The 144,179-nt window shown below is 44.4% G+C and overlaps 3 long non-coding RNA genes across 3 annotated transcripts; 2 read left to right on the top strand and 1 right to left on the bottom strand.

Annotated features, from left to right (window-relative positions):
• The first annotated feature begins 52,816 nt into the window (after positions 1-52,816).
• LOC142589008 (uncharacterized) lies at positions 52,817-124,569 on the top strand. The gene is made up of 3 exons (XR_012829770.1): positions 52,817-52,997; positions 54,875-54,928; positions 124,457-124,569. It is a non-coding gene; the product is annotated as an uncharacterized LOC142589008 (long non-coding RNA).
• Positions 112,735-116,123, top strand: LOC142587409 (uncharacterized). The gene is made up of 3 exons (XR_012829525.1): positions 112,735-113,182; positions 114,982-115,191; positions 116,026-116,123. It is a non-coding gene; the product is annotated as an uncharacterized LOC142587409 (long non-coding RNA).
• LOC142587408 (uncharacterized) lies at positions 117,798-121,189 on the bottom strand. The gene is made up of 3 exons (XR_012829524.1): positions 120,739-121,189; positions 118,730-118,939; positions 117,798-117,895 (listed from the first exon to the last, which is right to left on the bottom strand). It is a non-coding gene; the product is annotated as an uncharacterized LOC142587408 (long non-coding RNA).
• Positions 124,570-144,179: the final 19,610 nt, after the last annotated feature.

Raw genomic sequence — 144,179 nt, 5'->3', positions numbered from 1 at the left:
CCGTAGAAGTAGGGAAACACCATGGAAAAATAAAAGTAAAAAGAAGTTTTATAGAATAAGCATAATGTACAGTAGCAATATGTCCTATGGCTCTTTTCTGCAGCAAATACATCTTGCGCAAAGTTGTTACGCCAGTAGTACACCACACTATGCTGCAGTACTGCAACATAGAGGACACTAACGCATTGTAGATCATAATCTTCGCTTCTGTAGGAAGAATGCATCGCGTACGTGCAAGAACACCAGTGGCAGACGACATTTTTGAATGGAGGTTTTCAACATGTACATTCCATGCAAAGTGCTTCGAAAAATTTATTCCAAGGGTTTTAACAGAATCCACCAACTCTAACTGCTGAGAGACCAAAAATAAATTCAACTTCTTTGTCGCGTTTTTTCTTTTAAGCGTGTACAAAATAACTTGTGTTTTCGAAGGGTTTATTTTTAAAAAATTTACCGTGGCGCAGGCATCTAGGTTAGACAGCGTTATGTTAGCCATCGCTTCTATCTCTGTTTCCAAGTTCCGTGTAATAAAAACTGCCGTGTCATCAGCATACGAGACGAATGCTGTATTGTCTGTGCAGTGTACAATATAATATCATTTATGCGAATCAAAAATAAGAGTAGCCCTAAAATGCTTACCTGTGGCACACTAACAACGACCGGCTTTCTTGCAGATGTTTCATTTTTTGTATCTATGAATTGTGTCCTGTTTGAAAGATAGGATTCTAAAAGCGCATGCGCTGTTCCACGCACCCCATAGTTTTCTAATTTGCTAAGAAGGATGGTACGATCAATTAAGTCCAATGCCTTGGAAAAATGGACGTATATGAATAATGCCCTTTGAATATGACTGAATGCACCTATAATTACTTTTTTGAGTCAAGGGGGCTGTTTCGGTAGAGCGATGTTTCCTAACCCATGTTGAAAGTCTTGAAAGAAATTGTGGTGATTAAAAAATGATAGCAATCTGATATGCTATAATTTTCAATACCTTTAGAAAACACTGGAATTATTGAAATGGGTCTATAGCTGTTTAGTGCCTCACCATGCTTGAAGACTGGAACAACGCGGGAAGTCTACATTTGTTTTAGAAATATGCCTGTGGTTAATATTACGTTACAAATATGGGTAAGAACAGGGCATATAATGCCCAGCACATACTTTATGGGGCGAATCAGGATGCCATCGGAGTCCAGCGACTGGCTGCTCGCTATATCGCTCAAGCAAGATTTCTAAGGGGCTAGTTTGGGCAAGAAATAGAGTGTACGTAAACGCGTTCACAGGAAGGAACTGAGTATAGTTGTTGAGGCTATCAACGTCATTTAACTGTAGTTTTAATGTGAACATTTTATTAAACGCGTTTGATATAGCATTTCCGGAAATTTTCTGCCAGTTATGATACAAAACATCTGGAATAGCTGAAATTGAATTGGGCTTTAGCAAAACATTCAATTTGCGCCAGGGCACATCCCGTTTTTATTAGCTGGGTCACTAAAAATCCCCACGTATTAAGCATCCGTAACACCCTAAGCTGATTTGTGAGATTATTTCTGTATTTCTTAAACTCCCTGAGCAGGGGAGGATCTCTAGATATCACAAATCAAGCAGACATGGCGTGTTTGTGTTTAACCATACCAAGAAGCTCAGGTTTTAGCCAAGGTTTTCTTGCTTTGGATGGCCGCGTCATTTTTTTCATGGGGAAGTGTTCATGGTAAACAGTTTTGAAAGGGCTCATAAAAGCAGTATACGCCGTGGCACTATCCACTGCTCGATAAACGCTGTGCCAAGCTACATGAGTAATTGCTTGGCGAAATGCTTCAAGATTTGATGAAGTAATGAATTGAATAAAGACTGGTTTTTAGTTTTGCTAGCAATGCAATGAATTCTATTTAGTTGTAATATAATACCCAGGTGATCACTGATATCAGTGTACACAACTTCGCCCTCTAATGAATCCATATTTATGTTTCAAATGAATACATCTAATATCGATGCACCTTCAATAGTTACGCGCGTTGCAGTAGATATTGTGTTTTAGAAACCATAGATTGTGATAGGAGATTGAAAATCCTTTTGTAGCCGGGAAGACGAAAGCATGTTTATATTGACATCATCGCCTAAAATTAGATTGATCTTCTCTTCTAACGTATAAATGAAAAGTTTTTCAAGAAACACAAGAAATCGGGTTGCGTCACCTAATGGTGGTCTGTACACAACTGAAACCATATTGCTATGACTCTGTATTGTTAACACCTCGTAGTCAGAACTTATATCAGTGAATTCATCTGCGGGCTTAGCCACAATATGCTTGACCTGACGACTTCGGAAAAATGATTGATAGCCACGAAGCTGGAAAATGTGCGCTGTGGGCGTCAACCAAGTTTCAGTTAACATTATTGCTGTATATGGTACTCCAAAAGTGCCGATTGGCAAGGTCAAGTCATCTATTTTGTATGGAATTGATCAAACATTTTGATGAAAAAAAACGTCAGTTCAGGCTTTTTAACTGACTCTAATGGTTTTAATTCGGATGAAACATAGCCCATTATCAAGCCAAATGAAGCATGGTTATGCCCAATTAGCAGATTATAGACAGGTCCATTGCGCTTCCAATTACACACATCCGGCTAACTTCCGTTTCCCTCGCCTTGATGCGGCAACCATCGGTCCAAAGAGCCAATGCCTGGGCAAAAAAGACGCTTATTGTCGGCCGTCAAGTGTTCATGGATGTAGACTGGAGTGGTTGGGGTTTGACAGAGATCAAGGTCTGTCGTAGTTAATATAGCCTTTCTAGCTTTGCTAATAAAATCAGCCTTGTTTGTTCTCAGGCAAAATCGGGCTATTATTTGTTTTTGTCTTTCTTGGCGGGTACCCGGTGAATGAGGTCAATATATGCAGAAGTCACTGGACACCCAATCTTGTCTCCGATTTTTTTCCAAATGGCATCGCAGTGCTCCCCTTGCGCGCCCGGTACACCCTTAATTCAACGTTGTTGACTGGAGAGTACTGCTCTGAATCAGCAAGCCTTTTGGCTAAGTGCTCGTTTTCTTGCTTTAAAACTTTGTTGTCCAATTCAAGGGCTTCCTGATCTTGTTTCATTTTTTCGTACAGGGAGTTGTACATCTCCTGGCTTTTGCGCATTTCAGCCACCTCTCGTAGAACTACGTCAACCTCGCGCGACAATTCTGCATTCGTAACCATCGTTCACAAAGATACACCAGGTTGGCAACAGCAGGTGTGGCAATATGAATTGGGTGGAAAGATTCAATTGAATGAAAACTAACCTACGTAATGAAATGCGTGGGCTTAGTGGCAGAAACGTGGTGCCACAGCAGCTGCTGCTGCTAACCGAAGTGCAGAGCGATGAGCACCGTCCCGGTTAAGTAGCGTCGATGGCAGTGTCGATGGCTCAAAGCACCGCTCAAAGCACTGCCTCGGCGCCAGCGTAGTGAAATGCGTGGGCTTAGCGGCAGAAATTTGTTGTCACAGCCGCTGCTGCCAGCGGATGTACTAAAATAAGTATATCTACTTATTTTAGGTACTTCTTTATAAGTACGAAAAATTGGCCGCCCGACGTGGTGCGCCAAACCAATTACGTGATAGTTGTTACAATGATGTGAAAGAGGCAAATACAGACGCTGCGATGAGTTTTCTATAGAATTTGGGCACCAACAATTAAGATAAAGCGGGAAAATGTGAGATTTGAGACGCCATTTTCACGTTTTTTGAAACACGGCCTTTGGCATGGCCCGACTCAGTCTAGGTAAGGACTTTTGAAAAAAAATCCCTCAGGCTTCGAAACTTCACACAAAGAAGCATTTTCATTCGTTCCTCACTCTGAACAGCCACTGGTGAAATCTGATTCTAGAGTAAGCTGAAAAGGACAACTCCGTGTGAAAATTCGCAGAAAAGAAAACAGTACAACAATATAAGGTCCACTTCTGAAAGAGAGACGGCATTCCTAGGCCTCAAGCTGCATTTGTCCTCTAAATCCGTCATAAGAGCTCTGAAAACCAAAAGTTAATTCGTACTACGCACTGATGCATGGTACAACGGTAAAGACTCAGTCCGAACGAAAAGACATGACCTGGTACTGCATTCAGGATTTATGCTTGCAGGAAAGCAGCTCCATTTGATATGCGCCGTTCAACCACTGAACGCAAAGTCCAGGATCTTCTTACCTTTTTCAAAAGTGTCATAGACACCTTCCAGGGTCTACGGGCAGCTTGAGCACATTGTGCCAGATTGTGGAGAAGCCGAAAAGTTCGTAGCGTCTACAGTGACGTCTGGTAAATGCAAGTTTCTTGGATGATAGATTGCGCTTAGTAGAAATTAGATTAAGTTATCATTTTAGCGAAATCTTTATTTTCCAGGCAAATGTTATTTAATATACGTCCAAAAAAACCGCACTCTTTAAAAGAGTTGCAGATCCTCTAAGTGTACTGTTGGGTGTTGTAAAATGCATTTACGTTTGACAGCATAGTGTTTGACCTTCAGCCGAAGGTAGTATAGGTCCATTTGCCTGAACGTACAGCAGCATTAGCACAAATGTGAAAAGACAAGTGAGAAGGCAATAAAGCCATGTAAGAAAATTTACACATAAGCAAATTGTGTGATGCAATCCCAAGGAAATTAAGCAAAAATGTAAGAATGTGCCCAAATGAAAAGCAATACCTAGGTTTCAAGCGCATTGACTTTTACCGCCATGTGCCATGCCAGTTCATTATTTAACACTATAAAACTCTTTGCTCTATTTGCGTGCAACTGCTCTAAATTCGAAAATTTCCGCTGATCACACTATGGAGGAGTAGGCACTGTCGTGAGACGCTGCAAGAATTTAATTTATAGTTGTAGCCATCTTATATGTGATACAAAAATCGTTGGAACCAGGTGACTGTTATGCAATATGCTAAGTGTGCGTATTAGAATGGTCACTTATATTTTCGTTCTAAATGTGCATTAAGTATGTATCTACACATCTCGAAGCCATAGACTGTGCAATTTTAATTGAAGGTGTTATTGTGTGGATATAGGTTTTTCTGTAAGCATTTTCTACACATGGCAGTACATCAAGGTGTAGTAAAGCCAAAAGAAAAATATTGTTAAAACAAAATGTTTAAAGTGCATCCTTAAGAGTCCTAAACACATTTGGATGACCTTAAAGCATGTAGTAAAACAAGAATGGGAACTGAGGTGCTTGATTTTTGTACGTTATTTTCATATGGCACCAACAAACATGAAGACAATAGAAAACAGGAAAGAAAGTGAAGTGGACCAAAGAGCAACTTGCTCCTGATGGGAGCGGCATTCACATCTGCTTTATACATGCGATCTTTCTGTTATAGGAGCAGCGCTCCGCCTGTTAACTTTGTTGCACAATTGTGTTGTGTGTACACTTCGTCTGAGCCTCGCAGTGTTAGGCAGTGCCACTGATGGCCTTGCTGCTGCATGCAACACCTCCTTTTAACCACAGGTGTCATGTATTCATCATCATCATAATCATCAGCCTGGCTAAGCGTACTGCAGGGCAAAGGCCTCTCCCGTACTTCTTCAACTACCCTGGTCGTGTGCTAATTGTGGCCATTTGTCCCTGCAAACTTCTTAATCTCATCCACCCACCTAACTTTCTGCCGCCCTCTGCTACGCTTTCCTTCCCTTGGAATCCATTCCGTAACTCTAAATGACCATCCGTTATCTTCCCTCCTCATTGCCCATGCCCATTTCTTTTTCTTGATTTCAACTAAGATATCATTACCTCGCGCTTGTTCCCTTACCCAATCTGCTCTTTTCTTAACCCTTAACGTTACACCTATCATTGTTCATTCCGTAGCTCGTTGCGTCGTCCTCAATTTAAGTAGAACCCTTTTCGTAAGCCTCCAGCTTTCTGCCCCTACGTGAGTACTGGTGTGACACAGCTGTTATAAACTTTTCTCTTGAGGGATAATGGCAACCTGCTGTTCATGATCTGAGAATGCCTGCCAAACGCACCCCAGCCCATTCTTGTTCTTCTGGTTATTTCAGTATCATGATCTGGTGTTAATATGGACTTGCACCCCTACACCCTAAATTTATTTTGCTGGAAACCCTTCCTCTAGGGTGCTGTAATGGCACCCCAACTGTAGGGTGTAGACAACAGCACCCTTAGGGTGTTCGTCTGGCGACAAACTGATTTACACCCTTATGGGTGTTAAAATGTTTAGTGTGTAGACGCTCATCAAGGAAGAGTTGGCAGAGCGAGGTCCTAAACGTGCTGATTGTACTCGACAGGGTTACACGTCCACGCATAAAGTTTTGTAATACGCAAATAACCCCATGCTATTCGGCAGGTGCGAGTAGCCAGTGCCTGAGCGACCTGCGGCAGCAACCTTTTTTTCCTTTCGGAAAGAGGCCGCCTTCGGCTTTTCAAAAAAGTAAGTTTTGTTCGGCATATTACTGCATCTTGAACGGGCACACGTCACTTCGACGCGGTGAGTTTCCTGGTTTCTGACGTCATGTGACAGGCAGGTGAAATCGCTGCAGCCGGAAAACGTTTCGCCGATTGGCTTGGGCTAATGGCGAAATAGCATTGAATGTGAAATAACTGTTTTTTTCTTTTGTACAGTCAAATCATGCATAATCAGTGTAACACGTCATATCATACGGGTAGTTACCGCGGTTTTCATGACGTTGCGTGACCGACAGGCGAAGGGGGCGGAGCGCCAAATCAGTTTTTGACCAATCACGGAGGGCTGATTGCGGAATTGGAATAGAAACCTTTGCAATAGGTTTACGTTACAGCGCCCCAAGGTTGCGCACAGCAAGGTGGCTTTGGCGGCGGGAAATTATTTAAATATAAAGCTCCAACGAAAAGCCGTTGCACATTTACCGTCTGCCCCAGCCATCGTTAGAAAACTGTTTAAACAATAACATTTAAAAAACTACACGATACAAATATAATTATAAAGCATACATGCTGTCTTAGAAAAAGGTTTAATGAACAAACAGCCAGGGCCATGTAATCGTATGCTGCACCATGCACCTTTATTCTTTGGTTTAACAGCTTGGTTAAGAGTACATGAGGGCACTTGATGTTGATGCTTTTGAGAACATGGTTATCTGTATATATTTATCTTTCGTTTGCAGCATGTGCGCGCCGCCGGAATTATGGATTCAGACGGAGCGGGCGTATCCTTGAAGACAAATTTCACATCACAGCAGCGTGAACCCTCGCCCCCCCCCCCTTTTTTTTCTTGCAGGATCAAAATTGCTCTAGGCGTGTACAGCGAGTTTTAATTGTCTACGGCTGCTACAAGTACCTCCTCTTTAAGGTACCTCAAGCAATATTATTGAGGAATAGGATTCGGCGTTTTCGCCCACAGTACAAAACAAAACAAAAGATATATGTCGAAAAGCTGCTCGGTCAACGCATAGCTGTGCGCCTGCATCAGTTCTCATGCAACAGATGCAAATGATGTTAATGGCACCAGTTAGTTTGCCGTCCATGCTATAGATTGATTAAAATTCGGTCTTAGTACGCAATAGCACACTCAGATAGATAGTGGTCATAAATATGGCCTAGCTCTTTTTTACCATCAAAATTATGCAGTTAGTAGAGGCGTATAAGCCCGCTTGCAACCACCACTTCTACTGTGGTATTTCCCTGGTATAAAAATTCCATGTATGGGCAGCACGTGGTGGTTACAAAGCCAAGAGGGGCATGCTCAGCACTATACTTCAAAAATGACAAAGCCAGTTGCACGCTGCATCACGCTCCATTCAGTAGTCTCTCACTAAGCCAAGGAAGCGTTGAGCATTTCTTCGCTGGCAGGAGTGTTATGCGCACACCCACTAGCGCACCTGCTAAGGAGTGCTGTACAGATCAGACCGGGAAACATACGCAGGTCTGACGGGAACGAACGCTAAACTTCTTCCTAAACGAGTGTAGTTCTCTCATTCGATGTTGCCAAACGCCGCTGCTTTTCCGTCTGTCGTATCTCGTGTACCATTAATATGATAGACCCCTGGCGGCTGTGTCTTGCCTGATGTTAATAAACTAGGCAAATTTAATATTTGCGCCAACGTGTACAATATACTCAGATATATTTGTGCATATGCTCAGGAGCCTAGTCCCTGTATACTGGAACAAATAAAGTCTCATTCAACGTGTTTTCTATTCCAAATTTTAATTGCGTTACACGGCGCTTTGCCGTTGCAACGGTGTCACTGACTACTGAATGAGAGTAAAGCGGTGAAGGGAAAATCTGCAGTTGGGGAGCACTTATGCGGTCATCAAATCAATGAACCAGGAGTTTCTCCGACACAGAAGCACTATTTTTCTTACGTAATTGTATTTTGCTGGATTTCGGAGCATATCTCCAGACAATAGCCATTGTTTGTGGACAGGGTTGCAAGCGGACGTCCCCGAGTCAATATCTTGTTTGATGACACTGGCGGCTACTATGTCTAGGAAGCGGACGTGCGTCCACGACTTCTTTAATGGTCAAGCACGTCGACTGTAGAATGAACACGAATGCCGCAGCCAGTAGGATTCCATTTTTACCAGAACTCTCTACCGACAACCTACGGAGACTCAACACACAGTGCGTCTCAGTGCTCCTTGAAGTGGTGGTACGAAATTAAGTTTCAGTATTTCAGTAACAGAAAAGATATGCAAGTAAACTTTAATAAAAGTGTACATACATTTAATAAATACTGTAGGAAATTTCTTGTGAACAGCGACATTATGTTTTCATTACTGTAAATTACCTCAAAAAGTGCGCTTTGTTCTCCCTTGTGATGCTCCCCTCAGTCACTGCAATTTTGATATACGGCTGTGAAAGTGTGCTTGCTTTCTGTGGGTTGGTTTGTGTGATGAGCTCCATGGCTATGAATGATGTTGAACGTGCTGACTGGTAACTGAATTGCTGTGTTCTGTATTTACGTTGCAGATATTATGTTGCGTGTGTAAATATTTTGTACCAATTATTTGCTGACTTTGTATTCGTGCAGCGACTAGTCCCCCTTTCTAATATTCCCCAATGTCTAAACCTATGGTGTCTGTCTGACTGAACTTTGTTGATGTATTTTGTCTGTGGGTATTACGCAAGGGGGCCGGTGTCCTTGTCAGGTGCACTGTCGCCATTAGCCTCGGCCCCCTCTTAGACTGTGTATGAGGAAACAATAAAGAAAGAAAGAAAGAAAGAAAGGAAATATGGCAGAGCCAACGCCAGAAAAATGGTTTTCTCGCATATCCCTATGAACAGTGGTTCCAAAATTGGTGTCATCTACGACGTGGAAGTCTCCATCTCCAGCGCTGACTTGCCAATTCTAGTGAAGTTCATGGCATCGGTATAACTAAAGTGTCTCGCTTCCGCACATGTTGCTTTGTGAAAATATTTTCACAAAGCAACATCTGAGTGTTGTTGTGAGTCAACGGTGTGAGTCTCCCTCATCACTCGTTAGGGTGGGACGCTTCAGAGACTCCAGTGGCTCAAAAACTGCAGGCCACTCCAGCGGCACCAGTTCATATAACGAACTCGGGAAGGCCGTTTGCTAGAACAGGAAACTGCATGTACTGCACTGAGCCCCATGCTGCAGGCCCCAGTGTAGCTGAGGGTTCCTTGTGCTGATTTCTCATCGGGTCCTATGACGCTTGCTCGAAGGACTGTCCCTATCTTAAGAAGGAAATGGTGGTTTTGAAGCAGGTAGTGAGAGACAATTTGTCTCATCAGGAAGCTGTTGATGCCGTTAGAAAATGACGCTCCCATCGCCATCAAGCTTCAAGAAACATCAATGCTGCTCTTAAGAGCACGCCACACACGCCGATTCCTCCTCCTCTGCCCCGTAAGCGTGTCGTAATCGAGTATAGCTCTGACAGCAAAGTATTTCCAGGAACAAAAATACTGAACCTTGGCCCCCGTTGGAAAAGCTATGGAAACGGCCAACCAATGCCACAGGTGAATTCACCGCCGGTACCACGATACGCAAAAAGTTCTGCAACGACATTTATGCATTCTAAATCGCAGTAATAAACGATGCGGTAAATTTGTTGAGCACATCACTGCCTGCCGCTGCCTATGACAACCTCAAGAAATCTATGCTTCAATGTAGGATATCTCCTAGCGTTGTCGCATTCAGTAGCTACGATGATCTAAAAAAGAAGGGAAATGCTGTCCTAGTGAACTTTTGCACTTCTCGATACATTTGCTTAGGAAAAACGCACGGTTCCATCGATGATGCGCTGTTGTGCCAAATGCTCTCGCATAAGCTGCCAGCTAGCGTGCTGATGGCCCTAGTGGTAACTATGGAACTAAAGCAGGACTTGTCTCGTTGGCCGGCAAGAATAAGGAAGTAACCACTTCATGCACCACAACCGCAACATTGTCTTTAGCAGGCAAATTCAACCGCGTAGCTTATGCTTTCTTGATCTGCGCCAGCACAATCTTCTCTCTACTCCCTTTATGAACGTTTTAATCTCATCGTCAGCGCAGTGGAATGCCGTCGCACGTTATGTTGTCAGGCGCACAGTTCCTGCGGGTCCAGACGCTCAGATGCTACTCCAGAGACCACACCAACGTCTGGTTTTTGTTTCTATCACAACCAATTCAGGAACCTTGTGGGGGCGAGTTATCCACTCAAACTACAAGGCACAATTTCGACACAACGGGCACAATGTCGATGCAGGAATATATCGTCCGTATAGGATTTGGTCTAAGCATATTTCTTGACCAACACTCCGACAGTAAATCGGTGCTTGTGTCTTGATTGCAAGCTGTCGAAGGCGCCATATTTCGAATGTTCTCCTCGCGCTCCATGATTATCAGCCTTGGCCATCAACGAACATTAAAATTAATTTCTATTGCAGGCGATCTCCTAAGTGCCTTCACTGGAGCAGTCTTCCTGCAAAACTGTGGACCACTTGTCGACTTTATGTTCGGCAACATGCTCACGATGGGAACAATGCGTACGTCGGCTTCGCGCTTTGGAGCTTCAAGGTTTTGTTGATCTTGTCGCTTAGCCTCGAACTTCTGTTCCAACTGCACCAAGTTGGGGTGCCTCAAGCGTTGAGCTGCAGAGTGCGCCGCACAAGCAGCACCACACTGCTTCTGCATCTGACTAACAAGCTGTCTTTCGGCGTATGCGGGCCCACTTTTGCTTCAGTGTGATTAGCCTTTCGCTGGAATTTCTCGATATGTGTCCAGGCAACAAGCGGGGGCATGCTTGCGCGATTTGAGGGACGCGAAGCTTCGCCAAGGATAACAGTCATGGCGACGTACAATTCTAGCCACCATACCTTGGCTACTACCTGTGAGAAAATGATGGCAGGAGCCGACAGGGTCTGCATCGCCTGCGCAGGCTAAGTTACAGTCTTTTCCAGCTGACAAAGTTGTCTTACGAAAGGTACAAAAATACCGAAGCTTCCGTGCACCAGCATCTGCTATTCAAACATAAATGCCTAGAAATATTTCGCCTCCTGACGTTCAAATTCTTACACAGACGGAAAGTGTACTTTTAACGACAATGTTCATCAGAACACATAATAGAAGTAGGGAAATTAATACTTATAATTTATTTGCTTTCTGTTTATTTATTTATTTATTTATTTGTTTATTATTTATTTATTTATTTATCAAAAACCTCACAGACATCAGTAGGAGTATTTTGGGAGGGGGGTTATACAATATAAATCTTCATAAGTCGAAAGATTACAAGGAATGGAAAAAGATAACGAGTGCATGGGCGTATACTAAGGTATATACAACGAGGTGACGTTCCATGGTAGTTAGCGGGAGCCAATGTACACTATTGCAATGATTGGCGACCTACACAATTAAGGGTACATTTAACACCGTCATATTTTACAAAAGTAAGCTAAGCGCATATCGCTTGTCATTGCCAACTACACAAGTTAGCGAAAAGCGTGTACAACAGAGAAAATATTTGAAGGTAACTGATAATCAAAGAATAGTGGTTGCTTCATGACGAAACTTAACAGGGTCGTGAATATCGACAACGACATTATCAGGGCGATTATTCCATAGCTCAATACCTAGAAGTAAGGTTCATGAATTGAAGGCGTTTGTGTGCCCAAAGATATGTATGAAGGAGCGGTTGTGGAAACGGCAAGACGTTCGTGAGGCTTTGGAGAGAGTGAGGACGGTTTGGTGCTTACGTTTTGTTATTTTCCGAAATAGGCAAATTGGAGGAATCTTTCTGCGTGATTCTAAGGAGGAGAAGGGCAGAGAAGATTTAATGTTAGTAACACCGGAATGACGGCTTTAGTCTTTGGTGATGAAACGCGCAGCGCGATTTTGAACACGTTCAAGAGCGTTGATTAGATAGGTGTGATGAGGTGACCAAATTATTGACGCGTATTCAAGTTAAAGGGCCCCTGAAACGGTACGGACAAATTTTGTAGACGCGTACGGTACAGCTTAAGTAGAACATTCGCACCACAATTTAAGTGAAGCGTTACGTAATAATGGAGCTACAAGCGATTAGAAGTTACCCTCCTCCCTAGCCATGCTTTTCCTCCTCAACTCGTTCGCCGAGCGAGCGGGGCTAAGCTCCGCCTTCATTGGTTCAGCGTCACGATGCGACGTCACATCGTCCACTTCCGGTTGTTTTGGAACCCGCCCCCGCCCACGCGAGACCGCTCCGCTAGCCCCTTGGCCGTCGACCCCAAGCGAGAGCTATCGAAGCAGCGTGCGTTGCGAGCATTCTGTCATAGCGCCGAACGTGTCTTGTATTCCGGTAACCACAGGCAAGCTGGTCATTTCGGCAAGTGACTGTAGGCATAAACTCAAGCTGATGAAGGAACTTTAGCGTAGACGTACGTGAGAGGCCTGATCGGTCTGCACGGTCCATACACTTGTTGGTGCAGAGCTTAACCAGCCAAACAAAGCGCTAATATTGCTCTAACGAAGTGTAAAACATTTTAAACATTTATAAAAACAACGTGTTCATGATTACACTCCTGCGAAAAATACACACCAGCAGCAAAGAAGAATACACTTCGTTGCTGCTACTGTGTATGGTTGAGCTCTGTGCCACCAGGTGGCTGCACCGTGCAGACCATTCACATTTGCCCTTCTGCTCATCTCATGGCTCATCCCGTTACGGCAAAGTCAAGCGGCCAGACTCTGTCCCGTTGCGCTTGCGTTTTCCCTAATACCGGACTCGCGAAACGCTATTGCGTTAGTAATCTTCCGGTGTAAAGTGACGGCCACAAACACGCAAATCCTGGCGCCGATCGGATAGCAGCAGTCCGATGCGCAGCAGCCAGTTCGCTCGTACGCTGCCTTGCAGAGGGACACGATGTCGCAGCTTGACATATTGCCAGTCGCTACATTTGCAGTCCACAAGGCAACAAAGTCGAATCATAGTGCTCGCGAAAAGACTGAGACCGACTCTGACCGCGGAGCTCTCTTCAAAATGGAGTACGTTGTAACACAAGCAGACGACACACGCTCTGTGCCGGAAGTGCTTAAGTGTACTGAAAAATTATTCTTGTGCATTCTCTTTATGTTATTTTCTTTTCATAAAAACAAATTAACTGACATTCCAACTATTACGGAGATCATTTGTTTACCATAAAATTGGAAAAATTATCGATCACGCGCCCTTGTCAGCCAATCGGATAGCTCACCCCAGTGACGTCGTATGGATGATTTTGGGTGATTTCGGTCATATGGGTAGGGGCGGCTTAAAATTCCGCCGAGCAGTGTGCTGCGATCGGCAGCGATGTGCATATTTAAAACCTTATAATAAATTACACGCTTTACGCGGAGCACTTAGATGTGTCAATTAATGATCAGAAGGACCTACTCTAACGACTCAATACGTTTGTAGAAAATCGTCAAAAGCGTTTCAGGGTCCCTTTAAGGATGGGCTATTGTTAGATATTTTTTATTCATGTACCTTAAAGGCCCATTTACAGGCGTTGCATATGGGGTTACATAACATTACATAACATGTTACGGTGAATAAACAATGAAAACGAGTGCCACTTGCTCTGAACAGAACTTGATATAACATATTAAAAAATACAATGCGAATATTAGGAACATATTAGAAGAATTATAACTAAAATAGCAGCGGTAAGAATAGAGACTTAATACTATTTTAAGCAGTCACCACAACAGAATTCTGCCAGTCGGCGCGCAATAAGTACTTCAGTCTGTTAACAAAAGTGTGTGTCGCGGTTATTGAGAGAAACGATTTCCGCAGGCAGCTTATTCCAATGGTAATTGGCAAGGAACAATGGCGAATGACGCATAAGCTTGGTACGAGTTATCTTGGGTTGTACTTTAAAGCCGTGGTATAATCGGGCGAAGAAGCGATTGGCCGGTTTTGTATAAGATTCTGCGAATGGCGCATGATTGTAATGGAGTTGGTGAAAGTGAGATAACTGGGTAACAAGTTGTAGCGTTTCCAGTGAACATAAATGAGGTGACATCATTAGGAGTAGAGAGAGGGAATTGGTAACAGTGTGTTATTTACGGAAGGAAAGAAAAAATGTCATCTAGGATAATGTTAAGAATTCCAAATAAAGGGACGATAGTTTAGATATTAGACCAAAACGTGGAATGCCATCGAAAGCTTTAGAAAAGTCGATGAATATGCAGTCGATGCGTTGGTTATTATTCATGTGCATGATTAAATCATTCGAAAATTCTAAGAGTCGTGTGTCACATGCGAAACCTTTTCTAAAGCCGTATGGGTTCAGGTAAAGAAAATTATTAGCTTCGAGGTGCTGAGCGATGTTGGAACAATGACGCGTTCGAATAATTTGCATGGGACAATCGTTAAAGATACTGTATAATCATCACTAAAATTAGATTTCTTGCGTGATTTAAATGGTATGATTTTCCCAAATTTCTATTCATGCGGTATTTCACTCGTTCATAATGATTGTTGAAAGCTGTGGGCAAGTATAAGACTAGATATTGAGAGTGGGTACTTCAAGATTTTGGTAATAATCTCGTAAGTTCCTGTACATCATAATACCTTGAAGTTGTTAATAATTGCTGCAATTCCGGCAGTATAGTTATGACTGTGGAATACATATATCTGTAATAGACTTGTTCCGTAGATTGGATGCTGGTATGGTCTTCCTTGGTAAGAACACTCGTAAAGTAATTATTGAATAAAGCACCGCAGTCCTCCAGTTTAACGTTAGTCCCATCATTATCGAAAAGGTAAAAGATCTCAACGGCAGTGTTGGTGGGAGAAATTGATTCCCCAAAATTTCTAGGGTTATTTTTAATAAGCGACTTAAGGTCACAAGACCTAAGCTTGAGTTTTCCGGTGAGAAGAGCACGACAGTACTCTTCTTCCACAGCTTGGTGTTTCATCCAAGGTTAGTGCATACCCCTCAGCTTTGCCGTCTTAAAGAGCCGTTTCTTTTAGTTTTTCATTGCGTGTAGCGATCTGTGGAACCATGGTTTAGATAAGCTCGTTTTGAACGAGATACGCGATATGTGCGTCTGATCCCAGGGGTGCCATAACGTAAAGCTATTGCAAACTTTTCTATTCAAATTCTGTAAGCAGCACCCCGCGATCCGTCAAAAACTTTTTTGAACCGCCCCCACTTCGCCTGTCTGTCACACGATGTCACGAAAAGCGCGATAGCTCCTCATCTGAGATCATACGTACGCACTGATTATGCATAATTGCACCGAACAAAAGTAAAATAGTTATTTTGAGTCGACGCTTTTCGCCATTAGCCATGCGCTATTGGTCAAAAGTTTTCGGGTTGCACCTACTTCACCTCTCCGTCATGCGACGCCACAAAACCGCAGAAACTCGCCGCGTCATAGTGACGTGTACGCGGTAAAGATGTATTACTATGCCGAACCAAACAATTTTTTTTTCTGAATAGCCGCAGGTTACCCCTACCAAAAGGAATAAAAGATGGCTGCCGCCGATCGTTCAGGCACTGGCTGCACGCACTTGCCGGAGAGCATCGGTTTATTTGCGTGCCATAAAACGTTTTGCGTGGCCGTGTAAGGTTTCCAAGCACTCTCGGCATGTTTACAACCTCGCTCTGCCAACTCTTCTTGGCTAAGGATCCGTTTTAGCGGCATTCTTAACATTCCTTTGCATGCCGTCGCGATTTTCGACCAACCACCAGAAGCCAAGTAAGGGAAAGCGGTCCGATCGCGGACGCTCGCACCACCCTCTTCCATACGGTTATCGATTTTCAGTGCACTGGCTCTGCCCCTTCGAAACCCTCCCCATTTGAGCGTGCTCCTCGCCTCTTGTCAGCCACTTCGATAAGCCAAGCCGCTCAGTGTAGGCAGCGTTGTTATTCGTTTTTAAAGCAAACAAAAGTGACCTCCTATAAACGAGAAGACCGTTTGATTAGTCTGTTCAGACAACGCTGCTGGTCGCCACCCGATGCTTGACGTCAGGAGATTGCAATAAGTATATATTGGAATAGTTTTACGTTATAGGGCCCCAGTTAGTTTTTGCAGGAACAAAGAGCAATTTTCTGTGGCTGAGCGAGAGGATAACGATCGAAGGAAGGATTTGCAATAGATTTCAAGGCCCTGAATTATAGAATAAAACGTTACATTGTTATAGTTCAGAATATGTTTTTGTACAACTTTACGCCAACCGGCAGGTATCTCGTGTAAAGCAGAGAAAAGCAAGTGGTCACTAAACCTAGTGCTATACTTTTAAGAGGTTACGTTATCGGGCGCTGATGTGAAAATAAGATTTAAAGGGTTCGTTTGACGTGTGGCTTCAGAAACAAGTGGAGTAAGGGAGAAATCAAGGGTAAATTGAATGAAATCGCGAGTGGTACTTGGGCGAGACGTTAGGTTGGTCTTATCCGCATCAGGGTAATTGAAGTTGCCAAGAAATTGATTGTCGCTTTGGAAAATTTATGTCTTATAGAGGCAAAGTTTTTGTAAAGATCGGAAACAAAGGAAACAGAATAATCTGGTGGTTGGTAGCACACACCGAAGATAGATTGAGAACCAGATGCTGCAATGCGGATCAATGGAATTTCTAAGGTGCTGCTCACATCAGCAAGGAAAGTGTAAAAGTTTTTTTTATCGCCATGAGCGTGCCTCCGCCTCTTCTACTATCTCGGTCTTTCCGATGTACGGTATATTCATGTGTGTCGCCTAGTAGTTCACAGTTCGCAATATTTGTATGGAGCCAGATTTCTCCTAGCTGTAGAATGTCGCAGTCACTATTATCTAAATACGATCATAGTTGTGTCCGCTTGGGAAACAGGCTTTGTACATTTGTAAATGACATGGGTAACTTTGTCACTGCGGCTGCGCATGAGTTTAAGGGTTTAACGGGTGCACGTTGTTGAGAGGGCCGCGCTAGCTATCAGGTTAATTGCCGTACGGTATCGGTTGCGGTATCTTACGTATACACTGAATTGTCCATCCGCATTCGATCATCAGTTTGCTTGCATGTGGCTTTTTTGATCTTGAAAACTTCAGTAACTTGTTTCTAGCTACACGTGCTTGCAGATAGAAATCCTCACGTATGGCGAATGAGCTATTTTTGGTCTTAAAACTATTTTCGATCACGTGCTGCTTTCTTTGAATATTCAAGCTTGACGATGATAGGTCGGCGTTTTTGGTGGTGGTATCGGCCTAGACGGTGCCCTTCGTCAATTTGAGGTGATGCTAACAAGATTTTAAGGTATTCCGAGCATAAATTGATTACGTGGCCCTCAGACTTGGACCAATATTCTGACAGGTTATCGGGAATTTCAAAGAATAACAAATTTGAATGACGTAGTCTGTTTTCGCCATCATCAGAACGTTGTTCTCCAGGTTTCATTTATCCAAAAAGTTATGCGTACTACGGTTGTCATATGAACGATGTAGCGACGTGGTTCATCTTTGAGGGAACGGCGTCGGCCTCGATGGCGCGTAGCCTGGCCGTGAGCTGTTTAAGTTCCACGTCAACTGAAGCTTGCCAAAATTTAAGCGCTAAGTCTTCTTATGTGTAATTATTGATGAGATACAAAATGTCACGTGAGGTGTTCGCCAAATGCGCCCAACGTCTCAATGCACTGGCTTGCACGGGGAAAAATATGAAGGATGTTCTATATCATTTACTGTCCCATCCGCCCGTAGCATAATGGTTGCATGATTGGGGTAGGCTTACAGCGTTCGAATCCTACCATCGTTCAAGTTTATTTACGTTTATTTATTAATGACATGGTTCGCTTAGCGACACACGATAAGTTGTCGTAATTGTTTATGTTGCAAACCTCCTTCCTGCGTCGCTTCTGGAGATATAACAGCCTGCTACCTCTTTCTGGGGCTGGTACTAAAGATAGTACAGCGTAAGAAGATGGACGCCACTAAAATACGTCATTTTAGGGTTGCACTCTGTTATTTTTTGGTATTTTTGTTATTAATAGCTTGAAAAGATTTAAAGTAAAAGGCATGCACTGCCAGTGGTATCTTTCTTGACATTTGTCACTTGACATTGTCTTTGACATTGACATTCGACATTGTTTGACAAGACATTTGACATTTGTCTTGACATTTGGACTGGGCACGGCGGCATCACCACAATGTGGGTTGCATCTGATCCCTTCCTTATTTTGTACAGATCTTTGGCCTACTGATCACTGTAAAAAACACGCGCGTGGAACCGGCGAACGTCGTAGCGGCACATGAGCGGAATTTCCATCACCACGAAGCACGGGATAATCTACAAGCATCACCATGGGCAAGGCTACCCTCTCCCCCAACGGAGACGTCACAGCGCTACCACGTGACCAGAGAGTGGATGACGACATGGACGGATTCCGCTATAAAAGGCTTTCCAGTGGACTTGCCTCGCACTGGGCACGGCGGCATCACCACGATGTGGGTCGCATCTAATCCCTTCCTGTATTTTGTACAGGTAAGCAAACAATACGGAAAATGCTTTCTTCTTTGTGCTAATGCAGTTCTTGTTCAGCCCTCCGGTATTTGCACTGCGCGTCTTCTCATTGATGGCATCCTTCACCACATTGAGTTCGTCGTGCTGTTGCCGTGCCCACGGTTGTTCGGCTCCGGAATATGTTGCGCATTGTTCGATACTGCTTCATGTCTTCGATGGTTACTACTGCTTTGTGGCGACATCGAAACTAACCCCGGCCCTGACCTCGCACAAATAGCGAAAAAACTTAGTGAGATTGCAATCGACATAAGGGAAATTAAAGAAAAACGCCTTACTGATATTGACAAAAAATTAGATTCCTTGGCCAGTCTAGAAATTTAGGTTGCGTCGAGCCAGGAGCTAATTGCTTACCTTGAAGCAAGAATTGATGACCTGGAGAACCGAAGCAGAAGGTCTAATATCATTGTTTACGGACTACCTGAAGCTGAAGAAGAGAAAACCGAATCGCTAGAGGGTGCTGTGAACAATGAGATAATAAAAGGTATTCTTGAGCTAGAACCAGTGGCTATAGAACGTATTCATAGGTTGGGACGGCCACCGCCTGGCAAGGTCAGGCCTGTTATTCTCAAGCTCCTAAATTCAAGAGACAAAATTACAATTCTAAAACAGGGAAGCAAACTGAAAGGCATGAATTACTCTATTGGCGAGGATTTTTCGGTAAGAGTGCGGGAAATCAGAAGAAAGCTACGGGAAAGCTGCAAAATCAATCGAGAAAACGGCGAGAAAGCCTCGCTGGTATACGATAAGCTATATATCAATAAAAAGGCATACGTTTGGGACGAAAGCAATAATGATAAAGTACCTATTCAAAAAAACGGAAGCAAAAAGCGACGCACGGCGGCAAGCGAAACCCGACGGCCAAATACTCGAAGCCAAGCGCCATTGCCACAGACATATCTGAGCAATGCGACCAGATCCCTCGTCTGGAAAGCACATCCAAAGTAAAAATCCCTAGGTCCCCCAAAATAACCGGCGATGTAACCAAACGGAAAGAACTGAGGCTATTAAACATAAACGCGCGCAGTGTCCATAATAAAATAGATAAGTTAGAAACCATACTTATGCAGCATGATCCTCACATCGCGGTGATAACAGAGACGTGGCTGAGAAAGGAAATTAGTGACGATGAAAACTTTCCCTCATGTTACAACGTATATCGAAAAGATAGAACTACTAGAGGTGGGGGAGTAGCTATTAAACCCGAACTAGAAGCTACGATTACAATTGATGTTGGCATTCCTGAATGCTTGTGCGTGCAGTTATCCTGTTGGGGACATAGCTTCATCTTATATGCATGTTACAGGTCGCCGGACGCGTGCCCGGAGTATTTAACTGTGCTCAAAGAACATATCATATCACAGTATCATAATAAGAAAATTTTCGTGGTCGGTGACCTTAATTTGCCAAGTGTGAACTGGGAGGGACTGTCCTGTTCCCAGGCCAGTAATAACGCTAACATTATTTTTGATATCATGCTCGCTCACGACCTAACTCAAATATTCAAACAACCCACACGCGTACAAGGACACGCAAGCTCGGTTCTAGATTTGGTATTTGTAAATACGGCTTTTTCAGAACATACCATTGTAGTGGAACAAGGGCTGTCCGATCATGAACTTGTAAGCGTGTCAATTCCTCTTCTTAAATGCAGTAGCTGCCAAAAATCTCCCATTCGATATTTTAAGGACTATTCCCGAGCTGACGATGCTCGTGTGCTTGAACACATGGAAACCGTACTTGCTGACTTTGATGAGGGCTCCCCAAACACGGGCGCTCTTTGGGACAAATTTGTTGAGACGTGTCATTGTTGTATGAGCAACTTTATACCCAGCAAAAGCAAACAAACACATAGGCGAACACCCTGGATGACTCGTGAAATCATTAAATTGAAGGGAAAAGTTAAACGGCTAAGAAAGCACCATGCGCAGTGCAGCGTTATCAGCGATCACCAAAGAATCCTTGCACAAGCGATGCATCACGCAAAGGATTACTACTTTAAAACTGTAATGCCCCATTTTATAAAGAATGATCCTTCCAAGTTCTGGAATTATCTTAGTGAAACCAAGAAAGCAGTTTCGAAGATATCAGTTGACGGTAGCATAGTCACAAATTATGAAGATATAGCAAATCATTTTAATGCCTATTTTCATAGCGTGTTTTCAGTATCCGGACCATGTACGCCTACCGCAATGTCATTTCAACCTTACGAAGTCAATTTTATTTCATATCCTGGTTTCGTTTCTATGCTTTTAAACTTAAACACGAAAAAATGTTGCGGTCCTGACGATATTCCAAATGTGTTTCTTCGACGATATGCAGAATGCCTTGCCAAGTTACTTTTTATTATTTTTATTAGTTCCTTGTCAACAGCAACCTTGCCGCGTGACTGGAAGACGGCCCTAGTAATCCCTATCTTCAAGAAAGGCGACAGATTATTACTATCTAACTACAGGCCGCTATCTTTAACTTCCTCATGTTGTAAACTTATAGAACATATTATAGCCACTCAAATTACAGAATTCCTTGACAAACACTCCATATTATCAAGTTTTCAGCACGGCTTTAGAAAGAAGTATTCGACAGTGACGCAACTCGTCACTTTTACTCATGAGTTTGCCAAAGGTCTTGATAATAATATTCAGATAGACACAATTTTCTTAGATTTCTGTAAGGCCTTTGATAAAGTTCCTCATGACAAACTAATCTATAAACTAAACAACATTCGTCTTCCGAAGGTGTTGGTCGCTTGGGTGGCTGAATATTTGAGAAATCTGGTGCAGTTTGTCACAGTCGAGGATCAAAATTCGCGCCTTCTACCAGTCACGTCGGGTGTGCCCCAAGGCAGTGTGCTACGACCGTTGCTATTTTTGTGCTATATAAATGATATCGTAGATATATTTGATCCAACGGTTCAAATTCGATTGTTCGCAGATGACTGTAAATTATTCAGTGAAGTTTGCAGTATACATGATCAAAAAGAACTAAACAAAAATCTCGATTACGTATACCAATGGTGCAACCAGTGAGGCATTGTCGTAAATGCACAAAAAACAGTTTCCATTTCTATGACTAAAAGAAAATCCCCTTTTCAGTATTCTTACTCTCTAGGTTCACCTATAGTTAATCATGTCGATAGCTACAAATATTTAGGTGTAACGTTCACTGCTAACCTCTCCTGGAATGCACACGTCGATAACATTTGTTCCTCTGCTTTCAGAAAGTTGTGTTTCCTAAGACACCAGCTTCGTAATTCACCACCAAATGTGAAACTTCTATGCTATCAATCATACATCAGACCAAAGCTAGAATATGCAAGCATAGTATGGGACCCCTACACAAAACATAACATTGATAAAATCGAAAGAATTGAAAGAAAGGCTGTTCGATTTATCTTTTCTAAATTTCGTCGTGCGGACTCTCCGTCCGAACTAATGACAGCCAATAACATACCCCCACTTCAGTACAGAAGAAGGCAATTTCGCTTGGGCTTCCTGAATTCTCTCCTTAACCAGCAATTCGCTATTGATCCTTCCTTGTATTTATCCCCCCCTATCCACAAGACATACACGACATCGCCAACCAAGATCTTTAATGCCACGTTTCGCAAAAACAGATGCTTATAAATTTTCCTTTTTCCCGCACACAGTGTATCAATGGAATTCTATGCCAGAGCGCGATCGTCTTGCCATCGTGTAGCATTGTATACATTTAGCCATTGTGTTCATTTTTCCTATTTATTTGTATCTGGATGTAAAACATAATGTATGTGAACCCATATACTCAATGTGATTTGTTAAAAATGCCCGTCCTGCTTGGGCCACGTTATGTGGTCTGCAGTATGTATAAATAATAATAAAATAATATTAAATAAATTTGTTTGTCGGCATTCATTCAAGAAATTCTGGGGCATCATTTTGCCAAGAATGCGAAACCTCCCATGAGAAACTTTAGTGATTTAATTGTCTGACAATATATCATACAGATGTAGCATGTAATATAGCATAAATATAGCTAAATATATGCGGCGCCTTACGGCAACGACAATGGAAACGACTGAAAAGGCAACAATTCGCTTGGAGCGTCCATACAATTGCTATCGCAACAGATGATGCGGTTGCCGCTGGGAAGCAAAGGCGCGTTGACCCTTTCCCCGTACACAACACACGTGCGCGACTTGCGGTGCTGTAAAACTGTGAAAATGCATCTTAACTTGATGTCATGCTTTGCTTAATCTAAATGAAGCCTAACAGGAACATCCCGAGGAAGCTAATTTCTTGTTCATTGGAAAGTTGGCGAGAGGCATCAGATCAACTTAATCGTGGGCGGCAGGTTAAAAGGCCTTTCTGAATACGGGGTAACGAATAACGAATGTGGCATTACATGCGCATTGTAGCTTTAACACTGGGCAGAAACGGTTCATAGCTGCAACAGGGCGACCAAAGGTAGCTGTATTGTAGCGTCTCGGCTCTCTGTGTTGTTTCGAGGGGATAAAAGTATGCCGTTAATTTCATTCATTGCGAAGCTCCTGAATGTATTGACAGCTTCGACAAACAAGTTTCGAAAACAGAGCGACAAGTAGCCGTGAGTGCAAAACGCTCATGCGTGCATGCAAGCTAGCCAGGTTATGTTGGCAAAGTAGACACTTCTCTACTATCTGCGTGGCAAGGCAGCTATAGCGCAGAGAAATTTGTAGTGTGCAGCTTATTTGTTATAATATTCTTTATTTAGAAAGACCTCACAGGCCTACAAAGAGGCATACCGTGAGGGGAGCATACGGTACAGTTTATCACAAGATACAATCAGTAAAAGGATGTCGATGCATAAAGGAATTCAATCATTGGCACAAATCAACCGTTTCAACCGTTATACAACCATTTTCCTTCAGTCTGAGAATAAAAAAAAATACGCTATACCAAATCTTCAGCCTGCGTAATTTACTGGATACACTGAAACCTTCACATGTCTTCGACCTAGCATGGCTTTTTCTTACTGCATTGGCTCCTATGGGGGATTGAGAGGCTTTGATAATGCATGGTCATTTGCAATAGGTCCTTCTTTCCGATGACAAAGACAGACATTTGAGGGCTGTGGTGAAATCGCATGCCTAGATAGCTTGGTTCCCTAATTAAGTCTGGTAGCCAATATGACAACATATGACACTGCATAATACAGTGCCCCAAAGAGACTGTAAGCGGGTTTCAAGAGCGGGCATATGAGAACGTGCGCCTTGGAATAACAAATATCTATTTATTACTTAGAATTCAAATTATGAGGCCCTCAGTAAATGTTTAAAAGCAATCGTTCAAGCACAAAGGCAGTTGTCCAGTACCTAGGTAAGGCACAACCATTATGCGGAGGCTTCTTCTGAAAGTGCCGACCAGTTTGCCTGCGTCGTGTTATGTTATGTTGCCCATATGTCAGCAGTATCATGTGCGTCACGTTAACCCGAGCGTTCGTACTGGCAGCTAAGAGTAAACATCTTAAACTTTCAAAAGGGCACTGCCTGTATGGTGCCCGAGGAATTGAATTTGGGACCCCTTGCTTTGTCAGATCTGAGCGGGTTTACGCCATCGTCGTAGTTTAATATATAATCGCGATAATTCCGCGAAAGCTGTCAATTACTCCAAGAAAATCTCAGTATGAGTGGCAGAAAGCCTTACATAACGGGTATTTTCTCGAGGCCCGGACTATTGGATGCATCGTCAACCAGGTGTTCAAGATAGCGGATGCGTGTTCACGTCACGGGGCATTTTTGGACACGGCCTTGACCTCAGCACTGCTTACAAGCTTAAGCATGGTGCAAGTGTGGTTTCACTGGTCTGAAAATATTAAGGACATTAACATATCATCTAAGTTAAAGTGCCTTCGCTTCTGTTCAGGGTCAGGAAATAGCCCCCCGTCGACTGATACCACCAGTAACGTGCGCCTTGGAATAACAAATATCTATTTATTACTTAGAATTCAAATTATGAGGCCCTCAGTAAATGTTTAAAAGCAATCGTTCAAGCACAAAGGCAGTTGTCCAGTACCTAGGTAAGGCACAACCATTATGCGAACGCATTTGCGGCACTGGCCCACCGGCCTCTCGGCGTTATGGTGCAGCCACCTTTATATATCTGCTCCGCTCTACACGCGTGATGGCACGGCGCTTTTTGGTGAGACATCGGCCCCACGAGTTGCTCCGTCACAATAACGCGCTAGGAGCTGCTGGTACCCTCAGCCCTTAAGGTGCTGGTGTGCTATCGCCGAAGCCTGCATTTAATGTTGCCGTCACCTTCCCATTCCTTCTATGCAATAATCGTTTGCTCCTTTTCACTTTGGATATACTCTGACAATTAACTTGTTCCTTTGATTTTTACAGCGAAGCTGCATACGGCTAGCGTTTCATGCAATTCCTGTTCTACGCAAACAAGGACTATCATCATCAATGGCTGATACGCCCGTAAGCATTCATGCCACCATAACGAAGCAAAAAGCGCCATTGTAAGGCAGAGGTTACAAGCACTCAGCAAAGCAATGAGAACCGTACTTGAATTCTATCTAATCACGCATACAACACAAAGAACAGCATGTCGAAAACTGTCACCATCAATGCTTCATACCCCATGAGCAATGGCTCGTACCCCCGTAAGCAAGCAAAAATGCACTTACCCATAGTATCGCAAGGTCCATGGCTAGTGACTTTGCGTGAATTAACTGCGATGACACGATCGTTGTTGTCATTTTCGGTCATTTCAATGTGAATGTGTCGGTACCGACAAGGGAGCCCTTTACGGGCTCCATCTTGCACACGTATCATTTCCGATGCACATGGATCCGGCCCAACCGAGCACCCAGTGGCGTACGTGCGTCGATTTGACATTATCACAGAATGTGATTGCAGTAGTGAGCGGTATAATCACCGCTGATTGAGACAATAAATATGTGTGCCCACCTTTCGTCTGGATGTCCGCCCATCAAGACAAGAAATCACCTTGTACTTCTGCCCAAAATTATGTGCCATCTCCGTGTCCTGGGCTAAAATTTTCGTTGGTCAAACACCTTCACCGCGTGTAATGGCTCATGATTTGGTTACATTAAGCTATGGTTAGGTTATAGCGTGATGTAGGCACGTTAACGCACGTGTGGCATACTGCCACACGTGCGTTAATGTTTCAAACAATTGCATTTCCACTAATTTTTTAATTGCCGGAAACACCGCTTATTTGACGCTCGTGTCAACTTCCAACGCCGAGAATACGCGCTCCTTGAGTGCTGTCTCTATGTTTCCCCAAGTTCTTCGAAGCCCTTTACCAGCACTAAGTTGAGCAACTCTTGTCAGAGAGTGTAAGTCGATTTTTATGTGCGGTTCGCAAGCTAGCGTTATGAGTAGTAACGCACAAATCCGTTGCGTAGTTCTTGTTGTGGACACTAACCGAAACAATACCAAAGACGTTTAACTTCCCGTGCACGGTGACGCTGCTAACAAAGTTAGTCAGGCGTAATCATGGGTGACAGTGTCAAGTCCATACAAAGTGTTGCTATTAAACGCACTAATTCCTCCTCGTCATACAAAGGTGTACTCGTTTTGATCTGACAGTCGATATCATCCAGCAATATCGGTGCGAGCTTCTGTGCACTTGACAGTCGGCGTCTAATTACGGAAGTCGCCAGCACGCAAAAACTCACTTAAGCTCAATATTGTTCTTTCCTTTGACGTATGGAACAATGTCGGCTCGGGACTGTTCAGTTCTTCCTTTATTAATCGGACTTGGATACTTTATGATAGCCAACTTCATGTTCTCCTGGTCGCAAAGTCCTTCAAGTACTTCGTCGTAAACCTTATGCTCTATACCGTGACTCTCAAATGAACTGTCATACGCTTCTTTCAGGCACTCCATGCCTGTGTTAACCTTGCTTAGTCATTCGAGCACTTTCTTCTTTTCTTGGCAGTCATTTCATACGGCACTAAGGAATAAAGTCATTTAATGGTGCACGTTTCCTCTGCCGAACAATGAACGGCGTTGGGCGCCAGTAGAAGCGTCATCGCTGCTGTTCGGGGTCATGGAGCAGTACACTGCCGAAGGTAAGTACATGTAGCGCAAGCCTTGCAATAACGAAAAAGCATTTTTTTACATAAATTTGAAAATACTATACACTCGACAAAAGTTCAAAGTAATCGTCAAGCACATAGGCACGTTGTCCACCTTGACGCTGTACACACCTCAAGCAGAAGCGTTTGCTGCGCTGGCCTTCCACCGCCTCCGAGTGAATTGCTCGCGCCATTTCAATATGTTTCAATATGAGTGATCTGGTGCGATAGTCTGTTCAAAAGACGTGCCGTATTTTGAATGACGGATTGACCACACTAGTAGCTGCGTCACAATCGCGCGGTAAAATTTTCGGCACGAGCATTCATTAAGATGCCGAGGTTTGTCACCGATCACGAGAAGGTGAGCTGACGCGTAGACTCGGCGCGCAGCCAACAGATAATAACAATATATTGAAAGGGAGCACCACAGTTTTCCAACACCAATGACATCACCTGTCATGTGTAAGTGATCAGTGTTAGTAACAAATGCCGTGAGATTTTTCTCCTGGGGCTCCATCCGATGGTACCCTCATTTGAGGTAAACAACTGCTGTGAAATGTGAATGGCGAACTTTAAAGATCAGCTCTCGTAGATTTGTTGTTGGAAATGCACCTGCCCGAGGGACAGCAGAAGGCGTTTTATAATTGACGCGCATGTGCGTTGGTCCGTTTTTCTTACCAACTCAGAAGACCGAGATCGCAAATTTACTTTCACCAGAAATATAAGGCCCAACTCAAGAAGCACTTTATATTGCCCGTGTCATATTTTCACCGCCCGTATGTCTGGAACTCCATAGAAAAATGTCATACTCCCTTTACATTTTACATCAAGCTAGGTGTGATGCCGATCTTCTTGAGTCATTCTATGCTTTCCATCAAAAAGCAATGTCTCCGAGATACCACCTCGATTTCCGAGCGAACCTATTACCCTGAATGAGTTGCCTATTTCCGAAATATTACTTTCTTGCTCGCAGAAGTGGGTACTGCTCACACAGCGTGTTGCATCTCACCTAACGCTCTATTATTTTTGAAGACTAAACAACCCATACAAATGCTGTTTCCTGCTCTTTCTCAATGACTCAAGAAACGTGGCACCTGGCCATCATTTTTATTTGGCGATCTGTGTGAAACAGGACGTATTTGCCCCACATCCAAAATATTTTTGTTTAAGCTCTCCTAATGCACACTTCAGTATATATATCCCAGCGTACGGAGCTCGTCAACATCAGCGATACTTCCGACTAGCTCTAGTTGCTGCAAATATTTTGCAAGCTAATCGCTCACATGGCTGCACAACACAAGGAAAAACTACATGGTGGAAACTGGGATGTGTAGCTAGCACGAATTCATTCAGACTCACAGAATTCTCGCTGCTAATCCCCCACAGTCACGGACACCATCACCCTGCCCATCAAAAGTGGCTGCAAAATTAATAAAGGCTTGCTCAGAATTCTACATTCCAATAGCATGAATGAAGCCACCCATGAATTATCGTGCGCCATTTTCGCTGTACGCACACAAGGGAGGCCGAGGTTGTTTTAATTCTTTCCTTTTTTTCATTACTGTACACTGACTATTTTTAAGACGTAACTCTAGCAGTCAAGTACGGCACTTTTATCGAGGTAACACCCAGAGAAAGTGGGTACTGGCTGCGTTAATGAATTTTCATTACTATGCAATGCTTCTCTTTTTTCCAATCTATGTTCTATTACTCAGCTGCACAATTGCTCTCAGGGTGTTCAGGCGTATAGAGCCTGCGGCAATGGCCTAGATATTTATTCAACAAATCTGTCTTTTAAAGTGTAAATTGTATGCAATGCAATTTATGTAATAAATACAATCCATTGTAAATTAAAGTTAACTGTCATCTACTTGAACATGAACTACCATCTCTACTTAACTCTTTTCATTAATCACCCTACTTATTATCATTTCAATTGGGTGGCCAAACTTGCCACTCATATTGGCATTCACGTGAATGCTTAGTGTTTTTCTTTGTGTTTTGTTCTGATGTATACGTGTTCTAAGCTGTAATTGCACAGTGACCTATTTAGTTTTGTATTTCTGTGAATGTTACCCGTAAATGAAAAGGGATTCATAATGTCTGCATTTGTTTTTTATTCCTGTTCGTGTTTTTCGTAACTTGTATGACAATACTATATCTGCATTCATGTCAATTTTTTCGCCGCAGTGCGAAGTAACTTTGTATAAATAGTCCCATTTATCCACATATTGTTTATATTTTTTATTGTTCATCTTGTACTTGTGCACGCATTGCTACGTGATGCCAAAGAAACCAATAAGGGACACAGACCTAGTCAAGCCGATTTTATGGCTTTTTGTCTGTGCCCCTGCTATCTGTACGTTGTATAGATACAAATAAAGTTCAAAGTTCAGGTGTATGTTGCTAAAAAAATTCTTTCCGGTACTCCGGGAAGAAGGGGAGTTTGCAATCGAATCTCTGCTGTGGCACTCACAGCAAATCATCAGAGCGGCAATAACTCGGCCCATCTAGTAAATATATGTCATAGGGAGAAAAATTTAAATGTGGCACAAACCCTGACGACCTGTCAATAGTCCCTATTATGTCTACATTCATGGGCTCAAATGTGTCCTCTGCTTACATGGATGGCGTCAAAGAATCTTTCCAACTGTGATGACTATCTGATCAATTTGATCCTGGTGACACGTCTGATGATGTCAAGCAAATTTCATCTCTAGTAGAGTCCACAAGAAATAATTCTTTGCAGAAAGTTTTGTCTTTCTATGCTATAAATGTTCACCTCACAACAAATCGTTTGCAAGCTTCAGCACCAACTTCTGCTTTTCTCTTCGTCAGAAATGTTTGATCATTACGCCAGCTACGGAAAGTCAATAACCCAAAAGTTCGTCCCGCCCAAATATTCCAGCGTCCTGTTCCTCGCATTTCCCAGGGTTTCCCAGGTCAGGGTTTCATTAGCAAGCGGCGCAGCTGTAATTTCATCTCGCTGAATTTTATCGGTCGTTCTGTCATAGGTTAACTAGCAAGCTCGCTGAGTAACCGCAACTTCTCTGGTGCATTACTTTCTCGCAAAACCTCATTCTTTTCAACGGCCCACTCTAATGTGATCCTGTATTTTTATTTGCAGACAGTCTATCCTCTACACAAGCTGGACCATACAGACAAAATCAATCATCAAAGTCAATTTCATAGCGCCCGGCCTATTCATATCTATGATCTGTGTTGTTAGGTTGTTTCGAATGGTGTTTCCAGATATCGACCAAAACCTTACCGTTCCTCACGGCTCACTCGATCAGCTCTCGGTATCTTCTCACGGATAAACGTCATTTGACTACATGTGCCCAGAGAAGGTTAGGTTGTTGCGTAGCCGCACGAGACCGGGATAATGTCAAGATTTGACCTGCCCGACGGGGCATCTTATTCCAAAACTGTAAGTCAAGAGCTCAGCAGGTTTCTTTGCCTGGTGGCTGTTCTTCACTTACCTTGCAAGATTCCGTACACTGTCTTTTGGTGCAGCCGACGATTCGGCCTGCCGAACTTTGCTTAAGGCGTCAGGTCGATCTCTAGATAAGTGCAAGCGCCAAGTCTCCATATGAGTTCACTTTATATTTGTCTCCTGTGGGTTCGACCGTTTTGAGCGCAGCAGTGGAGAGGCTTTTTCAGCCGACTTCGTTACTCGTTCTTTCTGTTTTGCATGTTCGAAAATCTCCAGCACTTTGAGCCCCTCATACGGTTTAAACTAACTTCCGCTATTCGTGAAAGAACATATTTCAAGCGTTTTGATTTAAGACTTGGTTTGTTTCCATGAACGAAAATGATCCATGTCACCGCTTCTTGTGTGTATGCATATTGATATTTAACGTATACTGCAGCAGAAGATATCAAATGCGGTTTCCTCGCTGGCAAAGTTGTGCTGGAGCATTAGAGGTCACCAGTGTACAGCTGAAGGCGATGGAAAACGAATCTATGTGAAAGGAAAAATAAGTCTACTTTATTGCTCCTGTTTCAGAGTCTTCCTTTGTCCAAGGACTCTGACAGCGAAAGTTTATTCAAGTGCCACGCTACAGTCACTTCGGGAAGGCGCACGCTGGAACAATGTCTTACTGAATAAAAAAAAATGTTTGGTTGTTTTACACAAGACAAAATAAAATTACCATGATTCACAGTGGTTATCGGAATCATGTGTTTTTAAATAGTAAAATTCTGAAACGCCTCAAAGAAAACAAAGCATAAGTTTTTGACTAAACAAATAGGAGGAAAATGTTCTGTTGAGTGATGTGTTCCAACTAAATTAAAAATTCTGGCCGAGCCGATATCACCATGAATGTCAATGTTGAGCATTCAAGCAATGTATCAATGCATCAGATTGCCAGTGCCAGCGAGGAAAATTTTCTATAAAGTGATGCGTTCCAACTAAAGTAAAAATTCCGGCCGAACCAACACCACCATGAATACCACTGTTGGGCAATAAAGCATCGATGTATCGATGCAATAAATGTATCCATGCATGAGATTGCCAGCGCCAGGTCGGGCTCACCGCCTCCAGCTGTTCAATCGCCACTATTTTTTTAGTACCATCACGGGCTTGCAACAGCTACGCTGCACTGCGGAAAAAAACCAACACTTGACAAGCGACGCCAAAACTTTGCAGGAACAAGTCGATCAAGCGCAATTAACAGTTGCATTGTTATTATAATAGCGGATCGCATTCTTTGCCCACTTCAGCAGTTTTGAGCCTATGTATCGATCTATAGATGCAGGTACAACTATAGACCGTACATCGGGTACTTTCTATAGAACGGCACAAGTACCAGATAGCAAGTCCACAGATGCAGGCGTTAACAAGAAACTCAACACTGTGTTGCCTTGGAACAATTGCAACTAAAACGCTAATACTTAATCATCTCAAATATTTCGCACGCGCACACAGGAGAAAAAGAAAAGGAACATCAGAATAATAACAATAAGAAATATCTCAAAATGCAGCAAGATCAGTATCTCTTCAAAATACAAAGCCGTATAAATATGCATTATTCCGAAGGACGCCAATGAAATTTTTGAAGCATACAAGAAGACAGAAAATTCAAACAAATTGAAACTTAGTACGCGTGCGTGATGTGAGCCGAAATTATGGAAGGAAAAAAAAGTAATGATCCATTGCACTTTGGGAAAGTGGATGACGAGAGAAGCTGTGTAGCACACGACAAAGAGGTGACACATTGTTTTGCACAAAAGAAGGAACATGTTTACTGTCTTGATGGCTGATGGTTTTGAAAACAATGCGCCCCCATTTATTTAGAAACATCCAAGTGCATTAGTCTTAAAAATGCGTTCTATATATTAATTTTTTTTTATTTCGCCATTTATTGAGGCAACGAATTTGAGATGGAAACCACCGCACCGAGCGGCAGTGGACCAGTGCCATCGGCGTTTCAGGGAGGGGGTGGGGGTGGGAGGGAACGCTGGTACAATGAGCGGCAACGCAGCCAGCTGTGGAAAATAATTAAATTATGGCGTTTATTTGCCAAAATCACTTTCTAATTATGAGGCACGTCGTAGTGGAGGGTCCCGGAAATTTAGTCCTCTAGCGGTCTTTAATGTGTACCTAAATCTAAGTCCACGGGTGTTTTTCCATTTCGCCCCCATCGCCATGCGGCCGCCGTGGCAGGGATTCGATCCCGCGACCTCGTGTTCAGCAGCCCAGCACGATAGCCACTGGGCAACCAGGGTGGGTAGCCAGCTGTGGAAGAAGACGACGAAGGCGTGAGCTAAATATTGGTGCAAAGAATTTTAGAACGAAATCACGGTGCCCACAGGCAGTGGGCCAGTGCCGTCAGCGCCTTCGCAGAAGGAGGGGCAGTATGGGAATGCTGGTGTTATTAGCGGAAACGCAGCGAGCTGTGGAAGAAGACGATGACGACGGACGGGCGAGCTGTGGTGCGAGCTCAGCGTAGTGACACCCACTGCAAATACTGCCAGCAGGTCCCAACACGTGAGCTGGGCGGAGCAATGGCAGGCAGTGCTACTTAAGCCGGTTGGCGACAACTGCGTCAGAGAATGTCCCCACACTGTGGGGAGCGGCAGAGGCACCGAGCACGCGATTACGTAGCCTACATGTAAGAAGCTCCATTTTAAGCTGGTGGCCGCCTTTTTAAGAGCACTTGCCCCCGCCTCCTACAGTGGCCGGTTAAACTTTCTGACAAATGATAAGATGTGGGAGACAAAATCGCGAAAAACCAGACGAGACTACGTTTCCCGCAGCTCTTGGTGACATGAAACTAACTATTTAATAAACTTTCGCTTCAACAGCCAGAGACATATAGCATGTTTGAGCACAGTACGGGATACGTCAACGTTTTAGTTAAACGCGTTTGTAAGCACAGCCGTTACTACAGCCCACTTCGAAGAACACCTTTATTTATTACGTGCGAAGAAGGCAACGAAAATGCTTATTGCAGTTCAAATTCTTGACGTGAGATAATACTGACGCAAGCATCCTACCGTGCCTTATAACTTGCTGCTGCATACGTGGTGCCCGACATGCAATTGAAAAAAAAGAAACAGATTATGTGTTCAAACAAAAGGAAAATGTCTTTATTCTAATAAAGATGTATGCTGGTTTCGCGTGCACATTGGCAGAAAACTAAGATAAAGAAATTTTGTAGATGGCGTGCCATCATGCGAATATTAGAGCATGACAAAAAACAACAACAGACAATACATAAATGCGCAGCGAATTCTTTATAGATTGGGGGCGAAAATGCCTGCTCAACTTATGTGGCGGTAAATAATTGTCAAAATCTTGGTGTCGTCACCTCATTAAAACATAGCTTGAATGAAGGCTCTCTACACGCTGTCAAGGTTAAGGTTAAGATTTGTACAGTACCAGTGGCACCCAAGACGATAATGGAAGAGAAAATAGTATAGAGGAATTTGAAATCCCACAGGTAACGCCGGAAGAAGTAAAGAAAGCCTTGGGAGATATGCAAAGGGGGAAGACAGCTGGGGAGGATCAGGTAACAGCAGATTTGTTGAAGGATGGTGGGCAGATTGTTGGAGAGAAACTGGCCACCCTGCATAAGCAATGCCTCATGACCTCGAGCGTACCAGAATCTTGGAAGAACGCTAACATAATCCTGATTCATAAGAAAGGGGACGCCAAAGACTTGAAAAATTATAGACCGATCAGCTTACTGGCAGTTGCCTACAAACTATTTACTAAGGTAATCGCAAATAGAATCAGGAACACCTTAGACTTCTGTCAAGCAAAGGACCAGGCAGGATTCCGTAAAGGCTTCTCAACAATAGACCATATTCACACTATTAATCAGGTGATAGAGAAATATGCGGAATATAACCAACCCTTATATATAGCTTTCATTGATTACGAGAAAGCGTTGAATTTAATCGAAACATCAGCAGTCATAGAGGCATTACGGAATCAGGGTGTAGACGAAGCGTGTGTAAAAATACTGAAAGATATCTATAGCCACTCAGCAGCCAACGTAGTCTTCCATAACGAAAGCAACAAAATCCCAATAAAGAAAGGCGTCAGACAGGGAGATACGATCTCTCCAATGCTATTCACAGCGTGTTTACAGGAGGTATTCAGAAACCTGGATTGGTAAAAATTGGGGATAAAAGTTAATGGAGAATACCTTAGGAACTTGCGATTCGCTGATGACATTGCCTTGCTGAGTAACTCAGGGGACCAATTGCAATGCATGCTCACTGACCTGGGGAGGCAAAGCGGAAGAGTGGGTTTAAATATTATTCTGCAGAAAACTAAGATAATGTTTAACAGTCTTGGAAGAGAACAGCAATTTACAATAGGCAGCGAGGCACTGGAAGTGGTAAGGGAATACATTTACTTAGGGCAGGTAGTGCCGGCGGATCCGGATCATGAGACGGAAATAATCAGAAGAATAAGAATGGGCTGGGGTGCGTTTGGCAGGCATTCCGAGATCATGAACAGCAGGTTGCCATTATCTCTCAAGAGAAAAGTGTATGATAGCTGTGTCTTACCAGTACTCGCCTACGGAGCAGAAACGTGGAGGCTTACGAAAAGGCTTCTACTCAAATTGAGGACGACGCAACGAGCTATGGAAAGAAGAATGATGGGTGTAACGTTAAGGGATAAGAAAAGAGCAGATTGGGTGAGGGTACAAATTCGAGTTAATGACATCATAGTTGAAATCAAGAAAAAGAAATGGGCATGGGCAGGACATGTAATGAGGAGGGAAGATAACCGGTGGTCATTAAGGGTTACGGACTGAATTCCAAGGGAAGGGAAGCGTAGCCGGGGGCGGCAGAAAGTTAGGTGGGCTGAAGAGATTAAGAAGTTTGCAGGGATGACATGGCCACAATCATTACATGACCAGGGTTGTTGGAGAAGTATGGGAGAGGCATTTGTCCTGCAGTGGGCGTAACCAGGCTGATGATGATGAAGGTCCCTGAATAAAAATAAAATGTTGCGACATTCCTCCTCACCCTGCCACTCCTTCTTCTAGTATTCTTGAAACTCGCTCTGTCTCTGGTAGCTCGCACTCGCACTTTTATCGTTCGCTCGGAAGCCGCCCATATATCTGCACGAAGTGAGATAATAAAACAACGCTGTTGGGTGCTTGTGCAAGAATCTTCACGGTATTTAAGGCTTGGTTGTTGTGCGCTCTGCTTGGAGAAATGAAGGAACGCTATGAATCTTGCAGAAGCAGATGTTATTTGCACTGTTTCGGTGCGTAAATTCACGCTTGTTTTGTGGCTTCGGGTTGGCTGTCGGCTTCTACTTAGAAGAAGGCTTTTGAGGCTAGCTTGGTGAAAACATTCCTTTTAGGGTCAAATACTAGCACAGAATGAGAATTCTTTGTCTCGCCAATAATGTATACGTAATGTACATGGTGTTTATATACATGCCACAGATTTGTTCGAGCGTTATGTCGTCAACAGCCATGCATTGTACTCGAACGCAAGAAAACTGTTGCGGCTTGCACAGATAAACCTACTTCGGGAGTTGTTTCTTCTGTTGCATAGATCATATTCTTAATTTGGCTTTCTAAAGACACCTGTCCGGCGTGAAATGGCTGCGGTGTAGGAGTTGCCGGTAGACGCCAAGAGGGGTGCGCTTGCGTATGTGCACCGCTATGTAGCTGCCGATTCAACAACTCGGATGCGTTTGCACTGCTCGAAGTGGGTACATATTTACTTGCGTGTGCCCAATCGACTGCCGTGTGTCCAGCTTGTGAACCTTCATAATTTAATTATCTTAGTATCATGACGACCGAACGTAAGGCGCGTGACATATTCGCCTGAATAAACGGAGCGTCCTGTAGAAAGGTGCGCGATGTACGCGGAGCACCTCAGCTATTCTCGTCGTTTCGCCATGACGCTTGTATCCCTTTATGCAGTGAAACAGGTCCTACGCTTTAATGACAAACTGGTGCCATTGGCTTTCAAACGCGAACATCACAGTGGAACATGTGCTTCATTTGGGAACAAAGCGTATGCAAGGTCGAAAGTTACTCATAGAAATCCTTTCCACCAATGAACACTTCCCCCTTTTCATTACGCAGTTAAAAGCGAATATGTGCCAACAAACTCGTGCACCACTTTATCGTGCTGAGACAGTGAAGCAGGGAAAGCGAAATGACAACCGCCAAAGTCATTTCCACTGATAGCGAAGAGCTTTCCATCGCAAAATTTATTTGCAACGCCTAACAAAACCATGAACGCCCACAAAGCTACGGACCCTAAGTACTACAACTATAACACGTGTTACGTTTCTAGCACGATACATGACAGAACACAGCCGACGCACTCTATAGCTACATACACCTGTTGACATTAGCGCGATCAGGAAAGCAAAGCTGAACAAGCAACGTAAATAGCACCCGCGCATTAGCTTTCCCATGCCTAAGCTCCGTACCCCGTCAACAAAGAAAAAGGCTCCTTTCCTACACGATTGCACCTCTGGTACTCTTAAAATCAATCCCTAACATAAATGAAAACACTTTTTATTTACACTTTTGATCCCATTAATATATTTTATAGGTGATAAATAATAAGAATATTTATCTAATTCTAGCGAATGAAAGCAACAAAAAGTAGTTTGAGTATATCCAAGCTATGGCAAACAACTATACTTTGGTTCTGTCCAGCTACGAGGCATTTACGTATTTTTATGCTCTGGCTAAATTTGGCTGGGACACCCTGTATATGATTCGTGTCCTAGCAGCTCAGCACATGATACAATTTTTTACACATGCCTAGTTGCATGTAGCCAGTAACCCCAGTTGGCGTCAAGGAGGTTCAATATAGTACAGCATATTGCAGATGGCACGTACTTAGCAAGCACATGTTCGTGTCAAAACATGTATTGAAGAGCAGCTTATATACATCGTGTAGTCAAATCGGTTTTTAGGAGAGCAGCACTTACGTAGTGTCACATAAGCAGTCACCTACTGCAATCCGATCGTTGATTTAGAATCCGATTGCCTAACTACCGCAGCCCAATTAGCCGCTTATTAGATAATTGATCACCCTGTGAATTAAGCTGAAGGAAAAACAGATAGAGATCCTAGCTGACATACAGGTTGCCAGGCAAAAAGATAGACACCGCAACGCGCTCTATGCAATACTAATGATACAGTACTTGAAAGTATATCCCTGAAATTAAACACAGGGAACAGCACAGTAATATCCCTGGCCACTAAGATTGTCTGAAGTGCTCAAACAATCCCTGTGAGCGAATCGTTTGGTAAACAGCCCGAGTGACTTTTATCTTGCTTGAATATATGAAGTGCCAGAAAACTGTTACACAGACTGAGTTGCATATTTTGTTGCATCACAGTAGTTCACCACCCTCATTGTATACAATGGGCTCACTACAGGTGCTCTGCAACGAACACACGCATAGCCGACAGATGCAATATGTAATGGTGCAGGAAGGCTCATTCGAGTTCACACGCAACCAGAATGCATCAATTCGCTTGGTGATTGTATGTTGAATCAAAAATTTAAATTCTTCTAGCCACTTTCAGACAAGGTCTCGGAACCGCGTCCGCGGCGGGTGCCCAGACCCACTAAAAAGACGCCAGACTCAAATCTTGTTGATTTGAAATAAAAGTTTACGCTCTCTTACCATAACCAGTCAAATATATTAGGACTATTTCCATCAAAATTATTTCAATACATACTTGGCAATTCTCTTAGTGCCGAGGAGTCCCAATATTTGTAAAACCAATGCGTTCAACGCTGCGAGAAAGAAACAATTTAAATTTAGTATATACAATGCCTTCTCCAACACTATCTTTGTTGTGAGAACAGGGTCGTGGTATTCAGTTTTTCAGGAAACAGTTTCGTGTTCCGCAAGTTCTTCGCAAAGCGTAAACTTTCAAAACCAAAGCGATATTGCGACACAATTAAATTTCGAGTTGCAGCGCAATTGCAAAGCCATACACAATGAGCAGCAATGTTTCAAATGGTGCTTTCATAGGCAAGAGTGGCAAGCACAGAAATATATGCTCGCTATGTTGTACAGGACCTGCTCCTGCTCAACTGCTCACGATTGCTCCCATGTTTAGTCAGATGTCTGTTAGGGATCATTTGTTTAGTTCATTTCGTTAGGGATATGACACTACGCTTATATTTTTCTGGTACTTTTTAAAATATTCCATTGTGTTTTGTAAAATGTATGGTTTTGGTTGTGCGGCAAACTATTCAATGAAGGTTTTTCTTCGAATTTGTTGTGATAAATTAAAACCTGTTTGCAGTGTTGGCTCAAAATATCCGACTAGAACGTTACGCTCTTTTCTTTTGCAGGAAGGTCACAATCATGTTCTGTAGATGGTTTAGGAAAATGACGTTATACATAAAGCACATGAGACTCATTATAAATATTTCCAAAGAAAGTAAACTATGCTAACGCATTGGTGTAGCACGTAATATATGCCTTGTTTTCTACTTCACTGTAAACTACTCAGTAAGGTGTGGCCAAAGGATAAAAGCTTATGTACAACTTATCCTGGTCTTTGTTACATTTGAGACGATAGCGAAAATATAGAAGATGTGATCATACGAATACAGTATCAGTTATGGTAAATAATGATTTCAAGGATTGCTTTTAAATTAGGTTAGCGGACACAACATCCGTGGTTCTGTAATATCTTTGCAGTTTTTGGAAAAACATCGTCTTAATAATAATATTTGGGGTTTTACGTGCCAGAACCACTTTCTGATTATGAGGCACGCCGTAGTGGAGGACTCCGGAAATTTTGACCACCTGGGGTTCTTTAACGTGCACCTAAATCTAAGCACACGGGTGTTTTCGCACTTCGCCCCCATCGAAATGCGGCCGCCGTGGCCGGGATTCGATCCCGCGACCTCGTGCTCAGCAGCCCGACACCATAGCCACTGAGCAACCACGGCGGGTAACATCGTCTTGTACGAACGATCCGAACGTCTGCTTATATATACACAACATGCATGCGGCGAGAATATAAAGCTTCTAATGACGCTGGTGTCATGCTCACAGATAAGCATATCCTTGCTGACAAAAAGTAAGTTATAGAAATAAACAATTCTGGAAGAGTTGATATTCAATTGTTAGGAAGAATAGCGCTCGTATCGTGCTTTTTTTTTTTCGTCCCTTATTAATGGCGCTATTATGTGTCAGTAGGTAAGTTATAAGACTTTTCCTTTCTTGGTAGATTATTATTCGCTTTTTTATCGTTTGCAGCGAATCGTTTGACCACTTTTGGACTTACTGCACAAACAGTTCAATAACTTATCCACACAAATAATGTTAGTGGGATTTATTAATTTGCCATCCGTAGGAATCTCACAAAACATATCTCGCAAAGGGTCTGCCGGTGACGCCCTCTTTTATTTTTTGTTATGTTTTTATTTATTAGATATATACCAGCATGCCAAAAACATTGATTAACCTCTCCTCCATAGTTAAAATTTGTTTCACCAGCGCGCACCTATTTTGGGCACTGGTTCGACGAATCCATCCTACGGGGCAGATGCATTCTTCGTCGACGCCGTGAAATATGGCAGCGAAGACAGGTTTGCAATCACGGTCGTTGACGCGCGCGGGACACTTATCAGCGCCGCATCAATCTACGCTAAACACGCGAACGAGGCGGAGGAAACCGCGATAGCCTTGGCTCTTCAAGGCGCAAAGGGCCCGGCGACCATGTTCTGCGGCTCGCGCACGGCGGTCAGGGCTTTCTCGTCCACTCTAGTTTTTAAACACGCAGCCGACGTCGTCAACAGCTCCTTTCGTATTACTACGCGAGAAGAAACTGGAGGTCATACCAGTTCATCGTTCATGTGGGCATGGTCCCCGGCCCACATGAACGATGCAACTAACCGAGCGGGTTGCAACCCTAACAAGCAGGCCAACTGCCTGGCGCGTGAATTCACAAACCGCGCCCGAGCTAACTGTCCGGCTCTCCCGCAGGATTGCTCCTTCAAAGGTAATCTGACGACCTTTTACGAAATTATGTCACATTACAGACACAGCAGGAGGAAATTCCCTCCTCCCAGCCCGAAACTCAACAAGGCTCAGGCTTACTTTCAGGCTTTTATAGACGAGATCCTACCTCGCCCCGAGAGCGCTTAGTTGGATAGACCCGAACTTCCCGCAATCGTCCCCAAATGCGGTCACGCGTGCTGCTCGTTCGACCACATGCTCTGGCTGTGCCCGTAAAACGCGGGCTCTTACTTTCATAACAAGTGCAGGTGGGACGCCTTGCTGAAGAGCTCGGATTTCACAAACCAACTACATGCCGTCCAGAGGGCCCGCGTCGTTGCGGAGAGTCACCACCTCCCTGTTCCGTGGTGGGCGGAGCCACCAACTTGATTGGGGAGCTTTCGGTGCCCCCAACCCCATCAAGCTCCTCAGTACACTCTACTAAAGTTCTTGTCACTGTCACTGGTTTTTATTGCGGCTTGCTTGAGATACATTCTTGGGATATGTAAATATATACAGTGTAAGTGGAGTGCGCGGTGTGAATACACAATGATGGCAGTATGTGTTAAATAGACTTTCCCCATATCGATCTTGTGTAATGCTGTACAAACATACTAAGCAGTTCAGCTCACAGAACCCGAAACGCAAGCTCTTTTTTTTTCGGTACTGCTCTATGTGAAATATTTTCATGCGATTATTTTTTTTTTCATTTTTGTAACGGAACAATAATATCTTTCTTTTTCCTACTAAACACGTTTCAAAACCATTACTTATTCATGCAAAGAAAGCTGTAAATTCGAAAGTTTTCTGGTGACGAGTCTGGAGGAGAATGTCATGTTTTGTTGAGAGCGCGGCTTCCTGCACAGTGCTGCTTTTTAACACTGATCTCAAGCCGGTTTTCTGTTACTATGGCTTCCTTGGTGGGGTGGCGCCTGCAGCAAAAACGCGCGAACTGGTATGCATTTGCCCTTGGTCCTGCTCAGCAATGCAAAGGCCGTGGCGTAGATATTTCAGCATTTTACAACTCGCCCCTAAAGGATAATAGCATATGTAACTGGCAACCGACCGCCACTTTCTTTTTTTCTAATGGAATTTGAAAGCTGAGTTTTCCTGCATTTGGAATTTGGATTTATTGTAATGTGTCATTTTTCATCAATAATGGATGTATGAGTGGAGTTATAAGTAACGTTATCTGGATGATCTGGGGGACACGACAAGGCGTGGCAACTTAAATTTTTATGACATACCGGACTCCAGTGAATCATGGCTGCAGACCGAAGAGACAACAATCGCTGCCTTGTCGTCTGCGATGGAACGTGATCTGCCACCGAACTCGGTTGAACGCGCGCATCGTTTGGAGCCTTTTCAGACAGGAAGTGCCGCCCCGTCATAATGAAATTAGCGAACTTTTAGGTTAAGGAAACCATACTTTCTTCGCCCAGCAAGCTGAAAGCTAACAACGTTTCTGTATCTGAGGACTTCTCGCCCGCTACAAGGCATGCAAGGAAAAAGCTTATCGAATTTGGTAAGCGTCAGCCCAATTCTCCCCCGTTTCAGATAAGATGTAATAAGCGTTTATTGGTAGGCAATCCTTCCTCTACGACCCTACCAGTTACTGCATCAACCAAATTAGGCACCCACTCCCTGATGGCGCAGCCACAGCTGTCAGTTCAGGCAGTCCCTTTGCTACGTAGGAACACGTGAGGGGTAGTGGCGTTGCTTCATCAGCACATGTCCCAGTGCTTCTTGCTAACGTAAGAAGTGTGATAAACAAGCGCGAAGGAATTAACTCTCTCGTCGACAATTGCGGTGTCACTATTATTGCTCTAACTGAAACGTGGTTGCATCCTCAGGTGTACGACTGTGAAGTTTTCGACGTATCCCGCTTTCACATCTTCCGTTGTGATAGCATGGCTGGCCGCGGCGAAGGTGCACTGCTTGCCATTTCAAAATCTGCCTTGTCATCACGTTACCTTTCACAGCAACCTAGAAATAGTGCACGCCTGCGGTGACCTAGGCCATCGAAAATTTATTTTCGCTGTTTGTTACCGCCCTCCCTCTTACCCGTCTTCTTTCCCTGCCGCACTTCATGATGCACTACACACACTTTTGGTGCTGCATCCAAAAGTACCATTTATATTATTGGGGGAATTTAACTTGCCGAATATAATTTGGAACGCTGATCCACCTGCTTGTTATCCACATTCTTCAAGTGTAATGAATTTCTTGATCTTTGTTCTTTCTTTATTTTAACTCAACTAGTATCTGAACCAAAAAGAATTTCAACGGATACTGCCAATATCGTAGACTTGATATTATGCTCTCATCCTGACCTTAGTACGAACGTTTTATGTATACCTGGTGTAAGCGACCATCTAGTTCTTTCATTCAACGTTGCGTCTGCTCTGTCAAAGCCAACTGTTAAAAAAAGTGAATATATGACTACGACAAGGCAAACTTTAATGATATAAACTTGCAATTATCTAACTTCCTTGACCTCTTTTCAAGTAACTTCGATGATCGCACGGTAGACAATAACTGGATCATATTCAGAAACAAAGTACATGAACTAACTGATAAGTTTATTCCGTCGCGGATAATCTCTTCGAATTCTAAGGCACCTTGGTTTAATTCCCACCAAAGGAGGCTTTGCAATTGTAAAAAGCGCCTGTACCGCATCGCAATATAAAAAAAAATGTCGGTAGGCATCTAAGTGGGACGCTTACAAGGACGCCAACGAAGCTTACATAGCAGCTAAAAACTCGCTAAAAGCATGTTTCAAGAACACACTTTGCCTACAACACTTACAGAAGACCCGAAAAAGTTTTGCCGCATTATAAACCCTTTTAAAGATGATACTTACCCGGCTATGGATTTTATTAGGATCGAGCCACTTGGGGTAGAAAATGTAATTAAAGATCTAACGATGTCGTCAAGCCCTGGCTCAGACCTGATTACCGCAAAGTTATTGAAAAACACTTGTGTTTACTCATCTTTATTACTTTAAAAATATTCCAGCAATCTTTGGACACCCATCAGCTCCCTGCAGACTGGAAAATTGGGAAGGCCATCGTACTTCACATGTGCGGCAACAAATGCTCACCTCATAACTACCACCCCATTTCCCTCACTAGGATTCCTTGTAAAGTACTGGTGCATATCTTGTTTTCTGATTCAGTTAAGCACTAAGACAATAACTCATTCTTCACACGCGCACAACGCGGTTTTCGCAAACGTTTGTCTGGCGAAACACAACTGCTTTCGTTCACTCACGATCTTCACCTTATTCTTGATAAACATTCATGCGAAGAGTGTGTTTTCTTCATCAGCGCGGATGGATGGATGGATGAAAACTTTATAAGGGTCCTTTAGGGCGCGCACTAGCGCGCAGGCGGCCTCTCCCACGTCGAGACAGAGAGGCCGAGCCTATCCTCCGCGACGAGGGCCCGTCGGACAGCTCATAACTGTTTTTCGATGTTGGGAATGTGTAGGACCACATCCCAGCGGGAAGAAGTGTTGCTTTCATCGCCGCGTAACGCGGGACATCGCCAGAGCATGTGAGGTAAATTCGCTAAGTCATTGCATAGTGCACTTGCATTTGTTGTCTGAATTTCGGGATACATATGGTGAAGAAGTAGGGGGTTTCCGTATGGCCCCCTTCTGTAGAAGCTTGAGTGTCAAAGCCTGCGGAGTCCGCAGAAAATACCCGCCGCCTCACCCACAACTTAGCGGGGAAGAGGCGGCCGATTGGCGTAAAATACAGACCGGGGTATTCCCCCCTTTAGAATTGCTAAACGCTATGTATCCCACTCGTTATAAGGCCAACTATCCTTGGTGCGCTGGTATACCTACCCTAATACATATAACCTGGGAGTGCACTATGCACCCTCATAGGCCAAATCCCAATAACACAATGGAGCAGTGGGAGGCACAGCTCGCCCGCTCGGACCTGGCAGGATAAAGTCCTTAATTAGCCAGGTCAGGCAGGCGGGAGAGGCCAGTGGGGCCCTGGACTGAGAGGCTCCGGCCACCCCTCCTTCAAATCTTTTCCAGTGCAATATAGTTTCTATTTCTATTTTGATTTTTAAAAGGCTTTCGACAAGTTATGTCACAAACTACTCATTTTTCAGCTTAGTATACTAAATATTCACCCTAATCTGTTTGCATGGCTTGAGCACTTTCTTCTTAATCGATCCCAGTTCGTTGCATTTAATAACCACGTCTCTACATTTAGCCCTGTTGAATCTGGTGTTCCTTAAGGATGATTTTTAGGCCCTCTCCTTTCTTTATGTATATTAATGACTCACCCAATGAAATTTCTTCTAACATTTACCTCTTTGCCGACAACTGCGTTATTCTTCGCAAAATTTCTGACGCCGCTGATAGTAACATTCTGCAAAATGACATTACCGCTGTCTGTAACTGGTGCGACTTGTGGTTAATGAAACCAAACCCATCTAAGTGCAAAACCATGCCTGTAACCTGCCGTGAACTTCCTCTTCCGACCTATTACCTTAATTATACTGCCATGGAAGCAGCTACATCTTACAAATACCTAGGTGTCCATTTAACCTCTAATCTATACTGGTCTTTACACATCGACAGCATAATCAATAGAAGTAATCGCATGTTAGGTTATATCCGTCGAAACTTCTCTTCCGCTCCGTCATCATTAAAGTTAATATTGTACAAGACGCTAATTAGGAGTGAAATGAAATACGCTTCATCAGTTTGGGACCCATATGCTGAGACAGTAATCCAGTCTCCCGAACGTGTCCAAAATAATGCCTCGCGTTTCATCTTAAGCAATTATAACCGCACGGCTAGAGTAACTTCTATGAAAAACATCTTCCAACTTCCACCACTTCCTGCTCATCGCGAATGATCTCGCCTGGCTCTGTTTCATAAAATATACTTTTATAATTCATATCTGCGCGATAATCTTATTTCATCCCCAACCTACATATCTCCTCGCATTGATCATCATCACAAACTTGGAGTTTTGCAGTGTCGCACTAGAGCTTGTCATGAGTCTTTTCTTCCTGGGACGTGTCAAGAATGGAACCACCTTCACGCCGCGTTGATTGCTATTGAAGACCACGCACAATTTCGTACGGCCATAATCAGCACCATCGCTTCGGGCTTCGCATGTCTATGACTACATCACTTGCGGCCTTCTTTGTTTTCTTTGTTATGTAACTTTATTTTTACCCCACTCCCCTGAAATGTTATTGAAACATTACCAATGATCGTTGTTTCCGCCCCTCTGCCACAGATTCCGCCTGAGCAAACTTGATGTGCGTGTGCCCACTCACACCGTGTGGCGGATAGACGGCATTCAACCGTTATCGTGCAGTAATTTTGGAACTGAATTCTTTGGCGCGTTCCTGCGATGAGCGTCGGCGTGCGTGGTCGTAAAACCTCGTAGCCTAGCCAACAAGCACATCGAGAGATGAAAGCGAACGCGGAGCGCAACTGGAAGTGGTAAAAAGAGAATGTACGCAGGAAAATGGAGGAGGAGGCTACAGTGGAAACATGAGGTAGAAAGTGCAACAGGAGCGTAGAGGAGACGGCTTGCGCAAGCTCTGAGTTGCCGACGGCCAAGGCAACCGTAGCTCCATGGGCGATCTCATCTGCGTGTGAGAGGGGTGACGGGGGCAGGGTGGCAGGAGGTGGGGAGGACTATGCTCCTCTGTTGTGCCAGGTGCTGGGGTGTACGCGGTACCAGAGTGTATGACGAGGATCAGTTCTCCTACAATGTGTGATAACGAGCTGCTACAAGTTAGGCTCGAAGTGGCGCTCCCTTGGGTGTTGTCGGCGCTGCGACTGGTGGAACAATTGCCACATGACGAAGGGACGCTCTCGTTGTTGATGGGACGAAGGCGTGTGGAGAAAAGCGTACTGCCTCGCAGGAACAGGTGTGCGCCGACGATGGCTACGATATGGCGCCAGAGTAGCGGGCTTGGACTGTATGGACACAAAGCACTGCACGAGCGGAGGTCTGTACGCGGCTGCTGCTGTGAAACGCACCCACCCGTCACCCACGCCCTACCTCTTGCGTTCTCCCTACTAGCTACAGCTAGATCAAACAGCCCACTCCAAGTGCCACAACGCTTCCGCTGAAGAAACTATGAAACACAGTGTTCTTTTCGAGAAAGAACCGAAAAAATTCGCCTGAGGAAAGGGCACTGGCGCTAACATGGAGTCCCCTGGAAAGTACACGTATAGTTAAAACTCATGTCAGATAGCTGGATACCACATTCACTTCGCCTGCCCTAAGACATTACTTTTACCAAATACCTTTTCAACCGAAGCTTGTATTGCCACCCTCCTGTCGGCGTCGGTGTTGCCATAGGAAAAAAACTCAAGCGGCGCGAAAATAAAGATTCCTTATCGGGCTGCGCTTTCGAACCACCAACCTCCGCGGTGTGAGACCACCACGCAAACCAACTCAGCCACTGTCTTTCTCTTTTTATTGTGGATTCCTTCTGGGAAAAAATGTAGAAAACATTGAATTATCAGAATACGTCGGCTGATGTTCAAGGGATTAAAACCTTCTCAAAATAACCAAATCGTCGAGAACAAAATTACGACACATTTGCACGATATACAAGTGCACGATACAATTCCCTTAGGTTCACAACACTTTCAATAAGGTTTTCGCGCACTCATCCGGCATTAACACCAGCAAGTCGCACCTGCATGCGTGTCTTGCAGAAGCTGTGGAAGCAAAGAAGCATGGTTCAATCATATGGCACTCGAGCGTCCACTGAAATGGGCAAGAACCTGATGCCATAAAGTGCTGGGGAAAATGTTTTTTGATTGTTAGTTGGAGGACATCACAATGAAAAATTTGGTCCCAGCATTCCAGAAACGCGTGCTCTACCAGTTCAGGTTTTTTTTTTGCATAACAGGCAGTTAGTCGTCCATGGAGTGAAAATCCCCACTTAATGCAGCCACTTTTTAGCAGTACGTATATTGGGGTGTAGCTTAAAGAAAACGCTTTCCCAGATGGGTTAACCGGCATTTTTTTAACGCTCTTCAAAACATCTTGCTCTGGGCATCCACGGTGAGTTAAACGATAAATAGGAATCGGCAGCATACTGTCCACAAGATTATCATACAGCATTTTTACGAAATTTCACCACAAGTAGTCAATAAAGAAATACACGTATATTATCCGGCAAAAAGTACTGCCTCTCGTATGCACCCAGTGATAGCACGACACATACTCTCACATGATGAGACTACAATATCTGCGAGATGTATCTGCAACCTCACTTGGATAGCACTCCGCAGAAAACTTCCTCTTGGATCTTGGAGAAAAAACGCGAAACAACTTGACGCAGAAATAACGTTCACGAGCCTGAGCCCTCATTGTCTAACTGAAAGAAACAAGTTGGTACGCCTGCTTTTCTCCCAGTTTGATGCCCAAACAAAAACAGCGAAATCGCGGTGCATCTTCTGAATACTGACCCGTGTTGCGCACAGAACATTCACCCCGTACCATATTTTAGATGCAAGGAAAAGGTTGCAGACGGAGGCGCGCGCGGGCATTGTTAGCTGCCAGCCTTGCCATACATCTTCTTCCTCCCTCGCCCTTGACGCTTTCTCCTTCCAGCCTTACCTTGGATCTTGATAACACTCATGCAGAAGGCAGAGATATTCCGTTGGCATACAAGACCATGGCAGCCGGTAAAAGTCATCAGACATCACTTCCCAGTCGCGATGCCAAAAACCAGAGCCCTTGTCCCAGTTTATAAGACACCCCGTTTCCTTGCAAAATTTATCAACTATACTCACGCCTTCAGTAATACTATGTCTTTGCGAGCAGAAAATTTTAATTACGTCCGCATAAGCAAGGATATAACATGTGCTGACTGCAAATAAAGCCTGACATGTGGTCACTTTACACAATAGAGAAACGAAATGGCTCTAGTTTTGCCGCAAATAGAAGGGGCGGCTGTGCGCATCCCTACCTTACTGACCAGCGCACTAGTAGCCTCTCTGTGAGGACATCATTAACATTAAGGTGCGTAGTACAGTTCGCATACGCCACTGATGCCTTCCATGATCATACTGCCTACGTTGTTAGAGTGCTGTAGTATGCAAAAAATGATGTCGTGTGGAACACGATGAAAAGCTTTTGCCAGATATACTTGCAGATAGCGATGCGGTCCCCCTGCGCATCACACCATTTCAATACATTACCTACGACATGTGCATTCGTGGCAATGCTTTGTACTTTGATTCGGCAAGTCTAGGTATTTCCAGCGATCTTCCTTATTACGCCCTGTAATCTCTTCGCTAGGACTTTAACGTATATTTTGTAATCGACGCTGGTTAGGCATTTTAGGCGATATGACCCCACCAACAAAGGCTTGTCTGGGTCATCTGATTGTAGAATCAATATTATGCATGATGTGGGGAATGACAGCGGTGCATTTATGCGTTGATACGCCTGAGCCTATACTCTTAGCAGTAACTCAGTGACTATGGGTTTAGATGTTCAGTAAAACTCGGCACCTAGTCATTAAGGTCCATGCACTTTACCAGTTCATAGGTATTCTGTTGCTGACTCAATTTCGTTTTCAGGTACGGGCAACTCAAGACGCTCCTTTGCATTGTCATCAAGTCTTGGCAGGAGAGAAAAAAATTAGGGAGAGAAAGCATCACAACTTTCTCTCGCATGACTCAGAAAGTCGTCGAAGTACTCTCGAAATACCTGCTGAATTAAATTACGATCGCTTGTAATTTCATCACCGTTTCTAATTTGCCCGATTTCTTTTTGGCAAGCGTACCGTTTTTCATTTGTTAGTGCTCGCTTTGTTGGCATTTCACCGCCCCAGACTTTCGGTGCTTTTCCGCGTATTACTGAGGTTTTATACCTATTACTGTCTATTCTTTTAACGTGGCTTTTCACATCCCTTTTATCCTTCGCATATTTTCCAGGCTCGGTGCTTTTCATGATTATTAAAAACTGCAGTTTCTCGCGCGCTGCTTTTACTTCTTGTTTTTCTCTGTATCGGTTGCAGCAACTCTTTTCTATAGCTTTACTTTTTAGCCACTCCTTGAAATCTTACCACAGAACGGCAAAAGTCTGCACCACTACTCGAGCATCTTCTGCATTTAATCGGCCGATGTCCTTTACGAATCTGTCGTACTCGAAGAGTTTAGCATTCAATTTCCAGAGATTGGAGTTCAAGCGCGTGCTATTTTGTTTTACAGCAAAGCTTGCGATCACAAGCCAATGATCGGTAAAAGCTACTAGTTCAACTTTGTAATCTGTGCAATGAAGTACAAGTTCAACGGATGCCTAAATCATACGCTGTCTGTTATGCCTATCACAATGAAAGTGTGTGTAGTGATCAAGGCCTATTCCCCTAGGTGAATATGCAGCAAAATTCCTCTAAAAAACTGTCGTGGACCAGACCATTTAACAATTGTGCACACTTATCACATACATCCGGACCCTTAACTCGATCGGCAGCGGCATACACATGGTTAAAATCGCCCACGAGCAACAACAGTTTGTCGCAAACAATGAAGGACTCCAAAGAGTTAAAAAGTCCAGGCGTTCACAGTCATCGCTTGGTGAATACATGCATATAATGCGTCAACGCAACTACTAAAAGGAAAAGTGAACCATGAGAAGCCGTTCACTTTGACAAGAAAAGAATTGACTCAACAATAATGCCTAAATTATTGCCGAGAGAAATGACGCAATTGCCCGAGGTGTCAACAGAATAGCAAAGGCAAACATTGAAGGATGAACGGAAGGTGGACACTATACGCTAAGTACATTCATCGCTTTCGATCTTCGTCTCCGAGACGGCTACGATGTCGTTATGTGTCAGCTAGAAGACAATTACCTTGACATTGACGCCTTCGAACGCTAACACCCCTGACTTTCACTGTTGCTACGCGCGAACCTATGTCAAGTTCCGATACGATTGGAAAAAGACCCTGTGGCTTACAGTGCACACAGCAGTTGTCCAGCAACATTTTAGAGCATCCGCCGTGCTTGCTCAGTGGCTATGGTGTTAGGCTGCTAAGCACAAGTTCGCGGTATCGAAACCCGGCCACGGCGGCCTCATTTCGACGGGGGCAACATGCGAAAACACCCGTTTACTTAGACTTAGGTGCTCATTAAAGAACCCCAGGTGGTCTAAATTTCCGCAGTCCTCCACTACGGCGTGCCTCATAATCAGAAAGTGGGTTTAGCCCATAATTTATTTTGACATTTTAATACCTTTCGACCCAAAGGGAGCGCTCTATGGCGCCGCCCTTCCTGGAGTCTGTGTACAAGCGTCGAGAACAAGCCCTGGTCAGTCCTTCGCCAGCAGTTCCAGACCTGTGCACACTGTGATGGATACTTGGCCAACAATCGAGAAAAACAAACACACATACACACTCGCACACACACGCAGACATACTGTAAGACTACAGAGGCGTGTTCCCCGCCTGCCGTGTCCCCACGGCGAAGTTGGGCCGCGGCCTTAAAGTCGAGTGCCAATTTGTCGGGGTTTTTGGCAGTGGTTCGTCACAGCCGCCATGTGGCTGTGGTTTCTTGCCGACACTTTCCTCATTGGAGCGCCTCGTAGTTGTCACATCGGCCGCCTCCTGGCTGAAATCCATGGTAGCAGTGTGCCTAGGCTGGCTGTTGTTGAGGGTGTCGACCACCGAAATCATCGCATCCTCTGGCGAAACATGGGATTCCGGTTCAAACTTACGCTGCACTTTACGCCCAGCGATACTGCAGTGGACGCCATCGCACTCTGATTTCTCCAGCGGCGTCAACGTAGGCCCATCCCGTGTCACTGGTTGCGCAGTTTCATGGGCCGTTTTTTCCGCGTCTGCATATTCGATTAGCAGCTAAGACTAGTCTTATCCAGTCCTGAGGCGAGAATTGCTCGCATAAGTGCGGACACATTGGCCGTTTTCGTAGCCGAACCGTCGGCAGGCTCCACAGCGTAGTACCCGACACTCTTTTCCGATATTTCCCCTACTCCTACAGCAAAGGCCTAAGGGAGGCCTGCTGGTGCGCTAACCGCTAACGTTGAGCTGGTGCGACAACTCGCCGAGCTCGAGGACAGCTTTCAACTTCATTGTGACGGGCCTCGTGGTGCAGCCCTCCTCTGACACACCCCGGGCACGCCATCGCTCGCTGGCGACTTTCGTGACTTTTCCGTATGGCTCAAAAGCAGCACGTACATCTTTGTCCGGTACGTTGTGTAGCAGCCAGTGAAGCTTCAGTTGCACGTCCTGGTTAGACGGGTCATTCACCAAGCTGCAGATTTCTTTAACAAGCCGCTCACTGGCGCCGATAATTTTCGTTACTGCTTCAGAATATTCGAGAGTGACGGCCTCGACGTGGCTCTACCGATACGTTCCCACGGCAATAACGTCGGGGAGCAGTTGATGCTGACCTAACGCGTCTCCGAAATGCTCGACTCGATACGGGTGGGCCCTGATATCAGCGTGAAAAAAACGATTTTTACAACAATTTGTTTTCTTACAATTATTTGTTTTATTTAGCTTGTGCGGTTCTTGGGGGGGGGGGGGGGAGGAAACAAAGTGTAAGGTGCATTAAACTGTCTCGTACTACAGCATAGAACGGGATAGCGAAAGCCAGAAACTATTCTTTTTGCTTTAAACGTTTTGCGTGAGCACACTGACCGGAAACACAACAGTGAATTGTCACGAATGGGTACAAGCATGCGAAATGAATAAACTACATCACCGGGGAGCCGGCGATGTTCAAATTCCTGGAGTTTTGCCAACTCATCGGGAATAATTATCGCCACTCGCAAAAAATGTCGATTCCTTGGGCGAATCCGTCCAAGATTTGATTTCTGTGCGTGTTGCTTTCCTGTCAAACAACAAATAGAGAAATAAGTTCAGTTAGTAGGCGCCCTTACAGAAAGAAAGGTGGACGCACCTGTAATGTCACAAGCACTTAGAAGTGTTGCGTTGCGTAGACGCGGTTTATTGTCATGACGTTTGAGAAATCTGTAATTTAAGGTCCATGGCTTCTCATATTTCGATTTCAAGGTAGCGAGAGGTGCACGCTCGCGCTCAAATCAAAATAACGTTAAGAGCCGCTGCGAGAAAGGGCAGTTTGATGAGTTGACAGCTACGCCACGCCGGAGCATGAGTCAATAGCAAGGATTCAAGCTGCATACGAGGGGCTCACGCCACTGCGCCGCCAATCAGAGCTGGTTCGCTTCCTCCGGGGAGAAAAATGGCAGGAAAAGGTCTCGCGCGCGCTCAGCCAGCTTTGTTTCCGTAGAGTTCAGTGTCGGAAAACGAATGGTACGGTCACGCGAGCGGCAGCGAGAACTCGCCGGTGAAACGGCTCACCGTCGACTGGCCGATCCAGCCATAAGAGCCGCTCGAGCCCATGCAATTTGTCAAAAGCCAGAAGATCCCGAGCTGAGGGATTGGGAGGCTGAAGTGACCCGGCACCTTTACTTGTGGGCCACTTAATCACGACGAAGTTCACGCGCACACAGGCCAAACTTCGTTTACCCTCATTTTCCGGTAAGGGAAGGGTTGGTAATTCTTTTTCAGAATATGTTTACAAAGCAATGGCAGCGTTGACTAGGGTATCTGATCGCTCAATCTTGTGGGGCTAATTCTTGCTATTCTTCTTCACGGGACTGTGCACCACGTTCAGCGGGTGAACGCGTGTAGGAATATTGGCAGCAACGGTAAATAACTAAGTTTTCAGGCGTGCGACATGGAGAATGTCACCGGACTATGGTACAGCTGAGCTACCTGTTCCCACTTAAAGTGTGAAGTACGCGGCATGGCGTTTTTGTGAGAGCCCAACTTCTCTGATGTTTCGCTGATGTCCCTGATGTCGAATGCTGTATTTTCCATGCAAGCACGTTTTATATACTTAAACTTCCTCAGTGACAGCCCCAGCCGCCACCTAGGGGAGCAAGTGAAGCTGCCACCGGCCATATTGCACGATGAAAAAAATCATGCGCCTGCAGCATAGGTGGCCGCGGTGTACGCACGCTGCTCCCTCAGCTTTCAATTCCCCGATGAAACATAAAAAAAATCGCTTTCACACGTATTTCAGTCGGCCGATGTGTGTTGCTGATGGCGAAAAAAAAATAATCCTGGATCGATTGATTGCCGCACGCTTCGAGAATAGTATCGACGGGACGATTTGCCAATCGCACTTCCTCGTTTAGTTAGATTTTCAACGGTCTCTACATACAACCTTAATCTGTGTGATATCAGTGCCTAATGAACATTCACGGCTTTTTACCCACTAATTGACGTAAACGATTATGAGACGCCTTGCACAAAGACTGAATGCACTGCCCGTCCGTCGACGTTTGAATAAATGGTGGCACCACTATTTAATCGTTCGTGAAGACTGTCGCATGGTTGTGGACATCTGGAGAAACTGTACTGAAAATTTCGTATGTGTGGCAGGTAAGTTCAAAAAGGGATTGCCGCAACTAGAGGTCTTGCTCAAACCGCAATGTTATATTACAGTATTTACGCGAACATAAAGGGAGATTTATTTCCATGTTTCTGGCGTCAGAACGTGCCTCTCAGTTTATTCGGATTCATAACACAAATAAAACACGGCTTCCGTTTCTTTTCTTGTTGTTATCGCCTGCTACCCATGCAATTTAATGAGATTACACGGCCGCAGACCTTGCCGGACGCGGAAGAAAAAAAATCGCTTCTTTCGAATCTTCCAATGTAGTTCGCACTTTTGTTTTAAAGCGTAAGGGTAACTGTCCTATGGCATAGCAAAAAAAAATTGAACGAAACTTACAAATGGAAATGCAATCATGCTGTTAGCCCAAGAACCTTCTCTGCACAATATATCTTGCACTGAAGATTCCATGTCTACAGCGTTTTCCACTATTTTGCTGTGGTAAAGAATTATTCTGCGAACAACTGTGACATCGCCAACGAGACACAGTAAAGTGTGCCGTTGAAGTTGGGGTAGCGCGAACTGCTATTGTATTCATTTGATACATGTTGGAACTAAGGCAACAAATTTGAGGAATTAGACAGTTTTCATAGGCCTTTATATATAGCATTTTAACTGGTGTAGTTAAATCAGCCTTTCACGTGCTATTATTTTTTGCAGTCAAATAATAATATAATAATTGGAAATATTTTATTATTCCATTATAAAGTTATTTTGTAGGAGTTGCATGTTATTGTTTCATTATAGTGAAAATTTTGCTATGGTTTGGGTGAGAGGCCTCTGGAAAAGCGGCGCGTAGTTAAAACATGCGGGAATTTCGAAATTACACTCGAGTGATTTGCATGGGCAAAAAAAGACATACAAACAAAAAATAAATAACTGACGCCTTAGTGGGATGTGTAGCGCGCATCCATTTGTACACTTGAAAGTCGCATGACCATCTTTTTTTTTGCAGTGTCTAAAAGTGCAGTCGTCGGTGACAGAGAGGTGCTAAGCGACAAGAAGACAGGTATTTTATGTATTCTAGTTGTTCGAAGTAGGAGTAAGCACGGGAGTAAGGCCTCAGGCTAAAAATACGAACGTATATTAAATGCGAAACAAGGACAATTCAGAAGCACAACTGGTTCTGGTGACGAATTGTTAAAGGAGGTGTGGCTGCCACATAAAACGTTTTGGTCCTCCTGTAATGCGAACAAGTGGGTACGAGTGAGTTCGCTTGTATGATCAGTCAGGGCACATCACCAAGAATATTTAATCTTCTAAGAGATCGCATCTTAAACCGAAAGTATAATCAGATGAAATACAGTATGCTCCTGTCGTCAAAAGGAATGACGGGATGACTAGGAAGCGGTGTAGAGTGAGATATGGCACGCGAATGTCACCACAGAGAGGGCCACGTTCCCATCCCGGTGATCGGCAAAAATCTTTATCGACAGCATGTATACCTGCGTGTAAGTGATATTTCATTAAGGTTGTTGGGTCATTGTTTTGTGCCTAGCACGATTCAGTAGTATAAGCGATGTAATTGGAGAGAAAGCGGTTAGTGCAGTCCGAGAAATGTACTCGAGGATGGCTGAGCATCAATGCCGATTTCGAGAAAGTGTGCGGCTTCAATTTCTCAAGAGGCCAGCGAGGCTTGGCTGGCTCATTTGGTAACCACAGCAACAGACGCAAATTTTGCGAAAGTAAACACAATGCAGATGAGTTGCAACAAATGATTGAGGACCTAAACAGCGGCAGTCTAAGAGTGGGGTTGAAGATTAATATGCAGAACACAAAGGTAATGATGAATAGCCGGACAAGGGAACAAGGGTTCAGGATAGCCAATCAAACTGCAGAGTCTGTGAAGGAGTACATTAACCTAGGTCGACTAATCACAGGGAACGCTCATCATGAGAAGGACATCCATAGAAGAATAAAAGTCGGTTCGGTCGCATGCGGCACAGCTTCTCAGCTCCTCACTAGAAGCTTACCATTATCACTGAAAAGGAAAGTGTACAATCAGTGTATTTTCCCCGTGGTGACATATGGGGCAGAGACCTGGAGACTGACAAGGACGCTTGAGAACGAGTTAAGGACGGCGAAAGAGCGATGGAACGAAGATTGCTAGGCATGATGTTAGGAGACGGAAAGAGCGGTTTTGACCAGATAGGAAACGGGTACAGACGATATTCTGATTCACATCAAGAGAAAAAAAAGGAGCTGGGCAGGCCATGTAATGCCCCGGTTAGGTAACCGTTGGACCATTATGGTTGCAGAATGGGTTCGAACACAAGGGAAACGCAATCGAGGACGGCCGAAGACGGGGTGGGGTGACGAAAAGAGGAAATTTGCGAGCGCTAGTTTAATCGGTAGGCGCAGGACCGGGATAATTGGGTATCGCAGGGAGAGGCCTTCGTCCTGCAGTGGACACAAAACAGGCTGCTGCTGCTGCTCCTGCTGATGATGATGTTGAAACAGAGGGAAAGGTCCGAGTTAGTTCAAAATTAGAATAATGAAAGAAATCGTATGGTATATCAAGAGACTGAAGATGGCAGTCAGGATAAATGGATGGCTTTTCGAGCTTTTTTTTTGGCAGAGTTATATTGCAGCGATGTAAAGACGCACAAAATGATATATGCCAATCGAAATGTATCAGCGTGGTTATACTTCTGCGGCACGCTGTGGTAGCCTGAAGCCAGGGCATCATGAAGTTCCACATGACTGTTTGTATTGCGTGCTCGAGAATAACATCTAACACATAGGATACATCAAGGAGACGTTTCTACGGTACATGGTGACATCCTGAAAAAGATATATATATATATATGTTTGCGAACAGAGGTATTAGAATATTGAACACAACAGCTCCTGTTGACCTTGTTCAGGATGACATACGCGTTTAATTGAGCCTTTCGTTCGGAGAACAGGAGTTCAAGTTGACAATGGCGGGCATACTCTATCAAGAAAGTAAATCATTTCATTTAGGGGTGCCCGAGTAATCTTTGAACTAAACATGCGACAATGACACCAAGAATACAGCATTATTAAATGACCAGAAGTTGAAGCCAAGGTCACTTATACCTACAGTTTTAGTAAAAGGGAAGCAACTTCACAGTATAGCTGTGAAGGAGGGCAAATAAAGAAGAGGATGGAAATACACGGCCTTGAACATCTGAAGTAAAATTGACAGACCATGGGCGTCTTGGCGAAAGTGTAGGGCTACTCCTCAAGGCAGAAAACCTAGTGGCCCAGTCGACCAAGTTGGCTCTCACAGTGAGGAAATCCCACAGAGGACGCAGTGACACCATGACGAGACATGACTGTACACCAAGAAATATACATTTTTTGAAACTCTAATTTTACCAGCCGTGGTTGCTCAGTGGCTATGGTGTTGGGCTGCTGAGCACGAGGGCGCGTGATCGAATCCCGGCTACGGCGGCCCCATTTCGATGGGGGCGAAGTGAGAAAACACCCCTGTACATAGATTAAGGTGTACGGTAAGCCATACGTTATTCGACTAACCACTAAGGCCTGTACGAGCATTAGGGTATCTTCTTCTCGCTATCCCGCTTTTCGATACGTCACGCGACGTATCATTTGGGCTATGTTGTTGGCTGTGGATTTGAGGGTCCTGAGTGTCTGTACTGCTCTCCCGTCGCTCTGAAGCCACAAACCCAGGACTCGTATCGTGGGTACCTCTCGGACTGATTGGCCCTCAACCACGATGGTAATCGATCCTCTGGATTTTGTAGCCTCTCGCGTGTATCCGGATAACCTCAGATTTTTCGGGTGCGCACTTCAGGCCACTCCAATCTAGAAAATTTCTCCACCGCTAATACTGCGCTTTGGAGCGTATATTCCTTATCCCCTAGTGAACCTCTGTTCGTCCACAACGTGATGTGTCTGCGTAGAGCCTGTAACCTAGGTCGGGTATCCTATCCAGATCGCGCACGAGGCGACACATCGGCATGTTGAAGAGAAGAGTAGATAATGTAGCTCCTTGAGGTGTTCCTTTTTCAGGCATCTTAAATAAATCCGAAGTTATTTGGCCAATACTGATGCTCGCCTCGCGGTTGGAAAGAAACGCTCTTAAGTAATTGTTTGTGCGCTCACCACAACCCGCGAGTTCGAGTTCCTCCAATATTGCAGCGTGAGAGACGTTGTCGAAGGCTCTTTTGAGGTCTAGTGCTAGGACTAGTCAGTCGTCGCCGTACGGTATATTTGTTAGAATTTCGTCTCTAAGTAGGAGGAACGCGTCCTGGCAAGATAAACCCATGCGAAATCCTATCATTGAGTCCGGGAACCAGCTCCGCTCTTCCATGTATCGCTGCAATCTGCTATGTATAACCCTTTCATAGAGCTTACCTAGGCAGGACGTGAGCGACACCGGCCGTAGTGTATCAATCGAGATATTCTTTTTTGGTTTGGGGATCATGATTATTTTAGCCAATTCCCACTCTTGGGGCAAGTCTCCCTTGGCCCAGCACTCACTATTAAAAATCTTTGTGATTTTCGCTAGGGCTACCGAATCCATGTATCGAATCATTGCATTTGTGATCGAGTCTGGGCCCGGTGCCGAGTTTTTAACTGCGTCTAATTTAGGGTTCGCCTCCCCGCGTATTGTCTCCTCGCGTACGACAATCCCGTGGCAGGTGAGGGTCCTATGAAGTTTTTTCTGAAGCACATGGACGAGATCTTCGTGTTGTACCCTCGAAGTTGTCTGCTATAATTTGGAGCTTCTTTTTATTCTCAGTACGCGTGCTCATCGGGTCTATCATGCTTCGTAGTATTCGCCATGTACTGGTCGTTCCAAGAGTTCCTGATATGGTGCCACAGAACGTCGCCCACTCGTTTTTAGCGAGCTCGTTAGCGTGGCCTCGGACTTGCTCTGCCAAGAGAGCGACGCGTTGTCTCAGGTGTTTGTTTAGACGTTGCCTTTTACACCTCTTGGCCAGTTTCCGCCTCTCTTCCCATAGGCTGACCAGGTGAGAGTCTACCACCGGCACCTCCGCTGTACGCACAATGGCTTTAGTGGTGTCCGCCTGTGCCCGTCGAAGGAATTCAGTCCATTCTCGCATGTTGGTCGGGGTTGTATCCGACTCCTCCAGCGCTCTCTGCAGTTCTCTATAAGGAGGCCAGTCAGTTAATTTAGTCATTCCTATTGTTCTCCGTATGTTGGTCGTGGAGAGCGCTACTCGGATTATGTCGTGATTGCTTCCCAAATTTTCGTGCGTCTGTGATGTTCATTGTAAAGGCACGGTCGGGCACCGTGTCTCTGCTGACGCTGTTACCCGTGTGCGTCGGTTTGCCGATCTGATTGATTGCCCGTAAGCCCAAGGCCGTTGCGGTGCGCTCGAGTAGAAACCCTTTGGGCGACGTTTTCGCGTATCCCCATAGTATGTGGGGTGCATTGAAGTCACCGACTATCACCGCCTTATCCCTGGTGCCCGCTAAATCTTCTTTTGCTGAGAGAATGTGGGGTAGGTCGTCCCCTTTGCTTTTGGGAGGACTCTACAGATTTGTGATTAGTGTGTGCCTTACTTCGTTTCTTTGGCATCACACTGATAACTATGGAATTGGTCTCTCCCTCAGTTTGCGGAAGTGTTAATAATTGAGCGTTTATCGACTTCGAATTTTGAGCATCCCTCAGAGTGTAGTATCCCTGCAGTTTGGCCGGCTTGGCCCCGACCTCCTGCATACATATCCCGTCGAGAGCGATTCCGGAGTTTTTGATAAACTGATGGAACACTGCCGCTTTCCTGGAGAACGAGCGGCAGTTCCATTGCCATATCTCTAATTGGTCTGAATTTTGTATTCGTTATGATTTATTAGCGTGATTAGCCATGTTGCCCACTCTTATTTTAAGCCCGTGACATTTCCGTGTCCGAGCCGTCGGATTCTGTTACGCAGTGGCTTGTTTTAGTTTTTGCCGCACCCGCTCCTATCGCAATTGCGCGTTTTTTGGTGGGAACAGCCTTCGAGACTGCCTTAAGCTGTTCCGCCATGAATACCTTGTGTTTCTCGAAGTCTTTCGTGCATAGTTGTTGAAATTCCGTTAACCTTTGGGTAACTAACGCCATGATTTCATGCATAAATATTTTAAAGTTTTTCGCGATCATTGTCTGGATCTGCGCTGCCGTTATCTGCACTTTTTTTTGAGATTTGGGTTGTAGGAGACTGCGCGGAGACGGAGTTTATACCTGCCGCCGCTTTCGCTTTGGCTATTCAGACTGACGTGGCATTTCCAGCTGTTGTATTGTGCTGTTGAAGCGCGCCTCTAACTCTGACATTTGTTTCTCAAGTGATTGTCGTTTGCGTTCTTCTCCTGAGAGCTGTTCTCTTAGTCGCGCATTTTCCTTTTCCAGTTTTTGAATACGTTTATTATTTTCACCAGTATTTTGTTTTGGAGCAGTGGGAGAAACAACCCTCGCCCAGCTCACCTGCTGTTTTTTAGGCAGTGGCGAATTTGACCGCTGCGAAGCCCTGGAGCTGGAGGAGTGCCTCGAGAGGGTATTGCTCTTCGCTCTGCTTCCGTGTGGATATCTGGATCTCGATCGGCGCCCGTAGAAGTCCTCCTCTTGCATGGACTCGAACCAGCGCCCCGGTGCCTTTTGGTGTTCTGTCCCGACCACTCCCGCGATCGAGACTGGCGAGTCGTCTTCACGCGCTTCGCGGCAATCAGTTAGTTCGGGCACCGAGGCGTCTCGTGCCCCGCAGCCCTGCACACGGCGCACTTCACATTCGTGTCCTTGTGGGCGTGGATTTTCGAGTCCGCAGCCACGGCATATGTTGTTGGGGTTCGGACAAACGTCCGAGCGGTGTCCCTCTTGCATGCACTCCAGGCACATTTGGATTGTTGGCCGGTACTCCGTACACCGCATCTCTACTCCCATGTAGTACAAGCATTTGGGGCGCGTGCCTCCCGACAAGGTGAGGAGAGTGGTATTAGAGCTTCCTAGCATTCGGGCCCTTTCGATGGTGACTCCTTGGGTCCTGCCTCGCAGGTGTTGCTGGAGATCTGCTGATTCGGTTTGTACTGGGAATCCGTGCACCACCCCTTTGCAGCTATCATCTGGATCCGCTACGCACACGTTGAAGGGGCGTTGCTTGCCTCTCAGCTCCGTGCACGTGATTCGACGAATGACGTCTGCCACTTCCTGTGAAGGTGTGGAGACGATGATGATATATGTTCCCTCTCGGATTCGCAGTATGAAATCCTCTCCAGTGATTTTTCGCTGGTTCGGTCCGTTTCCTGTGATTATCGTCCCGGTAGCCCGAGTAATCGCTTGTGGTATTTCTGTTCTCAGATATTCCTTGAGCATTAGTGCGTTGTGGGGCTTCAGTATTATCTTGATGTCATTCTTCAGTAATGGTGGCAGAGGCTTCACTTTCCTCGGGAGCGTCTTGCGACGACCGATTTGTTCGTCTCTTTTCGCGCCGCCTGCTGATGGCTGTCCGTTTATGTTATTCTTGTTGTTGGGAGCCATTTCCTTGGCGTTGCGCTTGACAGCCTCTCGCTGTCGCAGCGATAGAACTAACTGCCAGCCGTCCATCACCTGGTTGTGGGCGGCGATCTCTTGGCTTTTGCTAGTCCCCGCTTTGGAAATTATTCTTGTGTCCCCGTTTTCGTCCGCTTTGTTAACCAGATGCGGGGGTGTTATTTCGAGGTCCATGTCCTCTGATGTAGCCATCTCGTACGCTCGGTAGAAGCGATCCGGTTATTAAGTAGTGACGTCGCTCACGCGCTAAGCCTATCGAGGCCTAACGGGGCTTCCGCCACTTCGAATTTTGAAAGTCGCGTGGAATGACGAACTTCGTCTTGAAACGGAGCGTTTGTCGAGTGGAACGTGATAGGGTAGTCCAGTGTGGTGCAGTTTACGAGTTTTCGGCTAAAACGTCGATAGTCGGCGTAGCCCATGTGAATAGTAGCAGCGCGACAATGCGAGTTGGGGCATTACCAACTGTGCAGCTGGAATTCGCCTTCAAATGTTACAGCAGTGTAACGTGCTGCCGAATTTTTTAGAGCATGGCTCACTGCGCCCGTTCCTTGCCGTGATTGTTAGTGTCGCCGGCGTAACCTAGCAAACGACCAACGAGAAATTTGGAAGATAGAACGCGGTACCAGAGATGAAAGTCGCGAATGGTGCAGACTAATGAGAGCGGCCCCTTCAGGGACGCGCACGCGGGAATTTCTTGTTGTGTGAACCTGTCCGACCGGTCGATCCGTACGCGTATCTGGTCTCAGCGGGACTGTTCGTTTCCTACTATTGTCGGCTCACGACAGATCTCGCTCGCGCTCGTTTTGTTTGCATGGTTTGGTCTAAAAATATAAAGATGAGGTTTTACGTGCCGAAACGATCATCTGATTATGGGGCACGCCGTAGTACGGGACTCCGGAAATATGGACCACCTGCAGTTCCATAACGTGCTCCTATATCTAAGTACACGGGTGCTTTCGCATTTCACCCCCAAAGAAATGCGGCTGCCGCGAAGGTTTGGTCTCGCTCACGCTAGTTTAAATTGTCATGGTTTGCGATTGTTTTCGAGCGTAGCTCTCAAGGCTCATTCACACTAGGCGAACACGACGCCGATGCCTACTATCGGTGACAGCATTTTTTCCTTCGTGTCAGCGAATCTGTCACACTGTAAGAGGCGCCGATACGGAGGAAAAGAAAACGAGGTCACCGACAATCGTCAGAGAGAAATCTGTGTCGTGTAGGCTTAGTGCGCCTGTTCCTGCGGTGATCATTGGCCGAGGCGGGGTAATCAGGAGAACAGGTGTAGAGGAGGGTCCGGCAAAGATGCCCACGAGATGGCGCCACGGTAGCGCGCGTCGTGGCGCAACAAAGAACGTTAAGCGGAAAGTCAGAGAGGCTGTATTAATGTCATGAGTTTCGGTAACAGAAAACAAAACCGGCCATCAGTAACTGCCTAAGAGAAAATCCACGGAAAACATGGCAGAGGAAAAAAACGAAATCAGGAAAGAAACAATTTATGATAACTTTTCGAAGCGACATCAGGATGCCTTAGAAAACGCACTTATAAAGCGGAATATAAGAACGAAGAAGAAGCATGCGCTTGCTGCGGTAAAGCTAGGGAAACGATGGAGCATGTTTTATAAGAATGTGAAGAAATCTGCCCAGCAGTCGATATTGGCTTCACTTGCCTCCTTGAAGCCCTTGGGTTCATTGAGAGCGGGGGAAAAGTAAACATATCCGCAATTGAAATTAGTAAAAGGCGATTGGAAGACTTGCGGTAAAAAAGTTGGGAAACGACGGAAAACGGACACGTACAAAAGGAAAGTTCGCAATAGGTGGTCAGAAAATTTGGTTATGGGAGTTCATATTTATTTTTTTATTTATTTTTAACGTAGGTAGGACATTATACAGCATAATAGCAAGAGCTTGGTGGCGCAACCCACGGCCCCGTTCCAAAGGGACGCTCATAACATCTATCCATTCATCCGTCCATCCATCCATCCATCCATCCATCCATCCATCCATCCATGCGGATGGATGGATGGATGGATGGATGGATGGATGAAACACTCATTTAATAAATCTTTTTTACCTAGCTCCATTACATTGTAGAATGACTTACCCGATTCCATAGTTACTGAAATAGAACCTAATAAATTCAGGCACTTATTAACAGCACATTTCAAGAGCTGGGTTACTTTGCCGTGTTTTTGAATGTGTGTGCGTGTTTTGTTTTGTTTCCAAGTTGTTCTTGAGCCGCTGTGTCTATCTTAGTGTTGATGCTTCTAATGATGTTAATGTTAAACATGAATCCTGCACTTTGTATTGCTTTTTTGTTGTTACCGACCATTCTATATGTAACGACTGTTCCCCCCCTTATGTTATGCCCTAAGCCAAGGGCTTTTAAGGGTAAGAAAATGATTATGATGATGATGATGATGATGATGATGATGATGATGATGATGATGATGATGATGATGATGATGATGATCCATCCGTCCATCCGTCCATCCGTCTGGTAGATTTGCGAGAGGCGGCTGCTCTGAATCGCGGTATGCGTCATCACAAGCTTGCTCTTGCGACCTCCAGGTTGGCGAGGCCGTGCGGCACACTTTGCTCTTTTTGGAACGTGCCGCACGAGACTGTTTGTCCTCACGAGTCCAATATATCGCGAAATCAAAACACGTATGCGGCTGGGATCAAATTTTGCATTAGGGAGTATAGTAATCGTCGTTGAATCTTTTTTCTAATGCCTTGACCGCTCAAAAATTCGCAGACAGCGTAATCAGAGCGGGAGCCCGCCATCTTGGGCACACCAGCTGGGCCACGGCCTAAAGCATTAAAACACCTAGTTTGGCCTAGAGATCTGTCTTGCTACCTTTCATGCACCTTGTCCTTCGAGGAGGCAGCAGACGCGGCTTTCTACTCTGGGTCATGCGTTCGTCTGCACTGAATGCTCTTGGAACTGGAAACACCAAACGACAGCAAATTCGAAGGTTTAATAATATAATACGACGCATAACTTATAAGCAACAGAGACCGGCAATGCTTACAGAATTTAAAAAGATCAGAAATAAGCTGAGGTCGGATATTAAGAAATCCTGAATTTCTTATTATACAAATAAATTTGCCGAAATATATTATGACCCTCAGAAAAACTTGCGCACTATCAAAGGCTTACTACGGAACACGCGAAATGACGTCCCACAAGAAATGAGAATAGATGGGCAGAGATTAACTGGTAAGGCTCTCGATAATGAGTTTAACCACAAACTTTCAAGTTTTGGAGCGCCGGAAGGGACCACTTGTACGGATTTTGAAACATATCTAGAACACAATTTGCCACAAACATTATTTCTTTACCCGGTTAGCCAAGCTGAAATTGCTTGTATAATTAGCAGTCTTAAAAGTAATGTTTCGTGTGGTTTCGATAACATTAAAGCAGCCCCAATTAAAGTGGTCTCAGATTTGCTGTTCGACACAGTTTGCCACTTAATGAATACTAATTTGTTGACGGGAATATTTTAGGATAAAATGAAAGTTGCTAGGGTTTCAGTTCTGCATAAAGGTGGTCCTCCTGACTGTATTTCTAACTCGAGACCAATATCAGTACTTCCGCTATTTTCCAAAATAGCAGAGAAGCTTATGAATTCTAGAATTTCTCAGCATTTCTGTAACCACAACCTAATATCTGAATATCAGTACGGATTTCAGCAAGGCAAATTGACTGAGTCAGCATTATTATGCATCAGAAAAAAATTGTAACTAATATAGAAAATTAACTATACACAATAGGTATTTTCTTAGATTTTAACACAGCCTTCGATTCTATTAAACATTCCATACGTTTGCAAGGTTACCGTATTGTAGAATAAGAGCACTTCCACTTAGGTTTCTGCGTAAGTAACTGACTGACCGTGCTCAATTCGTTGTAATTAATAATAGACAGGTGGATACTGAATTCATAAGTTATGGAGCTCCGCAAGGATCTTTATTAGGACCAACAATATCCTTGTTGTATATAAACAATATTGTCAACATCTCCCTTACTACAGACATTGTCCTCTACGCAGACGATAGAAATGTTTTTTTCACATCCAATAACATTTCCTCTTTCAATTATTCTTAATTTGTTGCTTCAAAATTTGTCCGTTTGGTTAGATGCAAATAAACTCTTATTTATGTTAGGAAAACTAAATACATTGTCTTCTCACCCGTTAATAAACCAGTTCACCTTGATAGCTCTATACGTTTATACAAGGTTTATTAAAGCAGACTTCAGAATGCAAGTTTTATATGGTACTATTTCATGCAAATCTTCGATGGACCAGTCAAGTGAATATTATAAAAGGTGTTATTGCTTAATAAATTGTAATGATAAATAGATTTTGGACGTTGTTGCCAATAAGAATAAAACGGCAACTTTAATTTAGTACAGCACATTCCCATATACAATATTGTCTACTAGTTTGGGTGGTTACACCAAAGTATAATTTGGAATGAATACAGATAATGCAGAAGAAAAGTGTACGATTTATTTAAAATATATCTAGTCATGATCATACATCCACATCGTTTTCCAAGAACCGGATACTTCATATAGAAATGTTATATAAAGAGTGTTTATTGGAATTGATTTTTCTCGAATTAAAAGCAAATCGTAAGCTGTTCCAAAATAAAACGTAAAATTAAAACGAGAACTAGATACGATGTCCAATTAATAAAACGGCAAACTGCGAACCTTACTAATTGTTATCCATTGTTTTTGGATACAATGGAAAGTTCTCCTTCTTTGTTTGCTTTCAGAAAACAAACTAAAATGTATTTCCTGCTACAGTTGTTATTTTGGTGTACATTTGTTTTGTTCTCTTCAATCGAATGGTTAATAGTTATGTGTCATGTTGATGATGAATGTCTTCACGAATAATTTTGTCACTCTTCATTATATTGCTTTATGGTGTTTGATGCTATGAACATGCATATTAATTTGTATGTGTTTAATAATTTGCAGTGTGTTTTGAAGCATGTTGCGCTCATGTTATGTGCTGCGCGTGCTGTCTGGGGTCAAAGGCCTAGTCAGGTGGCTTTTAGTGCCGCCCTTTGCCTTGGCACCAAGACAAACCATTATTGAGCATTGTTTTGTCAATAAACAAATAAATAAACAAACTCAAACAAGTACCTCTAGCGTTGGGCTCGATGAACCAGCGAAGTGCACTGGAAGAGAGCGGCTTTGAAAACGGCCTGAGCCAGTGACGCTGACGCCCTTCGTAGAACCAAACGAAATCGAGCCTCAGGAGAAAGGCCTGACAGGAGGACACTAATATTAAATAGTCAGTAGCTAAACCGCGGAAAAACAGACATTAAAACATGTGTGCCCTATCTTCGTCGAGACTTTCAGCGCTCGATTTATCATTTTTATATGTCCTCCTAAGGCTTCATTTTCCTTTTTTGCGCGACAATGTGTTCAATAAATGTATTCATTACCTTAATTAAATTAACTCAATAGAGACGACATGAATTATATTGGTTGGTTGGTTAGTTCAGGCTTAATGGCACAAAGGCAACTAAGGCCATGCTGCGCCAGTCACAAGACGAAAGGAAACACAAGGTTAGAGCAGGCAAACCTGCATTGCATTATAGTTCGTGTAAATAACCAGTTGTCTCTAAAAAGTGTAACAGGTTAGTAAATGGCACTAGCGGGTCATCTGCCAGTAATTGGGCAGGGTGTAAAGGTGTGTTTAAATTATATAGGTTGTGTAAAAGCTTCCGCCGCTGGGTTTCAAACTGCGGACATGTTATAAGGATATGTATTACTGTAAGGGGTTGATTGCATTTTTCGCAACTCCGCGGGTTTTCTTTTCGGAGGAAAAAGTTGTGTTTTAAATGTTTATGTCCAATCCGAAGTCGGCCCAGGATCACCTCATAGAACCGTTTCTGGTGAGTGCACGACTTCCACTCACCAATTACGGGTTTAGTAAGATGTAGCTTGTTGCTTAAGCAATGGTCCCATGTCTGTTGCCATTTGGCCGTCAAGGCCTTCCTAATCGCCGTGATACTATCCCGATATGGAAGCGCCGTGTTTGTTATGTATTTGCGCGCTGCCATTCATGCACACCTATCCGCTGCTTCATTTCCCGGTATACCGGCATGGCTTGGTACCCAGCAAAACCTAATTGACCGGCCGTATTTGTTTAATGTTTAATAATCAGGGGTTCACATTCGCATTTCGCTTGTAGAGCCTTCAGTGTGCTTAATGAATCAGTGTACGTTACTGTGTTTTCGTGTTTGTCGGCTATGCTATATTTAACTACAGTCCATATTGCGTATACTTCGGCCGTGTAGACATAGGCTTGTTGTGGTAATCGAATACTTGTTTCCCAATTTTCCGTTACGGCCCCCACACCCACGTGATGTTTTGTTTTAGAGCCATCAGCGCAATATTGCATGCTATTTTGATATTTGTCCTGAAGTGCACGGAATTCTTGTATAATGTGTTGGTGTGGGATGTCTCTTTTCTTTAGATGTGTTAACGTCCAATCACATAACTGTGTGAAATCGTACCACGGGGCCAACCGTTGTGGTTTCTTGGCAACCTGGAGGACTTCATGGGGAATGTCATAATCCCGACAGTATTGCTCATACCGCAGGACAAGTGGCCTAATCGTGTTCGGTTTATTTGTGTAGAGTAAGCGTGTGTTGCATTGTGTGAGGATGTTGTAGCATATGTGTTGGGGTGATGACTGAATTCTGAGTACGTAGGAAAAAGTGAGGAATGCTCTGCGCTGTTGTAAGGAGGGTTCATGACACTCGACGTATAAACTTGGAATAGGTGAAATTCGGTTGGCACCACTTGCCAGTCGCAGTCCAAGGTTATGTACCGGATCAAGTCGTTGGATGTAGGACTGTCTCGCTGAGCCGTAAACTACGGAGCCGTAGTCTAAAACGCTACGCACAAGAGACCGGTAAACACGTAAAAGGCACGTTCGGTCGGAACCTGAGTGCTTATGAGACAAAATTTTAAGGATATTTAGAGCTTTATTTGCTTTACCCTTTAGTGCTTTTATGTGAGTTAGGAAGTTAAGTTTGGTGTCAAAGCTTACTCTTAAAAACTTATGGTCTTGTTTCACCGGCAGTATGGTGTCGTTCAATTGTAGGACTGGATCGCTGTGTAGCCCTCGTTTCTGAGAGAACAAAACAGTAACTGTTTTCTGTGTGGAAAAACAGAAAGCATTTTTGTTAGCCCATTGTGTTAGTTTATTTATTGTCATTTGAAGCTGCCTTTCACAGGTTGGCAAATTTGAAGTGCGGCAAGCCACTTGGAGATCATCTACGTAAACGGAGTGCATAAGAGACGATGGTATAATCTTATTACCTGAATTTATTTTTACTACAAACAGCGTCGTGCTGAGAACGCAGCCTTGCGGAACGCCATTTTCCTGCGTAAATGTATTAGAATGAACTGTACCCAAACGTACGCGAAATGTTCTATTAGACATAAAATCAGTTAGGCAATTCAGCATTTTACCACGGATGCCGAGGTCTGCTACGTCTCTTAAAATTCCATATCTCCATGTGGTATCATGGGCTTTTTCTAAACCGAAGAAAACTGCAAGACGGTGTTGTTTATATAAAAATGCATACTGAATTTCATGTTCTAGACCGACAAGGTGGTCAGTAGTTGAACAACCCTTTTTATATCCACACTGGTGGGGGTCTATGAGGTTTCTTGATTCTAAAATAAATGAGAGTCTTATATAACAGCTCGTGAGGGCAATGGGTCTGTAGCTGCTTGCGGTTGTTGGGGAATTACCGGCTTTTAGAAATTGAACTACTATTGCTTTTTTCCACTCTTCGGGCATTATACCTGTTTCCCAGATTATGTTGAAAAATTTAAGAAGAGCTTCTATAAATGCCTGCGATAGATGAGCCAGAATGGCGTAGTGAATACGGTCGTGTCCTGGCGCTGTGTTTCCCTGCAGAAAGGACTCTGTTTATTTCTTGTTGTGTGAAGGGGGAATTGTAGGGTTCATTTAACGCGCCAGTAGTGGGCAGCTTCTGTTTTTCAGGAGACTGTTTGTACTGTAAAAATTCCCTTGTATAATTTCCTGAACTGGATATATCACGGAAATGTTCGCCAATTATATCTGCCTGTTCTTGTATTGTTGTTTGTGTGTCTGGACCTATAAGTAACGGTAATGTAAAAGATGAGTAGTCTCCCCGAAACTTTCTAACCTGTTCCCACATGCGTTTAGATGTGACTGAACTGTTTATGGACGATGCGTATTTCTTCCACGATGATTTTTTTGCCTGCCTTCTGATAAATCGTGCCTTGGCTTTGGCCTATTTAGAGCATAAAAGGTTGGCATAAGTGGGGTGTCTTCGTAACATACTCCAGGTCCTATTTTGAAGCTTTTTTTGTTTCTGTGCACTCATGAGTCCACCAGGGGAAACTTTTTTTGCGCACAAGACTGGATGTTTGAGGTATTGCCCTTTCTGCCGCTGCAATTAAAACTTCAGTGAACTGCTCATTCATATATATTGAGTTCATTTGAAAAGACTTCTTCAAGTTTTGCATGTTTCATTTCAAGTATTTTCCAGCGACGTGGCTTAGAGTTTATGGTAGGTAATAGAGATGTTAACTTCATAAATGCCGGCAAATGATCACTTCCATATGAAGTGTCGAGGACTTCCCACTTAAAATCGCTAAAAACAGACGGTGAGCAGAAGGCTAAATCTAGAGAGCTAAATTTGCGTGAGCTTGGTGAGAAATATGTTGGTTAACCCGCGTTTAAAAGACATATGCTGTTAGACAAAATAAAATCTTCGATTACTTGCCCTCTTTGGTCTGTTCTATCGCTGCCCCAGAGGCTACAACGGGCATTAAAATCTCCTACTAGAATAAAAGGATCCGGCAACTGGTGTATTAGATTTTCCAGTTGTCTAGTAGTAAAATGAGTATGGGGTGGGATGTAAAGTTAACAGATGGTGATGGTTTTATGCGCTAGAACGGTGACGGCAACAGCCTGGAAAGAAGTATTCAGCTGAACATTTCGTGTAGGGGTACCGCCCTGAACGACTATGGCGACTCCTGCTGACAAACGGCTAGAGTGTTTACGGTCCCTTCGGACAACGGTGAAGCCTTTGAGAATGTTACTATTTTTTGGACCAAGATTCGTTTCTTGAAGACACACTGCAACTGGCGAAAAAGTGTTGATAATGTCTTTGATGTCACCTATATTGTGTATGAGACCTCTGCATTTCCAGTGTACAATGAAAGCCATGTTTGTAAAATGAAAAATGCACTGGTGTTTGCGAACTTAAAAAACTAAAGGTGACATGCGATATGGGACAGTACACGTTTAATGAGCGGTAACCGTTCAGGTTGCCTGTCCCTTTTTCTGTACAGTTATAAGGACCTTGTCCTTCTTATGGCGCTCAGAAGAGCGCTGTTCTTTTGGCGTCAATGACGGCAGGGTTTTAGTGTCGACCTCCATTTCCTTCTCTGAGGCGCTGGATCATCGAGAGCGAGGAGCCGAGACACGCACCTCGGGCCTTGGCGTTCTGCTTAGTCTGGGGACCTGCGGAACAACTGTCTGCAGGGCCGTCTTGGATGATGGTGGAGTAGCACTAGCTGCTGCCTCCGAGGGGGCGGATTGAGTTGCTACAAGACCACTGACTGTGACCTCTGTAGACTCCTGAGAGCAATGTGGCGCTGCCCCCTGTGGCGCCACATTGGAATAGCTTATTTGAGGTAAGAGCGAAAGCCTCTTCCTTGCTTCAAAAAATGAAATTTTCTTCTTTAGTGTAAGAACAATCACTTCCTTCTCCTTCTTCCAACAGGGACATGATCGTGAATACGCTGGATGGTCCCCTTTGCAGTTCACACAGCGTGGGGGAGCATTACAATTTTCACATGGGTGATCGTTAGCACTGCATTTCGCGCATGTTTCTTTGCCTCTGCATGATTGTGATGCGTGGCCGAATCTCTGGCACTTAAAACATCGCCTCGGGTTTGGTATGTATGGCCTGACATTTATCTTTAGGTATCCTGCGTCGAGAGAAGTAGGGACAATACTAGTACCAAATGTGAGGATCCCATGTTTGGTCGGGAGTTCATTGTTTATTCGCATTGTGATTCTTTGTACTTTAATGACATTCTGTTCTTGGAACCCCTCGAGAAGTACCTCGTCCCTCAAGCTGAGAAAATCTTCTTCTGAGATAACGCCCCTGCAGGTGTTTAGGGAGCGATCGGGAGAAATCATGACTTATTTCACCAATATTGGCGAGTTCGGACAGCTTTGGCACTTGTTCTTTGTTTCTCAGTTCTATAAGTATTTCTCCACTGGTAATTGTCGAGGCTTTGTAGTCTTTGCCAATTTTTTCTACGAGGCATTTCGCCACCAAGAAAGGGGATAGCTTACGCATACTTTGTTATCATTCACTATGCAAGACGTGGTAACGTCGAAAGTTGTCTAGGTCGGTTCAGAGGGTGAATTGAAAAGGTGCATCGGAGCGGCCTCTTTTCAGAGGCCGATCTGGAAGTCGCGGAAAAGCTTCTGCCATAATATGGTTTAAAATTCGGCGGCGGTGGTAGCCACCCACCACCGAGCCCAACAAGGGGACGCTAAAGGTTGTGAGCAACCTGCACACGCCATCTCTGCACCGCCACTATACCCTAATGCATATGACCAAGATGGGATATACTAGACACGGTTAACCCTCGCCGCCAGGGAATTCGGAAGTAAGAAGAAGTGAAAAGAAGACAGGAAAGATGAAAAGGCTAGAGAGAAAGTCGAAGATTGAAGAGGAGGACAGGAAACGGCGACTGCCGATTTCCGCCAGGTGGGCCAGTCTGGAGGTGCCGTCTGCGTGAAGCATAGGCCAAAGGGGTGTGTTGCCTCCGCAGGGGGGCCTTAAAGGTCCAAACACCTGGCATCGGCTCAACCCCCAGGATCCCCCTTTCCCCGGACACGGCAAAGCCGCGCACGGCTACACGCGGGAGGGTCCGTACCTCGTGTGCTCGGGTACGTGGTGTCGCAAGACACCAAACGCCTGCTGATGCAGACGCCCCTGCGGGGTGAATGATATTCGTAGAAATTCTTATGTGATACTCGCATATTGGAAGGCGACTCGCATATAACGGCGTAGCACAGAAAATATGTTGCGAAGAAATGCCATGCACGAACTGCCTAGGTTGTTTGGGGAGCCTCAAAGCGTGAAAAACATCTAATAAAGTAAGTAGCATGCATAGCGCTAATCAATCAACTTATCGAGTTCACTGCTGCCAGGAGTTTTTTGGAAAATGACCAGTTGCAGTATGGTTCGGGCGCTAGCTCCGGAATTATTTAAACACTTCGTGGGCCCCAAGGACCTATGATCCCACCCACTTTTTTCAATTCCTAAATCAAAAAGACACAGCGATACAAGTGCGCGTTGTTCAGTACTTTCAATACAATATGTAAGTAAGTAAGTATAAGCAAGTAAGTACTCTATTTACTGTAAGTAATTTACAAAGCACACTTAGTTATCACCCTCTTATTAGACGTCGAGAGTACTAAACGTGACAGCGATGAGACAAACTCTTATCGCCAAACGCCAACCACAGTCTCAATGATTGCTTACAGACTGCTTCATACATCACAGTTTTGAGCGATAAAGTTCCTAAGGATTGGCAGCCTTAAACAGTACAGAACTATCTCTTGCATAGAACATGTTCCAAAACTTATTCACCATATTCCTAAGTATATCAAGCTTCTACTGCCTATTCCCCCTTGACGAGAAACATCGAAGACACGCATCAATCAGGAAAAAAGAATTCATAAGAAATTGATAGCTTCGATTGAGTAAAATATTTCTAACTATTTTCGGCTGTGCAGAAACACCCAGCACCACGAGCATTTGCAAAAACCTACCACATTTGCGAGCTAATTCAAGAAATTTCCTATTGTGATAGCGCGACGCTGTGTTGTGACGTCATCGCAGTCTTGAGAGAACCATGATTCCGTGCGGCGTTATCACGCCTCTCGGGCCTATATATATATTTCTGCGTACTGTTGAAGAAACATTCTTCGTTCTTCGTCCATGTCTAGCGTCAGTCATATAATCTGGCGACGAGGCACTTCGCCCGCGCACGGAGCTGGCTCGGCACTGCGGAAGCAACATTCTACACGGAAGGACCAGCCAGAGCACCGGGAATGTTCCTCGACCGTCGACTGAGCTGTACATGTTCAAGCAGCATGACAGCCAATGGAGGTGTTGACAGAAGTCCAGCGGAAGTGCTGACGAGAGGAATTGACTACTTCGAACGCAACGTGTGATGAGTACGGTCAAAATGACTTCTTATGAGAAGATAGCGGATTTTTATGCTAAAACTCAGAACTTCGAATCATGCGTTGAACGTTTTGACCTTTTTATCGGCGCGAACTAAATCGCTGAGGAAAAAAAAACTATATTTTTGACAGTTATTGGAGCACAATCTTATGAGGTGCCGAAATATCTGAGTGTTCCGCAAACGCCCGCCGAACAAACGTATGCTGCGGTACGGCGGTTGCTTAAAACCCATTACTGCCCGAAAAGCTCTGTGATTGCCGAACGTGGCAAGTTCAATCGCCGCGTACAACTAGAGCAGGAAGGTGTGGAAGAGTTTATTGTTGAACTCAAACACTTGGCCAGGAAGTGCGACTTTGGCACATTCTTGCAAGATGCACTACGGGATAGATTGGTTGCAGGCTTGCGGAATGAGGAAAGCCAGCGCGCATTGTTCACGGCAGACAAATTAACCTTTGAAGGGGCGTGAAAAATTGCATTGCATCGGGAGCTGGCGGCAAAAGACGCCGCTATAATGTAAACAAGAGGAGCAGACTTAACGCTACATTCTTTGCAGGCTAAGATTAAGAGCGCAAAGAACGAAAGAATGGCGAAGTCTCCTGGCCAGGTGTCAGTGGAAGCCTCTTGTGAAAGATGTGGCAGGACGCACGAATTGCAGAAGTGTTGGCACAAAAATTTTAAGTGCCATAGGTATTCAAAAATCCGTCCCTAGCAGGAAATGCGCCCTAAGGCAAAGTGCCTGTATACAGTGGATGAAACTGAGGACGAGGGAGAAGAGTTAGACGTGTGCCATTTTAAAAACAATACGCGATCAAGTTACGAAGTAAATGTTCAAGCAAGCCATTGAGTATGCAGATCGACACTGGCGCGGCTGTTTCAATTGTTCCTGAGAGTGCGTAGAATTCTGCCTTTCCGCATGTGAAGTGCGTGCCCACTAGCATGTCAGTGCGCACGCGCACGGGAGAGCAGTTATCTTTGAAAGGCCGCTGTGACGTATCTATCGTCTACGGCAATCGGAACATGAATCTGCCCGTCTTCGTATGAATCTGCCTGTCTTCGACCGGCACTGCTAGGTCGCAACTAGCTTGAACGTTTTCCGTTAGAGTGGCATCAGATCGGCCACATTTCGGGAATAAGCCGCGTCGAAGCACTGCGTGAAAAATTTTCTTCGGTGTTCTCGGGCACGTTGGGGGCAGTACGTAATTTTGAGGCGAAAATGCTGCTAAAACTGAATGCTGCCCCAGTTTTCAGTCACGCATCGTCAGTTCTCTTCGCGCTGCGGGAAAGAGGAGAAAAGCTCGGCCAAATGGTAGCGGTGGGCATGCTTCGGCAAGTTCCACACAGTTACTGGGCACCACTGGTTGTAGTCGTGCAGAAGAAAGATGGCAGCCTGCGGACAAGCGGGGATTACTAAGTTGCGGTAAACCCAGGGTAGAAAACTGAACACTACCCGCTACCCAGACCAGGGGACTTGTACCCAACACAAGCAGGAGGAAAGACATTTTGTGTGCTCGACCTTTCTGCTGCATACCGGCAAGTGCCGCTCGCTCCAGCAGCCAGACCACTTTTGACTATTAACACTAGTTGGGACTTTTTAAATTTCAACGCCTTCCGTACGGTGTGACGAGGGCTCCAGCAATCTTACAAGCCCTGATGGATGAAGTGTTGATGGTCATTCCGAGAGTTGGCTGCTACATTGATGGCGTCCTTGTGGCAGGGTCGGACCTGGATGCCTGTCAAAAGGCGCTTGAGCGTGTCTTGCAGAGATTGTGTGCCTTCATTACCACACTGAATGCCGACAAGTGTCGTTTCTTTCAAAGCTCAGTAACTCATTCGGGTCACGAAGTGACTGCGGAGAGCATTTACACTACTGACGCCAAAGTATAGGCAATCCTGGAAGCGCCGGAGCCAAGTTCCATCTCCGAAGTGAAGGCGTATCTGGGAATGTTGAATTTTTATTCAAACTTTTTGGATAACGTACCCACTGTAGCACAGCCACTTTACCAGCTTCTAAAAAAATCAAAAGTGGTCATGGTCTACAGAATGCTGCGACGCGTTCCGATCCACCAAAAAGCTGCTCACAAGCAGTAAAGTGTTAGCCTTCTGCGATGTCAGTAAGCCTATCGACATGCTTCGCGATGCTTCATCTTATGGCCTGGGCGCTGCCATCTGTCATGAGACGCCAGATGGCAGCGAACATCCCATAGCTTTCGCCTCCCGAACGCTGACAGCTACGGAAAGGAAATACCCGCAATCTGAGCGCGAAGCCTTGGCATTAATCTTTAGGTGGAAGAAATACTATCGCTATTTATCCGGCAGGGAATTTACACTTTACACCGACCATCAGCCATTGCTGAGAATCCTTGGCCAGGACAAACTAACGCCTGCTTTGGCCGCAGTGCGCATGCAGCGTTGGGCCATCATGCTTGCTGCCTACAGTTATCGGCTTAAGTACCGCAAAGGCAGTAACCTGGAAGTAGCGGATGCGCTGTCTAGACTAGCGCATGCTGAGAAAGAAACTGATGTTGCAGAGAAATGCTTGGCAGTGTTCGAGAGCCTGCCTTTATGTACTGTGGATGTTGCTAAGGCCAGAAAGTGGAACTTGACTTTGCGTCGTGTGTCTGAATACACACTGAATGGTTGGCCAAACCAATACCCTCAAGAAATGAAGGCAGATCACGTGCGCCGTTATGAATTGTCCCTTGAGCAAGGGTGTCTAACATGGGGTATTCGGGTAGTAATACCGGATCAGTTGAGAGAACGTGTGTTAGACTTGTTTCATGACGAGCATCCTGTCAGCCCTCGCATGAAAATGCTAGTCTGAAGCTTTGTATGGTGGCGGGGTCTGGATCAAGCCATGGAGATGTACGTTACGAAATGAAAAATCTAACAGGCAGTCCAACCAGCTGCCCAACCCGTGCCGCTCCATCCGTGGAGCTACCCATCGAAGTGTTGGGCACGAGTTCAAGTTGATTTTGCATGCAACAATTCTCACATGTTCCTTGTTTTAGTTAAATCTTTTTCCAAATAGGTGGAAGTTTGGCCGATGTCCTCAACGTCTACCACGAAGACGGCTGAGAGACTAAGAAATGTCGTTCCAGCGTATGGGCTGCCTGAAACGTTAGTCAGCGACAACGGACCTCAGTTCGTCTGTTGAGTTCTGGGATTCTTAGAGCGCAACGGTGTGAAGCATGTTCGTGCCGCGTCAAATCACCCCGCGTCAAAATGGTGCAGCGGGGCGCACCGTGCAGACGATGAAACGGGCGCTGTTAAAGGAAGTCATGGAGCATGATGTCACTCGCGTGCGGTCACTTCAGGATTGTATTCATAATTTTCTTATCGCCTACAGAAATACGCCAAGCAGTGTGATGGGGCAATCACCGGCACAGTTGCTTCCAACGCGTCAACCACGCACGCAGCTTTCTTTGCTGAAGCCCAGCTTTGTCGGTGACATGCGAAAAAAGCAAGCAGACAGGAAAAAACAAGCGTGATTTGTCGCGTGGTGCTGATCGTGTGTTTCGCGAAGGTGATCGCGTGTACGTGAAGACGGTGCGAGGGGAACATGCCTCTTGGGAGACAGGTGTGGTTCAACAAGTTGAGTGTTCCGACATACGATGTGGAAGTGCACGGGCATCTTCGATTCACCCACGCCGACCATGTACGCCCGCACCATGCTGATCCAGCGGCAGCCCCAGAGCGACCAGTTACAACAGAACCGTCAAATTGTCGGCATCTACTAAGCGCTCCATTACCTAATGAAATGGCTCAGTCAGCTCGAGTGCCAGAAGAACAGAGTCCGACCACTCTTCAACTTCCTCTAGTGGATGACGTAGTGCCGACCTTTGCTAGTACAGACCTGGCACCACAGCAAAGCTCAGGGCAGCTGCAAGTGTCTGAGCCAACACCACCTATAAGGGAAGAACCAATCTTTCGTAGAAGCACTTGTTTGCGCTAGCAGCTGGATTGGTTCAGACACGCGAACTTTTAAGTAGAGCCTGTGCGGGGGGCGCGGGGGGGGGGGGGCAAGATATGTAATAGCGTGACCCTTTGTTGTGTCGTCATAGCGGTCTTGAAAGAACCATGATTCCGTGCTGCATTATCACACCTCTAGGGCCTAGGTATGTTCCTACGTACTGTTGAATAAGCGTTCTTCGTTCGTCGTCCATGTCTGGCGTCAGTCATATCACCTATCACATTACATTTTTGGCACCAAGGAAAAGAGCCCAGTGCTTGGATCAGTGCATCGCGTTCTGCAAAAGTAGACCACAATCTGGGTTGCTGAACAAGCAATATTCTTTTGCGTTATGGATAAGTAAACGGATGAGGCTAAAACGTTCAATGGCATTTGTTTTCTTTGTCCTTCTCCCATTTGAAACTGAAGTCACATTTTTATATTTATTTCCAATCAGTGCAATGATTCATCTGATTCAGCAATCCCAGTGCGTTTCTTGCAGCGTAAAAGTTATTATGCAGTACTACGAAATAATACGCCCCACTTTGATTCAGGCTTAAGGAACCACATTGGTTGAAATGTTCCGCCAATGAAATTAGTTCGTAATAATCCTCTTTCATGTAGTAAAGAACCATTTCCCAAACCAGGATATTTATCATTTCAAATGGTGGTACCCTTTGTCATATTGTGCAGGAAAATGACATACAGTACTCATGAATAAATAATACATGATGATCTCGAGGGTCACCTTGAAACATTCCTACAAGCCATTTTTAATTGGAGTTCGTCTGATGCATTAGAATTCAGCTTGCATACCTCTTGTGTAATCAGTTCAATTTCAAAATTAAGCATGAGACCATAATGTCAAGGTGTTGTCAAGGTGACAGGGTACGTAAGGAGGGAGAAGTTGAAGTCAGTGCGGTAGGTCAAACCCTGCGAGCAGTCAGAACCGGCCCCGTGCGTAAAACGGTGGTGATGAGCCTGACTGACCGGCACTTCCTTTTTACATTTCATACGCTGGAGATGCGCCGGGCTAACCGGCGCTTATTTGTTATAATAAAAACATTAGGCACGAATATACTTTTTAATGCTAAGCTAGCTAATATTAACATTTTGTATTAAGCGCAAACTCCACCGAAAAAAAACGTGTGCCGCTGTCACCCGAAAGGTAAAGCACTGATTGCTATAGAAAACTAACAGAGAGAGGTTTGGAGTAAAGCTTATATTTTCGTACGCTTTATGAACTGCGTCAAACATTTCCGACAGACTAAGGAGTCTACGCGAAGAACACAAGTGGCATGCTTTCAGCTGTGTCTTTCTGCTATTCGTGGCTTACTTGTTTCATTTTTTATTCCACGTCACCAAATACCAAAAAAATCATATTCCCCTCTAAGGCTCTAGGAAGGCATCGATGATGACGGTAATTTCAAAACAAATAAACTGAATACTATGTGAATTATCTTAGAACAACTTTTGCTACGCAGGCAGATGTGACGGAGGTAGTGTTGCACCTGACTGAAAGTACATGATTGTGTATTTGAAAAAAAAAAAAACGCTCAACGCACTTCAACTGATATGGGCACATTCAATATTCTCAGTATAACTACATAGAGATAATAATGCATACATACCTAAATAAAATTATGAAATCTCAAGACGAAAATTTGAATCTCCTGCCGCAAGGGAACCCTATTTCGCAAACCAGCGTCTTCAAGTGCTCACTAATGTGAAACCAACGTGTTTTTTCCCAATGGACTGCGCTGGACACGCTGGCGCTCACTGGAAGCCGCTGGGACACTAGAGAGATCACTGGATAAGAGCTCAGTTACACTTGGCGAGATGCTCGTTTTACTGCTATGACGCTGGAGGCGCCTTACCTACCAGAAGTTCCTGGCTTTTATTGGAACTGCGCTGGTTGCGTTTGTGTGGCACTGGTTCCAGTACGCATGGAGTATTGGGGCTATTAAACATTAAATGCTTAATAGAGTTATATCGACAGGTACTTGGCGCCTCTCAGGAATAACGCTATGTTTGGGAGCCATAAAAGTCTGTTTCGTGTCTCCCCTTGAAATAATGGTGCGTGAGCTGCACCATCTATATGTGCTTTTCTGTCACTGAAGATCACTTTCGCTGTTTCCATTTCGTTTTTGACTTTGCGAATAGCTACATTTTAGAACATACTGACATTATCAAAGATAGCCCCTCAAATTTTAGTAATTTGCGGCACCGATGACTTCGACTTATCAGTGTTGTTGTGGAGTCGACACGAAATAAACAAGCATAGTAATTATGCTGATGTGTTGGAGCGCACCCACGAAACCTGTCGTTGATTGATATAATCCCTGGGATGAAGAATTTCAGCAAGTCGTCTGCTATAACTTTCCCTTACGTACTGGAAAATAATATATAAATTTTTCTGAGGCTCAAATAGAAACATTTTCGCATGCGACATGTGCCTACGCTGAGATCGTTTGCTGACTACCCAGTGTCTGGGGTCAGGAATCAACATGTGTAATGAGGCCACATACCTCTGAACTTCAGCTTGCACGCCGGTGTCTTTAACTAAACCATTTTTGTCGTGTCTACAGTATCAGCGCAAGAACCGTTGAACGGAGATGTGACACGTTGTACACAGGCTTGTATATGCGGTCGCAGAAACCTGCCAGCCGCACTTCCTGACGCTTCTCTGAAGGAGATTTACGACTACACAGAGCTGTAGAGTGATACGAATTATTGCACTAAGCAATTAGAAATTTCGCGTTTCCCTTGCGCGAAAAACAAAAGGAACGGCTATAAAACCAGCAGTAGCAGCCCTGAGAGAGTTCTGGATGGGCAGTTTGTTTATTACTAGCAATCAATAAAGCGAAGCAGTGTTGCGGCACTTCCAGGCACACTGTTGAATACAGATAACCTTTTTCGTTCTGATAGAGGTACAAGATTTATTTGTGGCACAATACCGCGTTTACCATGTCCTTAGGAACCACGTTTTGTCAAACTGAAACAGCGCCGGGTTATTGACGTTGCTGGATAGATGGATGGATGGATGATTGAGGCTCAACCCTTTGAATCGGGCGGCGGCGGCGCGCGCCACCTAGGCTAGAATCGTACTATGTGCATGTATACCTATGTATTTACTCCTTTACTTTAGCGTTGATCTTATCCACGAATCACATATCCTCTGTTTAGTGATTTCTACCTGTTCCAAGTCTATTTTACTTTCACTGTCTTTAAAACCCAAAGCTTTGAATAGTTCCCCATTACATTGAACTGCAGGGTGTAATTGCTTACAAGCAAGTATCAGGTGTTCAGCCGTTTCCTCCTCCTCTCCACACGCCCCGCACAACAAATATATCTCCTTGTATCTGGCTCGGTGGGTTTTAGTCCGCAGTACACCTATCATAGCTTCAAACAACAATGAGCTTATATTATTGTTATCGCAAATATTTTCTTTGGCTATTTCTTGCTTAAACATCCTGTATGTCTCAGGATGGGATGGATGTTATGAGCGTCCCCTTTGGAACGGGGCGGTAGGTTGCGCCACCAAGCTCTTGCTATTATACTGCCTTATGCCGTACCTAAGTTAAACAATAAAAAATAAAAAAAAAATAAACACTATGAGCTCCCACACCAATATTTTCTGATCCCCTATTGCTAACTGTGCCTTTGTACGTCTCCATTTTTTGCCGTTTTCCTACTTTTCGTCCACCAATCCTCCAATCACCTCTTACTAATGCTTATTGCGGACATGTTTACTTTTCTACTGCTCCAGCTGAAACCAAGGGCTTCAAGGAGGCCAGTGGTGCCTAAATCGTTCGCTGGGTAGACGTCTTCACATTCTAATAAAACATGTTCCATAGTTTCCCTAGCTTTACTTCAGAAAGCACATGCTTCTTGTTCCTTCTTATATCTCGCTTTATAGGTGCGTGTTCTAAGGCATCCGATCTCGCTTCGAAAAGCAATGAGCTTCCCTTTCAGTTATCATAAATTGTTTCTTTCCTGATTTCATTTTTTCCTCTTATGCAGTTACTCATGGCAGGTTTCCTTTCCATTTCCGCCACCCATGAGATTAGTTCTGCCTCTCTGACTTTCCGCATGACCGTCTTTGTTGCTGTGTTGCCCACCCTACAGGCCACATACTTGCTGGTAAGCTTCCTAGTTCTTTTCCTCCACTATGAATCAATGTTTTTCCTGTACAGACACCTGAACACTCTCCCAGCCCATTTACTTTCTTCCATATTCCTCAGGTGTAATTCATACTCAATTTTAATGCGAGCTTCCCTCACCTCAAAACTTGTCCACCCCATATCCCCCTGCAGAGCTTCATTTGTAGTTTTCCCGTGAGCGCCCAATGCAAGGCGACCCACTGACTTTTGGTTGCCGTCGAGTCTTGATTGTACCCCTGATTTAAAGGAAACAACCGCATTTCCAAAAATAAGTCCTGGAACCATTAAACCTTACCACATACCTCGGAGGACCTCGTACGTATTGTATCCCTATAGCGCTCTGTGCTTCAGTATGGCTGCATTTCTCTTCACCTTCACTGTTATTGTTTTTTCCTGTGTTTCCTTATATCTATTGCCCTCGTTTATCGATTTACCAAGGTATTTATATTCTGTTACCCGAGGTATTTCCTGGCCTCATATCTCCACTGTCTGTTCACTGTTTTCATTGAATACCATAACACCTGATTTTCTAACACTAAATTTAAAAACTAAATTATTGCCTTCCTGTCCAAAGATATTAGCCAGACGTTGCAAAGCATTTTGCTTGTTAGCTATCAACACAATGTCACCCGCATAAAATAAACCTGGGAGCTGCAGCTCAACTACTGTACCCGCCTGTTTGTATGAGAGATTAAACCCGATATTACTTCCTTCTAGCGCCCTCTCCATCCCCACCATGTGCATCATAAACAGCAGCGGGGTAAAGGACACCCCTGTCGCAGTCCCTTGTTGACATGAACTTTCTCCTTGCTTCTCATCCCTTCCCATTGAACGGAAACTGTGTTTTCTAGGTAAATCTCTCTCAAAAGCTGTAAACAATCGTCACCTAAGCCTTCCCTTTTCAGAATATCCCACAGAACATTGCGGTCTACGTTGTCATAGGCTCCTGTAATGTCAAAAATGCCAGATATACGGTCTGCTTTCTACTTTTGATATTTCAGTACACTGAGTAAGAAAAAAATAAGTTATTCTCTAAACGCCTACCTATTCTGAAGCCATTCTGAAGTTCTCCCAAACTGCCATTATTGTCTGCCCAAGTTTTAGGCTTTAATTTGATTGCCTGCATTGCTAGCCTGTATATTACCGATGTAATGGTCAACGGTCTATACGAGTGAATTCTATCTTTCTCCCCCTTGCCTTTATAAGTTAAATTCATTCTACTTTGTCGCCAATTGTCTAGTATTCGTCTATCTTTTAAAGTTCGTTCCACTGCTTTCACCAGAGCTTTCTTACTTTTTGGTCCTAGTTCATTAATCAGCCTAACGGGAACCTCGTCTAGCCCTGCGGCTGGGCGCTTAGGAATTTTCTCTTCCGCTTTCTTCCAGTTGAAATTTGTCAGCACGACCTCCTTTCCCACTAGGGTCTCTTTCATGCTCTTTTTTGCTTCGAATACAACCATGTGATTGTCTTGGAAAGATTGGGCTGTTATTTTTCGTATGGAATTCATTGCCGCTTCTCCTTCTAGTCTGTTTTCATCTTCGTCTAGGATATGTTCTTATATTATTGTTGACTTCCTGCCTAATAATTTTATGTGGTTCCAAAATATTCTAGCTGCTGCCTTCGTTTTCTCACACATTTTTGACAACCAACGTTCACTTTCACCTTTTAATTTTGCTTGCACTAGTATTTGAACCACAGACTTCTTCTCCCGGTATATTTCCCATTTACTCGTTACTTCATCCTGCGACAACTGCGCCTTCTTTGCCTGCCTGTGCTCTCTAGATGCTTTCTCTCGTTCTGCGATCGCTTCTCGTATCTCTCTGTTCCACAAGGTTTTCCCGCTCTTTACTTGGCCATTTGCCAATTTCTTCCTCGACTCTAGTGTCTATATTTGCTATTTGTTCAGCCTTCAGATTTGGACTGGCCATTTGGCGGTCCTTGTTCTTTTTCCCAACTACATATCCCATTTTTAGAATGATGCGTTTATGGTCACTCCCTATGCTGCAATACCCTTCCTCATCGATGACCATTTATCTCAACTTATCATAAATTGCTTCTGTCATCAGACAGTAATCTATGGTCGATTGCCGGTTTCCCACTTCCCACGTGATCTGCACTTCACACTTAGGCCCTGTATTCGCGATAACAATGTTATGTTGCTCACAAAGGTCTAGCATTCACTTCCCGTCGTTGTCAGTATAGTCATCTAAATCCTGTATGTGGGCCTTCATTTAATCTAATAGGAAAATTTCAGCACCATTCCCGAAACCCTTAATATCAGCGCTTATGCATTCCACTAACTCTTTATTCTTCTCTGTGCAATTATTTCCGGTCCACAAATACGTAACGCCCAGCCAAGTTTTTTTTCACACTCATTGTACCTGATAACCAAAGATGCCCTGGACATTTTGAATTTACTCTTTTCTATTTGGCTCCCTGATGGATGAGTATTCCGACTCCCCCTCCCTTTCTTTCCGACTTAATTCTGTTGCGCCCTTCCCAAGCATAATTCTCAAGAACTGGCGGCTCTTCTGAGTCTCTGAGGTGCGTTTCTGTAATCGCATACATCCCTATTTGTTCTTTGTTTAACTGGTCCTCAATCTCTGCCCTCTTTTCCTTTCTTCTGCCGCCCTGCATTTTTATGTAGCCAATTGCATGGCGAACTCCCTTTGTTGCTTTCCTCGTTTTCTTTTTATCAACGGCAATGCTCTGCTGAGGCTCCCCTAGGGGACCTTCTTCATTACTATCTACACTGGCCTCCTGAGCGCCCGCGGGCCCCATAAAAAAGCAACAGCGCGACCACCAATTCGCCAACCCACTTCTTGTGCCAGCATGTAATTGAAGTGGATCCCGTCTCGTTTAAAACCACCACACCTTCTCACTTCCCTGTTTACTTCGACCACCTCAAAGCCTTTCTCTGGACTCATTTTCCATATTGCCTCATTAGCAGCCATTACGGCTCTTTGTACGTGACTGTCACATACAGGCACCTCCGGCACCCTGCACACCACGATCTGCACCTGAGGAGATATCTCGCGCAAGTCGTCCACCCCCTTTGGAAAGCGCGGAGCTAGTCCTGTCCCTTTCCTGTTCAGGACGTCATTTAGCCCACCTGCTACTATGACAAGGTTGCGCACGTGGGCATTTTCCGCGAGCTTTTCTTTTGCTCGCTCCATGACAGAACCCAGCGTCCGCCCTGGAAATGTCCCTACCGCCACTCTTTTATCTTCTTCCACCCTTTCCACAATTGCTTTTGAGCAACTAGCCATGTCTGTGTCGCCGGCAATAATCACCCTTTCACTCTCTCCTACCTCTTTCTGCTTCCCTTTGTCCTTTTCCGCGTGATTCGAACTCGACAGGGGCATTGTCCCCAGGGCTCCTGCTTTTTCCGCGCGGCGGCCTCGAGGTAGCTGCGCTCTTTCAAGCTAACCCTTCATCACGCTGCCGGAATTCTACGTACCCTGGTGACACTCCCTCACCTGTCGCGTCGGTGGTCTGCGTTTCATTGTCAGGCACATTCTCGTTCACAATGGCGGCCCTGTTCAGCTTTTCCTCCGCTGCTCCAAGTCTCTTTTCAACTACCTTCCGTGCATCACGCTCCCTGTCAAGCTCATTCTTGAACTCTTGCACCTCTTTGACAAGCCTCCATTTGGAGGCTTGTCGTGGAAAGCCTCCATTTTCTGTAGTCTAGTATCGACATCACATTGTGTGCCGGTTGGTTGGATGCCCTCTCCATTCTCATACGTACCCTCATCTGCCTTGAGGGACCCCCCGCGCACTGCCTGCTTTACCGGCTTTCTCGCGATGTATTGCACGGCTTTTTGCAAATGCTATAATGCTATAATAATGCTACTACTGATGCAAATACTACAATACTATACCACTATATCACTACAGAGCACGTGCCTTTTAGCAAGAACCGATACGCACAGGATCCAAATCATCAAGATGTCGCAAAGCAACTCTCAGCACTGTTTCAAAAGCAATCAATGCCACGGAGACCGAAGGTAAGACACGCTCTACACCGCGCTCAACCACGCGGCCACGCCCTCACTTTCCTACCAAAAACACGCACAGTAAAACCACGTGATAGCTATTAATCTTGCCACCTCCAAGCTACAATTTAAAGGCTACAAACCCTGAACGTCCCAACCGGCTGCACGTGTTCAAGCACGTGGTGCGATAGGATGCTCTAACAATCCTGCAAAACCAAATGTGCACGAAACACACCCGCGCACCCAAAATACGAGAGACAAAAAAAGAAAGGAAAAGAAAAAACGACTCAATTACTGCTAAAAGGCAGAAAATAAGCAAATAGAAACCAGAAGCACGCTCAAAGCATGCATAAAAACTAATGATTTCGTCGCCGTCACAGATCCCCGAATAGCACGTCCATTCAAGTTATCGTTATCAATGCAAGTTATCGACGTCCCGCCCCCTAGCGGGACCAAGCTGTAAAAAGTCGCCTTTGGCGCCTGTACGCCACACCATGGTGAGACAAGTGTGACCAGAAATCTTCTCCAGGAGCCCGTGATGTCAAGAGGATTGAAAATCATTTGCACAGGTTAAAAATCGGGAACTTGTACTGTCGCGTGAAATAACATGCACAATATGGACCAGCTCGAATTGTTTAGGTGCAGTGAGAATCTGCACTGCGCATATATTTAGGTTTTAAATAAATTAAGGCATAAAGTTCCATACAAAACAAATGGCAATCATTTGAGTATAAGCATATTTTTGCGCAAGCTAAGTGACGATTTCTTCATTTAGAAAGTACGAAGTTGGGTCATATGTGGCTGCTATCAAATGATCTTATATAAGCATTCGTCCTTATACATATACTATTTGCTTGAGATAATAAAAATTCTGTGGTTTTATCTGCCAAACCCGCAAAATCCTTACGAGGGACGCCGAAGCGGAGTACTCCTGATTGATTTTCAACACCCGCTGTTGTTTAACGTGGACCCAATGCATCTTGTTATTCTTGTTATATTATTCTGCGCTACTCAGCTAAGCAGTGCAATACCAAGGCCACCACGGTTTTTAGTTGCTGGCAGAAAGGTATTTTCCCAGTAATTTGGTTAGCTCCGACTGTTTATGCTACTTTTATAAGTACCTTTTTGGCTTGTTGCTTCTGTTGCTTTATTACAAGTAATAATTGTTATTCAGACAGTGCTTGTATCTTTCTTGTCTCCTGCGATAAGACATGTTTCAGTGGCCTCATAATGTGACCGGTTAACCTACTACAGTAATACATACTTCTTTCGGAGTCATAAGGATTGCTTCAGTATATCTTCAGTTTAACATCTTCTCAATGCGGAAGCATTCTTACCTACATGAACGTTGGCGATACTGCCTTGGCCTATGTGTTGTCTTATTGCATGAGCGAAAAGGAATTGATTGTTTCTCTTTATTTTTCGTGCTCTGCAAGCTCTAACTCAAGCAACTTCTTCCAGTCGCCTTTAGCAGCAGACATGGTCTATCAAAGCACCATGAGAACCAGTAAACACACCTTGTGAGATGTATAATAATAATAATAATAATAATAATAATATTAATAATAATACTTTATTGATGACTTGAGAATCATTACAGTGGAGGAAATCGGGCCTGCCAAAGCCACAGTGGGCTTGAACGGCAGTGCCTGGCAGACAGCGACAGAGCCATCAGAAACACATTAGACAACAGTGAGAAAAAAAAAACACAAATGACAGGCTTCCCATCACGCATTAAAGTGTCTAAGAGCCTTTCTAAGACCATATTTCGCTTTCACATCTTGTATGCTTTGAGGGAGTAAATTAAACATTGCTGGGACGTAACAGTTACGGAGTCTTCGACCATATCTCGTTTTACAGCGGGGTGTAACGTAAGGATTCTTTGGTCTCAGGGAACGAACAGGCACATAAGGAATTTTATACTGACTTAACCAAAAATGCTTTAAGACAACAGTTTCTAGCAGCAAAGAATTGAAATCAGGTAAGGACAAAGTTTTGAACACATCAGATTTGGGGGAGACATCATAAGCAACATGCTTCAGAATGCCACGAAGGACGGAGTTGACCCGGTTTACCAAATGTTGAGCGCCATGACCATATGTAGATATCCCGTACCGGATCACACTGTAGCATAAGGCATGAGCTACAAGCTTTCGGACAGACAATGGCATGTAAAATTTTATATTATACAAAACACAAGACACTGCGCGAAGTTTTTGACAAATATATGCGAAATGAGAGTTCCAGGATAAATCACTGTCAAAAAACACGCCAAGGTATTTAATTGAACAAGCGTATTGCACTGGGGCACACGAACAGTGATTGCAATGTGATGTGTGCAAATATAATGGGGACGATAGGGTAACTTGCTCGACAGGGTTGTGGAAACAGATTAGTTGAGTTTTGGACGCATTGATATGGACTACATTATTCTGAAACCAGTCCATCACTTTTGTTGTTGCCATTTGTAAAGAAGAGATGGCGTCAGTGTAACTTCGAGCGTGTGAAACAAGGACAGTGTCATCAGCATACTGATATAATTTGAGGTTCACAACATTAGACAAATCGTTAAAATATAAATTAAATAATAACGGACTTAAAATTGAACCTTGGGGGACGCCAGCTTTGATTTTGGTCAGGTTGCTACGAAATTTTCCAATAGACACAAGTTGGTGCCTATGAGATAAGAAGTTTTTCAGAAGCCGCAAAAACGCACCCCGAAAGCCTAGCAAAGAAAGTTTGGTTAGCAGTATACTATGGCAGACGCTGTCAAACGCTTTGCGGACGTCTAGAAACAATGCACAAGCAATCTGATTGTGTTCAAACGCAGAGTTTAGTGTATCGGAAAAATCTTCAAGCAGCAACTGCGTACCCCGATTCGGCACAAAACCATACTGGCTAGGAGATAACACGCCATGATTGCTTAAAAAGCTGCTCATTGTCGTGAGCAGATGTTTTTCCAATATCTGCCCAATGCATGAAAGGATTGAAATAGGCCGGTAGTTTTCGATATTGTTACGTGCGCCACTTTTAAAAAGAGGAATGACCAGCACATTTTTCAGATTATCGGGAATGATACCAGTCGTAATAATATTGTTTAAAATGAGTAGTAGCACATCTTTTATTGCTTCGAAAGTTCTGCGCAGCTCTAATATTGAAATACCATCAATTCCTGGAGACTTATTTGGTTTTAGACTGAAAAGGATTGATTTGAGGTCATGTTCCGAAAACATGGGAAGAAGGGCGGATTCTGAAATACTAGTCTGCAATGTGCAAATATCTGGATGAGGTCTCGCTACACCAGACACCTTTGAAAAAAATGAGTTAAAATCATTAGCGGTGGCAGTACCATTTGAAGAAAAACGAGACATCAGATCAACATGGTGATTAGCGTTTATATCACCACCTCTTAGATTGTTAATTAGGGACCATGTTTTCCTGCTGTCACAACGAGCGTCCGTGAATTTCGCTCGTAAGTTAATACGTTTTGCAAGAAGTATCATAGCATTGACCTTATTTCGAAGCTCCTTGAACCGAAGCCGCAAAACAGTACAATTAGGACTTCTCTCTGTTTGAACCCATAACAAGTCTTTTGCCTGTATTGCCGCGAGTATTTCTGTCGACATCCATTTTTGGTCCAATTTAGGTTGTTTTATTTTACAGACCCGTGTAGCTGCAAGCCGGAAATTGGTGAACAGTGTTACAAAGTTGTGATAGGCGTCGCCTGGAGGAACAGTCATCAAAAAGTTATGCCAGTCGTGATTCATTACAAATTTTTCGAAAGCGAAGGGGTCAAGAATTGAGATTTGTTTGATTTCGTTTGGAGCGACCAAGTTGGTAGTGTCATCTGTTAGAGAGCAGCAGACCATGTAATGATCAGCGAGTTTCGTTGTAATAACGGCAGATTTGACACTTAAGTTATGTGCACGTATATTTATATGATCTATGCAAGATGTGAGAAGATGACCAGCAAGGAATTCTTCGAGTGTAGGTTCACAGATCGTGTTTTGCAAGCCCCATTTGGAAATGACGTCCAAATAATTGCCAACTGTCGTTGCTGAAGGGCGTAGCGTATCTATGTTGACATCCCCAATTAGGCAAACATGGTCCATTGACGACGTCGAGGCCAGGGCAACATCAAGTTCATCCAGGAATATACGACCGTTGCAACACGGTGGGCGATAAACCGCAAGCAGAATTAGTGACAAGGAAGGTGCGCAAAGACGCACTGCCACAATTTCAGCTTGGGAAAACGAGAAAGTCAGCTCAGTTGTCGCCCATGTGTCCCGGATGAAAACTGCCACGCCTCCTCCCCTTTTAATTGGCCTAGTGTATGAAAAAACTTGGTATCCAATAATCTGATACTGATTGATGCAGTCGGACGGAAAGTTAATCTCGGTAAGCACGATCACATCGAAATAGGAGTTCAAAGGAGTAATTAAGGCCTGAAAATGGTCCCAATGTTTTCCAATACTGCGAATGTTGACGTGAACAGCACGGAAGGCGCAACAATTAGGATTAGTGAATGAATTGCTCTTCTCAAATTGAGAGGTTTCACTAATGATGAAAGCTTGAATGGGGGTGCAGGAAAAGCTACTTAACGTGTACTCATTGATTTACAAGTACAAGTCGTATTCCCCTCAAAATTATTATTAACTGTAGAATTGCGAAATAACGATTACAGCGCCACAACGCTGCAATAAGGTCAGAATAAGTGATCACGCATGCAGACACTTACAATAATTGTGCTCGCATTACCATAGTTAATAGGAAAAGGACGTGCGAGTCTTTTTCAGGGTTCATACTCTCGTAGGTCGTGCAAGTTCGTTCACTTTGACTGCACTCAACTACCCTCATGATGTGCGAGAATCTCGCCCTGCCAAAAGAACACATGGTACACACGTGTAGGATGGGAACTCGTTGAGTCTACGAAATTCCTACTGCCTACGAAGCAATTACCACATGTAACATTTAAACTTTCTTCCCGGAATATTTCTTTGACTTTTCCACATAAAAAAACATCTGTTAGATGCCGCAACTGATATCTATTTTTCCTCTTTTTAATTTAGCAGAGATTATCAAAATTGGCCTAATAGCATACGAGACTGTTTTACATTTTGAGCATTTTCATCGTTGCAAAATTGCTCTCCGCAATGGGTATTAGTTCTTACTGCAGTGACCTCAGAGTTATGGCTAAAAAATGAAGGGTTGTGGCTCGCCGTTTCGTACGGCTTTCAATGCAAAGCAAAATGTTCCAGGAAAATACAATCACAGCTTTGTGTTCTTGCACAGAAGCACACAGCTACTATATCAAGCGAGATTTTAGCAGCTGCTATATAAAATCCTGAATTTCAGCGCCACCAGCAGCTTCTCCCGAGAACGTATCTTCCCACGCAGAATAACGCATGCGTACATTTCACAAATGGCATCGACCCGGTTCCTTATGACGCTTGTTTCTGCGTAATGGATAGCTGGTCTAGAAAAAAGTGCCGTCCTGATTCTTGTGTGAAAACTTTCGACCGGGTGTGTGGAATTTCTTTACGGCGTTTGCTATTGATACAGTGTATTCCTACCTTTACATATGGCCTTCATCAATTATTTTCCTTTCTGGGTGGAGTGTGAGAAGTGAACACGCATCGCTTTTTATTTTTTTTTTGCAGACAATATTGACGTTTATAGCTGGTCCTTCTGTACTCTACTGTCATATTATTGTAGGGTGACCGCGATTTTGAAATATATAGTTAAGTATATCTGCAAATATATACACAAATACAATTTATATAATGCACGTACCACGTCTGTTGGCGCTCTGTGATATTGGCAGTGATGGCAACATATTTCTGCGTGAATGATTTCTAAGTTGCGGTGAAGGTTAATAAGTATTACTAATACCGCAGTTAAACGTCGAGATTAATATTACACCCACTCGGGTAAAAAAAGAACAGGGGGGGGGGGGACCCTTTCCTCCTCTTTCTGCATGGCGGCGACGGTGTTCTATGCAGTCACGTTATCTTGACTCTCTAGCGGCGTCAGTGGCATCCAGCGGTATCAGTCGGTCGCTGCTAGCGCTGGGGGGATGAAAGGGGGGCGGAGCTGGTTACGAGGCCGACGACGACGCGAAACCCAGGAACGGACGCCAAAGAGCTGCGCTCTAAAAACACAACAACAAAAAATTACCAATCGTGGCAGGAAGCATAGGCGTTGCTTGTATTCTGCAGGCAATATGAGTCTCTCGAACATGCGACGGTTCTCAGTGGAGGATTCCTACATCCGAGTAAGGAAGACAGTATTCATGGCACGCGCTCAAAGGGATAGTCAACAAAAAATTTGTCGCCGAGATTTCTGTCTCCAGTGATAGGTGTCGCACCGAGAGCGACCAAAACAACGCTCTTTCTGAGGAAAAGTGAGCGAAAAGGAATTATTTTAGTGAATATTTCTCGAATCACCGCACCTATCGGCCTCCTCCGAAAGCTCCGGCAAAACCCGATATCTCGTTACGCTTACCCACCTCGAGGCCCAATGCGAGCGATCGTCCACACTGAGCGCGCAAGGGACGAGTTGACGTTTGCAGCGACGCGCTTTCTTTGTTCGACCGTCCTATTCGCACCGCTTCCTCGTGTGAGCTGTTCGAAAACCTCGTCTTTCATCTCGTGGGTTTGTGGATTGATGTGGGGAGCAGCCGTGTCAATGCCGCAGAATGCCGAGCATCTGCTGCGCGCATATGAAAACGGCATGCAGCGGTAGTCTTTTTCTCGCGTGCCTCTCATGAATGCTTTTCCCGTAAACGGCTGGCTTGTTCACGCTGTAGTTTTGCGCACAGGTGCCGTTTGACCGTAATTTGTTGTTTGCACGATGTTCTGAGCCAGATGTTTGGCCAATTCTGCCAGAATGAATCGAAATCCGCATCGTCTGAAGCGACGGCTGACGAAAAACAAAATTCGCCGACATGAGACTGGTGGCGCCATCTCGTTTTCACCAAGGGAAGGAGTGCTCGGCTGCGATAAAGCAACGCTACGCTGAAACTGCTGCGCATGTGCTCGTTCACTCCGTGAATGACAAGACGCTCCCTGCTTACAGAGGTGCATTTCAGTCACTGCACATGTCTGTCTTCAATCCTCACCAGTTGCTTCATTGCATCTATTCTCAATAACAACTACTTCCGCACATCAAGCACCTGCCGCGCGAGAGTCGGCAGCCGACTGTAATGCTCACACCGCCGGCCGCACCTGCGCCGATGGCGTAGGTAAAGGGAGGTCTACACGCGTCAATATCTCCAACGATTTCTACTTTGTTTCTTATTTTATTTACAGTGTGTACTCACGGCACCTGTATTGTGCATTGGCAGCTTTCATGTTTTACGCGCTAGCAGCTACCCATAACATACACAACCAAGCGGCCGGAGCAAGCCGCTTTGCGCAGAACACAGAGTAATTTCCTTATGTCTCCTGACATTGCATAGCCTGAAGCATAAGCGGCCCTGTCTGTTGAAACCAAACACGTCAGAGCGTTTACGTGACAGAATCACGTTGGGCGCACCTCCACGGACGAAACACTGATAATGAGGCGTGAGCCTCCTGTCTCGCTTACTCATTCGTGACAGGTGCGAGCTTGTGATCCAAGCCACAGGAACCGCGTTTATATCTGGTTTCCACTTATAATGCCGCCACTGATCTCTGGAGGTCAACGCGTGTACATGGAATGCACTGTGTAAACACCACGTTGCTGTTCCAGACACCCTCGGCACCGCGGAGGGGGACTGCTACGCGGTTCATCGTAAATTTCGCTTGACGACGCGGACGGATCGTTGGCTTACGCCTTTATCGTTCGTGGTCGTTCAGTAGCCCGCTCATCCAAGTCGGAGTCATACTCACCGCTGATGCTATCACTCTCACTAAAGCTTTGTATTTGGCACTGCGAAATGCGAGGAAAACAAAACTGCGCAACCGTCAGTTCGCCTCGCGGCTGCTGACGGTAGGTGTGACGTCAGATTCGCCGGCTTGTTGTCGGGAGCGCTTTGCGAGTGACGCGGTGGCCGCTCATAGAGCGTCAAAAATAAAGCCATCCGCTCAAAATTAACCCGAATAATGACTATACACTACAGCAATCGTGCCTTAGGAATGCAATTGTGGGGCTTTCTCCATATTCTTGGATTTCTATTCGGTATCCTTTTAATATAGTTTCACACAACAATATTGTTACAGAATGGGCAACATTAAAAAAAGTCTAAAGCAAGCGTTGATTCTAAAGAAGACAAGTTCGACGGATCTCTATGTTCAAATGACTGTTTGAATATGTTGAATATTGTTAGCTTAATTCGCACCTTTTTCTTATTGTATTTAACGCGCAATTGCTATAATGTCCATCGAGTCACATAGCCTCTGTTTAGTGATTTCTACCTGTTCCAAGTCTATTTTACTTTCACTGTCTTTAAAACCCAAAGCTTTGAATAGTTCCCCATTACATTGAACTGCAGGGTGTAATTGCTTACAAGCAAGTATCAGGTGTTCAGCCGTTTCCTCCTCCTCTCCACACGCCCCGCACAACAAATATATCTCCTTGTATCTGGCTCGGTGGGTTTTAGTCCGCAGTACACCTATCATAGCTTCAAACAACAATGAGCTTATATTATTGTTATCGCAAATATTTTCTTTGGCTATTTCTTGCTTAAACATCCTGTATGTCTCAGGATGGGATGGATGTTATGAGCGTCCCCTTTGGAACGGGGCGGTAGGTTGCGCCACCAAGCTCTTGCTATTATACTGCCTTATGCCGTACCTAAGTTAAACAATAAAAAATAAAAAAATAAACACTATGAGCTCCCACACCAATATTTTCTGATCCCCTATTGCTAACTGTGCCTTTGTACGTCTCCATTTTTTGCCGTTTTCCTACTTTTCGTCCACCAATCCTCCAATCACCTCTTACTAATGCTTATTGCGGACATGTTTATTTTTCTACTGCTCCAGCTGAAACCAAGGGCTTCAAGGAGGCCAGTGGTGCCTAAATCGTTCGCTGGGTAGACGTCTTCACATTCTAATAAAACATGTTCCATAGTTTCCCTAGCTTTACTTCAGAAAGCACATGCTTCTTGTTCCTTCTTATATCTCGCTTTATAGGTGCGTGTTCTAAGGCATCCGATCTCGCTTCGAAAAGCAATGAGCTTCCCTTTGAGTTATCATAAATTGTTTCTTTCCTGATTTCATTTTTTCCTCTTATGCAGTTACTCATGGCAGGTTTCCTTTCCATTTCCGCCACCCATGAGATTAGTTCTGCCTCTCTGACTTTCCGCATGACCGTCTTTGTTGCTGTGTTGCCCACCCTACAGGCCACATACTTGCTGGTAAGCTTCCTAGTTCTTTTCCTCCACTGTGAATCAATGTTTTTCCTGTACAGACACCTGAACACTCTCCCAGCCCATTTACTTTCTTCCATATTCCTCAGGTGTAATTCATACTCAATTTTAATGCGAGCTTCCCTCACCTCAAAACTTGTCCACCCCATATCCCCCTGCAGAGCTTCATTTGTAGTTTTCCCGTGAGCGCCCAATGCAAGGCGACCCACTGACCTTTGGTTGCCGTCGAGTCTTGATTGTACCCCTGATTTAAAGGAAACAACCGCATTTCCAAAAATAAGTCCTGGAACCATTAAACCTTACCACATACCTCGGAGGACCTCGTACGTATTGTATCCCTATAGCGCTCTGTGCTTCAGTATGGCTGCATTTCTCTTCACCTTCACTGTTATTGTTTTTTCCTGTGTTTCCTTATATCTATTGCCCTCGTTTATCCATTTACCAAGGTATTTATATTTTGTTACCCGAGGTATTTCCTGGCCTCGTATCTCCACTGTCTGTTCACTGTTTTCATTGAATACCATAACACCTGATTTTCTAACACTAAATTTAAAAACTAAATTATTGCCTTCCTGTCCAAAGATATTAGCCAGACGTTGCAAAGCATTTTGCTTGTTAGCTATCAACACAATGTCACCCGCATAAAATAAACCTGGGAGCTGCAGCTCAACTACTGTACCCGCCTGTTTGTATGAGAGATTAAACCCGATATTACTTCCTTCTAGCGCCCTCTCCATCCCCACCATGTGCATCATAAACAGCAGCGGGGTAAAGGACACCCCTGTCGCAGTCCCTTGTTGACATGAACTTTCTCCTTGCTTCTCATCCCTTCCCATTGAACGGAAACTGTGTTTTCTAGGTAAATCTCTCTCAAAAGCTGTAAACAATCGTCACCTAAGCCTTCCCTTTTCAGAATATCCCACAGAACATTGCGGTCTACGTTGTCATAGGCTCCTGTAATGTCAAAAATGCCAGATATACGGTCTGCTTTCTACTTTTGATATTTCAGTACACTGAGTAAGAAAAAAATAAGTTATTCTCTAAACGCCTACCTATTCTGAAGCCATTCTGAAGTTCTCCCAAACTGCCATTATTGTCTGCCCAAGTTTTAGGCTTTAATTTGATTGCCTGCATTGCTAGCCTGTATATTACCGATGTAATGGTCAACGGTCTATACGAGTGAATTCTATCTTTCTCCACCTTGCCTTTATAAGTTAAATTCATTCTACTTTGTCGCCAATTGTCTAGTATTCGTCTATCTTTTAAAGTTCGTTCCACTGCTTTCACCAGAGCTTTCTTACTTTTTGGTCCTAGTTCATTAATCAGCCTAACGGGAACCTCGTCTAGCCCTGCGGCTGGGCGCTTAGGAATTTTCTCTTCCGCTTTCTTCCAGTTGAAATTTGTCAGCACGACCTCCTTTCCCACTAGGGTCTCTTTCATGCTCTTTTTTGCTTCGAATACAACCATGTGATTGTCTTGGAAAGATTGGGCTGTTATTTTTCGTATGGAATTCATTGCCGCTTCTCCTTCTAGTCTGTTTTCATCTTCGTCTAGGATATGTTCTTATATTATTGTTGACTTCCTGCCTAATAATTTTATGTGGTTCCAAAATATTCTAGCTGCTGCCTTCCTTTTCTCACACATTTTTGACAACCAACGTTCACTTTCACCTTTTAATTTTGCTTGCACTAGTATTTGAACCACAGACTTCTTCTCCCGGTATATTTCCCATTTACTCGTTACTTCATCCTGCGACAACTGTGCCTTCTTTGCCTGCCTGTGCTCTCGAGATGCTTTCTCTCGTTCTGCGATCGCTTCTCGTATCTCTCTGTTCCACAAGGTTTTCCCACTCTTTACTTGGCCATTTGCCAATTTCTTCCTCGACTCTAGTGTCTATATTTGCTATTTGTTCAGCCTTCAGATTTGGACTGGCCATTTGGCGGTCCTTGTTCTTTTTCCCAACTACATATCCCATTTTTAGAATGATGCGTTTATGGTCACTCCCTATGCTGCAATACCCTTCCTCATCGATGACCATTTATCTCAACTTATCATAAATTGCTTCTGTCATCAGACAGTAATCTATGGTCGATTGCCGGTTTCCCACTTCCCACGTGATCTGCACTTCACACTTAGGCCCTGTATTCGCGATAACAATGTTATGTTGCTCACAAAGGTCTAGCATTGACTTCCCGTCGTTGTCAGTATAGTCATCTAAATCCTGTATGTGGGCCTTCATTTAATCTAATAGGAAAATTTCAGCACCATTCCCGAAACCCTTAATATCAGCGCTTATGCATTCCACTAACTCTTTATTCTTCTCTGTGCAATTATTTCCGGTCCACAAATACGTAACGCCCAGCCAAGTTTTTTTTCACACTCATTGTACCTGATAACCAAAGATGCCCTGGACATTTTGAATTTACTCTTTTCTATTTGGCTCCCTGATGGATGAGTATTCCGACTCCCCCTCCCTTTCTTTCCGACTTAATTCTGTTGCGCCCTTCCCAAGCATAATTCTCAAGAACTGGCGGCTCTTCTGAGTCTCTGAGGTGCGTTTCTGTAATCGCATACATCCCTATTTGTTCTTTGTTTAACTGGTCCTCAATCTCTGCCCTCTTTTCCTTTCTTCTGCCGCCCTGCATTTTTATGTAGCCTATTGCATGGCGAACTCCCTTTCTTGCTTTCCTCCTTTTCTTTTTATCAACGGCAATGCTCTGCTGAGGCTCCCCTAGGGGACCTTCTTCATTACTATCTACACTGGCCTCCTGAGCGCCCGCGGGCCCCATAAAAAAGCAACAGCGCGACCACCAATTCGCCAACCCACTTCTTGTGCCAGCATGTAATTGAAGTGGATCCCGTCTCGTTTAAAACCACCACACCTTCTCACTTCCCTGTTTACTTCGACCACCTCAAAGCCTTTCTCTGGACTCATTTTCCATATTGCCTCATTAGCAGCCATTACGGCTCTTTGTACGTGACTGTCACATACAGGCACCTCCGGCACCCTGCACACCACGATCTGCACCTGAGGAGATAGCTCGCGCAAGTCGTCCACCCCCTTTGGAAAGCGCGGAGCTAGTCCTGTCCCTTTCCTGTTCAGGACGTCATTTAGCCCACCTGCTACTATGACAAGGTTGCGCACGTGGGCATTTTCCGCGAGCTTTTCTTTTGCTCGCTCCATGACAGAACCCAGCGTCCGCCCTGGAAATGTCCCTACCGCCACTCTTTTATCTTCTTCCACCCTTTCCACAATTGCTTTTGAGCAACTAGCCATGTCTGTGTCGCCGGCAATAATCACCCTTTCACTCTCTCCTACCTCTTTCTGCTTCCCTTTGTCCTTTTCCGCGTGATTCGAACTCGACAGGGGCATTGTCCCCAGGGCTCCTGCTTTTTCCGCGCGGCGGCCTCGAGGTAGCTGCGCTCTTTCAAGCTAACCCTTCATCACGCTGCCGGAATTCTACGTACCCTGGTGACACTCCCTCACCTGTCGCGTCGGTGGTCTGCGTTTCATTGTCAGGCACATTCTCGTTCACAATGGCGGCCCTGTTCAGCTTTTCCTCCGCTGCTCCAAGTCTCTTTTCAACTACCTTCCGTGCATCACGCTCCCTGTCAAGCTCATTCTTGAACTCTTGCACCTCTTTGACAAGCCTCCATTTGGAGGCTTGTCGTGGAAAGCCTCCATTTTCTGTAGTCTAGTATCGACATCACATTGTGTGCCGGTTGGTTGGATGCCCTCTCCATTCTCATACGTACCCTCATCTGCCTTGAGGGACCCCCCGCGCACTGCCTGCTTTACCGGCTTTCTCGCGATGTATTGCACGGCTTTTTGCAAATGCTATAATGCTATAATAATGCTACTACTGATGCAAATACTACAATACTATATCACTATATCACTACAGAGCACGTGCCTTTTAGCAAGAACCGATACGCACAGGATCCAAATCATCAAGATGTCGCAAAGCAACTCTCAGCACTGTTTCAAAAGCAATCAATGCCACGGAGACCGAAGGTAAGACACGCTCTACACCGCGCTCAACCATGCGGCCACGCCCTCCCTTTCCTACCAAAAACACGCACAGTAAAACCACGTGATAGCTATTAATCTTGCCACCTCCAAGCTACAATTTAAAGACTACAAACCCTGAACGTCCCAACCGGCTGCACGTGTTCAAGCACGTGGTGCGATAGGATGCTCTAACAATCCTGCAAAACCAAATGTGCACGAAACACACCCGCGCACCCAAAATACGAGAAACAAAAAAAGAAATGAAAAGAAAAAACGACTCAATTACTGTTAAAAGGCAAAAAATAAGCAAATAAAAACCAGAAGCACGCTCAAAGCATGCATAAAAGCTTATGATTTCGTCGCCGTCACGGATCCCCGAATAGCACGTCCATTCAAGTTATCGTTATCAATGCAAGTTATCGACGTCCTGCCCCCTAGCGGGACCAAGCTGTAAAAAGTCGCCTTTGGCGCCTGTACGCCACACCATGGTGAGACAAGTGTGACCAGAAATCTTCTCCAGGAGCCCGTGATGTGAAGAGGATTGAAAATCATTTGCACAGGTTAAAAATCGGGAACTTGTACTGTCGCGTGAAATGACATCCACAATATGGACCAGCTCGAATTGTTTAGGTGCAGTGAGAATCTGCACTGCGCATATATTTAGGTTTTAAATAAATTAAGGCATAAAGTTCCATACAAAACAAATGGCAATCATTTGGGTATTAGCATATTTTTGCGCAAGCTAAGTGATAATTTCTTCATTTAGAAAGTATGAAGTTGGGTCATATGTGGCTGCTATCAAATGATCTTATATAAGCATTCGTCCTTATACATATACTATTTGCTTTAGATTATAAAAATTCTGTGGTTTTATCTGCCAAACCCGCAAAATCTTTACGAGGGACGCCGAAGCGGAGTACTCCTGATTGATTTTCAACACCCGCTGTTGTTTAACGTGGACCCAATGCATCTTGTTATTCTTGTTATATTATTCTGCGCTACTCAGCTAAGCAGTGCAATACCAAGGCCACCACGGTTTTTAGTTGCTGGCAGAAAGGTATTTTCCCAGTAATTTGGTTAGCTCCGACTGTTTATGCTACTTTTATAAGTACCTTTTTGGCTTGTTGCTTCTGTTGCTTTATTAAAAGTAATAATTCTTATTCAGACAGTGCTTGTATCTTTCTTGTCTCCTGCGATAAGACATGTTTCAGTGGCCTCATAATGTGACCGGTTAACCTACTACAGTAATACATACTTTTTTCGGAGTCATAAGGATTGCTTCAGTATATCTTCAGTATAACATCTTTTCAATGCGGAAGCATTCTTACCTACATGAACGTTGGCGATACTGCCTTGGCCTATGTGTTGTCTTATTGCATGAGCGAAAAGGAATTGATTGTTTCTCTTTATTTTTGGTGCTCTGCAAGCTCTAACTCAAGCAACTTCTTCCAGTCGCCTTTAGCAGCAGACATGGTATATCAAAGCACCATGAGAAGAACCGGTAAACACACCTTGTGAGATGTATGAATTGCTCTTGTCAAATTGAGAGGTTTCACTAATAATGATTGCTTGAATGGGGGTGCAGGAAAAGCTACTTAACGTGTACTCATTGATTTACAAGTACAAGTCGTATTCCCCTCAAAATTATTCTTAACTGTAGAATTGTGAAATAACGATTACAGCAGCACAACGCCGCAACGAGGTCAGAAAAAGTGATCATGCATGCAGACACTTACAATAATAGTGCTTGCAATAACATAGTTAATGTGAAAAGGATGTGGGAATCTTTTTCAGGGTTCACACTCTCGCAGATCGTGCAAGTTCGTTCACTTTGACTGCACTCAACTACCCTCATGATGTACGAGAATCTCACCCTGCGAAAAGAACACCTGGTACACACGTGTAGGATGGGAACTCGTTGAGTCTACGAAATTCCGACTGTCTACGAAGCAACTACCACATGTAACATTTAAACTGTCTTCCCGGAATATTTCTTTGACTTTTCCACATAAAAAAAAAAACATCTGTTAGATGCCGCAACTGATATCTATTTTTCGTCTTTTTTAATTTAGCAGAGATTATCAAAATTGACCTAATAGCATACGAGACTGTTTTACATTTTGAGCATTTTCATCGTTGTAAAATTGCTCTCCGCAATGGGTATTAGTTCTTTCTGCAGTGACCTCAGAGTTATGGCTAAAAAATGATGGGTTGTGGCTCGCCGTTTCGTACGGCTTTCAATGCAAAGCGAAATGTTAAGGAAAATACAATCATAGCTTTGTGTTTTTACAGAGAAGCACCCAGATACTATTTGAAGCGAGCTTTTAGCAGCTGCTATATAAGATCCTGAATTTCAGCGCCACCAACAGCTTCTCCCGAGAACGTATCTTCCCACGCAGAATAACGCATGCGTACATTTCACAAATGGCATCGACCCGGTTCCTTATGACGCTTGTTTCTGCGTAATGGATAGCTGGTCTAGAAAAAAGTGCCGTCCTGATTCTTGTGTGAAAACTTTCGACCGGGTGTGTGGAATTTCTTTACGGCGTTTGCTATTGATACAGTGTATTCCTACCTTTACATATGGCCTTCATCAATTATTTTCCTTTCTGGGTGGAGTGTGAGAAGTGAACACGCATCGCTTTTTATTTTTTTTTTGCAGACAATATTGACGTTTATAGCTGGTCCTTCTGTACTCTACTGTCATATTATTGTAGGGTGACCGCGATTTTGAAATATATAGTTAAGTATATCTGCAAATATATACACAAATACAATTTATGTAATGCACGTACCACGTCTGTTGGCGCTCTGTGATATTGGCAGTATGGTATGGTATGAAGAACTTTATTGAGGTCCTGAGGGATCAGTCTGGGACTGATGCGGGCCGCTCCCACGTCGGTACAGAGAGGCCGAGCCCCTCTGCCATCACACGGGCCCTCTGGACAGCCCTGAGTTGGTCCGCTAGCACTTCACTGTGCAGCATTCGCTGCCACCACTGTTCACCTCGAGAACCATCACCGGCCAACGCCAAGCAGCGCCACAGCATGTGTTGTAAATCGAGCAAACCCCCACACTTACTACAATAGACTGAAACCCCGCAGTCCGGATTAATTTTATTCATGATGACCGGGTTAGGGTACGTCCGTGTCTGCAGAAGCCTTAATGTAACCGCCTGCGGCCTACTTAATTTAGGATGTGGCAACGGGAATGCCCTGCGCCCTAAGTAATAGTGCTTGGTGATTTCGTTGTAGGTTAACAGTTGGTCCCTGTACTCAGGAGCGGGAGATCCAGCCCCTTCAGGGAGTACACGGCACACTAATCCTCGTGCCTCCCTGTGCGCCACCTCGTTGAGGTTACGCGGGGCTCCCTCCACTGTCCCCATGTGCGCCGGGAACCAAGTAACGGTATGCGAAGTGATATCCCTACCCTGCAGCAGTCTGTTAGCCGGTTCCGCAACAAGTCCTCTCGAGAAGGCTGTAATCGCAGATCGCGAGTCGCTAAACACCAAAACTCTTCTAGAATCAAGTAGTGCTAGAGCAATAGCCACCTGTTCAGCAACCCCCGGGTCTTTGGTATAAATGGAAGCAGCATTTCTAACGCTCCCTTTGCCATCTACTACCACCACCGAATAAGCATTTTTACCATTAATCCATGCGGCGTCAACAAACGCAGACTCCTCCTCCTGATCCTTTGCCTCTCGCAACAAAGCCCTAGCTCTCGCGACCCGCCTCCCTACATTGTGCACGGGGTGCACATTCCGCGGAAATGGACGAACCATGATATTTGCCCTAAGGTTCACGTTCAACTCGTGTAGAGGCGCCCTATCGTGCGACACAGCCACCGATTCTTCAATTGACTGTAATATATACCTACCCGCTGGTGTACCTAGCAACCGCTCCCTCTGTGCGGTACGTTGAGCCTCAGCAATTTCATCTAAAGTATTATGCAAACCCAGTCGTAACAACATATCGTTTGACGTAGTCATAGGCAGACCAAGCGCAGCCTTGATGGCTTTTCTGATTAATGCTTCCAATTTATTTTTCTCCCCCCTATTCCAATTTAGCATAGCTGCCACATACGAGAAATGACACATAATAAATGCGTGAACTAAGCGCATCGCACCTTCTTCTCCTAAACCCCTATGCCTATTAGAGATCCGTCTTATAAGTCTTATGGCCTCCTCCGTTTTCTTGGTAATACGCTGAATGGTTCTAATGTTCGATCCGTTCGCTTCAAGTACAAAACCCAGGACCCTGATTGCTTCAACTTTGGGTATCACCGACCCTTCCCTAGTATGAATTCTAATGCAAGGCTCAACTTCCGGTACCCAACCTCTCGGCCTACGACCTAGCTTCTTAGATTTGAAGATCAACAACTCCGACTTTTTAGTGGAGCACTTGAGCCCCATGAGACCCAGGTACTCCTCCGTAAGCGTTACCACCTGCTGCAGCCTAGCCTCAAGCTCTCCATCACTACCACCGACACTCCATATAGTAATGTCATCCGCGTAGATAGAATAGCCAATATCCTGGACAGTGTCCAGTCTATTAGCCAACTTCGACATCGCCAGATTGAATAACATAGGCGAGAGTACGGATCCCTGCGGAGTACCACAGCAACCCAATTTAACGACTTCCGATTTTATCTCCCCAAACCTGAGACATGTCTTTCTATCCGTAAGGAAAGCCTTGACAAAATTGAAAAGCCGCTGCCCCATATTCAAGTCCGATAGCACCCGTAGAATGAAAGAATGTCGGATTTTATCGAAAGCTTTTTCCACATCAAGTCCAATTAGTGCCTTAGTATCCCTTGTTCGCCGGTCAAGGATCTGATGCTTAATCCTGATCATAGCATCCTGAGTCGAGAGGCCGGGCCGAAATCCTATCATCGAATGCGGAAAGACCCCATTGCCCTCAACATAACGCGTTAGCCTATTTAAAATGGCATGCTCAGCGACTTTTCCCAAACACGACGTCAGTGAAATAGGTCTGAGATTTTCAAGCCCTATGGCCTTGCCCGGTTTGGGTATCAGAACAGTAGTTGCCAGTTTCCACTCTTCCGGGAAAGAGCCTTCCTTCCATAGGCAATTGATCTGCCGCGTAAGGAACTCAATTGACCCATCGTCTAAATTCCGTAGCATTTTATTCGTAATGCCATCCGGCCCTGATGCCGATCGACCATTAAGATTCTGCAGCGCCATCCTGATATCACTTTCAGTAAATTCCGCGTCCATAGCTGCATTTTCGTCTCCACTATATTCCAAAACCCCATCAGGTGTATCGTGCCAGGTCTCCAAAGGAAGGTATCTCTGAGCCAAATCCTTTAGCAACTCCTGCTCCGTGGAGTCCCGACACGTCTGATGGACCAGCTTACCTATCACAGTCCTCTGATTAGACTTAGTGTTTGTCTCATCTAGTAAATGTCTGAGCAAACTCCATGCGCCTCCCCTCTTAATGCTACCATCAATAGAATTGCACACTTCATCCCATTGCTGCTTGCACAGTACCCGACAATGGTCTTCAATTTCCTGATTAACCACTGCTATACGCTTTCTAAGCCTTCTATTTAATCTCTGACCCTTCCATCTCGCTAACATCGACTGCTTTGCTTCCAACAAATGTGCCAGGCGACTATCCATGTGTTCCGTGTCAATATCGGTCTGAACCTCTTTAGTGGACGCCTCAACGTCACTTTTAAGCTGACTAGTCCACTGTTCCAAGGTCAACTCATTTCCTTCATCATCGATTCTCTGCGCTCTTCTTTTCCTAAATGCATCCCAGTCAACCATCCTGAATGTGCGCTCCTTTTTATTAGCCACTGCCAAAGTAATCATAAGTATGTAATGATCGCTACCAAAATCTTTATTAGAATTTGACCAGGACGAATCTACCACCCCTCGAACAAAAGTGAGATCAGCTGTCGAATCTCTACATGTCGACGTGCCACATCTGGTGGGATACGAGGGGTCTGTAATCAGAGTTAAATTCAAGTCTAGTGCCTGCTGCCATAGTCTCTCCCCCTTAATAGTGCTATAAACATACTTCCACACATGACATGGTGCATTGAAGTCCCCTCCAATAAGCAACGGTGCATCCTTAGCCAGATTGGTTGCCTTGGTCAAGAGAGATTTGAAACTCTGCTTCGTGTCCCGGGGGCTACTGTACAGGTTAAGCAGGTAAACGCTCCTCTGACATGACCTTTGCCGACCTAAGATTACTTCCACCATAATATATTCAATCTTGCAATCTGCCATGTGAAGATCATGTCTAATGTATGCCAACCTCCTATTAATGAGAGTAGCGAGTCCTCTGCCCTGTTCATTATCCTTAACTTCCGCTTTGAAATTCGTTAAGGTCACGTTAGACGTCAGTGTTTCCTGTAACATGATAACTTGTGGCTTGACACCATGCGTTCTAACAAACTGCTGCAGAGACGCCTTCTTATGATTGAACCCCCTACAATTCCACTGCCAAATACTAAATGAACTATTTAATAGAGCCATCTTGACCACGGAAATTTGGTGAACTATTTTTGAGCTCAGGTCCACTCGGCGACTTACCCTGCTGGACTAGCGGCCGAGTGCACTCCCGCTCCATAACAGGGACCACTGTCTCGTTTAGATATATTTCAATTTTGCCTAATCTCTGATCCGTGATATTTTCCCGTTCTTCTATCCGCTCCAGTCTACTAATGATCTGATTTACACTTTCTTGCAATGTCGCCATCATTGCTTTAAGCTCGGAACCGACTTTACCCTGAATCCGGACGGTCGAGGATAAGGCCCTCTTTTTCGGAGCAGGCGTCTCTTCGTCCGCCATGTTCTGTTCTGCGACCTCCACAGACCTTGGTACCTCAACCGAGTCATCATGTTTCCCAGTCTGTCTTAAGCTATCGTTGTTACCGGAAGGTAAGCCGTTCCTAAGTACAGCCATCTCCTTGATAAGCCCGTCAATGGCTGCTTTTAAACTACGATTCTCTCTCTCCAATTGCGCAATCCTATCCCTATCCTTATTACCATCCACATGCTCCTGGCGCTGCTCGGGCGCTCGGCCGGCGTTGATGCCACCCTTGACCTTGTCAGCCCAGGTGGTCTGGCTCCCAGCTGCGCCGCCGTCGCCACCAGCTGCAGGAAAGCGCACCCGCGCCTCCATAGAAACGGATCGGCTCCTGGTCGTACGAGTCCCAGAAGATGGCCGCTGCCTCGACCTGGAGCGGCTCCTAGAGCGCGAGCGTCCCTTAGAGCGTTGGCGGGCGCTCACCAGCTGCACCATCTCGGCTGCCTCTTGTTCCGCCGTTAGCTCCGCCCTGGCTCTCTCCTGTCGTCGTACACGCACGACGTAGGGAAGCTGGTATCGTTGTCTGCATTGTTTATCCGCGGTCAGGTGTCGTCCGCCACAAAGCTTGCAACAAGGCACACAGTTGTGATCCTCTTCAGGGTTCCGAGCCCCGCATCCTCGGCATTCAAAACAATCGGGGGCTGGGCAGACGTCCGCCCGATGTCCAAGCTTGCCACACACATAACATACATCCAACTGCTTTCGATACAGGAAGCACCGTACCAGAGTTGGCCCATATCTGACGAAATTGGGCACCTTTAACCCATCGAAAACAATGATGACTGATCCTGTGTTTTTGATGCGTTTGGCCGCCATAGCCAGCGGATTGCGATCATTAACAATGTTCCGCTCAAGTGTCGCGGGGCCATCCATAATGTCTACATTGCGAATGACCCCCTTACACGTAGTGTGTGGGGCCGTCTCGTACGCACTGACCTCAAAATCCTTGTCTGCCACTCTGATTGACCTGAGTCTCACATAACGTTCAGCGTTGCTCCTTTCTGGCGTACTAGCCACCAAGATATTTTGCATAAAGTTCGGGCAAATAACATCTTCCCGAATCTGTTCAATACCGAGGCCTGCCGCCTCTACGATTGCCTTGCCCACCGCTGTAGAGCTAACTTTCTCCAAATTCAGTCCACCCCGTGGGCGAATGACTATTTTGATGTGTTCTTGTGGCATCGGTGGCATGCGCGACGCCTTCACAATGCGATTCTTGATTGCCGAGCCTCCGCGCCGTTCACCTGCGCCCCGTCGTTCAGGCATCTCACTTGGCGAACCGCCATCACCTAATGCATGCCTCGTCGTAGTTCTAGATTTTCGGTTGGACACTGTCCGCCATCCCAGGTCTTCAGTAAAGTCCTCCGCCGGGAGCACTTCCCCTTCAACGTGCATTGCTGCCATGCCGCGCTAGGTCTACCAGACGCTAGCTCTCGGCCAGCGTGGCGTGAGCACAAAAGTTCCAATGAAGTCCAAAAAAGGGGTGGCCCACCTCAAAATCAGGTATCCGCTGAATCTTCTCTTCTTCACGGATCCGATGATAACAAATTTACACCACTAGGTGACCAAAAAAGGCTCGGAAGCTTCGAAAAAGACGGACCCATAAAAGCCCACAAGCCTCCTTCGAACTTCGTCGTCGTCTTCCTCTGATATTGGCAGTGATGGCAACATATTTCTGCGTGAATGATTTCTAACTTGCGGTGAAGGTTAATTAGTATTAGAAATACCGCAGTTAAACGTCGAGATTAACATTACACCCACTGGGGTCAAAAAACACAACAACAAAAAATTACCAATCGTGGCAGGATGCATAGGCGTCGCTTGTATTCTGCAGGCAATATGAGTCTCACGAACATGCGACGGTTCTCAGTGGAAGATTCCTACATCCGAGTAAGGAAGGCAGTATTCATGGCACGCGCTTAAAGGGATAGTGAACAAAAAATTTGTCGGCGAGATTTCTGTCTCCAGTGATAGGTGTCGCACCGAGAGCGACCAAAACAACGCTCTTTCTGAGGAAAAGTGAGCGAAAAGGAATTATTTTAGTGAATATTTCTCAAATCACCGGACCTACCGGCCTCCTCCGAAAGCTCCGGCAAAACCCGATATCTCGTCACGCTTACCCACCTCGAGGCCCATTGCGAGCGATCGTGCACACTGAGCGCGCAAGGGACGAGTTGACGTTTGCAGCGACGCGCTTTCTTTGTTCGACCGTCCTATTCGCACCGCTTCCTCGTGTGAGCTGTTCGAAAACCTCGTCTTTCATCTTGTGGGTTTGTGGATTGATGTGTGGAGCAGCCGTGTCAATGCCGCAGAATGCCGAGCATCTGCTGCGCGCATATGAAAACGGCATGCAGCGGTAGTCTTTTTCTCGCGTGCCTCTGATGAATGCTTCTCCCGTAAACGGCTGGCTTGTTCACGCTGTAGTTTTCCGCACAGGTGCCGTTTGACCGTAATTTGTTGTTTGCACGATGTTCTGAGCCAGATGTTTGGCCAATTCTGCCAGAATGAATCGAAATCCGCATCGTCTGAAGCGACGGCTGACGAAAAACAAAATTCACCGACATGAGACTGGTGGCGCCATCTCGTTTGCACCAAGGGAAGGAGTGCTCGGCTGCGATGAAACAACGGTACGCTTAAACCGCTGCGCATGTACTCGTTCACTCCGTGAATAACAAGACGCTCCCTGCTTACAGAGGCGCATTTCAGTCACTGCACATGCCTGTCTTCAATCCTCACCTGTCGCTTCATCGCATCTAATCTCAATAAGAGCTACTTCCGTACATCAAGCACCTGCCGCGCGAGAGTCGGCAGCCGACTGTAATGGTCACACCGCCGGCCGCACCTGCGCCGATGGCGTAGGTAAAGGGAGGTCTACACGCGTCAATATCTTCAACGATTTCTACGTTGTTTCTTATTTTATTTGCAGTGTGTACTCACGGCACCTGTATTGTGCATTGGCAGCTTTCATGTTTTACGCGCTAGCAGCTACCCATAACATACACAACCAAGTGGCCGGAGCAAGCCGCTTTGCGCAGAACACAGAGTAATTTCCTTACGTCGCCTGACATTGCATAGCCTGAAGCATAAGTGTCGTTGTCTGTTGAAACCAAACACGTCAGAGCGTTTACGTGACAAAATCACGTTGGGCGCACCGCCACGGACGAAACACTGATAATTAGGCGTGAGCCTCCTGTCTCGCTAACTCATTCGTGACAGGTGCCAGCTTGTGATCCAAGCCACAGGAACCGCGTTTATATCTGGTTTCCACTTATAATGCCACCACTGATCTCTGGAGGTGAACGCGTGTGCATGGAATGCACTGTGTAAACACCACGTTGCTGTTCCAGACACCCTCGGCACCGCGGAGGGGGACTGCTACGCGGTTCATCGTCAATTTCGCTTGACGACGCGGACGGATCGTTGGCTTACGCCTTTATCGTTCGTGGTCGTTCAGTAGCCCGCTCATCCAAGTCGGAGTCATACTCACCGCTGATGCTATCACTCTCACTAAAGCTTTGTATTTGGCACTGCGAAATGCGAGGAAAACAAAACTGCGCAACCGTCAGTTCGCCTCGCGGCTGCTGACGGTAGGTGTGACGTCAGATTCGCCGGCTTGTTGTCGGGAGCGCTTTGCGAGTGACGCGGTGGCCGCTCATAGAGCGTCAAAAATAAAGCCATCCGCTCAAAATTAACCCGAATAATGACTATACACTACAGCAATCGTGCCTTAGGAATGCAATTGTGTGGCTTTCTCCATATTCTTGGATTTTTATTCGGTATCCTTTTAATAGAGTTTCACTCAACAATATTGTTACAGAATGGACAACAACATTAAAAAAAGTCTACAGCAAGTGTTGATTCTAAAGAAGACAAGTTCGACGGATCTCTATGTTCAAATGACTGTTTGAATATGTTGAATATTGTTAGCTTAATTCGCACCTTTTTCTTATTGTATTTAACACGCAATTGCTATAATGCCCATCGAGTCTCCTTCCCTGTCCTGCAACGATGGTTGTACACGTTCTATTCCTCGTAATTTGTGTTGGCCGACTCTCTTCCGCTGGGGCACCCAATCGCTGGTCGACATCATGTGCCCCTTCCCGGCAGCAATAAGAATCACGCATTTTGGCGAGTTACACCTCGCGAGCTTCCACCGTCGTCATGGACTGGCTGGCGCGCCATTATCGCACATCGGCTCTCTCATTGGCAAGCTTTCAATTTAGCGTCGACAGCTTCCTATTCACGTGGCGGAAATTTTGCGCTACAAATCTCTCTGGGGCATTTATTATTATGGAATTTCATATTCCGCAGGCTGTGGCGCGGCTATAATGTGTTGCAGTCGCGTGCTGCGGAACGATTTGTATACGTTCTGGCTCCTTCTGGGTGAACATTACGTGATGTTAGTTGATACGAGTTCATCGAAGAATGCTGTGTAGCCTTTAGGTGCAGCGGTAACTACAGAATGCAGTAATTTCTCTTGCCTGCCAAAGCGGCACGCGTTGGCAGGCAGAGAAAAGTTGCGGCAACATACTGTGAAAAAAAAAAAAGACAAATACAAGTTTTTGACAATCAGGAGAAATTACAATATATGAACCGCAACGTATGGTATTAGGCATACAATGAAGCATTGTGAGGGTTTTGTAATGCATTTCTTTACACCTATACTGCATGAATGTCAAGTTATTTAGGTATGTTGAAAATGCAGGACTACATACCCATACAAAAATGCTTCCTTACTTTCTTTAGAACTTTTATCAACATCCTATCAACTTTAGTAACATCCTATTGACTTTTACTTTTTAGTAACGTTTGTCAAAAGAAAGTTGGTTACTTCTTTTCTAACTTCAGTATGTAAAAAGAAAGTTACTAGAAAGTTAAGACACACTATTTTAACTTTTTAGAAACACGATTCAATAGGAAGTCAATAAAAATAATTATGTTCTTAAAGTAGATAACCCAAGTTACAAAACATGCATGAATATTATTCAATAAGGTTATAATTATTCAGTGAATATGGCTGGTGCAAGACAGTCTTGTTTCATGGGCAGGTGTAAATTTCCACAATTTTCAATCAACTTTCTAGTAACACTGGTTACTAGAAAGTTGTAAAAATGATTTAGTGAAAAATGAACATATAACAGCATCTGAACTATAAATGAATATGCAAAGACTGGCTGCTTTAGAAAAAAAATGTTTTTTTGCGCAGTAACTGTTTTCCTAATTTTTAATCAACTTCCTAGTAACAGATGATAGTAGAAAGTTCATAGAAAAAAATTGCTTCTAATACCGGACGCTAAGAGGAAATATGGTCTCACCGATTCAAGATGAGGGCACGTATTCTCGAAAACACGACAGGTAGTGCCATGGGAAGCGTGTATATGAGCGGTGATCATGAATTTGTGCTCAGTAGGTGTCAAAGAAGCCCGTAGGCCATGCACCATATCACTAGACGGAGCTGCACGGACGGCGCGCTGATCGTCTCGTGTTCGCCAACTAAAGCGGGAGACACACGGTCCGATTCGGTGTCCGATCCGGCGTCCGACGCGCCGAAACTGCAGCCCGAATCGAGGTGCTTTGCCGTGCCGAAGCGCCGGATCGGACGTCCGGCGTGCGACAAACCGGGCAGATTTTCATCGTCCGACGTGTCCGACAACTGCACCGTCGTCTCTGACGTTCCCTCCACGGAGGCGGTGCTGGCTGGCCGGTTTCTCGCAGTTATTCTTTTTTCTTGCCTGCTGCAGTTTGTTTCTGACATGAAATAGTTACCAGTTCAGTAAAATTATCTCGAACGTGTGCCTGTTATGCAAACCAGCGCCTTGTACACTAGCACTAAGCTACTGGTGAGATCGGGAGCCGCGACGCGAGGGCATTTCGCGAGCAGACATCACACACCGACCGTCTGAGCGAGGCCGCTCGCTTCGTTTGCACGTTTGCCCTTCGCAACGACTGCGTCGAGTAAACTAATTGTATTTAATTAGGGCCGACCTAAGTGTACAGTGTTAATTGTTTTGGCAAAAATAAGCACTCTTCGACGAGCTCGGGCCGGATCGCAAGCGCCGTCGGCTGCAACGTCCGCCTAGCTATGCCTACCGGCCCTATCGCTGGCTTTAGCGGAGCCGTCAGTGGACAACGCGCCGTCGTGAAGTGTTCTGTCGCTCACAGGGGCATAATTTTATCGACAGCGTTCGCGTAAAGCGAAGCAGTGTTGTGCAGAGTTGTTTCTATTGCGTTTCTCGACGTGGATATGAACTCAAGCTGGGGAGCTGGATGTGGGCGGAGCTTACGCGCCGCTCATGCCGTAGCATGCAGCGCCGCACGTCGGATCGGACACCGAATCGTACCGCGTGTGTCTGTATAGCTCGCTCAAGGTTCGGCTGAAGTCCCCGTATGTTCTTTATAAATAAGGAAGCCTACCTAGGCACTGTAAACACAACGATTGGGGCCTAAATACATCTTCGCCTCCCACTACGGCTTCCTTTGAGTGACAAAGTCTGATCTCGAAGGCCGTGCTTTTGCAACCTGCATGCACCTGAAGCAATTGCGAATCTTGAAGGCAACATCCGCTTAGCTTTTATTATATATACATTTCCTTAAACTTCGTATCACAAAGTACAAAGTACACACTTTTGGACCAAACAAATCTATTAAAGGACTCTATCAAATGTTATTAGGAAAAAACACGCAATTTTTTCATTAAAGATACATTTTTCTAAAAAACCGCAGAGTGGCGCTACTGCAGTATCTGTTTGGTCGACACACCACGTTGGTTGTAGTGAATGCTCCTTGCTGTGAGGTGGTATTTGAGTTATATTTTAGAAGTGCCTAGACAAAACGTGCTCCTTGTCGTGTGCAGTAACCATCCCAAACCCTCCGGACTCGTGTAACGCCATTAGTTCGCCGTGTGTTTCGAGCGATCCACCAGTGTCGTCAGTGAGTGCCCTAGTACAGCGCCCGTCCGAGCTGCCTTTGTTCTGCCGAGCTGCCTGCCCGCGCTCTCGTGAAAAGTCTGGTACTGGGGCTTCGAATTGTAGTGTTTGCAAGACTGTTGAAGGTTGTGCTTTTGTGGAGCTAGAGTTCATCGGAAGTTCTACAGTGCTTGCGCCAGAGAAACGTCGGTGCCTCTGTACCTGTTAGACGAAGGAGCGTTTGCCAAGTCTTGAAAGGTAAGCAAGTTTGGCGCTTGCGCGCATTCTTGAAGCTTATGATTTACGTAATGAGCGTTGTGTAACTAGCTAGAGCAAAGCGCTTTCCTATCGTATGTTAGCCATGTTGCTGTGCACATTTAGCAAGCAATTTCACGAAAGCTTCCTCTGATGTTACAGCGTACTTGCATTCTGCTACCCGCCTTGATTGCTATGCCTGAATGGGCACACAATTATGAAAACACATTGAAAGTTGGTGTTCGTTCGGTAGTTTCCTGGCAAGAAGTTATTCGCTATATAGGCATTCCCGCAAGTACAGTACATGTGTAATGTATGCATCGATGTATCATGGACTTCGCGCGTTGACACACGATTGCTATGTTTGACGCTTAAGCAGATAGAAGCTTGTATGAAGATTTTTGTATGTATATAGTTCGGTTTCGAGGTCCGCGTCGCGAGAACCTGTGTGTATTGTTTATGTTCTTGAGTGCCTTCGCGTATTTGTCTTCTATGTTACAGAGCGGATATAGGCCGATATTACAATAACGAGGTGCATTTTTAATCTAGACATTTCAATCAGACGCCGGCCTTTAAGAAAGACAGACCAACCAAATCTTAATAACGAGATGTCAGCTCTTGCAATCGTAGGTTACGGCAGTGCGTAATAATTTAAAGACTGCGATTTTGTAGCGATACTTACCCCTCGATTCTATATCACTCTTCTCGCCCACCGCTAACGGCCGGCAGCAGCAGTACATAGCACGGGCCGGGGCGTCGGTCAGCCCACTAACGAATAGCGACAAGGAATACCATCGCTACAAAAATCGCGGTCTTTAAATCATTACGCAAATTTTGTGCGCAATGAGATGTTATAAACGCACCTTGCATGTACATGAAAAAAAGGTTCACAACAGAGATGACATATATGCATGGGCACATATATGTGTCAATAAAATACTCGAGCGTCTTTCTGCCAACAGAAAAAGAAGTTATGTCTCCTCCAGGGCATGGCTGCTTGTACTAATGAACCTCTAAGGGAAGGTTTTCTCTAATCCCTATTTTTGATATCTAAATGCTTATGTGGCATGTACAAACTGCTTGCATCAATTTCTCATTGGGATGAGCTGTCTAAAATTTAATTTTCAGTAATAATTGCAATAATTAACTCCTTTCACCTGTCTTCTAATGACTAAAGTTCTATGCTTCTACCTTGACAAACCTTTTGTGAAATTAGTTTGATGAGGCCCAATATACAGGGCTTTCTAAATTGAAGGTATCAGTACCTATTAAAGACTATGCTAATTACGAAAATGCTGCTTGTGTATGTGGTTTATTCACTCTGTCAGACAAAATCTTTACACCCAAGTGCAGTCAGTAAATTGAAAACTGCATGTCTGCAAGGGGAAGTCAGAATTGTATTTGAAGACAATTGCATCTTGTTTGATAGTTCTCGAGCACTTGTGCGTCACTAATCGAGCACAGATTGGCCCAATACTCGATGAGGCTTGAAGCTTTCAATGTCTGCTAATCACTAAAACAGCACCAGATCTCACTCTGTGTCAAGGGGTGGCACACATTTGCTTGGTTCTAGGCAGATGCATGTCTTTCTTTCGCATTGAAGTTCCCAATACTTTCTAGTCTTACGTAAAAGTACACAGCTCAGTACAATGCATGTATGGTATACGTAAGGCTGCTTTGTTCTTTAAACCGAATCAACGAGAAGCAGCGACTTCCGTTTTTGCAAACCTTACCCTACTTCCTAACCATTCCTTCATCAAACGTGTATAAAATGAATCTGTGGTTGTTGTATTCTTTCACAGGTAGACATCGGTGACGGTGTATACGTTGAAAAGGGCATGCTGAAGAGGCTGTGCCTGGATGCTAACAACTCAGGCTTTCACTTCGCGGAGGGCCTCCTTAAAGCTCCTTTCTCAATAGAAGACGTTGAAGGGAGGTCCTTCTTTGGGCGGCTGTCAAATGCCTTCCACAGAAGGATCCGTTGGATTCCAAGAAGGTCAACACCATAGTAGGTATGTGTGTCACAAAGAAGCATCTTAATATTCTTTGTGCAGTTTTCAACAAAACTCCTTTCATGGCAATTTCAGTGCTATCTTAGGGTATACTCCTTTCTTTCCTGCTAAAATAGCTATTAACCTGATTATAATAGCATATTATAATGCAAGCTTTGCCACCATAACTAGAAAATTGTCATTACTGTTGGCATATGTATTTTTGTGATAGAGGCCCTGGTCATATGAATGCACTGATAATATATTATCCTGTCATGTGGAAAGCTAACATGTTTAGTAACAAGCTCACTTTGACAATGTCTGCCTGCACAGCAGAGGCATTTTCTAATCTTGCTGTAGAACGTCCGTAATGCCTGTTCAACTGCTTACATGTTGCTTGTATCATTTCGTGGTTCTTAAGTGCAACACAAAAGTCAACTCTTCTATGTACCTGTGCCCAAGCAAAGCTGCAGCACAGTTATGACTGGCACCTTGCCTTTCCTAAGATAATTCACGCATGAAACTTCCATGTACTGGTCACAATACCAATATCGAAGTTCATTAAACTGAAGTTGATTTACAGCTTTTGTTTGTAGATGACAATTGGTATGATAGAGTTTATGTGTCGTGCATCTGTTGGTGTTATGCACATCCATCACGCTCCCAGCTTTAATGCACTAATTCAGTCATTTCATGCATTTTTAGGACTTTGCACAAAACAGGTGGAGATGTTTAGAGCTCACAGGGTTGAAAGCTTGTCTCTTGTGCACTTCCTTTTTAAGCAACAGATGCATGGTGTGTTGCAATGTCACTGGAGCAAAACTAATATATTGCCTTTTTTCTTCTCTTTTCTAGACTACACAACGCAACATTTCAGCCTACTTCCAGGGCAGCTGGAGAACTCGTCCTCCTTACTAGCCTGGGGATATTAAATGGATGTGTTCAAGCACAAATGGAAACCTGTCTTCTTCTGTTGCATGCCACACCTAGCCACTTGGCAATCACTATTCGCCGCAGACAGATAGTTGACAGGATGTTACTAGCAAGTCGTTAGGATATATAAAGGTGGTTAATAAATAGTCGCTGCATAGTTTTTAGGAAGCAAACAAAAATTTTATTCAGAGATAATGAAAGCTTATTTTTGCAATATATAATTGCAAAAGTAATTACCTCTGAATAAATTTTTTATGTACTTCCTAAAAACTGTGAAGCGACTATTTATTAACCACCTTTATACATCCTAACGACTTCCTAGTAACATCCTGTCAACTATCTGTGGCGAATAGTCGACAGGATGTTACTAGCAAGTTGTTAGGATGTATAAAGGTGGTCAATAAATAGTCGCTTCACAGTTGACACTTTCTAACGACATAAGATAATAAGCAGTCGGTAAGAATTCTATCGACATTTTATATCTATACTTTCAATTCAATATCGGTGGCCAATAGTCGGTAGGAGGTTACTAGGAAGTTGTTACGGTGTCTAAAGACGGTTTATAGAATGTCGATAGGTTCTAGTAACATTTGTCTAAAGACGGTTTATAAAATGTTACTAAAAATTTTTGTAAGGGGATATTTTAGAATGTATTCTTTTTGTTCTAATAGAGCGAATTCGGTGGACCGGTGTTTCCGAAAACCGAATTGTGAAGGTGTCAGTACATCATGCTTATTACAGAAGTTATTCATCCGGGTCAAAATTACTTACTCAAGCCCTTTCGAGAAAACAGGTAGTATTGACAAAGGCCTATTGTTTGCAAAGTCATTCTTGTCACCTTCCTTATAAACAACTGCTACTCTTGCAATCTGCATTTGCTGAGGAAAGACACTATTTGCCAGGCAAATGTGGAATATATGGGTGAGACACGGTGTCATTACATCAATAACATATTTCACAGGTTTCAGCTTAATACCGTCATCACAGCTCCCGGAATTATTTAATGAAAGAAATACGGTCTCCACTTCGGACTGAGTTACAGGATATAGAAACATGTCTGATCTATGGTACAGTTTACCCTTACAAAAATTTTTAGTAACATTTTATAAACCGTCTTTAGACAAATGTTACTAGAACCTATCGACATTCTATAAACCGTCTTTAGACACCGTAACAACTTCCTAGTAACCTCCTACCGACTATTGGCCACCGATATTGAATTGAAAGTATAGATATAAAATGTCGATAGAATTCTTACCGACTGCTTATTATCTTATGTCGTTAGAAAGTGTCAACTGTGAAGCGACTATTTATTGACCACCTTTATACATCCTAACAACTTGCTAGTAACATCCTGTCGACTATTCGCCACAGATAGTTGACAGGATGTTACTAGGAAGTCGTTAGGATGTATAAAGGTGGTTAATAAATAGTCGCTTCACAGTTTTTAGGAAGTACATAAAAAATTTATTCAGAGGTAATTACTTTTGCAATTATATATTGCAAAAATAAGCTTTCATTATCTCTGAATAAAATTTTTGTTTGCTTCCTAAAAACTATGCAGCGACTATTTATTAACCACCTTTATATATCCTAACGACTTGCTAGTAACATCCTGTCAACTATCTGTCTGCGGCGAATAGTGATTGCCAAGTGGCTAGGTGTGGCATGCAACAGAAGAAGACAGGTTTCCATTTGTGCTTGAACACATCCATTTAATATCCCCAGGCTAGTAAGGAGGACGAGTTCTCCAGCTGCCCTGGAAGTAGGCTGAAATGTTGCGTTGTGTAGTCTAGAAAAGAGAAGAAAAAAGGCAATATATTAGTTTTGCTCCAGTGACATTGCAACACACCATGCATCTGTTGCTTAAAAAGGAAGTGCACAAGAGACAAGCTTTCAACCCTGTGAGCTCTAAACATCTCCACCTGTTTTGTGCAAAGTCCTAAAAATGCATGAAATGACTGAATTAGTGCATTAAAGCTGGGAGCGTGATGGATGTGCATAACACCAACAGATGCACGACACATAAACTCTATCATACCAATTGTCATCTACAAACAAAAGCTGTAAATCAACTTCAGTTTAATGAACTTCGATATTGGTATTGTGACCAGTACATGGAAGTTTCATGCGTGAATTATCTTAGGAAAGGCAAGGTGCCAGTCATAACTGTGCTGCAGCTTTGCTTGGGCACAGGTACATAGAAGAGTTGACTTTTGTGTTGCACTTAAGAACCACGAAATGATACAAGCAACATGTAAGCAGTTGAACAGGCATTACGGACGTTCTACAGCAAGATTAGAAAATGCCTCTGCTGTGCAGGCAGACATTGTCAAAGTGAGCTTGTTACTAAACATGTTAGCTTTCCACATGACAGGATAATATATTATCAGTGCATTCATATGACCAGGGCCTCTATCACAAAAATACATATGCCAACAGTAATGACAATTTTCTAGTTATGGTGGCAAAGCTTGCATTATAATATGCTATTATAATCAGGTTAATAGCTATTTTAGCAGGAAAGAAAGGAGTATACCCTAAGATAGCACTGAAATTGCCATGAAAGGAGTTTTGTTGAAAACTGCACAAAGAATATTAAGATGCTTCTTTGTGACACACATACCTACTATGGTGTTGACCTTCTTGGAATCCAACGGATCCTTCTGTGGAAGGCATTTGACAGCCGCCCAAAGAAGGACCTCCCTTCAACGTCTTCTATTGAGAAAGGAGCTTTAAGGAGGCCCTCCGCGAAGTGAAAGCCTGAGTTGTTAGCATCCAGGCACAGCCTCTTCAGCATGCCCTTTTCAACGTATACACCGTCACCGATGTCTACCTGTGAAAGAATACAACAACCACAGATTCATTTTATACACGTTTGATGAAGGAATGGTTAGGAAGTAGGGTAAGGTTTGCAAAAACGGAAGTCGCTGCTTCTCGTTGATTCGGTTTAAAGAACAAAGCAGCCTTACGTATACCATACATGCATTGTACTGAGCTGTGTACTTTTACGTAAGACTAGAAAGTATTGGGAACTTCAATGCGAAAGAAAGACATGCATCTGCCTAGAACCAAGCAAATGTGTGCCACCCCTTGACACAGAGTGAGATCTGGTGCTGTTTTAGTGATTAGCAGACATTGAAAGCTTCAAGCCTCATCGAGTATTGGGCCAATCTGTGCTCGATTAGTGACGCACAAGTGCTCGAGAACTATCAAACAAGATGCAATTGTCTTCAAATACAATTCTGACTTCCCCTTGCAGACATGCAGTTTTCAATTTACTGACTGCACTTGGGTGTAAAGATTTTGTCTGACAGAGTGAATAAACCACATACACAAGCAGCATTTTCGTAATTAGCATAGTCTTTAATAGGTACTGATACCTTCAATTTAGAAAGCCCTGTATATTGGGCCTCATCAAACTAATTTCACAAAAGGTTTGTCAAGGTAGAAGCATAGAACTTTAGTCATTAGAAGACAGGTGAAAGGAGTTAATTATTGCAATTATTACTGAAAATTAAATTTTAGACAGCTCATCCCAATGAGAAATTGATGCAAGCAGTTTGTACATGCCACATAAGCATTTAGATATCAAAAATAGGGATTAGAGAAAACCTTCCCTTAGAGGTTCATTAGTACAAGCAGCCATGCCCTGGAGGAGACATAACTTCTTTTTCTGTTGGCAGAAAGACGCTCGAGTATTTTATTGACACATATATGTGCCCATGCATATATGTCATCTCTGTTGTGAACCTTTTTTTCATGTACATGCAAGGTGCGTTTATAACATCTCATTGCGCACAAAATTTGCGTAATGATTTAAAGACCGCGATTTTTGTAGCGATGGTATTCCTTGTCGCTATTCGTTAGTGGGCTGACCGACGCCCCGGCCCGTGCTATGTACTGCTGCTGCCGGCCGTTAGCGGTGGGCGAGAAGAGTGATATAGAATCGAGGGGTAAGTATCGCTACAAAATCGCAGTCTTTAAATTATTACGCACTGCCGTAACCTACGATTGCAAGAGCTGACATCTCGTTATTAAGATTTGGTTGGTCTGTCTTTCTTAAAGGCCGGCGTCTGATTGAAATGTCTAGATTAAAAATGCACCTCGTTATTGTAATATCGGCCTATATCCGCTCTGTAACATAGAAGACAAATACGCGAAGGCACTCAAGAACATAAACAATACACACAGGTTCTCGCGACGCGGACCTCGAAACCGAACTATATACATACAAAAATCTTCATACAAGCTTCTATCTGCTTAAGCGTCAAACATAGCAATCGTGTGTCAACGCGCGAAGTCCATGATACATCGATGCATACATTACACATGTACTGTACTTGCGGGAATGCCTATATAGCGAATAACTTCTTGCCAGGAAACTACCGAACGAACACCAACTTTCAATGTGTTTTCATAATTGTGTGCCCATTCAGGCATAGCAATCAAGGCGGGTAGCAGAATGCAAGTACGCTGTAACATCAGAGGAAGCTTTCGTGAAATTGCTTGCTAAATGTGCACAGCAACATGGCTAACATACGATAGGAAAGCGCTTTGCTCTAGCTAGTTACACAACGCTCATTACGTAAATCATAAGCTTCAAGAATGCGCGCAAGCGCCAAACTTGCTTACCTTTCAAGACTTGGCAAACGCTCCTTCGTCTAACAGGTACAGAGGCACCGACGTTTCTCTGGCGCAAGCACTGTAGAACTTCCGATGAACTCTAGCTCCACAAAAGCACAACCTTCAACAGTCTTGCAAACACTACAATTCGAAGCCCCAGTACCAGACTTTTCACGAGAGCGCGGGCAGGCAGCTCGGCAGAACAAAGGCAGCTCGGACGGGCGCTGTACTAGGGCACTCACTGACGACACTGGTGGATCGCTCGAAACACACGGCGAACTAATGGCGTTACACGAGTCCGGAGGGTTTGGGATGGTTACTGCACACGACAAGGAGCACGTTTTGTCTAGGCACTTCTAAAATATAACTCAAATACCACCTCACAGCAAGGAGCATTCACTACAACCAACGTGGTGTGTCGACCAAACAGATACTGCAGTAGCGCCACTCTGCGGTTTTTTAGAAAAATGTATCTTTAATGAAAAAATTGCGTGTTTTTTCCTAATAACATTTGATAGAGTCCTTTAATAGATTTGTTTGGTCCAAAAGTGTGTACTTTGTACTTTGTGATACGAAGTTTAAGGAAATGTATATATAATAAAAGCTAAGCGGATGTTGCCTTCAAGATTCGCAATTGCTTCAGGTGCATGCAGGTTGCAAAAGCACGGCCTTCGAGATCAGACTTTGTCACTCAAAGGAAGCCGTAGTGGGAGGCGAAGATGTATTTAGGCCCCAATCGTTGTGTTTACAGTGCCTAGGTAGGCTTCCTTATTTATAAAGAACATACGGGGACTTCAGCCGAACCTTGAGCGAGCTATACAGACACACGCGGTACGATTCGGTGTCCGATCCGACGTGCGGCGCTGCATGCTACGGCATGAGCGGCGCGTAAGCTCCGCCCACATCCAGCTCCCCAGCTTGAGTTCATATCCACGTCGAGAAACGCAATAGAAACAACTCTGCACAACACTGCTTCGCTTTACGCGAACGCTGTCGATAAAATTATGCCCCTGTGAGCGACAGAACACTTCACGACGGCGCGTTGTCCACTGACGGCTCCGCTAAAGCCAGCGATAGGGCCGGTAGGCATAGCTAGGCGGACGTTGCAGCCGACGGCGCTTGCGATCCGGCCCGAGCTCGTCGAAGAGTGCTTATTTTTGCCAAAACAATTAACACTGTACACTTAGGTCGGCCCTAATTAAATACAATTAGTTTACTCGACGCAGTCGTTGCGAAGGGCAAACGTGCAAACGAAGCGAGCGGCCTCGCTCAGACGGTCGGTGTGTGATGTCTGCTCGCGAAATGCCCTCGCGTCGCGGCTCCCGATCTCACCAGTAGCTTAGTGCTAGTGTACAAGGCGCTGGTTTGCATAACAGGCACACGTTCGAGATAATTTTACTGAACTGGTAACTATTTCATGTCAGAAACAAACTGCAGCAGGCAAGAAAAAAGAATAACTGCGAGAAACCGGCCAGCCAGCACCGCCTCCGTGGAGGGAACGTCAGAGACGACGGTGCAGTTGTCGGACACGTCGGACGATGAAAATCTGCCCGGTTTGTCGCACGCCGGACGTCCGATCCGGCGCTTCGGCACGGCAAAGCACCTCGATTCGGGCTGCAGTTTCGGCGCGTCGGACGCCGGATCGGACACCGAATCGGACCGTGTGTCTCCCGCTTTAGTTGGCGAACACGAGACGATCAGCGCGCCGTCCGTGCAGCTCCGTCTAGTGATATGGTGCATGGCCTACGGGCTTCTTTGACACCTACTGAGCACAAATTCATGATCACCGCTCATATACACGCTTCCCATGGCACTACCTGTCGTGTTTTCGAGAATACGTGCCCTCATCTTGAATCGGTGAGACCATATTTCCTCTTAGCGTCCGGTATTAGAAGCAATTTTTTTCTATGAACTTTCTACTATCATCTGTTACTAGGAAGTTGATTAAAAATTAGGAAAACAGTTACTGCGCAAAAAAACATTTTTTTCTAAAGCAGCCAGTCTTTGCATATTCATTTATAGTTCAGATGCTGTTATATGTTCATTTTTCACTAAATCATTTTTACAACTTTCTAGTAACCAGTGTTACTAGAAAGTTGATTGAAAATTGTGGAAATTTACACCTGCCCATGAAACAAGACTGTCTTGCACCAGCCATATTCACTGAATAATTATAACCTTATTGAATAATATTCATGCATGTTTTGTAACTTGGGTTATCTACTTTAAGAACATAATTATTTTTATTGACTTCCTATTGAATCGTGTTTCTAAAAAGTTAAAATAGTGTGTCTTAACTTTCTAGTAACTTTCTTTTTACATACTGAAGTTAGAAAAGAAGTAACCAACTTTCTTTTGACAAACGTTACTAAAAAGTAAAAGTCAATAGGATGTTACTAAAGTTGATAGGATGTTGATAAAAGTTCTAAAGAAAGTAAGGAAGCATTTTTGTATGGGTCTTGATGACAGGAATTTAGGTATAGGAATATATGTAGATTTTTCGAAGGCTTTTGATCACCTGAAGCACAAGTTACTTTTAAAAAAGCTTCAAGTATATGGCTATCGATGAACGTCATAGATGCTTTTGAGCAGCTATCATGGAAGTCAACAACAGTATGTTGAAATAAATGGTCACAGATACAATGTTAAAACGCTCTCTACCTGCGTGCCGCAAGGCAGCATTTTGGGCTCGATATTTTTTAATATATACGTGAACGAGATAACACAGATACAGAGCGAAGTAAAAATAGCAATATATGCTGATGACACCAGCTTATTGTTTTCAGCCTCGTCTGCCTCAGACATGGTCATTAAAGCAAATACAGCACTTAGGCAGCTTGAGAAGTGGACATAATATAAAGCTCTAAAAATTAACACCTCCAAAACGAAGGCAATTATTTACCGTCCAAAAACAACGATCTTCATATTAACGATGATATTCTTAATAATTTTAAAATAGAGGTAGTAAATTCCTTTAAAATACTAGGTGTACTTTTCCATGAGAAAATGGCATGGGATGACCAAACAAATTATGTAGCAACTAAACGGTCACGTGTCAGTGGATCTATTTAAACTCATAAGCACCTCCTCCCTATAAAAGTGAAATTGCTACTTCACAATTCATTTTTATGTTCCCATCTAAATTATTGTCATTTGGCCTGGGGGGAAATATCCCTCACGAATCTACGAAAATTACACGTTCAGCAGAAAATAATGCTCAGAATAGTATATAATATAGCATATGACCACGCATTTAAACCGCTCTCTATGAAACACAACATTAAGCCGATTCATGATCTTACGCATACCGCCTAATCTCTAAATACATTACCGAGCTCAAAAACAATGTCTCTTTCATTGCACAACTGGCATCACTGCAGAAAAGAACTATCACGTACGCAACCATAAACACCGATATTTGGTGCATACATTTTTTCAGAACAGGTTACGGACAACATATGCTCAGAAACACTCTTCCATATCTCTTACACCTTTGCCAACATTACAATTTAAACCTCTAAACGCGTCCGGCCAAAGGATTTGCGTCATTATGTTAGAGTTTTACGCGAAAGGGCGGCCCTTTCTTTTTGAAATGTACGACATGATATTATAAACATCGCTTTGTTTTTGGAATTGTACGTTTATGTAAAAATTGTCATTTGTTTGTGCGTAAAAGAGACAACCAACACTGACAGTGTCCTGCGTTACGGGATACGTCCCTCACCAGCGAACGGGACTGGCACGAAGCGACATCTAGTACGTAACTCAAGCTCCAGTCCATGGCCGTCCAGAGGGCCCGTGAAAGAGCGGAGAGGCTTGGCCTCCCGATTCCGACATGGGAGCAGCCAGGGGCGAGCCGGGGGCCCCAACGTGTCTCCGCCGGCTAGTCCCTCAGGACCTCAATAAAAGTCCATTGTCTGTCTGCCTGTCTGTTTGTGCATTGTGATATTCCTTTCTGTGTGTGCCCATATGCTTCTACTGTTTGCCTTTATTCTAAACATCATATATTTGTATCGGGGAGGCGAGAGCCCGTCAAGCTGGATATCTAGCTTTTCCTCTCCCCTTCCCACATCCTTGGGATGGGAAATCAAGGCATTATTATTATTATTATTATTATTATTATTATTATTATTATTATTATTATTATTATTATTATTATTATTATTATATGCTGTGATTGAAATGGCATATCAGTTGCACCAAACTGAATCACAAAAGAAACATGCTAAGAGGTGGTTGCCATGGGCGTAGAAGCAGACTTTAGCAGAGTCGTTCGCGTATCATCAAAACGAATAAAGGTAGAATGAAAACTTACATCGTGTGTGAGATTTTGCAAGCAAATTTTTAATGAGTGCTGGCTCCCATTTGATTTATCTTTACTTTCTTTATTATAAGTGTGTTCCCACACTGCAAAAAGGGAAGTTTCATACACCATAATATACTATAATGCTTATGTAAGCTACTTTTAAATTATTATCAAATTTTCATTTTTTCATTATTTTCGCAATAGAGGCATGTCACCTTAGTATGTTATTTTTATTTTGTCTTGAAATATTTGCCTTACACAATAAAATAAATTATATTTAATATCAGCACTTGGAACTTAGCAATAATACATAAATGCATTAAAATTGATTGAACAATATTCACTTCATAACCAAGGCATAAAAACAAAGCTTCATTTTTTTAGCAATCCTGACTTCAAAGACCAGTGAAGCCATCAGTTGAATAACTACAAGCCTTAGGACTCACCTGACACTGACGCCACCTTGACTGGAGAAAGGGACGGAAATACTATTGTCGGAATAATTTCGTGATATTCTGGCTGCTTCTGGGTGAACTTTATGTCATGTCAGTTCAAACGAGGTTATCGAAGAATTGCTGTGCAACCTTTCGGTACAGTGGTAACTACAGTGTGCGGAAGCTTCTCTTGCCTGCCGAAGTGACACGCGTCATCAGCTGCGGCACTTGTATGTGTTGCGAACGATTGCGGGAGTGGCAGCTTTTTTACTCTATGCAGACCAGCCTGTCGGGCAATTTTTAACGCGAATTGGAAAATTGTGTCGCTATGATCGCTTGTCGAAAGGATGAAAACATTCGCGAACCTAATGCAGTCTGCAAGGAACGAACCAATCTTGCTATAAACATTTCGGTGAGGCACCAGCACATGCCTTTGTAGCCAAGTAGAACTGAAAGTAATGCACTGGTGTCACTGCAAGCGTCTTGCGTAAGGCGAGGGGTGTTGTCAACACAGCGATCACTGTGGATGGTTAACCAGCCTGATACAAATAAGCCCTGCGCTTCAGCGATCCCTTCTTTCATTGTGCGCAGTAATGCCCGAAAAGTATCGCATAAAAGCAATACGGCGGCTATTTGTGAGAACATAATTTCCGTAAAACACGTCAGTGGGTCCTAGGGGGTAGAGCGAACAAGATGGACGAAAACAATCGTTCTTTAAAGAAAGTCACTGGTAGCAATTTGCCACCACTTTTCCCTATCGAGTGAGTTTTCGTCCGATATTTAATATGACAATCACAATGCCTGTGCATAATGATATATGAATACATCATTGTCCTCGTGTTGAGGCGAAGGTTGACCACATAAGACACCTGACTATGCCCCTAGCATCACGTGCCATTTGTAAACAAACCAAGAAAAATGCAGAAAACATGTAGATAACTTTATTGCAGAAGACCTATTGTAGTACAGAACAAGATAACTACCTTTACAAAAACGTCACACAATACATGTGTTAAACAATCAGTTTAAGAACGGAATGAACGAAAGTGGGGGCAATATATTGTGTGAAAAAAAAGGCAAATGCAAGTTTTTGACAATAAGGAGAATTTACAATATAGGAACCGCAACTGATGCTATTAAACGTACAATTAAGCATTGTGAGGGTTCTGTAATGTATTTTTTAAATAGTTATACAGCACGAATGTCAACTACTTCTACCTATAAACTTAATGACACAATATTGCCTGAGAAAAAACAAGAAGCAAAAGGAAGAAAACAAGGAATCTCGTGAGAGAAGTTCGTGGAAAAAGGATATCTAGTGATTCCTAAAAACCAGAATGGCATGTCCGCGGTGTCCACCGTGGCTATTGTGCACAAATGCCTACGGTGTAAAATAGCATACCCGCGCTACCAATGTTTGCCGTCATGTCCGGTATACATACATATATATATATATATATATATATATATATATATATATATATATATATAGATAGATAGATAGATAGATAGATAGATAGATAGATAGATAGATAGATAGATAGATAGATAGATAGATAGATAGATAGATAGATAGATAGATAGATATATGTGCAACCCCACGCTATAGCCTTTGACCGCAGACGAACACACGAGCAGGCGGTATATAATATCCTTTTTTATCTCCCGCGTGCCAGCAACGGTGTTAAACGGGATGGTGCGTTCTGTGGCAAATCACTTATATGAACACGCCCTGCGGTTTTAAATGTCGTTCATTATTACTCATAAAAATATGTAGCACACCACTACATGCCACGATCATCCATTCACAAAAGACGACCAGGACACGCCAAGCACACTGAAGGTGCGCGAACAGTGGAATCTGCGGAATCAGGCTTCCGCCTGACTGAGCGTGCTCGTCTCAACATATATTTTGTGGACACCAGACACCAGCGTCTCTCTGGTTTTTCTTCACCCACAATTTGGTGACTCCGGACTTCGCGTCATCGCTCTCAGCTGCGGGTGCCTCAGCCGCCATCAGGGCCTACTGCCGTAGAAAGCTTCCACCCCGCAGGCTTCGCAGTCCGCCTTCAATTCAGTCAGTCATGGACTCAGATTCTCCCGATCAAGTACTACCGTCAGCGCCATTACCTCACGATGCCGTGGATTTCGCTCTCAATCTCCAGCAGTTTTGGTCGGCAGGCTCGGAACTTTGGTTCCCTACCATCGAATGCTTGTGCCGTCAGCACCGCCTTTGTTCGCAGTTGACCATGTTGACCAGTTGACCTGTTAGCAGTTGAGCATTTTCATCAAATGAGAACGCACACTCTGGTGAACTCAGAAAAATAGTCAACATTACAAAGGCGAGTATGAGAGAGCAAAGCGTGCCACACGGTCGCAAAAAACAAAAAGACAACACCAGTGCGTAATACGTTCAAATTTCTTCAACATGTGGCATTGCGAAACAAAATATAATTCACTGTGTGAAATACAAACAAAAGGGAATACAAGAAGAACTATAGATGACCCAGCGCACATGTTGGTATCTATGCGCGGTGTATCTAAAACAAAGTGCTCGTTTTATTGGTTTGCAGATAACGACTATGCGTACAACTTGATGAGGCTACGAGCGTGCGCATAAAAACACAACTTCAAAAGATTGTAAAGAATGTTTGTTACATTGGAAGATAATCATTCTTAATGATTGCCCAATAACGCAATGACACATGCAAAGATGCAAAGTCAAAGAAACGAAAGTGACTCAAGCAATCATTATAATAAGTATTCAGTCATTTGACAGATTACTGTGCTTAAGGGTTGCCTGTTAAACGGCATTATATGTGCTGTTTTCAGGTGGCATGTTATTTTGTTGTAGTAGACGTGCACAGAAAGAACTGGACGTATGCGGTCTGAGCGCAAGCTTTGTCATAGCTGTTTATTTGTACCTTTGTATCTTCAAATTCTTTAGCAACAACCAGCCACGGTAAACAAAGCCTGGGAGAATTTGCAACGAAAAGCTCGTGTTCATATTCATTGCCCTTTATTTCTAATCCCTACATACTCAGCTCTCATCAACTAGAGTCACTTTTTTGTGTCTCATGCAAATGTAAGCAACCTCAGAAACAGTTAACACAGCAATAAATGTTGTCTTGACGGCAAACATATGGTCATTTATTATGTTACTTTTAGTTTTCGTACTCTCGCAGTTTTGCTCTCACATGCATTCTTGTTATATTTAACTTTTGCACTTGTAGGAATTTACGTTAAAAGGTCAATTGTTACGAGACTATGGAGTGTAAGATCTTGCATCGATGGGAAAGGCACAGACCATGTGGCAGCTATGCAATATAGCCATATTTTCTTATTTGAATGTGCAATGCAGCATATTTCATTCGGATCAGTTTAAGAATTATTTCAGAAACATTTCCACAATTTACGTGTATTTGAATAGGTGGTTTCGGAGTTTAGCCCGAGCTAAAGCATGGGTAATGGCGAAAGTGTGTATTTGTTTTACTGGTTTTAGGATGATGACGTTTTAGCAGAGTTCATTAGAGATCACGTCGTCAGTACTCAACCGAAGCAAATACTTTCGCTGGGTACAACTAGCTCTTATATTCTGTTGCCCTATAACATATTTACATAAACAGAGCCACTTTTCGCACCCGGCTGTGTTCAATTTAACGGCAATATATGCTATGAACTGGAAGCTACCCCCAGTGTTGACTTGTTTGAGTTATATTCCACATTAATGTATACTTTTATTAGAAGTTGTCAGAAAATTCAGGGATGTTTTTGCATGAGGAGCAGTGAAGAACAAGAAATGCGGGAAATCCAACCCTCCTAATTGTTGGAATCGATGTTATCGGAAGCTTTATTGAATCATCATATAATTCAGTAACCATAAAACACAATATGCAATAAATGGTATTTCATTTCCACCTTTTATTCTGAATAATCTTTACTGCTTCCGTTTAGCTTCAAACACGAGCTCGGATAGGTTCATATGGAATGCAACGTACCAGCAACGGTTCACATTGTAGCATGCACGTACATGCGCGCGACGGCTTCCTCCGTCATGCCGAGACGCTGTTGGTCTCGTCATATACAGGCACAATTGCAAGTGACATTTACCTCATCCGGCAGCTTCCAATAGCGCGGCCACGTGAACATCCCAGTCGAGATATTGGTAAATGTGGTTTGCGGTCACATTGATCTGCATCAACACCATTTCTGACGTATAAGCAATAAAGAGTCAATGAAGCTACGCCGAGACATCATACCCAAGCGGCTGCATAATGCAATAGTATTGAGGATTGGCTCACAAACGCCTTTGATTCTACAGAATACAATACTGGACTGGTTTAAAGAACACATTAGACCCGCTAGAGAACACATGTTGGTCTGCAGGCCTGTCAAGTCACCACCTTTCATTGCGCTCATAGCGGCAAATCCATACATGTGCACAACTATGAGCAAATAAAAACATGCCCACATTGACGTAAAACCCATGTTCACGCATAGCTCTCATATATATTCCACTATTTCCGTTACGCATCAGTCAGGGCAGTCGTTCATAAATAAGTAAAGACAAACATTCATAATACATCGCGATTGCTAAACAAGTCTCGCTGCCTTATACCGTTTCTGCGCGTGAAGTTCCCGTGAGCGCCCCGATTCTAGATTTGTCAGAAAAAAAAATCAATAGCGTTGCTCACAGAACGGTACATACAAGATTGCTAACGCTCTAATAAACAATACAGTTCAAAATACAGTGCAGGTTCAGCATATAATGCAGGTATAAACTAGAAAGCATTGGTCAGAAGTAGAGCTGCAGCACAAACAAACTAGCTAGAGTCATTTGTCAGGCGGGGTTCGAGTTCTGTTGCAAATTGTTCACGGCTGTAAATAATGTGAAGGGCTAATTAAGTACAGACACACAAAGAATGAGATAAGAATGCAACAAACATAGAAACCACAAATTATATTCCAGATGGAGTGCGGGAGAACTGAAAGAGAGAAAACAGGAGAAATCGGTGACTCGGTATAATAATTTATTTAAATTCTGCAGTTTTACGAGCCATAAGCACGATGTGATTGTGAGAGTCCTTATGATGGGAAATCCCGGATATATCTGGACCACCTGGGGTTCTATAACGCGTAGCCTGTGCAGGTGCGCTAGATTTTGTAAAATCCTTTTTTCACCCTTATAGATATGCGGGTGCCTTGAAGGGGTTTATATAGTTTATTTATTTCAGATACCCTCATGGCCCACAGGGCATTATTGAGGGGAGTGGTACACACATTGCAATAAATTTGTACAAAAGGAGACAACGCATATATATAGAACATATATATACCGGAACAAATACATAATTCACAACCCGGAACACGAAGCGAGTTCAAAATTATACAATTTCCAAGAAACGCTAAATCACGCACAAAAAAAAAGTTGAAAATTGCAAAACGCCACCATTAGCACAAACACGAACACAGCAAATCTGGGGGGAAAATACAGAAGGATGCGCATGATAACGAGAAAAATGGAAATGGAACCAAAGCTATGACAAGCAATAATGTGTTGATAATTTCTTCTTAAATTCATCAAAATCTTTCGAAAGTGCAATATCCCATGGTAGCTGGTTCCAGTCCAACGATGTTTTTGGAATGAAAGAATTCCTGCAGGATGTTGTACGGCACTGTGAAACACCAACTTTGCATGGATGATCTAAGCGGGATGAAACATATGTAGGCGGCGTGAGTAATGTATCTTTAAGGGTGGAATTCATGTGGAAAATTTAAAGAAACAGACACAGGCGGGATATTTTTCTGGGCGTTGCGAGAGCGGTTATTGACAATGTGTTTTTCATTTCTGTGACGCTGGACAAACGATCATAGTTACGAAAGATGAAACGGGCTGCTCTGTTCTGTACGGCTTCGAGGGCATCGATAAGAGAGTTAGTGAAAGGGTCCCATACTGAGTTAGCATATTCTAATTTGGAGCGGACAAGCGATTTGTACAGAAGTAGTTTGACAGGTGTCGGGGCTAAGGAAAAGTTCCGTTTCAGATATCCAAGCATGCGGTTAGCGGACGCGATGATAGAAATGATATGTGCCTTCCAAGCTAGGTTTGACGTTATAATGACACCGAGGTATTTGTAAGATGTTACCGGTGTTAGCAGGGAAGAACAAATAGTGTAGGGAGCCGGGCACGGATTGACGCGACGCGAAAAACGCATTACTTTGCATTTAGTATCGTTAAGTGTCATCTTCCATTGTGAACACCAGTTAGATATAGTAGCTAAGTCTTCCTGGAGTAGTACGGTGTCGTTAGTATTTTTTATTTCCCGGTAAACTACACAGTCATCTGCAAAAAGTCGCACTGTGGATGTTACGTTGTTAGGCAAGTCATTAATATATACCAGAAAGAGCAAGGGACCGATAACAGAACCTTGTGGGACGCCTGAGGTCACACATACCGGTGATGAGTTAATGCCGTTAGCGTGCACGTACTGGAACCTGTTTGACAAAAAACATTCAATCCATCGTAGTACATTTTGGTCGATGTTAAGTTTACTTAGTTGATGAAGAAGCAAGCTGTGAGAGACTTTGTCGAATGCTTTGGAAAAGTCTAAATAGATGCCGTCAACCTCACTGCCACGATCAAGTATGAAGTTAATATCATGTGTAAAATTTATTAGCTGTGTTTCACAAGAAAAGTGTTTTCTAAAACCATGCTGCGCATGAGTAAAAAAGGATGATGACTCAAGAAAGTTTGCTAGGGATGACAAGATGACATGTTCCATTACCTTGCAAGGAATGCTGGTTAGTGATACTGGCCGATAGTTGAGCGATAGGTGCTTGTCGCCTGATTTATGGAGTGGAACCACCTTAGCCAATTTCCAGTCGTCTGGAAGGTCACAAGTTTGAAGGGATTGCTCAAATATTTTCGATAGTATGATGGAAGAATATACTTTAGTGTTTTTCAGGATTTTAGTGCTGATATTATCGGGACCACATCAAGAGGATAACTTTAAACGATCTATGATACTTATAATGCCTTCAAAGTCAAAACGAATGGGATCCATAGGAAATATGATAGCGGGAGTATAGTCTGGTGGTGATGCGCTAAAAGGGACAGAAAATGCATTAGCAAAAGTCTCGTTAAGTACATTAGCACTATCACTGTTAGGGATGGGATTTAATTGAGAATCCAGGAGAGAGATTGATGGCTGATCTGACCCATTAACAACGTTCCAGAATTTTTTAGTATCAGTTAAAAGAAATGATGGCAGTGTGACATCAAAGAAATGCTGTTTAGCATCTTTTAACGATTTTTTATAAGTGCCAACTGCGGCTCTTAGAGCTGACCAATGCTCCGATCTTCCGGACGACCTCGCCCTGACATATAATCGCCATTTTCTGTTCCCGAGGCGTTTTAAGGAACGAGTGAACCACGAGGATCTACGATTAGTCGTCATGATTTTACGAGGGACGTGCAATTCGAATAATTCATGCAGTTTTTTTTAAACATGCACCACTTTTCGTTAACAGATCGTTCGGCAAATGCCAGGACGAAATCGTCGAGAAAAAACCGGAGGCCATCATTAATTGAAGAAAAATTTGCTTTAGCATAATTGTAAATAGTTTTAGTTTTATTTGGCGTTTTATTCGACAGTAAATTCAACGTGATGTGCAGTAAACAATGATCACTTAAGCCTGGCAAGTATTTTACCTCAGAAACAAAATCTGGGGTGCTCGTTAGCAAAAGGTCTAATACGTTAGAACTGGTAGCTGACGTCCTTGTCGGCTGGGTAACCATTTGTGTTAGCGAGAAGAAGGAGCAGAGGGCTGAAAAACTTGCCGACTCGGAAGATCCGTCACCGTCCACTGCAGGGCTAGACCAGTTAATGTTCGGGAAGTTGAAATCACCAAAAATAAAAATAGGACGACCAGGAAACTTTGTTTGAATTATGTTCAGAATATCATGAAGGTCGTTAGAAAAGCCGACGGGCGTAGATGGTGCGCGGTAGCATGCACAAAATAATAGAGCTTTATGGTTAATTATTACCTGTACACATTTGAACTCCATTGTAGTATCAACACTAACTTCAACGCATTCTAGATTGTCGGACACAGCGATTAATACACCACCGCCGCGACCAAAAGAACGGTCACAGCGAAATACACGGTAACACTTTTCCGTTGAAAATATTTCATTATTATGCACAGTTTCATTGAGCCAAGTTTCTGTTAGTACAATGATGTCAGCTGCTGTAGTATCGGCCGTGCAAGATAAACTATCGCGATTGCCAATGACACTGCGTATATTAGTAAAAAGAACTGAGACGTTATGTGGTGCCTGCGCAGGTCGGTGCTCATGTTCGTTGAGCTATCTAGGAGACAAAGCGCCAGAGTTAGTTACAACGCGTTTTTCATCTTTTTCTTGAACGCTATCGGTTATAGGGCAGTAGGTATAGCACTTTTTCTTCAGAATAAGCTTGTTAAAACGAAGACTAAACGGTTCACCGGGCTCAGTTTGCTTCGCGAATTCAGCAAGCTTCTTCCGTGCATGCCTGGTGTCCGGAGCAAAATCTTCATTAATCGAGAAATCGGACTCTTTTAGCTTGCTTTTTGAGCCCATGACCTGTTCTTTAGTTTTGTAGTGCGTGAATTTCACAATTATAGGTCGCTTTTTCGCCGTTACGGCCTTACCGATCCTGTGCGCGCGTTCAATGTCCAGTTCGGCTAAGGTTATGGACATGTTCTTTTGAACAATACCTCTTATTTTTTCCTCGAATTCTGCCCATGTTTCATTGGGTCCCTCTGGAACATTATAAAACACAATATTGTTTCTGCGAGACCTATCCTCAAGGTCATTTAAACGGATTTTTAGTATCTCATTTTGAGCTAGTGCTCTTTCAGCATTTTCGCTCACTGTGGTCATGTCCTCCGGAACTGCGTCGAGCAACTGCAATTTATTTTCAACAGCGTTAAGGCGGGCGGAGATTTCTGTAATGTTTTTACTCAGTTCCTTCTGATTTGCTGTAAGGCTTTGCAGGGAATCAATTCTGCGCGCCTGTCCTTGTTCTATGTTGGCGGAACGGTCCCGAAGATCATGAAGCAGCGTTAAAACTGGACTGTCATCACCTGAAGCTTTCGCGGATTTATTAGAATTCGGCCCGGGATTCAGCTCGACATCCCCGGACAGCAAGAGTTTTATCACGCAGAAACACTCATGCACATGGTTCAAAAGCAGCTGTGGGCATGGGAACACGACAAGGAACGCGTTATCTGAGCGTTTAGAAGATGTGTAACAAACCTGGAACAGGCAGAAGCGGCAGATATTTGTCAGCCGCATTGTAGCGTTGTTCCCATGCCCACTGAACTGCTGCGGATGGTGCCAGTGGTTTAAGTAGAGCGGGGGCGTTGATGTCGATGGTGATGCAGTAGACCATCCAGGGAGAGTCACAGGAACTGGCGCTGGCGTGGCAACTCGTGGGTCGGCGGAGGATGCGTCACTTGGCGCTGGGTTTTCAGTGCGCAGCACGTGTGGCAAAGCGCCATTGCAGCACCGATAAGGGGCCGCAGCGGTGCTTGGGCTGGATGCTGTCGCGAGCTGGAACACGCAGAAGCGGAAGATATTTGTCAGCCGCATTGTAGCGTTGTTCCCATGCCCACTGAACTGCTGCGGATGGTGCCAGTAGTTTAAGAGAGCGGGGGCGTTGATGTCGATGGTGATGCAGTAGACCATCCAGGGAGAGTCACAGGAACTGGCGCTGGCGTGGCAACTCGTGGGTCGGCGGAGGATGCGTCACTTGGCGCTGGGTTTTCAGTGCGCAGCACGTGTGGCAAAGCGCCATTGCAGCACCGATAAGGGGCCGCAGCGGTGCTTGGGCTGGATGCTGTCACGAGCTGGAACAGGCAGAAGCGGAAGATATTTGTCAGCCGCATTGTAGCGTTGTTCCCATGCCCACTCGTTGTTCCCATGCCCATGCCCACTCGGTTAGGATTAGGCTTAGCATTGCAAAGTTCTAGCCGCGAAGCCACCACCGCGGGTAACTTGTATGGATGAGTCGTAGTCAAGAAAATACAGCATTTACAATGTCCTTAACCACTTTCTTCATGCACCTGTAACGTGATGTCAGCTATTCCTATGTAATACAAAACGAAAAAAATGACACTTCATGTTGAGACTGCCTCCCTAATAACAGTTGTGCGCTGATCAGCTTATTGCGTTTAATTTGTCTCTCTTTTCTCTCCGAGATTCCTACTGGAGCGCCGAGACTCGCGGATAACCTTTCGTGGGTGAGTCTTTCTGATCTGTCGCGCAGAAGCAAAAGCCATGCAGGCGAAGCGCATGTCGTTGACAAGAGTACGGCGGGCTGGTACGTTTCTCCGTACCAGCACGCCGGTACGGAGAAACAGTCGCACGAACTGCAGGACAATCGTGTCGCCGGACGAAAATCCAGCGCCTAGCTTGCAGGACAACAAGCCCCTGCAGGCGAAGCAAGGTTGCGCACATTGGTACGGATCGACTACGTGCAACCATCCACGTGCACTTGACTTGAGCGCGCATTTTGGAGACGACAAGCGCGCTATTGTTATCACGTAAAACTGGCGCGCCGTCGTACGCGGCAGACCCCAGCCGGTGCTGACAGATCCCTCCGTCATTTTGCAGAACCTCTAAAGGCGCTTGCTTTACGCGTAAACGTGTGACATTTGAAAGCGCGGGAATTTTAAAATAAAGGAATGTGCAGAACGGGCAGTATATACCTATGATATACCGGGGCCACAAATTATGTCACACGATGCGTCCATCTGGAGAACTTCATTTTCGATTCAACTGGGCATGTAAAGCCTTGCACATCGGTGCTTGTCGGCCAACTGGACGAATATTTTTTTATTGTGAAAAAGCTGACGACATCTAACAAGAACGCAGCGACTTACGAACAGAAGCTGCTCCTTGCGAAGAATAGGCCGGAAGTGAGTGGAGATATGTAGAATGCGACCTACGCTAGCAAGAACAGACCGACGATTTGGAGGATAAACGAGCTGAGAGGAGAGGAGATGAACAAACTGCGGGGCCCGAAGAACTAGCTAATGACCATGACATAGAGGACGGTGTCCCTGTGAATTTAATGGTGACTTCCCCGAAGAACAAGCTGATGAGCACGACGAAGAGGAAGGTGGCGGCTGGGAATTTCGTGGCGATTTCTCTGAAGAACAGCATTATAACCGCGACGAAGAGGAAGGTGACGACTGCCCATGTAGAATATCCCAGCGGCGTTGCTTATTATGGCCTACGTTTTATACACTGGACTATCCTGGTCCCAAGTAGATGGACTACTAAAGCTTGTAAACACCACCTATGGGACCGCAGTGGTAATTGAAATAAACTTCCTCTTTAGGAAATGGGGCAAACGAGAGTGAAGTCCCTTGGCATGCACGTTTTCTGCCAGCGTTGTTATGGTTACCGTCGGTCCCGAAATCTCTAGGACAGATCAAGCAATTTCACTTGTAGTCTGCATAAAGTGCACGAACTGTAAGTTGGCTGTTCTTTAAGTGCAGTTTCTTGTTCATTGGCTTGAAGAAACAACTGCTTAGTGTGTTCTCGCAAGCCTCAACAGAACGTTTTAAACGATCAAAATCAGCAGCATCCACAAGTATATGGGATGTATTCTGATATCACTTATCGGTGGCTGTACCACAGCATCAGGGAACGTATGAAGGGAGAGTGGTGTAACATCATCGTGGCTTTGAATACTGACGGGTTACCAGTGCTTAAGTCGAGCAAATACAAATTTGTTGCAACCGCAGTGCATACCCGATATGTCTAATGCATGATGAATAGTAATAGAAAAACCAGCCTGTTTCACTCTTCAGTATACATTGGCTAAAAAGGCACGGGCTACAAGTCCGCGTCTTTGTAGCACTGGTTTCTTTTTTCAATTAGGTTCAACGAACTGGCCCGTATCAAGCATGTACAACATGGCAATAAATGCTTATTCACACTTTGTCCTTTAGAGTTTTCTACTAACGTTACTGACGGAACTCTGGTGGAGAGACCGTTCAGCTGTCAAACATATCATGGTTAATACATGAATTTGTCCAATTTTCAGGCTTGTGGCTTCAAACATTCTTACTGATTTATTTACTGCACTGTATGGGCCTTTAGAGACTTAAATTTTGGCGCAGTGCTACCTTTCTAGATGCCGAATGCAATAATACTATCCGCGTGTAGGCAGAAATACTGTGCCTTGATGCATAAATGCAATGCAACATTTTGCTGTTTCCAGTGATGAACTTGTTAAGTCACAAAGTCATAAGAAGCCAGGAAAACAAAGCTTAGACCAATCCCTGTGGAAACCATCATTCCGATGTTGGCTGAAGCGCCGTGGTTGCTGTGACCATCTACACTAGTGCCATAGTTTCCTCTATTAATTTTTGTAGGAAAGTCTATGCCTTTCATAGGACTGCTGTCGTAGAGCAGTAGCTATGGCATACTTCTGGAGGCCATAACCATAAGGTCACGAGTTCAATCATGGCAGCAGCGGCAACATTTCGATGGGGGAAAATGCGAAAAGCCTCATGTTTTAGGGGACAATTAATTCCAGGTGGTCGAGATTAATCCTCAGTCTTACACTATGCCATGTCTCGTATCAGATGGTTGTTTCAACATTTAAAACCCCGGACGTTTTACATTTTCACCTTGAACAGCTCAAATTCAGTAAATAATTGGAGGTAACAGCATTTTCTTCTTTTATCAGTATTGTTATGCTAAAGCTCGAGGAAGAATGGAGGAAGAAGAGGAAGTAGCGCGCTTTTCGTTGCAGCGGCTCGGTTTCAGCGCCACTCCTTTTCATCAATTCAGCTTTAAATAAATGCATCCTATCGTAACAGTTTTGATGGATGGGGGGGGGGGTAAAACAACGGCGCCCCCGAAGAACGACGATAACCCACTCGCAGAAGCGCAATCCGTGGAGCTTTGCCGAAGTCACCGAATTGCTGGTGTGCCACCACAGATGGATTCCGACGGCGACAACCCGCCACCTTCTTCCAGCTACCTATGGGAACCCTACATTGAACCACGAACCTTCGCCGAAAAGCCGGCGAAGATGTGGATGGACGGCTCAGCTTTTAGCAATGCGCAAGTCGATTCAATGGCTGGAATGCCACCACCCGGCTTAACAATGTTGTCTTCTTCCTAAAGGGAAACGCGTCTATGTGGCTTGAAAAACACGAAGAAAAAGCACGACGAAGTGGGAAAAGTACGTAGACTAAATCAGGAAGTGCTTTGGAGATCCTGCATCTAAAAAGAGGCCTGCAGAGCAAACCCTAATGCCGTGAGCCCAAGTTCCCTGCGAAACCAGCCCGACGTAAATCGAGGAAGTGCTGAAATTGTACAAGGCCCTGGAGCCTCAGATGACGGAAGAGGACTAAGTTGGTCATGTTTTAAAAGAGATCGCCTAGGAGTGTAGAAGTTCCTCAACGGAAAAGACAGCCTGGGCTCCGTAGGTGGCGTCATTCGGCACTGCCGTGCATTTGTAGCCTCGTAAGCCCGGCGTATCACACCGTAGTTACGCCGCCCAGCCAACGTAACTAACCTCGCCCGTGTTGACGGGGTCCAAGTTCCATCCGTCCTTGGTTCAGTATTTACGCAAGTGGTGCGCGAAGAGCTTGACCAACGTGAGGCTTCTTCCCTCCCTACTCCGCTGGCGCAAGAGCCCTTTTCTTACTGCGACTTCCTTGAGACGTCCATCAACGCCGCCTTTCTAGACGCCTACAACTTCGCTCCTCGTTCAAGAGCGCCAAACCCTACGATGAACGCGCATCCACATTACCAGTTCCACGATGGTTACTCACCCAGACCACCTCGAATTGTCAATAGTGGGACGGCCATGCCAGTTATACTGCTATTGACAATTTCGGGCCGTCCCGTGAGCGCCCTATGTGCTTCCAATGAGGTATTTGCGGTCATGTCACCAGATTTTGTCCTCATCGCTGTCGCACGTCAACACCGTCCCATGAGCGACCGCGCACTCTTTATCTGCGTAGAATCGGCATGGTGAAGGGACACGCTGGCCTTCTCACTACGATAGCAGCACAAACCACCAGGTGAAATGCCGTAGCGACTCAGCAGCTGTGCGCGGAGATTGACGCTGCCGCCTTCACGCCAGCGCATGTCTGTATCTTTACGACGGTGTCTCATGTCACCGCCGCCGGCAAACTAGGTGGTGCGACCAATGGAGGTGAGGTCGGCAGTCATCATCAACTACGCACCCCTATGCCTCCGCCATTCACCATGTGTCATAACCAGATTTGTGTTTTCGCTGACAATGTTGGTACGCTGATCTTAGTGGACACATGAGCGAGTATCCCCGTTATCAGCATGGATTTCAAGCCTGTCTAGGCCGTAAATTTATATTTCGCTTGGATGACGCAAACGCATTTCGAGCTGTGAGGGGACAGTTGCTCCGACCTATTGGTGTGTGCACCGCGAACGTTTATTTATTCGATAACATATATCAAGCCGAATTTGCAGTGTTTGTTCAATACACTCACAACGCTATTCTTCGCCTCGACTTTTTACAACAGTGCGGTGACACTGTTGACTGCGGTACTGGCGACCTTTTCTCCTCTTGCCGACAAACCTCCCACCTGTTCACGCGCTCTCGCCATAATTTAAGAGGCTGTTTTCGCGGCACATTCTTTTTCCAGATTTCGAGTTTCCTGCGTGTGGTGCGACGCCCATACATTTGATGTAATTGCTCAGCCTGTTCCTTCGATGGTTGTGATGAAAAGTGTGCGTTCTCTCTGTGTCCTGTTGAACAACTACACTGTAGGTGTAAAATTTAGCCTCCGAGTCTTTTGTACTACCCTGTGGTATGCGACCTGCCTCATTGAAGTCCATACCAGCCTCAGCAAAGGCGGTTTAGCCGATGACACGTCACACAAATCCCGAGAGCACGGGGCAGACCACGGTGTCCCTGAACACTCGTCGACTTTTTGAAAAAGGATCAACAAGGATCAACATCTTGAGAGAAGCGTCAATCCTTCGTCAGCATCCTTAGAAAGCATGCGTCAATATTTTGATTTCGCGCAGAACAATGAGAAAGTTCGCTTTCCAACTACACGGGCTCAACACAGGAATGACACGGAACAGCGCATCGCATCAACCAGACGCCTTACCGCGTGTCCGCGTCAGAGCGCAAGATCATCGCTCGACAGGTCGACGGCATATTAGCGAAGGGCGTCATCCAAGATTCCTCTAGCGCTTGGGTGGAGCCGGTCATCCTCGTGAAAAAGAAAGATGGGTCCTGGATATTTTGCGTTGACTACCAGCGTCTCAATTGTGTGACAAAAAAAAAGGATGTGTATCCTCTTCCCCAGATTGATGACGTTATCGACTGCCTTCATTACGCATCCTATTTCTCATCAGTAGACCTCCGATCGGAATACTGGCAGATACCCATGCATTCATCTGACAAAGAGAAAACCGCTTTTGTGGCTTTAGACGGCTTGTATGAATTCATTGTCATGCCGTTTGGTTTCTGCAAAGCGCCTGCAACATTTGAAATGTTTATGGACAGGGCACTGCGCCGCCTGAATTGGGAAGTTTATGTGCGTTATCAAGACGACATCGGTCATCTTTAGCCGCACTTTTGAAGAGCACGTCAGGACTGCACGCTGTCCTGACGTGCCTTGAACACGCTGCCTGGACTCTCAACTACAAAAAATGTCACTTTAAGCCAACGAGAGGCTGTAGTACTTGGACATCTAGTGGACAATCAGCGGGTGCGATCAGACTCACAGAAGGTCGCTGCAGTTAACGGGTTTAAACAACCGCAGTCACAACGCGAGCTGAGGAGCTTCGTGTGTCTTTCATCGTTCTTCCGCCGTTTTGTGCCGAACTTTGCCGATACTGCCTACCCTCTGACTTCATTGCTGCTCAAGAATAACCCTTTCACCTGGACAACAGAGTGCGATTCTTCGTTTCGCAAAATTAAGCTCCTGCTCTCTTATAATACTTTGCCATTTTGACCCCTCTGACACAACATAATTACACACAGACACGAGTGCAATCGGCCTCAGTACCGTCCTTGTCCAGCCTTTTGGTGAAGCCGAGAATGCCATTGCTTATGCCAGCCGTTCCATGAGCAAGACCCAACAGAATCACACCATCACTGACCAAAAATGTCTCACTGTCGTCCTTGCAGTCCAAAACTTCCGCCCATGTCTCTACGGGTGCATCTTCACGATTGTTACTGACCGCTAATCATCATGGTGGTTGGTTGGAATCTGCGACCCATGTGGCCTCCTCACTCGATGGGCGCTACCTTTGCAGGAATTTTATTTTGCAGCCCGTTACAAGAGTGGCTGACATCACGTGTAGGCCGACTGTCTTTCGAGGCTCCGTCTACCAAAAAGTGCATGTGACGCCGAAAATTTCAATGAGTTTCTGACCGCAATCGACGACATTCTTTTTCCCGACCTGGCCACATTCCAGGAAGAGCAGCGTGACAACCGAAGCCTCGATGCCCTCTTCGCCTGAGCTGCTCAACCAACAGGTAAAAATTGCTTCGTCATACAAGAGGGCCTGCTACACGAAATAATTATGCAGTTGATGGCGCCCGTCTCCTCTTAGTAGTCCCTAAAAATTTGAGAACTAACGTGCTCCGTGCTAAGCGCGACGACTCGACCGCTTGTCAATTAGGTTTTACCAGAACATACCACCATATTCACGGCCGATTATGCTGGACTAGTATGCGACGGGATATAGAAAAGTATGTGGCCACTTGTAACAAGTGCCAGCAATTCAAGCGCCTTAATATTTATTTATTTATTTATTTATTTATTTATTTGGTCATACTGTTAACCCTCCAGTGAGGGTCGTTACAGGGAGGGAAGAAGAACGTATACATTTCATAAACACTTCAATGAGCAATCATGAATCAGAATTCAAAATTTGTACACCATTTCTCAAAAAAATATCGACAACCAGCTCAAATTGCTGCACGTTCACACTCTCCACAACGTCACTTGGCAGTTTGTTCCATAGCACAATTACATCAGGAAAAAAGGAATACCGATATACATCCGTACGTGTGTTAATAGGTTGTAGTACCCTGCTGTGGTTTTTTCGTGAACCACGTTTCAGAGGCGCTTTCACATAATGTTCTTTATTTATTTTTAATGCCCCTTGCATTATCTGGAAAAAAAGTTTGAGTCGATGTTTTATTCTTCTCATTTCCAGCGTTTCTAATTCATACTGCTGTATCATCTCTGTAATCGAGTCAGTACGGCGATACTTGGAGCATATAAAGCGTGCTGAAATCCGCTGAATCCTTTCCACCTTCTTTTTTAAGCATTTTTGGTGAGGGCTCCACACAGCATTCGCATATTCCAGAATTTGTCGTATAAACGTTTTGTAGGCGACAAATATAATTTCTTTAGTCGCATCTGGAAGCTTTCTCCTAAGGAAGCAGAGCTTTTGGTAAGCCTTCGAACAGATATTCTCAATGTGAATACGCCAGTCTTGATTATGCGTCACTGTCACCCCTAAGTATCGGAAACTCTGTACCTCGACCAAGGCATTTTCTCCTATAATATATTCAAATCTGATAAAGTTCTGTTCTTTAGTTACTTGAGTGTATGTAGATTTTTTAAAATTAATTACCATGCCCCAACTTTGGCACCATGAGTTTAATGATTGCAGGCAGCTCTTTAGTTTAATCTGATCTTCCGCGCAGGTTACACGCTTGTAAATTAAGCAATCATCGGCAAATAGTTAAATTTTTACTGGCGGATCAACATGAGATGGAATATCATTAATATGCAATAAAAACAATAGCGGTCCTAAAACAGACCCCTGCGGCACTCCAGACACAACTTCACACTTCCCCGATTCACTTTTCCCGATTCTGACCCTTTGATAACGGTTTGTTATATATGCCTGAATCCACAATACTACATTTTCACTAATTCCTAGGCTTCTCAATTTGGAAAGAAGTTTATGATGTGCAACTTTATCAAATGCCTTCATAGAGTCTATACATACCACATCTATCTGTTGGCATTCATCTATAGCTTTACAAAGGTCATGTACAGTTTCGATTAACTGTGTCACCGTCGAAGGGCCAGATCGGAAACCGTGCTGAACTGGGCATAATAAATCGTTTTTTTTTCTAAGAAATATAGAATATGTGTAGCTATTGCATGCTCTAGGACTTTACAGCACACAGAAGTGAGCGAGACTGGTCTATAGTTGTTTGTACATAGCCTATTGCCACCTTTAAATATCGGAATGACGGTGGCATCGCGCCAGTCCTGAGGTACTGAATAATGCCGCAAAGATTTTTCGAATAAAAGCTGCAAATAATACGACATCCATTCAGCGTACCGTAGAAGAAATGCCGTTGGTATTTCATCTGGGCCACACGATTTTTTTGCGTCCAACATAAGCAAATGTCGGAACATGCCCTCCCTTGTAATGCGTAGGTTTTCCATTGGGTATTGTATTGTGCAGACTAAAGGATCATCGTCACTATCATATCTATGCTTGGTGAAAACTGATTGGAAGAACTGATTAAGTACGTTTGCAATATCTTTTTTTTTTCTGTCACGACTATGCCGCCATCCGCTATCTGTTCTATTTCATCCTTTCTATCTGTGAAATACCGCCAAAACTTTTGTGGCGAGCATTTGAGGAACTTTGTAAGCGTTTCATTGAA

This window comes from Dermacentor variabilis, chromosome 7 (genome assembly GCF_050947875.1).
Source record: "Dermacentor variabilis isolate Ectoservices chromosome 7, ASM5094787v1, whole genome shotgun sequence".
Lineage (NCBI taxonomy): Eukaryota > Metazoa > Arthropoda > Arachnida > Ixodida > Ixodidae > Dermacentor > Dermacentor variabilis.
Note: the sequence above shows the minus strand (reverse complement) of the source record. Positions and strands in the feature narration are given on the sequence as shown.